Source organism: Trichomycterus rosablanca, chromosome 2 (assembly GCF_030014385.1).
Source record: "Trichomycterus rosablanca isolate fTriRos1 chromosome 2, fTriRos1.hap1, whole genome shotgun sequence".
In the NCBI taxonomy this organism is placed as follows: domain Eukaryota; kingdom Metazoa; phylum Chordata; class Actinopteri; order Siluriformes; family Trichomycteridae; genus Trichomycterus; species Trichomycterus rosablanca.
Genome location: NC_085989.1, coordinates 6,597,545 through 6,741,723, shown reverse-complemented (window position 1 = coordinate 6,741,723; position 144,179 = coordinate 6,597,545). Strand labels below are relative to the sequence as shown.

The 144,179-nt window shown below is 40.6% G+C and overlaps 3 protein-coding genes, 1 long non-coding RNA gene and 8 other non-coding genes across 13 annotated transcripts; 7 read left to right on the top strand and 5 right to left on the bottom strand.

Moving 5' to 3' along the window:
- Positions 1-70,479: 70,479 nt before the first annotated feature.
- gmeb1 (glucocorticoid modulatory element binding protein 1) lies at positions 70,480-78,412 on the bottom strand. 2 transcript variants are annotated; one of them, XM_062989972.1, is made up of 10 exons: positions 78,381-78,412; positions 76,196-76,342; positions 75,783-75,817; positions 75,559-75,680; positions 75,325-75,428; positions 74,440-74,585; positions 74,182-74,310; positions 73,068-73,205; positions 72,697-72,819; positions 70,480-71,501 (listed from the first exon to the last, which is right to left on the bottom strand). In XM_062989972.1, exons 2-10 carry the CDS (start codon positions 76,321-76,323, stop codon positions 70,873-70,875), a joined length of 1,554 nt encoding a protein of 517 aa, XP_062846042.1. In that variant the 5' UTR covers positions 76,324-76,342; positions 78,381-78,412; the 3' UTR covers positions 70,480-70,872. The 2 variants fall into 2 exon arrangements, with proteins under 2 accessions (XP_062846042.1, XP_062846049.1); XM_062989979.1 differs by having other exon boundaries at positions 75,559-75,677.
- A 2,501-nt stretch (positions 78,413-80,913) lies between these two features.
- Positions 80,914-81,050, bottom strand: LOC134309458 (U11 spliceosomal RNA). The gene has a single exon (XR_010011173.1). It is a non-coding gene; the product is annotated as a U11 spliceosomal RNA (small nuclear RNA).
- An 824-nt stretch (positions 81,051-81,874) lies between these two features.
- On the bottom strand, positions 81,875-82,011 carry LOC134309457 (U11 spliceosomal RNA). The gene has a single exon (XR_010011172.1). It is a non-coding gene; the product is annotated as a U11 spliceosomal RNA (small nuclear RNA).
- A 5,026-nt stretch (positions 82,012-87,037) lies between these two features.
- On the bottom strand, positions 87,038-93,717 carry rab42a (RAB42, member RAS oncogene family a). The gene is made up of 2 exons (XM_063010500.1): positions 93,488-93,717; positions 87,038-90,873 (listed from the first exon to the last, which is right to left on the bottom strand). Exons 1-2 carry the CDS (start codon positions 93,700-93,702, stop codon positions 90,447-90,449), a joined length of 642 nt encoding a protein of 213 aa, XP_062866570.1. The 5' UTR covers positions 93,703-93,717; the 3' UTR covers positions 87,038-90,446.
- Positions 93,718-97,664: 3,947 nt separating this feature from the next.
- On the top strand, positions 97,665-103,815 carry LOC134329281 (uncharacterized). The gene is made up of 10 exons (XR_010014853.1): positions 97,665-97,720; positions 98,192-98,240; positions 100,547-100,605; positions 100,787-100,837; positions 101,019-101,063; positions 101,893-101,932; positions 102,100-102,156; positions 102,947-102,988; positions 103,161-103,216; positions 103,676-103,815. It is a non-coding gene; the product is annotated as an uncharacterized LOC134329281 (long non-coding RNA).
- Positions 97,983-98,121, top strand: LOC134309447 (small nucleolar RNA SNORA16B/SNORA16A family). Its single transcript, XR_010011163.1, has one exon. It is a non-coding gene; the product is annotated as a small nucleolar RNA SNORA16B/SNORA16A family (small nucleolar RNA).
- LOC134309448 (small nucleolar RNA SNORA16B/SNORA16A family) lies at positions 99,332-99,468 on the top strand. Its single transcript, XR_010011164.1, has one exon. It is a non-coding gene; the product is annotated as a small nucleolar RNA SNORA16B/SNORA16A family (small nucleolar RNA).
- On the top strand, positions 100,639-100,721 carry LOC134309446 (small nucleolar RNA SNORD103/SNORD85). Its single transcript, XR_010011162.1, has one exon. It is a non-coding gene; the product is annotated as a small nucleolar RNA SNORD103/SNORD85 (small nucleolar RNA).
- On the top strand, positions 100,874-100,956 carry LOC134309445 (small nucleolar RNA SNORD103/SNORD85). The gene has a single exon (XR_010011161.1). It is a non-coding gene; the product is annotated as a small nucleolar RNA SNORD103/SNORD85 (small nucleolar RNA).
- LOC134309460 (small nucleolar RNA SNORD99) lies at positions 101,961-102,033 on the top strand. Its single transcript, XR_010011175.1, has one exon. It is a non-coding gene; the product is annotated as a small nucleolar RNA SNORD99 (small nucleolar RNA).
- Positions 103,022-103,094, top strand: LOC134309461 (small nucleolar RNA SNORD99). Its single transcript, XR_010011176.1, has one exon. It is a non-coding gene; the product is annotated as a small nucleolar RNA SNORD99 (small nucleolar RNA).
- Positions 103,816-105,492: 1,677 nt separating the features above from the next.
- On the bottom strand, positions 105,493-116,018 carry ctps1a (CTP synthase 1a). Its single transcript, XM_063010481.1, has 19 exons — positions 115,905-116,018; positions 114,261-114,441; positions 113,981-114,151; positions 113,727-113,827; positions 113,054-113,170; positions 112,533-112,616; positions 112,060-112,140; positions 111,772-111,923; positions 110,935-111,067; positions 110,688-110,776; positions 110,092-110,186; positions 109,942-110,004; positions 109,800-109,843; positions 109,537-109,633; positions 109,060-109,115; positions 107,632-107,728; positions 107,099-107,243; positions 106,611-106,694; positions 105,493-105,882 (listed from the first exon to the last, which is right to left on the bottom strand). Exons 2-18 carry the CDS (start codon positions 114,436-114,438, stop codon positions 106,613-106,615), a joined length of 1,785 nt encoding a protein of 594 aa, XP_062866551.1. The 5' UTR covers positions 114,439-114,441; positions 115,905-116,018; the 3' UTR covers positions 105,493-105,882; positions 106,611-106,612.
- Between the last annotated feature and the right edge of the window lie 28,161 nt (positions 116,019-144,179).

Sequence of the window (144,179 nt, the reverse complement as noted above, 5' to 3'; positions counted from 1 at the left end):
AGAGTGTAGCTCTCTGTACACAAGGCTGATCTGCATATGAACTCGCCTCGTGCAGGTGAAAAGATGCAGTCGGTACTGCACACTACAGTGAAGCGGGAAACCTCTAAACACTTTGCTAATTTAGTTTAAGATTAATGCCTTATTGGGGGTCGGGATATAGACATTACAAACAGAAATGACAACATTATAAATAGAACCTTCATGACTTGGCTCTTTAGCACCAGTTCATACAGGCTGTTTATAACCTACAATAATAATTATAACTTATTAACCTCCAGACATGACATCCAAGTTAATGAAGCCTAAAATGCCATTAAAAAATCAAAAAGTTACTTAAAATCAAATGACCAGCTTGCCTTGTGAAACAAATTTTTCATGTGAATGAAGTAAAGAGTCATTATGGAATCAATTAAGGAATCAATTTCTCATTACTGGTCTTTCTATTTACAAAAACCTACCAACAATTTAAAAACACCAACAATTAGAAAACCATACAATCTATGTCTATGTTTATGTCTGGAGCTTCCCATTGGCCGAAAAAAATCAGTAGAAAACCCCAGTCTGCATATTAACCCTGGACATGAAAGCAAGATTAAACTGTAGATCAAAGGAAAACTCAAACTAGGCCAACAAAGCCAAAATGTAATATATGTAATGACATGCTGCCCAACTGGGAGCCGGAAAATAAATGGCGGGCACAGGTGTGAGAAAGCAATAGCTCAGGAAAACAGTGTTTAAGTACCACTGAAGCTAATTAACTCAAATTAGTGAGCCACCCCTGACACATTGTACCTAATGGGAACTGAAAATACATTTCCCATTACAACTGCTATTATTACCACAAAAATAGGCTTCAAAAGCAATTGGCTCGGAGTCATGTCAGCATTTCCCTACTAGAAATTTCCCATGGCTAAATTTAGTGAAGGAAATGTTTTAATCACATTTAAATGGTAATTATGCATTCAGGACACACACAGTGAGCACTTGTATCATATACCAGCATTCATTGCCTATTTTATGAGCTACGTTGATCATATAGATGCGTGGCTTGTGGGTATACAATTTCTAACTGTACTCTTTAGTCCATCCATCATAGAAAGGGACTCCCATAGGACATCCACTGAGCAGATGCTATTTGAATAATAGACCAATGTCAGCATTGCTCTAACAGTAACATGGTCATTAGGACTAGAATGAACTCGAATGCCCTTATTTGTCATATATACATATACAGGTATACAGTACAATGAAATTTTTTCTGCATATCCCAGCTTGTTTGAAAGGGCCTTGCTCAAGGGCCCAACAGTGGCTGCATGGCAGAACTGATATTTAAACTCTCAACCTTTGGATTGATAGCTCAAAGCTCTACCCACTAGGCTACCACTATCCACTCTCATGATTTTAAAACTATTTTAAATAATGCTTACACCTATTGGACACAATTTTTTTTCCAATGTTTATTAGGGGACACTTTTTGATCACAGGATGTTCTTTGCTTTATATTGTTGGTTGGAGCACTATTCTCATCCCAGGTTTTAAATAAAACAGTTTAAAAATCCCAACAACACTGCTGCACCTTATACATGGATGGAACTGTATGTTTCAAATGGCGGTCATCCCTGCATTATATGGTTTCAGAGGATTTTTATATCCCTCTTTCCAGAAATACTATTTTTTGGGATAATAGCGAATTTTATATTGAACAGTTCATGTCTTAATCTCATTATTATTCTTATTTATATTCTTATTCTTATTGTTATTGTTATACTTTTGGGTACAAGGAAACCATATTAATTATTTTTTATGTTTATGTTCCAATTATTTTCCTAAACATTTGACTGTATTTAAAGTGTATCATTTATTACTACATTTACTCATTGTTTATTAGTAAATTTACTTATTGTTTTTAATACATTTACTTATTGTTTATTAATAAATTTACCTATTGTTTTTAATAAATTTACATATTGTTTTTTTAAATACTTGTTTAATAATGAATTTACTTATTGCTTATTAATAAATTAACTTATTGGGTTTTTTTTATTACTTGTTTAATAATAAATTTACTTATTGTTAAGATCACACAATGGCACCATGTTTTGCCCTTTTAGTCTTCACCTTTTTGCAAACGAGTGTAGATAAAGTGTTGTTTCACATAAAGCACTCTGGGTTTTTTTGTCTAAATCTACTTAAATAGATAGATTATTTAATCATTACCCTATAATTAAATTGACTTTATTAAATGGATTCCTCCTCTCTTACACACTTGAACCTATGGGAGAAGCATTGAAATGCTGAAATGATCCTCATCAATAACAATCCAGGCACCATCACATCTTAATTAAAATCTCTTTTAAAGAAAATTCAGACTTTTACTATTGGCTTTTATACAAAGTGTGTTTAACTACCAGTCTGACCAAAAACGGGTGCTTCTCGTCTCTTTTATCTTCCTCTTTTCTCCATTTTTCTGTTCTAGTTTTATTTAGGCTGATAACACAAATGAAGTCGACTTTCTCATTGGCAGAGTTTAGATAGGAGTAGGAGTTTTGTTTGGCTTGGTTATACATGACAGGTACTTGATTCTATAAAGAGTCTGCTTTATTTTTTTTAGCCCTGGGTGTGTGTACCTCAGTCCATAAGATGTACACAACTGTGTGTATCAGTTATGTATCTGGTTTGGTGAAATCCAGAATGAAATCAAGAAAGAAGAGTAGAAATTAAGATCCTGCTTTCAAGTCTTCATGACAGAATACAAAAGGGAATGATGGGTAAATATATAGGCAAACACTTAGGAATTAGAAGGAGTTTCAGCCTTGTCCTTCTCTCCCAAATTTAAGCTATTTTATTCATTCATTCAATCCTTGTCTGTTTTACCACCACTTTTAGGAACAGTGGTAGACTAGTGGGTAGAGCTTTGGGCTATCTATAGGAAGATTGTCAGTTTAAATCCAGGTTCTGCTTTGCAGCCACTGTTGGGCCCTTGAGCAAGGTCCTTAACCCTGTCTGCTCCAGGGGCACTGTATAATAACTGACCCAGCGCTCTGGTCTGAGCTTCCAAACAAGCTGGGATATGTGGAAAAAGAATTTAATTGTACTGTACACGTGTATAAGTACATATGACAAATAAAGACATTCTTTTTCTTTTTATTCTGTCCTGGTCAAGGTTGTGGTGGGTCTGATTCATTGTGTGAAAGTTCAATAAAAGGACACACACACACACACTTAGAGCAATTGTTATCAGCTCCAGTTGGCCTGACTGCATGTCTTGGAACTTGGGACCCATAGGAAACCCATATGAACACAGGGAGAACATGCAAACTTCATACAGAAAGGCCCCTGGCACTTCTTGCTGTGAGACAACGTTGCTATCCACTGCGCCACTCTGCCGCCCCTGAGTTATTTCAAAAGTCCATTAGTAGCTTATGTAATGCATTTTATATAGAGAGAATATAAATATAATAAATAATATAATAAAAATTATAAATAAAATGAACTACAAGAATAATTATGAGAATAATAATAATTATTATTTTATTTTATTGTTATTTTATTTCTAGTATTTAAATGCTTGAATAATTATTGACCTGTTTCATCAAAAAAATGACATAATATTTTAATTTGGAGACCTTGTTCCCCATAGTAAGACGGTACATCCAAATAATATTCAACCCATCCTGCTGGGCTGGGCGGCTACATGAACAATGATTGGCTGTTGTTCACAGGGTGGGATGAGCTGGACCAGGGTTCTCATTACTGGTGCAATTGCAACCTCTGCTGGCTGATTGATGGTGCCTGCGCAGAGTTAAGAAATAATGTGTTGATTAGCGTGTGGCTCTCCATGCACAAGGCTGATCCGCATATGAACTCGCCTCGTGCAGGTGAAAAGATGCAATCGGTACTGCACACTTGTCTCCTCAGCCAGCAGTGGAGGGTTGTATCGGTAGAGGTGAAGCATAACGCAACCAGGGTAATTGGATACGACTAGATTAGGGAGAAGATTGGGGGGGGGGGGGATTCAATTTAATAAAATAAGATTCAGATTAAATGTTATATGGTATTTTTACCTTTTAGCATAACAATAAGTTGTTATATCTTACGTATATGCAATGTCTGGCAAAAGGGCAATAATATGTAAAGAAAAAAAATAATCATGAGCATTAATGACCCTGATTTTGCTGGTTTACAGATAAAAAACACTGGAAAATGTTTAGGGTTGAGTCCCCATAAAATACAAGAAATAGACAAGTTTATACTTTCAATTCATTCAACGCATTTTTTTTAAACCACACACTTTCTGACCACATCTATCATCTGATCTGTTCACATCATAAAAACTGATTTGATAAAAAAGCATTTTGACTCGAACACCATTTAAAAAGCAGTGACAAATGGTTCCCCCCAATCCACAAAACACAGCAGTCATTGTTTTGACATTTTGATTGAGCACAGCCATAAAAGCCTCAACAGCCGCAGCTTCATGAAGACTTTCCTACTGAAGGTCAGTAAACCCTTTTAGCGCTCATAATTTAAACAGAACAGTTCAAACAGGTTTTTACTACCAAACCTCACGATCTCTTCAATGTACTGGCCTGTCCGTTCAATCCTGATTTTCTTTTTTAAATCTGACCTGCCCTTTAAAGCCTGGGTTAATGCAAATATTGGCAAAAGTGTAGAATTTCTTTCCACATCAGTAGTGACCACGAGTACATTTTGATGACATGGCTTGGTTCACTATTTTTATAGAGAAATGAGTCACCACATATCTTGTTCTGAAATTGTTCTGTCTGAGCATCTGATCATTATAAAACATTTCTAATAGGGCTAACTTACGGCTTCACAAGTAAGATTTTACATATACACCGATCAGACATAACAATATGACCACCTTCCTAATATTGTGTTGGTCCCCTTTCGCTGCCCCACAAGCAACAAACTGTGATGCACTGTGTATTCTGACACCTTTCTATCAGAACCAGCATTAACGTCTCCAGCAATTTGAGCTACAGTAGCTCGTCTGTTGGATCAGACAACACGGGCCAGCCTTCGCTCCCCACGTGCATCTATGTGCCTTGGCTGCCCATGACCTTGTTGACGGTTTACCACTGTTCCTTCCTTGGACCACTTTTCATAGATACTGACCACTGCAGACCGGGAACACCCCACAAGAGCTGCAGTTTTGGAGATGATCAGACCCAGTCGTCTAGCCCTCACAATTTGGCCCTTGTCGTTCCGCTCGCCCATTTTTCCTGCGTCTAACACATCGACTTTGAGGATAAAATGTTCACTTGCTGCCTAATATATCCCACCCACTAACAGGTGCCGTGATGAGGAAATAATCAGTGTTATTCACTTCACCTGTCAGTGGTCATAATGTTATGCCTGGTTAGTGTATATTTTGTTAGTTATGTTGTTTTTTTTCTTAATAAATTAATATCACAGAACATACATGTCCAACTTTTAAAAACAATAAATTTGGTATGAAAATGTTAGTTTTATTTTTGAGAATCGGAGTCTGTATCTTTCCACCCACATCATGGACTCATCTGAGTTTCACGCTAGTGAAGGAGTAGGCATGTGAAGGTTGTTACTGCAGGATGTGTAGGAAGCTCATGTTTAGTAACTCAGCAGTGAGGAAACAGCACCATTTCTGTTAGGATTGATATGATTCAGATCAATATTCCAAGCACAAAGCTGTGCATGTCAAGGATTGACTGCATTTCCACACATCAGCTTTATTTGCTTCTCTGATGGAGTCAATATCCATTTATGTTCATAAAGCAGAAATAATCCAACAAAAAGAAGAAAAAATGTCTCTGGGGATAGTAAATGTTCTGGTATTAGTCATTTATTGAGTATGAAGTTGCCTAATTATAGTGGCAGTATGTAATTTACTGTAGTAAAACAATTAACGTCAGTGTATTGCTGGTGTCTCATTAACTATGGCATTAATAATTAGTTTGCAGTTTTAGTTATATTTAAAGAAAATATCCAGATCCCTTATACTTTTTGTACACTTTCTTGGGTTGTAAATGTTATTTAAAATCAATATAATTGCAATTTTGTTGATGCATTTTCTCCCCTTTTTCTCCCTTTTAGTGTGTCCAATTGCCCGATTGTGTCATGCTTCCTCTCCACCAATGCCGATCCCCGCTCTGATTAAGGAGAACGAAGCTAACCCACGCCCCCTCCGACACGTGGGCAGCAGCCGTATGCATTTTGTCACCCACACTTTGACGAGTGCAGTGCGGATCAGCACTGTGTACGGAGAGACACACCCTGAGAGCACTCTTTTCCCGTCTCTGTGCAGGTGCCATCAATTAGTCAGCAGAGGACGTAATTGCATCAGTTATGAGAGAGTCCCTATCCGGCTTTAATATCCCACCCCTATCTGAACAACAGGCCAATCATTGTTCATGTGGCTAGCCGGCAGGCAGAGCTAAGACTCAATACGATGTACTCGAGATCCCAGCTCTGGTTCCAGCGTGTGTTTATACCGCTGCGCCACCTGAGCGGCCATATAATTGCAATTTTTAACCAAAGTTCTACACCTAATCATCCAAACCCCATCAAATCTCTTTGGCGGAACATGAACATGTCTGTTGACAGAGTTTAAGAGGATCTGCTGTAAATAATATAGAAAAAAAAAAACTCCTAAATCCAGGTGTGCAGATCACTGGAGCCTACTGCCCATGACCTTGTTGCCGGTTTACCACTGTTCCTTCCTTGGACCACTTTTCATAGATACTGACCACTGCAGACCGGGAACACCCCTCAAGAGCTGCAGTTTTGGAGATGATCAGACCCAGTCGTCTAGCCATCACAATTTGGCCCTTGACAGAGTTGCTTAAATTCTTACACTCGCCCATTTTTCCTGCTTCTAACACATCAGCTTTGAGGATAAAATGTTCACTTGCTGCCTAATATATCCCACCCACTAACAGGTGCCATGATGAAGAGATAATCAGTGTTATTCATTTCACCTGTCAGTGCTCATAATGTTATGCCTGGTCAGTGTATACTGTTCGATCAAAAGTATGTGGACACCTGTTCATGAGCTTTTTTAACATTGCATTTTATTTATTTATTTTTTTATTAATTTATTAGGATTGTAACGTCATGTTTTACACTTTGGCTACATTCATTACAGGAACGGTAATTACTGCTTACACAAAATTCATCAGTTTAAGTGGACAATTTTGTATCTTCAGTTACCTCACTTGCACATCTTTGGACTGTGGGAGGAAACTGGAGCTCCCTTAGGAAACCCACACAGACACGTAGAGAACATGCAAACTCCGCACAGAAACAACCCGGACCGCTCCACCTGGGGATCGAACCCAGGACCTTCTTGCTGTGAGGCGACAGTGCTATCAAGTCACCCTGCTTCCCGCATGAATGATAACAGGCATCCTGCTACTTTGGAGCTACTTCTGGCTTTTTCAAAGCGTCTCAGTAGAAATTTATGGCCAGGTGCTGAGGTTAAGTTCTAAGGCCTGGTTTGCAATCAACGTACCAATATTTTTAAGCTGTACATTCACTGGAATTCCATTCCAATGTTGGGCAGCATTTAATTTATAGAATTTATAAAATACATTTAATATATGCTAGGAATGGGTGTGACTGAAACCCTAAAGAACAATTAAGAGGGTTGTCTGTCCACATAATTTTGCCCTTAAAGTGCACCTAATTGTATCTTAATTTTAATTGTAATGTTAAAATTGGCCCACTGACCCACTCAGAGATAACTTGTGTTAACCCATGTTCACCAGCAATGACAACACAGTACAAGAAAAGAGGATAAGAATAACACCTTGTTTTTTTACACAAACTGTATCAATCATTCTGTTTGAACTAACACACAAGTAAGAGCGTGACAGAAAGAAAAAGAGAGAGCGACTGAGGTCACAAGAGCAAGTACTGACTGAGCAGGTCCTGTCCATGTGTTAGATAATTAAACACTGCAGTCAGGATCTTACACTCTTTGCATATAAAGTATTGCATAATCCCCTAAAGCAAGAGGCTGGTTAGAAAAGAGCAAGAGTGAAAGAGTCAGGGTTGACATCAAATGTCTGTATTAAAAAAGACTGATATGTCTAAAAAAACTCTTCAAGTTTCAGAAGTAGATGGCTGTACTTTAGATAACGTTCATAAGTCAAGCATAATTGATACTTAAAACTTGTAGATATATTTAGGGCATGATGGCCAGTAGTCATATTCCAATATTCCAAAAATACTGCTACAATGGAAAGTTACTGGATGTTAATGTGGTGTATGTGACAAGAAGAATGTCAATTACATTGTATGACCTCCAAACCCAGTTCTAACTGGTTTAGACCAGTTCCTTCCACTGTCCTACAAGGTCACTGATGAGAGTATAAAGGGTGATTATTGGGTGATTATTTTCTTTCCAGCTAATTCCATTCACAGAGTCTCCAAATGCGAATAAAACTCTTTTCTAATCATAATCCAGTCCATGTGCTATTTCATTAAGGGTTTTTCCACCACAGGGCGTAACACAAAAAGCATTACTTGGAAGCAGCTTTAATGAAAGTTTAATAAAGTTTTATAATGTATATTATTAGCACTATGTGTGAGAAAAAAGACAACAAATTACATTGGCTAGGTAATGACATACCAATGTAAAATATGGTGGTGGAAACTCCTTTTCCTTATGACCTGAGGGCTCTGGATGATGCTCCCACCTGTTTAGATTAGCTTTTAATTAATGTTTTATTCCTTTTTACACATTACACCATCTATATAAATAAAGCTTGTCAATTTTATTATTATTATTATTATTATTATTATTATTATTATTATTATTATTATTATTATGGGTATTATTATTGTTATAAGTATTATTATTATTATAGGTATTTTTATTATTGGTATTATTATTTTTTTTATTATTATTATAAATATTATTATTATTATTATTATTATTATTAGAGGTACTATTATTATTAGAGGTATTATTATTATTTTTATTATAGGTATTATTATTATTATTATTATAAGTATTATTATTATTAAAGGTATTATTTTTATTATTGGTATTATTTATATTATTGGTATTATTTATATTATTATTATATTTATCACTCTATTTTTTTTCTGATAAACAGAATTTATTAAAAAAAAAATCAGATAATAAATACATTCATTAATATATAAAAACCCCAACAGTTATTATTTGGGAAGCAAAGCTAAAAGGTTAAATGACATTATATAGCATTCTAAATCACTAAATTAATAATGTAAGGTGACCCTGTATGATTGAATTCATTATGCTGCTGTCACAAGACTGGATAATAACAACTACTAATAATTAAAATGGTCAGTGTCTCCCTCTAGAAAGGGCGGCACTGTGGGTAGCACTGTCGCGTCACAGCAAGAAGGTCCTGGATTCAAGTGGGGCGGTCCGGGTCCTTTCTGTGTGGAGTTGCATGTGCATGTTGTCCCCCTGTCTGCGTGGGTTTCCTCCGGGTGCTCCCACAGTCCAAAAACATGCAGCCAGGCTAACTGGAGACACTGAATTGTCCTATAGGTACCTAGCCACCAGGATGCATAAACCAGTGCATTGTAGTGCCGGTCCCAAGCCTGGATAAATAGGGAGGGTTGTGTCAGGAAGGGTATCCAGTGTAAAAACTGTGCCAAATCAATAATGTGGATCACGATTCACCGGCGACCCCTAACGGGAGCAGCCGAGGAAGATAGAATAGAATGTCTTCCTCTAGAAAATTCTGTTTTACTCTTAGAGCTGTTTAACAGGATCGATGTCGGAGTTTTGTGTTCCGTGGAGTTCTAGTCAAATTATGTCTGTTGTAGAAATATATATTTCTTTTCAAAATAGGTATTGTAAAACGTGCAAAACAATGTTTTTTACTACATGTAGATGCTGTAATGATGTAGCTATAGTGGTGGTGAAGCAGGATGAAGTGCAGTGTGGGTAATTATAAATTAGAGAGAATAATCAGAGCAGTGGTGTCAGGTATAATTCTTGCTTATTAATCATACTGGCACAGTTCTAATGTCTGCCACATTAATGTGATGGAGCACATTAATGTAAAAGATCATTATTACAATCATTACATTGTCTACATCTGTACACAAGTGATAATGTTCACAGTCAAACAAGCTTTACATCGGCGTGGGCTTACACACCGCCATGCAAGAAGCTCCAGATATGGCATCCTATTGATTAAAAAAAATTTACATGTTGTCATTTGATATATGCTATTTTAATCTACCAATGTAGGGTAAAGAGCCTTGCTTAGGGACCCAGTGGTGGAAGTTTGGTGGTGAGGTTTGAAACCTCCAATAGTCCAGTACCTAGTCCAGTACTCAATAAGCCATTACTTCCATAACAATTAAAGCAGTGGCACCCAGATGGCACAGCGGGATATTCCGCTAACACACCAGCACCAAATTTCTGAACTCCTTGGTTTAAAACTCGGTGTTGCCACCGGTCGGCTGGGTGCCATCTGGCGGGCATAATTGGCAGGGCCTGCAGCAGATACTAACTGGCCACCGTATCTGCATGGTGGGTGGGTCTTTATACGCTGTGTAAGGACCCTGATTGGCGGAAGAGACGCCTGTGCAGAATGCAGGGGCAAGAAGACGAGGGCTGTACACGTGTCGGAAGAGGCGTGTACAGTGACGTGCTCTTCTTGGATGCAATCTGGTATCTCTCAGCAGCGGAAGACAAAATTAAGTGCGCTAAATCAGGAGGAAAATGGGGAGAAAATGCATTTAAAAAAACACAATCAAAGAAGAAATGTAGACGTTTAGAAGTTGCTTTTTCATCCAAAACAACATACAAATGTAACCAAATTAAATTCATACAAGTGAGGGTTGAGGCCCTAGTTTAAGGGCCCAACAGTGGTAATTTGGTGGTTGTGTTCCTGTTCCAACATGACTACGCCTGTGTGTACAAAGCAAAGTACTTAGACATGGTTCGACTAGTTTGGTGTGTTCGCAGTGAACACTTTTTAAATGAATTGGATGAATTTGGCAGTTGATCCTGAGCCAGGTCATTTTGTCCAACATCAGTGGCCAACTTCAAAAATCATTTGAGTCTCTTTTGACTGAATAGAATTTCACAGAATTTCACAGACAGCCTCCAAATATTGTGAAAAACTGTCCCAGAATGGTCTTGGAATGAAATTAAAAACAAGGTCAAGGTCTTGTGTCCACATACTTCTGACCATGTAGTGTAGGGTATGTTTCTGTATACTTTACATGGATTCATTACTGTGTATTCATACCAATATTCTTTCATTCAGCGATGAGAGGTGACATTCCTTAACCTTTCACTGCAGTGTGATTAGTGAGTTACGTAATTCACTAAACATGACAGAACATTATTCATGTGGGCAGGATGACACATGGCGGCAAGGTAGCTATTAATGGAAGCGATGGCACGTACCTGTCCAATGATGACCTGGGTCCTGACAACTGAGAGCATGATCATTCTTTTCTTAGAGCAGCTCTGACGTAGAAATTAATGCATAAACCACAAAACATTATTGTTTGCAGTGTGATTGTGACACTGCAGGGATTTATGTCTGTAGTCTCTCTAAAATAAGTGACCATAAAAAATCTGCACCAAAATGCCAAACGGTAACAAGTAGCCATTGTTACATGTTCATATAATGATCTCTTTTTCAAACATGATTAGTCTAGAAGAAAGAAACAGAATAGAAAACCTCATAAAAAAGAAGATGACAAGAATAAGTCAGCTACAAGAATGCATTTCTCTCTTGGACATCTAAGCCTTTCATAATGTCATAGCTCATTTTATATAACCTGTATTTCAAAAAAAGTTTGGACAGTAAAAAAAAAATAGATAAAAACAGACAGCAAGGGCCGCTCAGGTGGTGCAGCGGTTAAAAAAACAAGCTGATCCACATATGAATTCGCCTCATGTAGGTGAAAAGATGCAGTCGGCTACTGCACATGTGTCGGAGGGGGCGTGTGACAGTCTCGCTCTCCTCAGTCGGGGCGTGGGTCAGCTCCAGTGGAGAGGAAGCATAATGCAATTGGGTAAAAATTGGATGTTTATGTACGATTTTACAGTGTATTTTAAGACAATCATACGTCTTTTAAGCTCTCACGGGCCACATAAAATGGCGCGGGGGGGGGGGGGGGGGGGGGGATTTGGCCCGCAGGCCTTGAGTTTGACATGTGTGTTAGGGTAACAGGACTGAGTCTTAAAAACCTGGGGGCATGAATGAAAAATTTATTCTAATCACATTATTATACGTACATAACTTATGGAAAATAAATAATGAAAACATAGATGCGATATGGAGACACCAAATAACACAAGGAAAAAGCATTTCTGAAAGATTTAACTCATTATATTTCATTGTAGAGAGTAGTGTTAGAGAGTGGGGATATTAAAAATACTATTTTTTAGTGTTTTACAGGGTTTTTATGAACATTTTAAATGATATACCCTAAATTTGCAATTAAATCAATGTGCAGGACACTGTTTAATTAAAAAATGCATTTTAAAGTTAATTTTCCTATACATTTATACAGATAATGTATAAATAACACAGATTCATTGGAATGCCCCTTTATTTAACTCTGTTCTCATTAATATTTATGCCTGTCTGAATGGAATGACAGCTTGTGTTTCAAATCTGTCTTGAATAAAATTTGCACATTGTTCTATTCTCAGTGTTTCCTCTCACCTGTAAAAGTGTGAGCATCGCCCCCTATAAGCTGCTCTGTTGTGTAAAACAGAACATCTGTGTATCTTGTTTCCAATATTCAGACAAAACATTCAGAGATTTTCCTTATTTAGGACTCTGCCCTAAGTTAGGCCAACATCAGATCTGATTTTAAATGCATCACTGGGTCAAAAATAAGAATCAGACAGCAAAACAACCCTACTGCATCGCCTACTCTTTCTGTCGATGCTGATTTCTTTGTTTCTTTTTCTGTCTTGTGGTGAAATGTGGTGTGTCCTTTTAGTTCTGGTCTATTTAGATTTTTATAGCTCTGAGAGTCATCAGTCCGGCAGCACTTGCAGAATTTATGAAGTGCTGGGATTCTGAGCTCCCCAAGTTTGAATCTCCGCTCTGCTACTGGTCGGCTTGGTGTCCAAAAAGCAGACAAAATTGGCCACTAAAGTCTTCAAGGTGGGACTGGACTAAAGACCAGACTAAAAAAGGAGGTGGGGCATTCGATGCTGTGTAAGGACCCTGGTTAGTACCCCGAGATGCCTGTACAGAAGTGAGTGATTCTCCATGCATGAGACTTGCCTAATGTGCGAATTCAGTTAGTTATAGATGAATGGGAAGGGATCGATGGACTGGGCACTATCTAGCGGGCATTATTGGCAGTGCCTGCAGCAGACACGGTTCTGCTAGGGCGGGATGACCGGACTATGTGGGTGAGGTCTTCAAATGCTGTGTAAGGCCTTTGATTGGCAGAAAGCAGGGTTTTCTCCCAGCTTTCAGAATATCCCAGTAGGTTGACTGGCAGCTGTAAATTGCTCCGAGAATTAATACAAGGGGCGGCACAGTGGCCTGCGTGGGTTTTCTCCGGGAGCTCCCACCATCCAGAAACATGCAGTCAGGTTAAGTCAGGTGTGTGTGTGTGTGTGTATATGTGTCTGCCCTGCGATGGACTGGCACCCTGCGATGGTGTTACTGTGTGCCTTGCACCCATTGAAAAGCTGGGATAGGCTCCAGGAATCCCCCCCCCCCCCCCCCCCCGCGACTCGAACTGGATAAGCGATTAAGAAGGTGAGTGAGTGAGTGTTTGTACTTACAAATGAAGCCCAAATACGCTGCTCAGAAAACACGCCCTTGCTTAAAAACTTTAAAAATGGCATATAAAAATAGCTCATGACACGAAGCATTCTGGGATCACTTGAGCCTTAAATGGATTCTATTGTTCTGGAGAAGATATTAGCTGTTGAAGGACAGTCCAGAGGAAAAGAATAGAGAATAAAGATTCGGTGTCCTAATGGATAAATTGGCCCCGACAAAAGCTATTTGAATTCCCTAAAGGTTTAAAAGAGAAGCTGCTGTTAGCAATCTGATGAAAGAGAGAGAGAGAGAGAGAGAGAGAGAGAGAGAGAGAGAGAGAGAGAGAGAGAGAGAGAGAGAGAGAGAGAGAGAGAGAGAGAGAGAGAGAGAGAGAGAGAGAGACTGTAGAACGGAACAATAGTGAACCTATTAGATTGATTGGTAGACTTTTATGATTAATAATCAATTAAATGCTAGTTAGTCTTATAACTCAGTGTGACCATGGAAATTAAGCTATTTTAAATGAAAATGATTTGAAACTGTCCAAAATAAAATAAATAGCACCTGATTTTGTTAGCTGAAAAGAAAGTGCCTTTTAGCACACTTAATTAAAAATAAAACAAAATAATACATTTAATAAAATAAAATAATAATAACAGTTGTAGGCATGTTACAGGCACAATAACAAAGGTGCAGACAATAATATTTTGATTTGACTGTTCAAATGGAATTCTGACAATTTACCTTTTATTCATTTATTCAATTTACCTACTGTTACATTTACAGTAGATTTTTTCATTTATAAATTTTATTATTATTATTATTAATTCTATTATTAATTATAAGTATTATTTATATTATGTTTTTAGGTTTTTTTTCTTTTTTTTCTCCAATTTTTCCCCCAATTTTCCCCCCTAATCTAGTCATATCCATTTACCTTGACTGCGTTACGCTTCACCTCTACCGATACAACCCTCCACTGCTGACTGCATCTTTTCACCTGCATGGGGTGAGTTCATACGCGGATCAGCCTTGAGCACAGACAGCCACACCCTGATCAGCATTATTCCTCAATCAGCCAGTAGAGGTCGTAATTGCATTAGTTATGGGGAACCCGATCCAGCTTGCCCCACCCTGTGAATAACAGCCAATCCTTGTTCATGTGGCCCACCAACCCAGCCGGATGGCAGAGCTGAGATTCAATACGATGTTTTTGAAATCTCAGCTCTGGTGTGCTACTGTATTTTACCGCTGCGCCATATTGTTAACATTAATGTCAATATTATTACTATTGATGTTAATATTATACAATTTGTATTCATATGTAATTTTTTTTATTATTATTGTGCTTGTTGTTGTTTCACTTTAATAAACAAAGCATACAATAATAAATAATAAGCATTTTAATAAGGTAATAAATATGTGTTTTAAATGTGATAAATTTACCCCAACATAAGACTTAAATGTTACAATAATGTTAAACTTTAATATAATTTACATTTTTCAAAACACCTATCCCCTTTGTTTTATTTTTTGTTGTTTGTTTGCGTATGGTTTTTTTTTTTTTTTGTACATTTCTCATGATTTTTTCCCAATATAAAAAGCTGCTACAATTCCTTGTGTTCTTAAGTGTCAAAATCATAAGATGTTGAGCTACAACTCCTATATAGATGCACTTTTACAGTTGTTGACTGGAGACCACCTGTTGCTTTTTTTATTTAATCCTCCAGTACACCATCCATCAATGAAAAAAGATCACCAATGGGTCCCCACTGTCCAAATATACAGGATTCTGACCATTAGCTTGTTGGAGTTTGTTGGACTAAACATGAGTGGCAGCCTCTGTTGAGTTAAATGAGCAGTTTTTTTTTACACTTCTAGCAATGAGTGTGGCTGAAAAACTTAATATCAATAAATAGAAAGGATGTCTACATACAGTACTTATAGTACACAGTATTGAGTTTCTTATTCTAAAGCTATCTGTTCACCCTCAGTTTCTCTTTGTTTGCATCCTTAACATTTATTCACAAGATCAAGAGCTGTTGATTTCCAGAAAGCCCAGGCAGACACACAGGCACATCTAAAGCCCACTGCTGTTTTGACTGGCTGACACCTGCAGCCAATGAGCATTCAGGGAAAATGTCAGATGGCGTGTGATTAATATTGGTGGCTTGGAAGCAATACTCAAAGAAATGTCAATGACTGATTTTTACTTTTCAGGTGCAGAAGAGGATTTTCTTCCTCAGTAATGTATCTACATGAGCACTGGAGTGTCGGTGTAGGTCTTTTATAAAATGCTACAAATTATTATTTTTTTTTTTAACCTTGAAAAACAAGGCTAGAGTATTATTCAAAGCATTTCATGACATTCATTTTTAGGCTAATAACTGTGTACACTATATGACTAAAAGTATGTGGACACCCTTCATTGTTACTGAGCCCTTCCTGTTCCATTATACAGTGTATCACAAAAGTGAGTACACCCCTCACATTTCTGCAGATATTTAAGTATATCTTTTCATGGGACAACACTGACAAAATGACACTTTGACACAATGAAAAGTAGTCTGTGTGCAGCTTATATAACAGTGTAAATTTATTCTTCCCTCAAAATAACTCAATATACAGCCATTAATGTCTAAACCACCGGCAACAAAAGTGAGTACACCCCTTAGTGAAAGTTCCTGAAGTGTCAATATTTTGTGTGGCCACCATTATTTCCCAGAACTGCCTTAACTCTCCTGGGCATGGAGTTTACCAGAGCTTCACAGGTTGCCACTGGAATGCTTTTCCACTCCTCCATGACGACATCACGGAGCTGGCGGATATTCGAGACTTTGCGCTCCTCCACCTTCCGCTTGAGGATGCCCCAAAGATGTTCTATTGGGTTTAGGTCTGGAGACATGCTTGGCCAGTCCATCACCTTTACCCTCAGCCTCTTCAATAAAGCAGTGGTCGTCTTAGAGGTGTGTTTGGGGTCATTATCATGCTGGAACACTGCCCTGCGACCCAGTTTCCGGAGGGAGGGGATCATGCTCTGCTTCAGTATTTCACAGTACATATTGGAGTTCATGTGTCCCTCAATGAAATGTAACTCCCCAACACCTGCTGCACTCATGCAGCCCCAGACCATGGCATTCCCACCACCATGCTTGACTGTAGGCATGACACACTTATCTTTGTACTCCTCACCTGATTGCCGCCACACATGCTTGAGACCATCTGAACCAAATAAATGAATCTTGGTCTCATCAGACCATAGGACATGGTTCCAGTAATCCATGTCCTTTGTTGACATGTCTTCAGCAAACTGTTTGCGGGCTTTCTTGTGTAGAGACTTCAGAAGAGGCTTCCTTCTGGGGTGAAAGCCATGCAGACTAATTTGATGTAGTGTGCGGCGTATGGTCTGAGCACTGACAGGCTGACCCCCCACCTTTTCAATCTCTGCAGCAATGCTGACAGCACTCCTGCGCCTATCTTTCAAAGACAGCAGTTGGATGTGACGCTGAGCACGTGCACTCAGCTTCTTTGGACGACCAACGCGAGGTCTGTTCTGAGTGGACCCTGCTCTTTTAAAACGCTGGATGATCTTGGCCACTGTGCTGCAGCTCAGTTTCAGGGTGTTGGCAATCTTCTTGTAGCCTTGGCCATCTTCATGTAGCGCAACAATTCGTCTTTTAAGATCCTCAGAGAGTTCTTTGCCATGAGGTGCCATGTTGGAACTTTCAGTGACCAGTATGAGAGAGTGTGAGAGCTGTACTACTAAATTGAACACACCTGCTCCCTATGCACACCTGAGACCTAGTAACACTAACAAATCACATGACATTTTGGAGGGAAAATGACAAGCAGTGCTCAATTTGGACATTTAGGGGTGTAGTCTCTTAGGGGTGTACTCACTTTTGTTGCCGGTGGTTTAGACATTAATGGCTGTATATTGAGTTATTTTGAGGGAAGAATAAATTTACACTGTTATATAAGCTGCACACAGACTACTTTTCATTGTGTCAAAGTGTCATTTTGTCAGTGTTGTTCCATGAAAAGATATACTTAAATATCTGCAGAAATGTGAGGGGTGTACTCACTTTTGTGATACACTGTAACTGTGCTCCTGTACACGCAGTGATGCCCAAAAAGCATGAATTGATGAGTCTGGTGTGGAGGAACTATAGTGGATTGCACAGAGCTTTAACCTCAACTGATGAATTGGAATGTTGATTGTGATGGATGGATGGATGGATGGACAAATAGATGGATGACGGAAGGATGGACAGATGGATGGATGTATGGATGGACGGACGGATGGATGGACGAATGGATGGACGGACAGATGGATGGATGGACGGACGGACATATGAATGGACGGATAGACATATGGATGGATGGATGGATGGATGGACGGCTGGACGGATGGATGGAAGGATGGATGGATGATGGATGGATGGATAGAGAAATGGATTCTTCTTTCTTTGCATATCCCAGCTTGTTTGGAAGATTGGGTCAGAGCACAGTGTCAGCCATTGTACAGCACCCCTGGAGCAGAGAGGGTTAAGGGCCTTGCTCAAGGGCCCAAAAGTTAAGGCCCTTTCAGTTGAAAGCCCTACCCATTAGGCTACCACTGTCACTGGTGTACACCTCTAGATGATATTTAGGTAGCCACCCATTCTCAGCACTGCAATGACATAAACATAGTAATAACATGATTGTGTGTGTTGTATTGTTAAATGGGTTTCAGGTGCAGCAGTGTTGTTGGGATTTTAAGCAATGCTGCTGCACCTGATACACTTATACAAGAACATTGACACTAGCAAGTATCTCACTCCTCATATTTGAGATATTTGAGCACTTGTATACCCACAAAGTTAATATAACAAAGTTAATATATCCATCCAGTTATCAGTCTGTCTGTCTATCCATCTGTCCACTCGTCTGTCTATCTAACCGTTTGTCAGTCCATCCGTCCATCTGTCCGTTCGTCCATCCATACATCATCTGTCCCTCTGCCCATCCATCCATCCATCCGTCTGTCCCTCTGCCCATCCATTCATCCATCCATCCGTCTGTCCCTCTGTTCATCCATCCATTCTTCCATCCATCCGTCTGTCCCTCTGCCCATCCATCCATTCATCCATCCATCCGTCTGTCCCTCTGTTCATCCATCCATTCTATCCAATCGTCCATTCATCCATCCATAATATTTTTTTATGTACTTTATTTAAAAAAACTGTTTACCTGCCAAAACGTGCAGAAGTTGGATTGATTGCCCAAATGCTTATGAGCTGCAATGGATTGACACCCTGTACTGGCTGTATTTCTCACTGTGATTCAGGTCTGGATAAAGCGAAGTGAAAACAAATGAATAAAAAAATGAATTAATATCATTACATTCTAAAGCCGAGAGCAATTCTGATTAGCGCTTCTGTTTTACCCGAAGTAACACCTGAACATTAATGCAACTGTAGTAACACAAAACCACAGCTTTTTTTTGCTCTCTAGATCCATCTCATTCACATGCTGGGTGTATCTCAATGAAAATCAATTCTCCTCAGCCAGCGGTTTCCAATAAACTAAGCTGTTGTCTCAACTGACGTTCCTTTAGCAGCTTAAAAGGACTTTAACCCACCAGATAAGTGGAAATGTCAACACGAAATACCAGCGATTGTCTATTTGTTGTTTAGATCTGGTCAATATCTCCCTGGGCTTTTTGATTGTAAACAAATATAATGTTCAGAAGGAGGGAAAAAAGGCTTTCGCAAGCACTTCTCACAGCTATTTTTATAACTGCAGGATTCTCAAGGTCGTGTACAAAAGAGATAATGGGCCCTTAGGAAAAAACACACACCAAAACGTTACATTTACTGCACTTAGCAGATGCTTTTATTTTATAGAGACTCGACATTGTGACAGTTTACAGTCTAATCAATTGAGGGTTAAGGACCTTGTTGAAGGTTCCACCAGTGACAACCTGGTAGTGTTGGGGCTTGAAGCAGCAACCGTACAAATACTAGTACAGTACCCTGTATCTAAGCTACCACTACCATAATGAACATTTCACATTATACATGAGATCAATGAGGGACCATTTTTTTACATGCAGTCTGACCCCTACTGAAACCCTACAGGGAGCAGAAGAAGAGCCTTTAGCTGCACCGGATGCTCCCTTGTTATTCAGTCAGATTATCACTCAGAATTAAGGCACCTGGGCCACTCAGGTGGCGCCGTGGTAAAAACACACACTGGCACATCAGAGCTGGGATCTCAAATACATCGTATTGTATCTCAGCTCTGCCATATTCAGTCAGATTATGCTCAGAATTAAGGCACCTTTGTAGGCAGCATTTTAAGGTATCAGCCTTCTTCTCAGGAGTGTGTAGGATGACGTAAAATGCTCAGTGTCCTTGTAGGACAGTGGATGATTCAACTGGTAACAGATATTTATTACCTAAAACATAGGAACTGGTACAAACCAGTTAGAACTGGGTTTTAGAGGTCATACAGTGCAATTTACACCACTTTCCAGTAACATTACATTGTAGAAGTATTCCTGGAATAATGCAATATGACTACTGGCAATCATGCCCTAAAAATAGATACTGTACATTCTAAGTATCAATAATACTTCTAGTGTAAATTATTTTTTTCTCCCACATTTTATACAAGGAAGATGCCTGTATACTTTAACAACAAATTCCCACAGTCCAGTGTGGTGATCTCAGACCTCATTCTGTTACACAGCCCAGGATAAAACACCATCAACAGATCCTCTCCATTCCAGTGCCTCTCTATAACTAAATTGTGAAATGGAATTTAGCTCTGTCAGCTTCAAGCTGCCACTCTCCTGCTGAATTGGCGGTTGAAGAGCTGTCAAAGGTTTTACTAGGAGCAAAAAGGGCTCTAGTCAGTAAAAATGGGTCATATTCTCAGAGAGACGTAGCCTATTTCACAGCCTGGGCTGAGAGAAGGTAAACGCTGTAGGCTAGCTAAGATATTTGAAGTGCAAAAGCTGGAGCATAGCATTAACAAACCCTTGGTAGGCTATACAACCCACTGATCTATTACCGTTTCCTATAAATACATTCACACACATACACACACACTGTAGAAATGCAGCTTGGGAAGCAGGACAACTAGAATACCAAATATCTACATGCATTTCATGGCTGGACCTAAAAAAACACAGTAGATTCACACAGCATTTATATGTTTAAATGGGTATTTCTGACATTACCCATCAATCTCCATTTAATTACCCACAGAAAAGTAAAAACATGATTTTAGATTTTATAAATCATCTGTGGAATTCCAAAGTCCAGTTGTGGTCAGGTGCAAATAATTTCCTTTAATTATCCATGAGATATGTCTAACATTTAATTAATCCACCTCATTGGACATCAACAGTGGAAATGAATACACCTGTGTCTACTCCATTGTCAAAACAAAAAACTAAGCCATGCAGTCCATAATCATATTGTAGCAGGGCATAGATTGGTTCAGTGATATAAAACAATATCTAAGGCTTTAAGTGTTCTTTGGACCACAGACGACTCAATAACTTGGCATGACCTTGAATTATTCTAGAGGCTGGGCATCCAGGCAAAAGGGGCCTTGGTTAGGGAGATAAAAATATGGTTATTAGTATGATGAGAATCGCATTTCAAAACAATAGGATTGGATGGATGGATGGATGGATGGACTGGATGCATGCATGGATGGACTGGATTGATGGAGGGTTGGATGGATTGGATTGATGGGTGGGTAAATGAATGAATTGGATTGGATGGATGGATGGATGGATGCAGGGTTGGATGGATTGGATTGATGGATGGGTAAATGAATGAATTGGATTGGATTGGATGGATGGATGGATGGAATGGATGGTTGTATGGATGGATGGACTGGATAAATGGATTGGATGGACAGACGGATGGATGGATTGGATGGACGGACGGATGGATGGATGGAATGGGTGGTTGGATGGATTGATGGATAGATGGATGGATGGATGGATTGGTTGGAGGGTTGGATGGATTGGATTGATGGATGGGTAAATGAATGAATTGGATTGGATTGGATGGATGGATGGAATGGGTGGTTGTATAGATGGATGGATTGGATGAACGGATTGGACGGACGGATGGATGAATGGATGGATGGAATGGGTGGTTGTATGGATGAATGGATGGATAGATAGATTTGCAGTGTCATTTGCAGTAAATATTAACAGATGTACAAAGTACAATACCATGTAGTTGACTAGGATGAAGATATGTAGTAGTGTCCACAACCTAAGTGTGTGAAGGTGGCATATATTGTGAAGGTGGCATATATTGGGATTTTAAAGAGACACACACTACCATCAATATGACGTCTTTTCCTGGGAAGTCCATGATTATTTTAAAGAGACAATACCAGGCCTCATTCTGCATGCACTACAACAGCATGGCTTCAGAGACACTGAGTGTGTGTGCTTGACTGGCACTCAGATCTTTCTCCTATTAAAAATGGAAGGCGCATCATGTAGAGGAGAATCAGACGACGGCATCCATGGACTGTTGAGTAGCTGAAGCATCGTATCAAGATCAAGCAAGAATGTGTAACTGTGGGTATACTCGATTTCTTCATTGTTTGTGTTTTTTAATAATAATAATGTACTTGTGTTGTGTTAAGTCTGTAAATCTGTAAATGTGCTATGCAGGGCATCATGTGTCCACAAAACAGAAGAACAACTACAGTAATTAACAAATAGAACAACACAGTGGCACAGCTGGTAGAGGGCATACCACACAGCAACAAGTATTATGTGAGGGCAATTGTAGCCCCACCACTGCCAGGCTGTTACTGTTGGGCCCTTAAGCAAGGCCCTTAAACTTAAATTGTTTAGACTGAATACTGTCACAATATTGTAAGTCACTTTGGATAAAAGTGTTTGCTAAATGCCAATTCCCTCTTTTGCCAACCATCTGTGAGTTTCGTTGTGTCCATTTTCCTCCAGGTAGTCCAGTTTCCTCCTTCCAAAGACACAGAAGGTAGACCGACTACTCTAAATTACAATACTATAGAAAGTCTAAGGCTGTTTAAGCCACAATGAGGGAATAACTTCTAAATAATACCCATGGTTTTGGAATGAGATATACAACAAGCTTAAAGTCAGGTGTCCACATACTTTTGGTTATTTAGTCTACTGACTATGCTTACATTTAATTACCTGTTGGTTAGGACTTGGTAGGATAAACAATACAAAACAATACAAGAAAGAGGTGGTAATGGCACAATCTTATGGCACATTCATTCACTGTCTGTTTTACCACTGGTTTATCCTGGTCAGGGTCACGGTGGGTCTGATTCACTGAACAAAAAGCAGTCCAACACAGCAAATTCACACACACACACACACACACACACACACACACAATTAGGGCATTTTAGTATGTTCAGTTAACCTGACTGCATGTCTTTGGACTTGTGAAAGGGATTCAAAGCCCCCAGATGTGTCAGCCACACAGAAGGGACCTTGGCCGCCCAGCCAGGGAACCGAACGCAAGTCCTTTTTGCCATGATGCAACAGTGCTACCCACTGCACCACCCTCTTATGTCTCAATTTTTATTAAGTCTCTTACGTCTGTTAAATTTAGAACCATGTGCAGCCAGCTCGGTTCTTCCCTGCTTCTGTGTGCACACAGATGATATAAAAGAAAGTCTAGACTGCCCCCTGCAGTGCAGACGTTTATCAGCCAGTCATCAAACATCAAATTGGAGCAAAATTGAGTCCGATGTGATGCCTCAATATGTAATCTGCATAAAGAGCTGGGATTTTTTCCCTAAAATAAAACCCTCACTGGGAGGTAAAGGAGTAAGATAATGAATCCCATTTCCACACACACACCCCCTTTCCCCATTCCCTGCCAAAGCTCTCTGTAATAGCTCCGGACAGTGCTGCAGGGGATAACACAGGAGACCAGATTGCAATTTGGGAAGTAGATCAGTCCCAAAATGACTAAGATGAATGAGTTCCATATCAGAGATCTCAAAGCTCAGATGTTCTAGGCTGGAAACCTGGAACCTTCTCCCCTGTTATGTTTGCCCCTATCAGTTTAGAAAGTATTTAATCACAGTGTTTATGACTTTTGACTTGCTTCCAATTTTGCAGCAAGAGTTTAGGGAAGGCCCTTTCCTGTCCTGGCATGACTGTACCCCTGTGCACAATGCAAGGTCTATAAAGAAACTCCAGCCCCACTGAACAGCTTTGAATTGAACAGGAACATCAATTGAGGCTTTCTGGACCAACATCAGTGCCCAGCCATACAAATGCTATTTCGACTGAATGGGCACAAATTCCCACAGACATACTTCTTAGTCTTGTGAGAAGCCTTCTCGGAATAGTAGCTGTTGCAATAAATAAAAGGATCACATAGAGGTCACTCTATTTTAATACTATTTGCTTTTAAAATGGGATGTCCAACTAGCTAATGGTCAGATGTCCAAATACTTTTGGCCTCATAGTGTGTTTAATGTGTTCTCCCCTAATCTAGTCGTATCCAATTACCCTGATTGAGTTACACTTCACCTCTACTGATACAACCCTCCACTGCTGACTGTGACACGTGCTCAGTACCGATTGCCTCTTTTCATCTGCATGAGACGAGTTCATATGCGGATCAGCCCTGTGTATGGAGAGCCACACCCTGATCAGCATTATTCCCCAACCCTGTGCAGGCACCATCAATCGGCCGGCAGAGGTCGTAATTGCACCAGTCATGAGGAACCCTGATCTGGCTCATCCCATCCCTGAACAACAGCCAATCGTTTTTCAGGTGTCTCACCACTTTGTGACAAACTTTGTAAGAGAACTGTCAATCATTTTAAAAAGAACATTTCTGGGGCACTAAACTTTATCAAATAAAACATGAATGGAATAATTTACCAGGACTTATTATATAAGAATAAAAATTCATTGTCTGAATTACGGAATGTGCAAATGTGCAGAACTTTCAGGTAAACTGAAGACGATTTGCCTAAAGCGATCTTCAATCTTCAATCCCTACGCTGCAAAAAGATATTTATTTTTTATTGTAGACTTACTCTGAAGGTTGTCCGGCACGAGGCCTTTCACACTCGCACATACAGTGTATCACAAAAGTGAGTACACCCCTCACATTTCTGCAAATATTTTATTATATCTTTTCATGGGACGACACTATAGACATGAAACTTGGATATAACTTAGAGTAGTCAGTGTACAGCTTGTATAGCAGTGTAGATTTACTGTCTTCTGAAAATAACTCAACACACAGCCATTAATGTCTAAATGGCTGGCAACATAAGTGAGTACACCCCACAGTGAACATGTCCAAATTGTGCCCAAAGTGTCAATATTTTGTGTGACCACCATTATTATCACTGCCTTAACCCTCCTGGGCATGGAATTCACCAGAGCTGCACAGGTTGCTACTGGAATCCTCTTCCACTCCTCCATGATGACATCACGGAGCTGGTGGATGTTAGACACCTTGAACTCCTCCACCTTCCACTTGAGGATGCGCCACAGGTGCTCAATTGGGTTTAGTCCATCACCTTTACCTTCAGCATTCTCAGCAAGGCAGTTGTCATCTTGGAGGTTGTGTTTGGGGTCGTTATCCTGTTGGAAAACTGCCATGAGGCCCAGTTTTCGAAGGGAGGGGATCATGCTCTGTTTCAGAATGTCACAGTACATGTTGGAATTCATGTTTCCCTCAATGAACTGCAGCTCCCCAGTGCCAGCAACACTCATGCAGCCCAAGACCATGATGCTACCACCACCATGCTTGACTGTAGACAAGGTACAGTTGTCTTGGTACTTCTCACCAGGGCGCCACCACACATGCTGGACACCATCTGAGCCAAACAAGTTTATCTTGGTCTCGTCAGACCACAGGGCATTCCAGTAATCCATGTTCTTGGACTGCTTGTCTTCAGCAAACTGTTTGCGGGCTTTCTTGTGCGTCAGCTTCCTTCTGGGATGACGACCATGCAGACCGAGTTGATGCAGTGTGCGGTGTATGGTCTGAGCACTGACAGGCTGACCTCCCACGTCTTCAACCTCTGCAGCAATGCTGGCAGCACTCATGTGTCTATTTTTTAAAGCCAACCTCTGGATATGACGCCGAACACGTGGACTCAACTTCTTTGGTCAACCCTGGCGAAGCCTGTTCCGAGTGGAACCTGTCCTGGAAAACCGCTGTATGACCTTGGGCACCATGCTGTAGCTCAGTTTCAGGGTGTTAGCAATCTTCTTATAGCCCAGGCCATCTTTGTGGAGAGCAACAATTCTATTTCTCACATCCTCAGAGAGTTCTTTGCCATGAGGTGCCATGTTGAATATCCAGTGGCCAGTATGAGAGAATTGTACCCAAAACACCAAATATAACAGCCCTGCTCCCCATGTACACCTGGGACCTTGACACATGACACCAGGGAGGGACAACGACACATTTGGGCACAATTTGGACATGTTCACTGTGGGGTGTACTCACTTATGTTGCCAGCTATTTAGACATTAATGGCTGTGTGTTGAGTTATTTTCAGAAGACAGTAAATCTACACTGCTATACAAGCTGTACACTGACTACTCTAAGTTATATCCAAGTTTCATGTCTATAGTGTTGTCCCATGAAAAGATATAATGAAATATTTGCAGAAATGTGAGGGGTGTACTCACTTTCGTGATACACTGTACATTTATTTACTCTCACCTGGAGGCATTAAAGAACAGCCAGTTCAGCTTCTGCAGTTGGAACACCAGGTGATGACCCTAACTGGAGGCATGTTGTCATGTGGCACTGGCTCTACCAACTGCGATCAATAGGTCTATAGACGTTCTCACCCAGCCTAAATTTGAACTCTCAAGCTGTCGATTGAAAGCCCAAAGCTCTACCCTTTTGACTACCACTGTTCCCTTTATAGAGCTTGCTTTGAGCACAGGGAAACAGTCATGCTAGAACAGGAAAGGGCCTTCCCTAAATTGTTGCTTCAGTTGGAAGCATATATTTTTCTTTATATAACTGATTTTTTACACCTGTTAGCAATTGTTCTGGCTGAAAGACATACACTGATCAGCCATAACATTAAAACCACCTCCTTGTTTCTACACTCACTGTCCATTTTATCAGCTCCACTTACAATATAGAAGCACTTTGTAGTTCTACAATTACTGACTGTAGTCCATCTGTTTCTCTACATACTTTTTCAGCCTGCTTTCACTCTGTTCTTCAATGGTCAGGACCACCACAGAGCAGATATTATTTGGGTGGTGGGTCATTTTCAGCACTGCAGTGACACTGACATGGTGGTGGTGTGTTAGTGTGTGTTGTGCTGGTATGAGTGGATCAGCAGCAGTTTTTAAATACCGTGTCCACTCTATTAGACACTCCTACCTAGTTGGTCCACCTTGTAGATGTAAAGTCAGAGACGATCGCTCATCTATTGCTGCTGTTTGAGTTGGTCATCTTCTAGACCTTCATCAGTGGTCAAAGGACGCTGCCCACGGGGCGCTGTTGGCTGGATATATTTTTGGTTGGTGGACTATTCTCAGTCCAGGAGTGACAGTGAGGTGTTTAAAAACTCCATCAGCACAACACACACTAACACACCACCACCATGTCAGTGTCACTGCAGTGCTGAGAATGATCCACCACCTAAATAATACCTGCTCTGTGGTGGTCCTGGGAGAGTCCTGACCATTGAAGAACAGCATGAAAGGGAGCTAACAATGCATGCAGACAAACAGATGGACTACAGTCAGTAATTGTAGAACTACAAAGTGCTCCAATATGGTAAGTGGTGCTGATAAAATGGACAGTGAGTGTAAAAACAAGGAGGTGGTTTTAATGTTATGGCTGATCAGTGTACATTCAATAATTAAAAAAAGAGTCCCAATACTTTTGTCCATATATGTGTAAGCATCTAAGCCTCGATATGCAGTTCCTAAAGACAAATTTTTCTTTCTCTTCCAATAATGTAAACATGAAGTGAGTTGGATCGCAGTGGGAGAACAGAAGTAAACATTTATTCTAATTATCCTGTAGCCGACTTTTCAGCTTCTGGCTATTTTATTTATTCTGCTACAGAATTCATTAGAATCTAAAACTCTATTTCATTAAATAGCTTGTGCTCTTTGTTTGTTGTTAGTAATAGACAGATATACATTTTTCATTTCATTTTGAAAGGGCAGTTTCATTTAATTTAGGGCAGTTGCCTAGCCTAGCCTAGCAGTTAAGGTGCTGGACTAGTAATCAAAAGGTCGCCGGTTCAAGCCCCATCACTGCCAGGTTACCACTGTTGGGCCCTTGAGCAAGGCCCTTAACCCTCAATTGCTTAGACTGTATACTGTCACAGTTACGTAAGTCGCTTTGGATAAAAGCGTCTGCTAAATGTCGAAAATGTAAATGTAAATGAAAGCGTTTAAGATCCCTGTGTCCTGATCTGAGTCGCAGTGGTTTTAGTTTCACCTGAATCACTGGGCACAATGAAGTCGGCCACTCGTGTCTGTATGAACACGGCTGACCGTATTCAAACCCTGGATCCCAGCAGTACTGGGTTAGCGTCACGCCACTTTAGCCACCCATGAACTACATATCCAGGTTGTGCGGTGGTAAAATAGCTCACTACACTGACATTTGGGGTTCAAATCTCAGCAGTGCTACCGGCCAGCTGGGCATCTACACAGACATTACAGGTCTATGTCTGAGGGAGATGGCTGAACAGTCTAGCCAATGGTGAGTGCACTTGTTAGTGTGCACCAGTGCCAAATTAGGTATAGGGACCAGAATGATCCACTGTGGTGACATCTAATCTGAATAGGGGATTAAGAAGCTACAGTCATAGCAAATACCCTGAACATTTGGAACAGTGCATCATGCCAGATTATTCAATGTATTATCATACTTACGACCTCAAATAGAATGAGGAGCCAGCAGTTATTTAAAACGAGTTGCCGGATGATCTAAAATCAGCAGGAACAACAGTTACGATGAACAATAAGCAATGAACCGCACTACGATCATATACGCTTCTACATCCACACAAAGCATCTCAGACAAAATAAAGGACAACTAAATTGTACACACAAGTGTTAATACAAATTCAAACAATATAGAAGCACTTTGTAGTTCTACAATTACTGACTATAGTCCATCTGTTTCTCTACATACTTTTTTTACCTGCTTTCACCCTGTTCTTCAATGGTCAGGACCCCCACAGGACCATGACAGAGCAGGTATTATTTAGGTGGTGGATCATTCTCAGCACTGCACTGACAATGACATGGTGGTGGTGTGTTAGTGTGTGTTGTGCTGGTATGAGTGGATCAGACACAGCAGCACTGCTGGAGTTTTTAAATACCGTGTCCACTCACTGTCCTAATTGGTCCACCTTGTAGATGTAAAGTCAGAGACGATCGCACATCTATTGCTGCTGTTTGAGTTGGTCATCTTCTAGACCTTCATCAGTGGGCACAGGACGCTGCCTATGGGGCGCTGTTGGCTGGATATTTTTGGTTGGTGGACTATTCTTAGTGCAGCAGTGACAGTGAGGTGTTTAAAAACTCCAGCAGCGCTTCTGTGTCTAATCCACTCATACCAGCACAACACACACTAACACACCACCACCATGTCAGTGTCACTGCAGTGCTGAGAATGATTTACTACCCAAATAATACCTACTCTGTGGTGGTCCTGTGGGGGTCCTGATCATTGAAGAACAGAATGAAAGGGGGTTAACAAAGCATGCAGAGAAACAGATGGACTACAGTCAGTAATTGTAGAACTACAAAGTGCTTCTATATGGTGAGGGGAGCTGATAAAATGGACAGTGAGTGTAGAAACAAAGAGGTGGTTTTAATGTTATGGCTGATCGGTGTAAATATGACAAATAAAGGCCTTATATTATCTAATCTTATATTATCCAAAATAACAGAAATTAAGAAACCATTAAACAAAAACAACAGGCCAGATTGAGAAACTGCCAGGAAAGCAGTTCATGTATTTTCAAGATCGTTTGCTTTAAATCAATGTGCATTAGTCTACTACATTTGAAAGCTTTAGAAACTGCTGACATCTTTATTATTTTTTTTAAACTGAGGTACTTACAGTGCAGTCTGTGCATTACACAAAATCAATCTGTGCTGTAGCTTTATTAAGAAAAACTTGACTTCTCTGGTGTTGTTTTAATTTAGGTAAATAAGGAATAAATATACGCCTCACAGTGGTGTCGTTTTATAGCCTGCAGCGATCACAAGACCTCAAAAAAAATTGAGAGGTAGAGGAAAAGAGAACCTGGGTTGTCTTTAGTGCCAGCTACTCGAACCCCAAACTCCTCTGAATGAAGCAATTATTAAAAATTAATACATGTATAAATAAATCAATCAATTAATAAATAATTATATAATTTCTTCACATTGTACCCATATCCTCCATTAAAGATCAAATCAAATAAGAGCCATTACACTATACACATACACAGATCAGCCATAACATTAAAACCACCTCCTTGTTTCTACACACACTGTCCATTTTATCAGCTCCACTTACCATATAGAAGCACTTTGTAGTTCTACAATTACTGACTGTAGTCCATCTGTTTCTCTGTATGCTTTGTTAGCCCCCTTTCATGCTGTTCTTCAATGGTCAGGACTCTCCCAGGACCACCACAGAGCAGGTATTATTTAGGTGGTGGATCATTCTCAGTACTGCAGTGACACTGACATGGTGGTGGTGTGGATCAGACACAGCAATGCTGATGAAGTTTTTAAACACCTCACTGTCACTGATGGACTGAGAATAGTCCACCAACCAAAAATATATCCAGCCAACAGCGCCCCGTGGGCAGCGTCCTGCGTCCTGTGACCACTGATGAAGGTCTAGCAGATGACCAACTCAAACAGCAGCAATAGATGAGCGATCGTCTCTGACTTTACATCTACAAGGTGGACCAACTAGGTAGGAGTGTCTAATAGAGTGGACAGTGAGTGGACACGGTATTTAAAAACTCCAGCAGCGCTGCTGTGTCTGATCCACTCATACCAGCACAACACACACTAACACACCACCACCATGTCAGTGTCACTGCAGTGCTGAGAATGATCCACCACCCAAATAATACCTGCTCTGTGGTGGTCCTGTGGTGGTCCTGACCATTGAAGAACAGCATGAAAGGGGGCTAACAAAGCATGCACAGAAACAGATGGACTACAGTCAGTAATTGTAGAACTATAAAGTGCTCCTATATGGTAAGTGGAGCTGATAAAATGGACAGTGAGTGTAGAAACAAGAAGGTGGTTTCAATATTATGGCTGATCAGTGTATATAACCCATAATAAAGCAGTTTGGCTACATCGTGTTAATATGCACCTTGAAAACACTTCATTGTACCAATTCCAGATATTCTACTCCTTTCCTTCTGGCTTTGGCTTCCCGGTTTACTATAATACCAGCTGTAGCATAGTCTGTTCCAGGTGTGTGTGTGTGTGTGTGTGTGTGTGTGTGTGTGTGTGTGTGTGTGTGTGTGTGTGTGTGTGTGTGTGTGTGTGTGTGTACGTGTGTTTATTGAGTATTTGTATCCAGCCTTGGGATATTTGTCAAAACCCCAGCCAAAAGCATCATAGCTGTGCCAGTCGCTTTGGCCAAATCAATATCAAAGACGTGTTGTCATCTGCTGTTGTTGCTGTTAATCCACTCACTTCTCACAGTAGTGCTGGAATAAAAACAAATGCTACCATTATGTGTATTTGTTTACTTCTTTTCATTTTAGGGTTGTGGTGGGTCCAGTTTCCCTAGAATTATGGGGCGCAACGTAGTATCACATCTCAGGCAGGATGCCCAGATATCACAAAGGCCTAGGCCACTCCATTCTCAGACATAGCCCATCATGTCTGTATGTAAACACCGCTGTATGTAAACGCTCGACCGGTGGATAGCACAATGTTTAGTGCAAATTTATAGTACATTGACTATTTGCATATTTGTAAGACATTGTGTGTACACTAAAACTAAATAACAAAAAACATTTTTACCTTTATTTATATTTATTTTTAATGTATTTTTCTAAAATTTCCCATGTTTTCCCCTATTTTCCCTCCCAATCTAGTCGTATCTAATCACCCAATCGTGCTGACCGAGGAGAACCCCCTCCAACATGTGTGTAGTAGCCCAGTGGTCCCCAACCTTTTTTGCACCACACATCGGTTTCATATAAGATATCATTTCACGGACCGGCAGGGGCGGGAGGATTTAATACAGAATAACTATAGAATGGAAAAATCAGTGTGAATCCTGAGCGTTTTACGCTGCAATGACACGCTGCTCCCACCTAGTGGTGATCAGCGGTAATAACACCTGAAGAGTATTGGAAATTGAATTGCTCTTGTAGCAATCTCTAATTATTTATTCTTTCTGTGCGGCCCGATGGCTCGGTGGTTGGGGACCACTGTAGTAGCCGACCGCTTCTGTTCACCCGCACCGGGCGGGTTCGTATGGAGGTCCGTATTGCACATGGAGAGTAACGCACTGATATCCATTATCCCCCATCTCTGTGCAAACTCAGCCAGCAGAGGTCATGACTGCAGCAGTTAAGCTTTGGACGGGTCAATCATTGTCCGTATAAGCAGACAATGCCTTGCAGGTTCAAAATGTCAAGCGCCCTTGTTTTCCCTTATTGCACGTTTACTGTTAATCCAATTTTAATCAAAACGCTAATTAATTATTATACAATTATAAACCAAAATGTGAATTTAAGTGGTAGTTAGTTTAATCCATCATGTGGCTTTTCTATTTTGTTATTTTATTCACAGTGATTTATTAAAACAAGTGCAACATTAAACTGCTCTTGGCTGTACGAGTTAATTAAACTACCCGGAGCAAATATTTCAGAGGTAAACACAATTTACTGCGTTTTTGCCACAGGCATGTTTTCCCTTCTGAGCAAATAGTATTTTACTCCAGGTGACATTTGATGAAGTCTGAATGTCAGCCAGGGTGCAGATCCTGTCTTCTTCTGACGAATCCTGTCTTCTGTAATCTGAATGAGGGTGCATGCCATCAGGACGAGACTGTTCAGAAATCTCGGCTTGTCTCTTCAGCCGGTGCCCTACCGAGCCACCAATCTCCCACTACACACTGCAAAAAGTAATGGAAATCGGACCCGGGGGAGATTAAATGCGAAAAATGCAAATGAGGGAATGTGTTTGTGGTCGAGCCGAGCCGAGCTGAGCCAGAACAACAAGTGTGCGGACATGTGAAGAGAAACTGATCTAAATATTTAATATTACAGAGAGCAGAGTCAAGTGTTTGAACACTTTTGTGCTTGTGATTTAAAACACTGGATGTACTTGTGCAGATTGTACTCGGTTTTATTTTGAATGCTGTTCAATTATCAAGTATCATTAATCAATATTTTATGCAACAAGTCTTGCACTGCACAGCAAGAACGGTCCTGGGTTCGATTCCCAGGTGGAGCAGTCTGGGTCCTTTCTGTTTAGAGTTTGCATGTTCTCCCCGTGTCTGTGTGGGTTTCCTCCAGGAGCTCCGGTTTCCTCTCACAGTCCAAAGACTCACTCTCACTCACTTTCTTTACCGCTTATCCAATCAGGGCCCCGGTGGGGAAGGGGGGGCGGGGGAGCCTATCCCAGCTTTTCAATGGGTGCAAGGCACACATTAACACCCTTGATGGGGCACCAGTCCATCGCAGGGCAGACACACACACATACACACACCCATTCACCTATAGGGCAATTCTGTGTATCCAATTAAACCAATTAACCTGACTGAATGTTTTTGGACTGTGGAGCTCCCGGAGGAAACCCAAGCAGACATGGAGAGAACATGCAAACTCCACACAGAAAGGACCCGGACCGCCCCGCCTGGGGATCAAACCCAGGACCTTTTTGCTGTGAGACGACAGTGCTACCCACCTAGCCACCGTGCCGCCCCTCAAAGACATACAGTCAGATTAATTTCAGCTATTTAAATTTCCCTAGGTGTGAATGTGTGTGTAAGCAACACACTCAAAAAAAGTTGGGACAGAGCTATGTTTACACCCTTACATTACATTTCCCATTGATTACACTTCTTACATCATTTAGGTGCTGATGATACTTACTTGTGCAGGTGGAATCTTTGCCCATTCTTGCTTGATACCAGACTTCAGATGCTCAGCAGTCCGTGGTGGTCATATATTTTTAATAAGAGACGGATTTGAACCAGACATTCACACAAACAAGCTGGTGTAGGGCTTGCAGAATGTTGCTAAAATAATCACAAACTTCTTGGGATAAGATTTAGTCTTGATGGCATCACGTCTCTATAAAATGTCAATATATTCCCCTGTATCAACGATAACTTATATGCCATGTATATATACACCGATCAACCATAACATTAAAACCACCTCCTTGTTTCTACACTCACTGTCCATTTTATCAGCTCCACTTACCATATAGAAGCACTTTGTGGTTCTACAATTACTGACTGTAGTCCATCTGTTTCTCTGTATGCTTTGTTAGCCCCCTTTCATGCTGTTCTTCAATGGTCAGGACTCTCCCAGGACCACCACAGAGCAGGTATTATTTAGGTGGTGGATCATTCTCAGCACTGCAGTGACACTGACATGGTGGTGGTGTGGATCAGACACAGCAGTGCTGATGGAGTTTTTAAACACCTCACTGTCACTGCTGGACTGAGAATAGTCCACCAACCAAATATATCCTGCCAACAGTCCCCAGTGGGCAGTGTCCTGTGACCACTGATGAAGGTCTAGCAGATGACCAACTCAAACGGCAGCAATAGATGATCGATCGTCTCTGACTTTACATCTACAAGGTGGACCAACTAGGTAGGAGTGTCTAATAGAGTGGACAGTGAGTGGACACAGTATTTAAAAACTCACAGCAACACTGCTGTGTCTGATCCACTCATACCAGCACAACACACACTAACACACAACCACCATGTCAGTGTCACTGCAGGGCTGAGAATGATTCAACACCCAAATAATACCTGCTCTGTGGTGATCCTGACCATTGAAGAACAGGGTGAAAGCAGGTTAAAAATGGATGTAGAGAAACAAATGGACTACAGTCAGTAATTGTAGAACTACAAAGTGCTTCTATATGGTAAGTGCAGCTGATAAAATGGACAGTGAGTGTAGAAACAAGGAGGTGGTTTTAATGTTATGGCTGATCAGTGTATTTGTCCAATATAATAATGTCTGAGGGCTTTAAGGTCACTCTCATCCCACAGGCTGGAATTTAATTTAGGTCATTCACCATCCACTATACATAATATCGTGGAAAGATTCAGGAAATTCAGAGTTTCTCAAAGTTTGGCACAACATGGTGAGCCACAATTCATGTTGGCTGCCTTTGGTGGATTATCTTTTTATACTCAAACATAATACACTCACCTGCTACCAATTTTATTATGTAACTTTATTCTATAATTACTATAATTATATCATATAATATTCTGTAAACTTTTTACTCTCATCACAATTTTTTGATTACATTTAACATTTATTGATATTAACAAAATATAATCATGGTCATCCAAACCAGTAAAAGTAAGTTCTTTGTACTTTTGTCAGCTAGATAAGGATTCGAGAGAATGAACAAATCATAGATTTTTGTTTTACTGCATTTAATGCCTCAAATGAGGCTTGTCTGAAATGGGGTTTGGAAACGTGTACATAGATTCTGATGTACACAATTAGCTACGATCATTATGTTCATTATGCAAACAAGAAAAAGCAAACAAGTACTCTACAGTGAATAATTACAGGCCCTCAAACAAATCTCTATAGAGTGTGACTGCTGTAAAAAATAGCTGGAGGTCCTGAAAACTACATGAAGTAATCTGAGCTGTTTACTTTTTAGATGTATTAAAAAGATTATTAAAATCAGATTATTATAATTATTTAATGCAATCTCTAAATGAACAACAAATGGAGCATTTGTCACAGTAATCAGAAATACCTCGAGGCCTCGGTAGCTTTTAATTTCTCAGACTTTGTAGACTCTAGGTATGAAATTTAAATCTACAAGCAGTGGGTTGCCAGCAATTCATAATGTGTTTTAACACATTCTGATAATAATGAGTCAGGTGGAGTATCAATGCAAGAATGTTTTAATTAGTTTAATCCCGTTGGGTGTAACAAGCTCTATACGTACTCGGGTTAATATTGTTATTCCTAAAATTAATGAATCATGCCCTGTTACCCTGAACAGCATGAAGTGGTTATTAAACATAAATTGTTTGAATGAGTGAATTGCCTAGTCATCATTTTGACTTACTATATACAAAACTAGAAATATAGGGGATATTCCGCTAGCACACCAGTGCCGAGATTCTGAACTCCTCGGTTCGAAACTCGGCGTTGCCACCGGTCGGCTGGGCACCATCTAGCGGGCATAATTGGCAGTGCCTGCAGGGAGGGATGACCGGAATATGTGGGCAGGGTCTGTGTAAAGACCCTGATTGGCAGATAGAGGCGCCTGTGCAGAGTGCATGGGTGAAAAAGGCTTCCGTTAAGGGCTGTGCGCGGGTCGGAGGAGGCGTGAGCAGCAATATACCCAGACAAATCGACTACACAAAAATTGGAAGAAAATGGAAGAAAAACTATAATTTAAATAAAAGTAGAAATATTAATATATTTCTAAACAGTTAGTTTATGTATTTGAACCACTGCGGTTCGCAGCATCTACAGCTTGCTTGACTGTACACAATTTCAGTGAATTTTAAAGAAAAGTGCCACATTTCACTACATTCATTAAATAACACACCTTCCTTTGCATCCACATAAGTGGTTAGGAGTTTTCCAGACTCAGTTACCCGACTTAGTTACTCAGTTACTCTTTAGACTTTTACTGAGTTTATGAAGAAAGATATAAACTGTACATAGACAAACTATCAGGCGCAGAATACTTTACTGGCTTGTTCTTTTGAGGAGATGATCACGTGTGTAGAGAAGTACACTTTTCCTATTGATTACGGAATCCCCAAAGGGACAAAATGCACTCAATATGTAAACACATACATCAAACATTGTCAGCACACTACACCACAGAAAAGACCATTGCACTAGCTTAATAATTATGCCGTATGATTGCTAGGACTGCCTCATATTGCAGATTGCGCCTCATATTTCATACGCTACACAAATTTCACAACAAATTGCTTATTACATTACATGGGAAACGGCTCTATTCAAGGTCCTACTTTTACAACTGTGAATTAGGTAGGGCCTTACCTATAAACAAAATATTCTGACAAAGGGTGAAAGTTTGGGTTTTCTTTCCAACACTGGCGAGAGAACGTGTTCTCTTGCATTAAACTAGGCGTATTTAAATGGACACCAGCTGCAATTTTGATTGCAATTGGAAATATTTAACCCCCTCCCCTCATCTTAAAAGGTATGACAGTGATGTGTATAAAATTAAAGGAAAATACACAACAAGAAGTCTTAGTAAACCTTCATTCATTTGTTTTTCTAATTCACTGTTTGTTTTACCACCATTCAGGGTTGCGGTTGATCTGATTAATTGGGCGAAAGGCGGGAAACACCCTCGACTTGTTCCGATTTCATCACAGGACAGACACACACACCTACACTTAGGGTAATTTTGTACCTCTATTTGGCCTGACTGTATGTCTTTGGGCTTTGGAAAAAAAGTCCCTGAAGGAAACCCACGCAGACACAGAAAGAACATGTAAACTCCACACAGAAAGAAGCCTGGTCGCCAGCTGGGGAACAGAACCCAGGCCCTTCTTGCTGTGAGGCAACAGCGCTACCCACTGCACCACCGTGCCATCCGAATATTTATTAATACATACGCATAAGCAACACTGTGAGCACAAGTTGTCATAATTTTTAATTTACATAAGTAACACCTCTTGTCAAATACCCACTTTTATTTAACCCCAGCCTCAGTACTCGGAGGAACATCCTTTTGTCCTGATAACCTGTAATATGTGATTTCGGTAAACGCTAACAAGCTTCTGATAAGGTGAGCAATTCTTTAAAAGATGATCACTGATAATGACACTCCATTTTCATCAATTTGAAGACGTTTAGTTAGAGGAAGCTTTTACTACCCTCAAGCACACGAGTGTTCAAAGTGAGATTTTGCTTCCATTAAATAACCTGAAAAAGCCTGACCTGCACCGTACTTTGACTCTACTATTTGTAATTGTGAGTCACAGTGTGTAAGAGAAGGGAACGTTCCGAACTGTGCAGAACTAAGATCCCTGACTGTACCTGGAACACAATGAAATGAACTGTTAGGTAAGAAGGCCCAGCAGCGGGTACATCGACGGACTAATGAATAAGAACCATTCAGGCATTTTGTCCGAACCAAGCATGAGCCGCTGCTAAAGAAAGAAAAATTCAGGCCAATTAAAGTCTGGATTTGAAGACTTTTTATTAGCTTTAGGCAAAATTACATGTACTTGAACATTTTCTAATTAGTAGAAAGAACATTAAACATTATTTCGTTAAAGAGGCATGATCACCCACTTACTGGCTAGATTAAAAGCTGGAGCCTATCCCAGCCTATCCCAGCTTTTCAATGGGCGCAAGGCACGCAGTAACACCCTGGACGGGGCGCCAGTCCATCGCAGGGCAGACACATGTACACAAACAACCATTCACCTATACGGCAATTCAGTGTCTCCATTTAACCTGACTGCATGTTTTTGGACTGTGGGAGGAAACCGGAGCTCCCGGAGGAAAGATGGAGACATGGGGAGAACATGCAAACTCCAAAATCCTGATAAATAAATTTAAAAAAAACTTGTAGATAATTCTTAAATCCACTTGTTTGCAAACCACTTTGGAAAACACTGCAATCTAATGTTGGGTGCCCTTTGGTGGTCACAAAATGGGGCAGTTGTAGCCTAGTGGATAAGGTACTGGACTTGTAATCGAAAGGTCGCTGGTTCAAGCCCCAGCACTGCCAGGTTGCCACTGTTGGGCCCTTAAGCAAGACCCTTAACCCTTAATTGCTTGGACAGCATCCTGTCAGAGTACTGTCAGTCGCTTTGGATAAAAGCGTCTGCAAAATTCTGAAAAATGTTAACGTAAAATCGACATGCATTGTGGGAGATGTAGTTTACATACGATTTTACAATGTATGCCTTAAAGCAGCATAGACTTTTATTTTCTTCTATTTATTTTCTTTTATTTATGTGCCTTTTAAGCACTTGCGGGCCACATAAAATGATTTAGCCCACAGGCCTCGAGTTTGAGACACGTGATCTAGATGGAGATTTGCATGATTCAGCATTTTAGCGGTGAATGTGGATAAGAACAGCTTTCCTTTTTTTATTATGCTGTCTTTTCTGCACACACCACTCGTTAAATACAACATTCAATGCAAAACTACCTGCTTTACTCAAAGGTGCATTATTATTTTATGAAACAGGAAATCGAATGAGCCGCGTAGAGGTTTTATATCCCACTTCACATATACCTGCAGAGAGGAAGTTCAATTTCAAACGAGTATTTTAATTTTAATACGTTTTTCATTTAATAGCCACTGTAATCGAGTGCAGGTTTAAAACCACAGATTGACACAGGCTATAAAAAGGCTATAGCTCATTATCTTTATGCTCAGTGCTGCAAACTTACATTTGTAATAGTGGCCCAGTATAGTATAATATAGTTCACTTATCATCTGTGGACCAGGAGTCCAACAGCACTGCTGTCACACAGTAAATTGCTTTGCCAGCACTATAAAATGCTAACCGATCATGCTTCTACAGCCAGGGTTACACTGTGTGGTTTCAGCCGGCTCACTCATTCCTGTCAAACGATGTGACGTTATTTCAAAATCTCTTGTCTGATTTTATTTTACACGCAGTGCGATATGATGTGCCCTTAGTGACAGATTATAAACTGCTGTGCATAAATAAAACACAATTTAAAAGGCAAAGAAAGAATTTTGCTACCATTTGTGGCAACAAGGTGGCACTGAGGCCCGGTACGTAGCACTGTCACATCACAGCAAGAACGTCCTGGGTTCGATTCTCAGGTGGAGCCGTCTGGCTCCTTTCTGTGTGCAGTTTGCATGTTCTCATTTACATTTTCATCATTTAGCAGATGCTTTTATCCATGACTAACAGTATACTGTCTAAGCAATTGAGGGTTAAGGACAGTGACAAACAGTGACAACCTGGCAGTGGTGGGGCTCGAACCAGCAACCTTTTGATTACTAGTCCAGCAACTTAACCACTAGGCTACAACTACCTGTATGTACAGTCCAAGGACATGCAGGCAGGTTAACTGAAGATACTAAAATTGCCCTAGAGGTGAAAGTGTGTGTTTGCCCTGTGATGAACTGGCAACCTGATCAGGGTGTTTCCTTCTTTTCACCCAGTGAATTGTACCCACCACCAGTCTGTATAGGATAAAGTGAATGAATGAATGAATGAATGAATTTGTGGCAACATGGAATTGTAAGAAGTGCCAGGCTAGCCAATTATTATTTTATTTTATTTTACAGAGGTATTAAAATAAAGGCTCTGAGAGATCAACTGAAGCATGAATAGTGGACCTATCCACCTATCCCTATGTGGAGTCTGACCAAAAAATCTTATTTACTCAAGAAAAATGTTGAAAAAATGTCATTGTCACCCAAAACTGCAAACTGAGTAATTTTTACCCCTTTATTTTATTTCAAAATTACATTTAGCAACATAGAGGAGTCTTCAAGGAGGGATGTGGTACCTCATCAATTAATGTACTGCAGTGGTCCCCAACCACCGGGGTCCGTGGGTCATTATATTATTTATTACGGGCCACACAGAAACAATAAATAATTAGAGATCACTACAAAAAGCGATTAAATTTCCTCTCTTCAGGTGTTATTGTCTTATCACCACTAGGTGGGAGCAGCTCAGGATTCACACTGATTGTCCATTCTATAGTTATTCTATATTAAATTCTCCCGCCCCCACCGGTCTGTGAAATTATATCTTATATGAAACCGGTCCGTGTTGCAAAAAAAGTTGGGGACCGCTGATGTACTGGACTAGTCCTCAGAAGGTTGGCAGCACGTGGGCAGCATGCCGCATGCATCTTATCACCAACACTTTGACGAGTGCAGTGCAGCTCAGCGTTGTGTACGAAGAGACACACCCTGAGAACAACACACCCTGAGAACACTCTTTTCTCATCTCTGTGCAGGCACCATCAATCAGCCAGCAGTCGTAATTGCACCAGTCATAGGAGAGAGACCCCATCCGGCTTAGTCCCGTCCCATAACTGAACAACAGGCCAATCGTTGTTCATGTGGCCGCTCAGCCTTAGTCGGCAGGCAGAGCTGAGATCCGATACAATGTATTCAAGATCCCAGCTCTGGTTCCAGCGTGTGTTTTTACCACTGCGCCACATGAGCGGCCCTAACACATCAACTTTGAGGATAAAATGTTCACTTGCTGCCTAATATATCCCACCCACTAACAGGTGCCGTGATGAAGAGATAATCAGTGTTGTTCATTTCACCTGTCAGTGGTCATAATGTTATGCCTAGTCGGTGTATGTAAAATTGATACAAATGTTGTATGAAATAAATAATAAGCTTTCAAGTTTGGGGAAAGCTCTTTCCTGTTTCAGCATGCTTTTGTGCACAAAGTGTAATCCCTAACCCCACAAAGTACCCTCCCCCCCCCCCCCCCTCCCCAAATAAACAATGGAGGCTGTTATGGCCAGAAATCGAAAGGTGCTTTATGTTAATGCCCATGGTTTAGGAATGGAATCTCATATACAGGTATCCACAAAAATCAGCCATATATTTTATTTAGTTACTCTTGCTGCTAAGTCATACAGTTTCCTTGCAAAATATATTTTTACAGCTTAGCAACAGATAGAAGATGTTAGGTTGCGTATTTGACTAAAATCAATCCAGCATAGAAAGAAAAAAGTGAAGAAACTTGTAGAGGAAAGAAAATGATCACTAGAAGGAGAAAAACAGAGTCTGAATAATACATTAGAAAACTGCTCCACCGCCCACGTCGCTGGCGCTGTGTAAGCGTAACAGTTCATAAAGCCCACTCGCTCAAGAGCTGGAAATACAAGCTACAAATCAAGATGATGTTCAGCTTTTAGCTCCGAATTGCACAAACAGTGCTCGGGTTTAATTAATTCAGTTAATCATTTCAAATCTTTGCATTATTTTGCAATTTTCTGTCTGAAATTAGCATATTATTAGGTACACCTATTACCCATGCATGTATTGTGTATTTTATAAGCTACACTTATCGTACAGGTTACTATAATTGTAGCAGATACACCAACCAACCAGATAAACAGCAGCGCTGATGGAGTTTTTAAACACCTCACTGTCACTGCTGGACTGAGAATAGTCCACCAACCAAAAATATCCAGCCAACAGCGCCCCATGGGCAGCGTCCTGTGACCACTGATGAAGGTCTAGAAGATAAACTACAAAGTGCTCCTATATGGTAAGTGGAGCGGATAAAATGGACAGTGAGTGTAGAAACAAGAAGGTTTTAATGTTTGAACAGTGTATGTCGCTCTTTACATTTTGTCACCCCCGTTCCTCATTAATAATTTATAAGAGACCCTCAAATCAAGCCTCACTGAGGTCACAAGGCCGGGCGCTCAGGTGGTAAAATACACAGTGGTAAAATACACTAGCCCACTATGGCTGAGATCTGGGAATCCAGGGTTCAAATCTAAGCAGTGCTATAAGCCGGTCGGGCGTTTGCATGGATATGATTGGCCAACGCCTAGCCACTGGATGGTGCAGTTGTCAGTGTGCTCTCAGTGCCAGCCCCAAGAGCATCCAGTGTCTGGTATGCAGTAATTATGTGGACATGGTTGGTTTTGAAAGGAAAATCAGCCATATAGTGTACACCACACAGATACTTATTTAAGCTGAGTACCTCTCTCTGTCCATTACAATACATGAACAAACTGACATCTGCCTGGTCAGAAACAACTACAGACACAATTAGACTTGACTGCAAAACAGAGTCACACTTTTATCCAATAATCTGCTGCTGGCTGGTAAAAAGAAGTGGCTGTGGGTTCACACGCATTAAAGATGCAGGTGGTAGCCTGGGTCACATCTCAGCCAGGATGGGTGAAGTAGTCGGCAGAGGGTGCATATGCTTATGGGGAATTTCACCCCCATGTTGGAACAAAACATGGTAAAACAGAAAATGACTGAATGAATGAATAAATGATGTAGTGATTTTTATGGCTGCATTTGAATGCATTGAGCAACTTTCTCATGGAAGTGCTGTCTGTGCCTGTCGGTTAACTTCTACCCACGACTACTGTTTGTCTTTGCTGATGCAGATGTTTAAAGCACAGTGAAGCCGTCAGGTATTTTAATGTTTCCAAACAGTTGACAGCTGATTTAAGATTTTTTCCATTTTGTGCATTCATTTTCTGCCTTGTTGCTCTCACTTTCTCTTTTTTTAATTATAACATGGCAAGTCAGCAGATCCATAATGCAAATCAGAAAAAAACAGCATGTAATGAGTCTCTGGATTAATACAAAATCCTGTTATGCTTCCAAGAGTAGGAATTACATTTTGCAGATCAGAGAAATGAATTCCACCACAGCTGAAGCAGCTACAGAGAGCATTCATTTGAAAGTGATCGTTTGGTTGGGTAAATAACTGCATGTATAAGTAAATATGAGAGAACAGAGATTTTTTTTCTATTTTATTTATGCATTTTCTCCAATTTTCTTCCAATTTAGCGTAGTCGATTTGTCTTCCGCTGTTGAGGGATCACTGATTGCAGTGGAGGTGGGCATATTGCTGCTCACGCCTCCTCCGACCCGCGTGCAGCCCTTAGCGGAACCCTTTTTCACCCATGCATTCTGCACAGGTGCCTCTCTATCTGCTAATCAGGGTCCTTACACAGCGTTTGAAGACCCCACCCAGATAGTACGGTCATCCCACCCTAGCAGAAACGTGTCTGCTGCAGGCACTGCCAATTATGCCCACTAGATGGCGCCCAGCCGACTGGTGGCAACCTCGAGTTTCGACCCGAGTAGTTGAAAACAGAGAACAGAGCTTTTTAGCTTTGGGGAACTGCACTGTCTGGCGTAGCTTTAAGGAAATGCGTTCAGTAATTTGACATCCATGTAGTAGATTTAAGATTCAACCGATTGTTAAATTGTTATTGTTGTTAAATATCTATTGACTTAATTGCTAGTTTGGCAGACAGTGAAAAATGCTAAATTAGATTTTATTATTATTATTATTTAATGCCTTTGGTGTATTTTTGAGCAGCTTTAAAAAAACATAGCACTTCATGTTGGATTTTATGGAAAATGCTGAGGAAAACTATAAATGAACACAAATATTTCAGTAAGCAATAAGTAAAAGGCATATATATATATATACACCGATCAGGCATAACATTATGACCACTTTCCTAATATTGTGTTGGTCCCCCATTTGCTTACTTCTTACTTCTTTAGCAATTTGAGCTACAGTAGCTCGTCTGTTGGATCGGACCACACATCCCAGCCTTCGCTCCCCACGTGCATCAGTGAGCCTTGGCCGCCCATGACCCTGTCGCCGGTTTACCACTGTTCTTTCCTTAGACCACAAGAGCTGCAGTTTTGGAGATGCTCTGATTCAATCGTCTAGCCATCACAATTTGGCTCTTGTCAAACTCGCTTAAATCCTCACGCTCGCCCATTTTTCCTGCTTCCAACACATCAAGTTTGAAGATAAAAGGTTCACTTGCTGCCTAATATATCCCACCCACTAACAGGTGCCGTGATGAAGAGATAATCAGTGTTATTCACTTCACCTGTCAGTGGTAATAATGTTATGCCTAGTCGGTGTATATATTTGTATTGTTTGAAATACTATTGTCTGTGGATGTAATCAAACCAGACTTGCATGGACAATCAGCTCCAAAACATGCACAATAGATAAACATTGTTTTTATGATTTTCTGTCAATAAATAATTGTAAAATAGTCAAAGATAAAATTAAGCCCCAGTGAGTACCTAGTTACAAACACAGACCTGACAGCTTGTTTTGAGAGGCAAGATACATTTTAGCATTCCCCATCTCTTATTACTTAAACTTTGGTAAATCAAGCTGAATATTGTATGTAATACACTGTAGTGAATATGTAATGTAACCAGGAACAGAGGAACAATCAGGAATAAAATATATTTCATTTGAAAGAACGGACACTTGCGTTTGACCTTTCGTTGTTAAGACCCCCTCCTAAGATTGCTGCTTATGTAATGTCATAAGAAGCCACCATGTGCAGCCAGACAGTCATCCAAGGAGACTTTCATATACAACCTGGCTAGCAATCTCCATAAAACATAAAAACGCTGCAAAGTTAATGATTCACTCCAGCATCTTTCAATATAAAATCAGTTCTGTCTGCAGAAAGGTTTATGAGGGTGTCTGGTTGAGTATTCTGGTGAAATACTTAAGCTAAGAATGTGTTTCTGATTTTTTTTAAGAGGAAGTCTAAGAGTTAGTGAGTTTATGATCTTGTAAAGGTCCCTGTATCGCATTTAGGAACATAGTCATTCTAATATATATACCCCATACCATGACAGAGCCTTGCTTTTAGACTTGTTGCTGATAACAGTCTGGATGGTTCTTTTCGTCTTCGGTCCAGAGCACACAGTGTCAGATTTTTTTCATTGACATATTGAGACATATTCATTATAACAAAACATGACTTTACACACACAGATGCCGAATGTGAGAGAAATGTATAGCGCTTATTAAATTAAGGTTTCAGATTGAAAGAGGTCAAATACGACTTTATGGGACAATTATGCAAATGAAGCAGCCTAGATTGAAGTCAAGACCCCACTCACATAAGCTGCTGTTTCTTTTTAATTAGCTACAAGTTGATTTCACCTTCACGTCCCCTTTACACTAGAGCAGATGTGATATATTTACTCTTTCTTTTATCTTATGAACAAAGCCAAGGGCGGCACCTTAAGTACAATAAATGGCTCGTTAAGTTAGTGTTTCAGCTATCAGGAGTAAAAGTATTGGGTCTATATAACAAATTATATTTATGTCATTTGGCAAATGTTTATATATAACGGTAACAATTTACAATGCAAGCAATTAAGGGTTAAGGACCCTGCTAAGGGGTCCAACGGTGGGATCTTGGCAGTGAGATTTAAACCAGCAATACTCTGATCACTAGACTAGTACCTAAACAGCTGAGCTACAATTGTCCTTAACTATAGTTCTGACTTAGTGTCAAGAAAGAGATAAGTCTGAAAGACAATGGTAGAAACGATGAGAACGTTTGGTGTGAAGGAACTTCAGTGGCCAGTTGTTGACCCAATGTTTTATTTTTTAGAATGCATATAAGTGTTACTAGCTGGTAAAGCTGTTTCATAGTGTTTCCCAGCTCTACCAAACCAAATTCAACCTACCACTCTGCCTGCCGGCTGGGCTGAGCAGCCACATGATCAACGATTGGCCTGTTGTTCAGATAGAGGTGTGATATTAAAAGTCGGATAGGGACTCTCTCATAACTGATGCAATTACGTCCTCTGCTGGCTGATTGATGGCGCCTGCACAGAGACGGGAAAAGAGTGCTGTCAGGGTGTGTCTCTCTGTACACAGTGCTGATCCGCATTGCAATCGTCAAAGTGTAGGCGACAAAATACATACAGCTGCTGCCCATGAGTGGGTTAGCTTCCTTCTCCTCAATCAGAGCGGGGATCGACGTTGGTGGAGAGGAAGCATGATGCGATCGGGCAATTGAACGCGCTAAAAGGGAGAAAAAGGGGAGAAAATGCATAAACAAAATATAACAAAAAAAAAAGATTCAGGACAGATTATTTACATGAAGATGACACCAACGCTTTCTGTTTTTTCTTTTTTGCATGAACTTACATTGCATCAGCAAGCAAAAGCGCATCCTAGCTTAAATAATCAATAAAATGAAAAAAAAAGAGGAATCAGCCAAACCAATGAAGAAAAATAACTGCTGTCTGCATCTATGTGCATTGAAAGATGACCTTGATGAACAGTTGGTCCATGTTTCTTCAGCATTCTCACCAAATCTGCTTCAACTAAAACAAAAAAAAGCCACAAGCGCTTTAAATAGGCAGCTCGTTCCAGGTATTGAGGGATTTCACAGGCTGTAAATAACTTAAGTGGAAACTTTAGAGTGAGTTGGAATTGCTCTGCGGTGCTATATGAATCTATCTATCTATATGAAAATGCCATCCTGGACTGCATAAAGAGACAATCCATCCAGGCACGGCTATCTCAATTTCCATGCATTTTAACACCTGCTGAAGAAAGAAGAAACAGAAAGCTTTGAAAGGGATTCTCGGGCGTAGGCACAGATGCTGACGCTACATAGGGTGCCTGGCATTATGGGATGCAAATTTCGACTAGAACATGACGGCAGTTAAATGATAAAAATGGTAAGTGAAATCTACACAAACCCCCTACATAGTTCCTTTCCTTTTAGTTTCCAGGAATCACAGTTTGTAACATTGAGGTCTAGACGTACTGGATGACGATTCTCAGGATATTTGGGTTGGCTCAATGAAAACACTACTGTGTAAGATGGTTATGTTCTGTTACTGTTAACTATGTAAATTATAATTTAAATTAGGTCGTTAATTGTGTTAATTAACATGTTAAAATTTTAATCGCAATTAATACAATTAATCGAGATTAAAATTTTTAATCAAACTATTTTTATTGGGTTATGTTTGTGCCACATAAATATGTGTCTCTCTGGTAATTTGCGCTGCTTTAACACAGCAACATTGTGTTTATACTATAGCGATTTGGATGTAAAGCGCATGAACTGTACACGTCGTGGGAATATTACAAACACTGCTGTTAAATGGATCGCAATGGACTGTAGACGCTTTAACATAGTTTACGATGTGGGTCGACAGGACGTTATACATGTTGCACAGGGGCGTGACTACTGGGGGGGCGGGGGGCTTGGTGCAGGTGCACTGGGGCCCATGGCAGGAGGGGGGTCCTCCATGACATGAACTCAACCACTCACCTCACTTAAACCATTCACCCCCACCCCCTCTTGGCTGCACTCGCCAGGTCGTTATTATTATATTACAATATTTTTGTTAAGTAAAATTAAAATAACTAAAACTGTGCATTAAAAATACCAGAGGCAGGAATTTGGACTTGAAGTGTAACTTCTGAGTGAGTACTTTTAATTCATTCTGATCAGCTATCAGCATATGCAATTTGTTGAGGAGGGCCATAATGTTTTTTTGCACTGGGGCCCATGAGCTCCTAGTTACGCCACTGGTGTTGCATCTAGAAATGGTTCATATTATGAGCGCCTGTTTTCAGTGGCAGGGTTATGAACAGAAAAAGATCCTCACTTTCGTCAGATAATGTGAACAGACTTGTCATTTTAAATAACTGGCTGAATGATGGGTAGCTGTTAACAACTCTACATAGGCATTGGCTGGCTTTCTAAAAATTTTGTTCTTTAATCACGATTAATCTTGATAAAAAATTTTAATCGCATGACAGCCCTAATTTAAATATGTTTTAGATATGTATTAATTTGCCTGACAAAACTAGCTTTAAAACCTGCAGAATGGACAAGCACTATTAATACAATTTCCTCTTCCTTAATAATTCTAAAATGGTTTGTTTAATTAAGATTAAATTAAATCCCTGAAACCTTTTTTTTAAGGCAAAAGAAATGTCAGCACTGCTCATCACTAATTACAGTTTAGTTAATCAAGCTGAATATGTTATGTAATACATTATAGTGAATATGTAATGTAACCAAAAACAAAAGGTCAACACAATCATACATATAAAAATATCAAAAATAAATTATATGGCATTTGACAGAAAGGACACTTGGGTTTGACCTTTCGTTGTTAAGACCCCTCCTAAGATTGCTGCTTATGTAATGTCACAGAAAGCCACCGTGTGCAGCCAGACAGTCATCCAATGAAACCTTCAAATATAATCTCCATAAAACATAAAAACGCTGCAGAGTTAATGATTCACTCCAGCATCTTTCAATATAAAATCAGTTCTGTCTGCAGAAAGGTTTATGAGGGTGTCTGGTTGAGTATTCTAGTGAGGTACTTGAAACAAGAACGAGTTTCTGGTTTTTTAAGAGGCCGTCTAGGGAGGGAGTCTAAGAGTTAGTGGGTTTATTACCTTGTAAACACCTCTGTATTGCATTTATGAACATAGGACTTCTTGAAGAAGATTAGACTTTAGAGCCAGAGGGAGAAATTGATACCTATGCTTGATACTTAGCTTCCAGCCAGACTTCACTGCTAGACGAAAAATAATTGTGAAGCACCTTAAAAAGTTTCAACCAATCAATTTGTCTACAACTTATATAACATTAAAACCACCTCCTTGTTTCTACACTCACTGTCCATTTGATCAGCTCCACTTACCATTTAGAAGCACTTTGTAGTTCTACAATTACTGACTGTAGTCCATCTGTTTCTCTTCATGCTTTTTTAGCCCCCTTTCTTGCTGTTCTTTAACGATCAGGACTCTCCCAGGACCACCACAGAGCAGGTATTATTTAGGTGGTGGATCATTCTCAGCACTGCAGTGACACTGACATGGTGGTGGTGTGTTAGTGTGTGTTGTGCTGGTATGTGTGGATAAGACACAGCAGCGCTGCTGTGTCCACTCACTGTCCACTCTATTAGACTACCTAGTTGGTCCACATTGTAGATGTAAAGTCAGAGACGATCGCTCATCTATTGCTGCTGTTTGAGTTGGTCATCTTTGAGACCTTCATCAGTGGCCACAGGAAGCTGCCCATGAGATGCTGTTGGCTTAAATATTTTGGTTGGTGGACTATTCTCAGTCCAGCAGTGACAGAGAGGTGTTTAAAAACTCCTCTTCTCTCTATATATATATATACAGTGTATCACAAAAGTGAGTACACCCCTCACATTTCTGCATATATTTAAGTATATCTTTTCATGGGACAACACTGACAAAATGACACTTTGACACAATGAAAAGTAGTCTGTGTGCAGCTTATATAACAGTGTAAATTTATTCTTTCCTCAAAATAACTCAATATACAGCCATTAATGTCTAAACCACCGGCAACAAAAGTGAGTACACCCCTAAGAGACTACACCCCTAAATGTCCAAATTGAGCACTGCTTGTAATTTTCCCTCCAAAACGTCATGTGATTTGTTAGTGTTACTAGGTCTCAGGTGTGCATAGGGGGCAGGTGTGTTCAATTTAGTAGTACAGCTCTCACACTCTCTCATACTGGTCACTGAAAGTTCCAACATGGCACCTCATGGCAAAGAACTCTCTGAGGATCTTAAAAGACGAATTGTTGCGCTACATGAAGATGGCCAAGGCTACAAGAAGATTGCCAACACCCTGAAACTGAGCTGCAGCACAGTGGCCAAGATCATCCAGCGTTTTAAAAGAGCAGGGTCCACTCAGAACAGACCTCGCGTTGGTCGTCCAAAGAAGCTGAGTGCACGTGCTCAGCGTCACATCCAACTGCTGTCTTTGAAAGATAGGCGCAGGAGTGCTGTCAGCATTGCTGCAGAGATTGAAAAGGTGGGGGGTCAGCCTTTCAGTGCTCAGACCATACGCCGCACACTACATCAAATTGGTCTGCATGGCTGTCACCCCAGAAGGAAGCCTCTTCTGAAGTCTCTACACAAGAAAGCCCGCAAACAGTTTGCTGAAGACATGTCAACAAAGGACATGGATTACTGGAACCATGTCCTATGGTCTGATGAGACCAAGATTAATTTGTTTGGTACAGATGGTCTCAAGCATGTGTGGCGGCAATCAGGTGAGGAGTACAAAGATAAGTGTGTCATGCTTACAGTCAAGCATGGTGGTGGGAATGCCATGGTCTGGGGCTGCATGAGTGCAGCAGGTGTTGGGGAGTTACATTTCATTGAGGGACACATGAACTCCAATATGTACTGTGAAATACTGAAGCAGAGCATGATCCCCTCCCTCCGAAAACTGGGTCGCAGGGCAGTGTTCCAGCATGATAATGACCCCAAACACACCTCTAAGACGACCACTGCTTTATTGAAGAGGCTGAGGGTAAAGGTGATGGACTGGCCAAGCATGTCTCCAGACCTAAACCCAAAAGAACATCTTTGGGGCATCCTCAAGCGGAAGGTGGAGGAGCGCAAAGTCTCGAATATCCGCCAGCTCCGTGATGTCGTTATGGAGGAGTGGAAAAGCATTCCAGTGGCAACCTGTGAAGCTCTGGTAAACTCCATGCCCAGGAGAGTTAAGGCAGTTCTGGGAAATAATGGTGGCCACACAAAATATTGACACTTCAGGAACTTTCACTAAGGGGTGTACTCACTTTTGTTGCCGGTGGTTTAGACATTAATGGCTGTATATTGAGTTATTTTGAGGGAAGAATAAATTTACACTGTTATATAAGCTGCACACAGACTACTTTTCATTGTGTCAAAGTGTCATTTTGTCAGTGTTGTCCCATGAAAAGATATACTTAAATATCTGCAGAAATGTGAGGGGTGTACTCACTTTTGTGATACACTGTATATATTCACAAAAATCTATTCACAGTGCTAATCCGCATTGCACTCGTCAAAGTGTAGGTGACTAAATGTATACGGCTGTTGCCCATGTGTCGGAGGGGGAGTGGGTTAGCTTCGTTCTCCTCAATCAGAGCGGGGGTCGGCATTGGTGGAGAGGAAGCGTGAAGGAATCAGGCAATTGGACGCGCTAAAAAGGGAGAAAAAGAGGAGAAAATGCAGAAACAAAGTATATACGTATATATATACAGTGTATCACAAAAGTGAGTACACCCCTCACATTTCTGCAAATATTTCATTATATCTTTTCATGGGACAACACTATAGAAATAAAACTTGGATATAACTTAGAGTAGTCAGTGTACAACTTGTATAGCAGTGTAGATTTACTGTCTTCTGAAAATAACTCAACACATAGCCATTAATGTCTAAATGGCTGGCAACATAAGTGAGTACACCCCACAGTGAACATGTCCAAATTGTGCCCAAAGTGTCAATATTTTGTGTGACCACCATTATTATCCAGCACTGCCTTAACCCTCCTGGGCATGGAATTCACCAGAGCTGCACAGGTTGCTACTGGAATCCTCTTCCACTCCTCCATGATGACATCACGGAGCTGGTGGATGTTAGACACCTTGAACTCCTCCACCTTCCACTTGAGGATGCGCCACAGGTGCTCAATTGGGTTTAGTCCATCACCTTCACCTTCAGCTTCCTCAGCAAGGCAGTTGTCATCTTGGAGGTTGTGTTTGGGGTCGTTATCCTGTTGGAAAACTGCCAGTTTTCAAAGGGAGGGGATCATGCTCTGTTTCAGAATGTCACAGTACATGTTGGAATTCATGTTTCCCTCAATGAACTGCAGCTCCCCAGTGCCGGCAACACTCATGCAGCCCAAGACCATGATGCTACCACCACCATGCTTGACTGTAGGCAAGATACAGTTGTCTTGGTACTTCTCACCAGGGCGCCGCCACACATGCTGGACACCATCTGAGCCAAACAAGTTTATCTTGGTCTCGTCAGACCACAGGGCATTCCAGTAATCCATGTTCTTGGACTGCTTGTCTTCAGCAAACTGTTTGCGGGCTTTCTTGTGCGTCAGCTTCCTTCTGGGATGACGACCATGCAGACCGAGTTGATGCAGTGTGCGGCGTATGGTCTGAGCACTGACAGGCTGACCTCCCACGTCTTCAACCTCTGCAGCAATGCTGGCAGCACTCATGTGTCTATTTTTTAAAGCCAACCTCTGGATATGACGCCGAACACGTGGACTCAACTTCTATGGTCGACCCTGGCGAAGCCTGTTCCGAGTGGAACCTGTCCTGGAAAACCGCTGTATGACCTTGGCCACCATGCTGTAGCTCAGTTTCAGGGTGTTAGCAATCTTCTTATAGCCCAGGCCATCTTTGTGGAGAGCAACAATTCTATTTCTCACATCCTCAGAGAGTTCTTTGCCATGAGGTGCCATGTTGAATATCCAGTGGCCAGTATGAGAGAATTGTACCCAAAACACCAAATTTAACAGCCCTGCTCCCCATTTACACCTGGGACCTTGACACATGACACCAGGGAGGGACAACGACACATTTGGGCACAATTTGGACATGTTCACTGTGGGGTGTACTCACTTATGTTGCCAGCTATTTAGACATTAATGGCTGTGTGTTGAGTTATTTTCAGAAGACAGTAAATCTACACTGATATACAAGCTGTACACTGACTACTCTAAGTTATATCCAAGTTTCATGTCTATAGTGTTGTCCCATGAAAAGATATAATGAAATATTTGCAGAAATGTGAGGGGTGTACTCACTTTTGTGATACACTGTATATATATGGCCTCCAAATTTATTAATAGTGATTTTAACTGGCTACAGTTGGTCGTACATTGACTGAACCAATCAAAACACACATAGCCACTGTCTTATGCCAAGATAAAGAGATAAACTGTCACTTTATGCTAACCTTAACCATAACCCTAACCCCAATCACCTTGTAAGCAAAAAGCAGCATAAGTTTGGATCCAGTCATGCAAGAAAGATGCTTTTGCTTCTGCTTTTTTGTCCATGTGATCAGAAACAAAGCAAAGTATAGTTTACCACCTAACGATAACCCTAACGATAACGCTTCTTAAAATTCTGTGTCGAATTGCAAATAGATGAGCTGCATTGCCAGCTGCCAGTGAGAGGTTGGGGTTGCCTCATTGTGAATCTCTGCCCGTTAGCACAGACCGCACACATTTTTTCCCAGTCAGACGAAAACACTGAAAAATGCATGAAATATTGCATAAGGAACACTTTAAACTTGCCTGGTGTCCGGTCATATTTTTCATTCCATTTCTGGTCTGTGGAAACTTGCATTAGATGGCCCGGATGTGTCGGTGGCCGTGTCGCTGTTTGCTGTGGAAGTCACCTGAGCAGACCGTCCTCTAAACTAAAGTCCCTGATAGCAGAAATGGCAACTTTGGGGGGAGCAGTTTGTGGAAGGCACTTTTGTGTTCCAGTATGACTGTAAACTGTAAACAAAGCAATGTCTATAAACACAAGGATTGAAGAGTTTGGTGTGGAGGAACTCCAATGGCCAGCACACAGTTCTGGCCTCAATGTCATTTAGGAATTCTGAGCACAAATTCTGAGCCAGGTTGTCCAACCTTAATGACCACAAAAATTAATGTCCAAATCATGTGGACAGCCTTTAGTAAAGGTAAAGGCTGTTATAGATAATGTTCTGAATTGGCTCCACACTTTTTGTTAAACACTACAGCTTATGTACAGTGTAGTACAGAAGAAGGTATCTGTTTTTTAAACTATCAGCCCACAGCATAGAACATGGAAAGAATATTGAAAGAAAACTTGATGGATTGATATTGGTAGTCAGTGCAAGTCTGATAGGATCTTTAATATTTGATAAGCAGCCAGTCTTTCTCAACTACAGAAGCAAAGCACCGAATCCTGTGCACATAAATCTCTCAAACTGTGTACCACCTGCTGCTTGACGTGATGCCACCCTCTAATTTTATATTAGATTTTGCTTAGCATTTCATGTTTTTTACCAGTTCTGGAAGTACAGAAACATAGCAGACAAATTATCACTGATAAAAGTTTAGGACAGTGGTTTTCTGACTTTATAAGAGCCTCTTTAAGTAGTATTTTTAAGAGCATTAAAATTATTAAACATCCCTTTGGTTGTGCACTGACACTATGATGTGGATTGGGATACAGCTAATAATGATTGTTTGTTTGTTTCTTTATTAGGATTTTAACGTCATGTTTTACACTTTGGTTACACTCATGACAGAAACGGTAGTTACTCATTACACAAGGTTCATCAGTTTACACAAGGTTATATCGAACACAGTCATGGACAATTTAGTGTCTCCAATTCACCTCACTTGCATGTCTTTGGACTGTGGGAAGAAACCGGAGCGCCCGGAGGAAACCCACGCAGACACGGGGAGAACATGTTAACTCCACACAGAAAGGACCCGGACCGCCCCATCTGGGGATCGAACCCAGGACCTTCTTGCTGTGAGGCGACAGTGCTACCCACTTAGTGATAATGATTGTAAGCTAATTGCTTATACTGGCAATAATGGTCAGTAAAACAGGTCAAAACCTTGATATGGATTGGTGCCCTGACCCACCACTCGGACCAGAGTAAAGGTTGATTAAATGGCACTCAAGAGGACCATGAACTGAACCATGAACAGATCTATCTGCCTGTGTAGTCTGAAAAGGCAAGTAGTGGGATTGCCCCCTATCAGCCTGAGACGAATCACCCAGGACTAATCAACAACCTCTGCGTTCTCTCTTGCAGCTAGGAGCATACGTTTAAAAACCTCAAACAGACTGTCCATCCAGGACAACTGATCACCAACTGATCCCATGACAATCTCAGTCAGACCCCTATCAACCTGGATCTCCAGCAGCTCAAGTCTGATCTCTCACTGTTCTCATCCAGCACCACCACAAGAAGATGACACCAAGGCGAATCTCCAATGCAATATCCACTAAAACACGTGCATGGCGTGCGTTTATAAGACTTTACCTGCAATCCCCGGGCAATGATTTAGTGAGTGGAAATAGGTAGAAAATGTAAAACACCAGGGTGTATTAGGGCTCACTATTTACACTTCATTGTCAGGACCAAAACCAAGCCATAAAGTCAAGGAGCTGTCTGTGGATCAAAGTGACATATGGCATAGATCAGGGCAAGGATGGCAAACAATATCTAAAGCTTTGAGTAAGTTGAGTATTGAGTGTTCAGTGGTGAAATGATCAGTGGTTCATTAAATACTATTCAGAAGGCACAATGTTCTATAAGATACACTGTAAAAAATAAACAATTTTTTTACAGGTTTTCCCAGTACATTTTCACAGTTTTTTTCTGTGTTTATAAAAAACAGAAATGTTTTGTAAAATTACAAGAATAAACTGTATATTGAAAAGTGTCATGTGATTTACCCAAAAAAATGACACTTAGATGACACTTTTAACAAAACTAACTGTAAAAATAAAGTAATCTTCATTGACAAAAATAGCAGAATCTTCTGTAATTTTCAAAAAGAACAACACCTTTTGTTATGCCGATATATCACTGTCAAATACATAAAAATACTGTTAATAATGCATTTAAAAATGTACAATTGCAAGAAAATATGTGAGCAAAGAAAGAAATATTTTGGAATTTTGCATTTCTTAACCACTACTTTGTATACATAAATTGGAAAAACAAAGGTATTGCCTACCTTATGAGACAGGCAACAATACAATTTAAACAGATTTAAACTTTTACTTTATTTATGCATTTGTATTAATTTAAAGATTGAATTGTTAAATAAGTGCATTTATACAAACTGTGTAAAACCATAGTCAAATTTAAAACGTTATTAACTGTGATTTATTCTCACATTTATAATATTTAAATCAAGCATAATTTACCAATCCCCACATTCCCCAATAAACAGAAAGAGGTATTACAGTCCATCTGTGCAACATGTTGGGTGCACATTCCAACCAGAGCACCACAGATATAAAATGATGCTCTAACCTACCAGTTACACACTCAAAAAAAGGGTTTTGAGTGCCTATTGGTTTTGCATAAAGAATATATGCTGGTGTGACACAAATCAATTACATTTTAGATTTAAACATGACTGCATTGTGTTTATTTAACTCAAATAAATGAACCATTCATGGACTCAACTTTACTTAGTTGCTTTATTTTCTTGGAACTACTTAATGCAATGAGTTTATCAGGTGAAACCGGATATGACGCACCGGGGATTACGCGATACATCGTGAAGGCACATTGTGTTGCAATGGCATCTCAGGTAATGTGAAGCTTTACAAAATCTTTTTCCATATGTCTAATTGCATGCTAATCATGATGTTTATCTTATTATATTGTTTAATGTAGCTCTTTAGTTGAATAATATTCAAGTTTTATTGTTGTGCATGCTTTATTTGTTTAAGAATGCTAACGCTAATTTGCGCGTGCTAATGCTAACACTAACGGCGGACCTGCTTATAGTGATTTATTTATTAACATCTTTTCAGGGTTTCTGTGAATCATATTGAAGTCTTGAGGCAGATTTTAATGGATTGCTGTTGGCTGACTGTATATTAAGTCCGGTTGCGCTATGTGTGATAACGTTGCACTGCCGTGGTGCTAGCTGGTGCTAAGCTAGTCAAGTTCAACAGCCAGTATTCTCAACTTGTGGCAGTAAGGTTCTTTCCCGAAAGGTAAAAATGGCTTAAATTACTTCATGCGGAAGTATATTAGAAGAAGGTAGAAAATAAAAAGATGTGTAATATTTGCGGTGCCAGTGCATTAAAAAACATGGACACAACCTAGCTAGCTAACATGTGAGCAGGCAGCTCGAGCCTGAGAGGAACGGCTTTTCGTTTGGCGCTCACGTTCTGCACAAACTAAAACAAAGTGATTCTGTAACGTTAGTATCATTACAAACCTGAGTTTTGTGACTGTTATCCATGAAAGCACACACATGTGAACAGTATCGGATAATCAATGAATTTGTAATGTTAAAGTATTTACTATAGAAATAGTATTTATTTAATTACAACAAAACAGTTGATGTCTTGTATCTTCTGTTTACAGATGGTTGGAAATGTGTATTTGCAGTTGGACTGACCTTTTACTGGTAATTTTTTTTCTACATTTTATGCTAAATTGAAGAATATTGAGCTACTTTTGACTGAACACTGAGTTAAGTCTAGATTAAGTGAAGAAGAAAAAATGTGTAAATTCTTATTATTTATCCTGTTTGTTTCTTTTACTTACTTTTTTGTTTTATGTATTTTATGTCTATTTTCTTATTTAAGCTGGTAATTTCTTTATAAATATTTGTCTTGCTGATTTAGATTTCCTTTAGTTTTCTTTAGTAATTTTTTTTTATATATATATATAACTTTAATAGTATCCAATTTCATCTACAGTTTAGGATTCCCCCAATCACGCAATACCATCAGCACTAGGAGGGTGAAGGTAAGCACAAGTTTCCTCTGAGTTGTTACATCAACCACCCCATCTTTTCGGCTCAATGTACGTCTGAGTTAAAATAAAGGTTGAAGTGAGATGTCAGATATGTTAAGTCCTAAATGGAAATTTGTGTACTGTTAAGTTTAAGAAAGTGATTTTCCCCCTCTGTTCCATTGTAGGATGGTAATATGGCAGCAACTAAACTGGTGATTGAGGAGACTGTTCTGGGGATCTATGTGACTAGAGTTGAGGGAGCTGAAGCCATGGACCCCCTTGCCAATACTGGAGTGGTATTAGAAGGTGGTGTGGTTCTAGAAGACCTGGGCAGTGTGTTCCTTGCCTTTGCAGTCCGGGCTGATTTATGCTTTATATATTTATAACCTTATGATTTAGAACTTGAGTTACCCTCCTACATTCAGATACACTTTTGATGTACTCCAAAAACTGTTTCTGGAACTAGATGCTAACAAACTGTCTCATAAAGCTCAATTACTAAATATAAAGCTGTTCAGTGAGATGTAGTCCATACTGAGTATTACACTTGTGATGTACTGTTTATCGAATTCCACTGTGGTTGCACTTTCTGAAAACTTCAATGTTGGCACTGTTTTTTTGTACATAATTCAGATTTATAAGTGTTTCATGCCCATGTTTTGCAGACATTTCACTTAACTGTGTGCTGCTTTGTTAAACATTTTCCATTGAAATGAATTCTGATTGCACTTATTGTATGCTGTATTGTGTTAGACATCTGATTCTTACACTGATCAGCCATAACATTAAAACCTCCTTGTTTCTACACTTACTGTTCATTTGTGTGAAAATTATTTGGGTCAAAAATAGCTGAACTGTGGTGGATTTTGATCCATTTTGAAGCTGAAATTAACAAGAGCTATTTATATACTGCATTTTTAAAGTTCTATATATGTTCTATATATGTTCTAAAGTTCTATATAACATGTAACAGCTGCAAAATATCACAGTAAGTATTATGCAGACAAATCTTAACCTACTTAAAATCTTTGTATTTTGTATATTTTTTTAAATGAAGAATAACAATTTAAAAGTACAGTTAAATTATGTTTTAGAGAAAGAAAATGCTTTTATTTTGACAGTTTATTAATGTATTTAGATAATAAAAAAAGACAATTTAACAGATATTTTTTGCAATACCTCTGACAGTTAATTTAAAATTGGGCTTTTGCTAAGTAAAATTACATGTTTTATATGCTAATTTTTTGTGATAACAGTAGTAATTATCTGTACTTAAACTTTTCTTTATCATTTATAAAGATAAATATTCTGTTTTTTTAGAGGTGTATGACACTCTTCTAACAATTAATATATGTTGAAAGTAGAAGATTTCATGAAATTATAGGACAATTTCCTGTAAAATTACAGTGATAGATGTTAATCATGGTAAATATAATTATCGTTTTTTTACAGTTTATCTCTGTTTTAAATTTTACAGTTTTTTCCCGTTTTTTTACAGACATTCTCTGGCGCCCCTGCTGCCAGAAAAATACCGTTTTTTTACGCTTTTTTTTTTTACAGTGTATCTTAGTTTCATACTCCGACATCCTCCTATTGGCGGATTTTAGATGAGCCTTGTAGCAGCGTTCACACTGTAATTTCTGACACCTCCGAAACTTTTTTTGATGGCTGTCTTTCGTCGTAGCAGCAATAAATTGGCCGCCAGAGAACATGTCACATTGTGCGTTTCGAAACCACCAGTCAGTACTTACAAGCAAAGACAACAAAATTGCTCCGATTATTGCACAGTGTAATATCCGCTTTAGAGAGTCTGATTGATTCATCTTTCTTTACGTGTGGTATTGATTCAGTTTAAAGGTTTTTTTCACAATCACAATGGACATGCTGGCTTTTAGCCATAATGACCTCTGACATAAGCCTTTTATTTTCTAGTTTCAGTCTACGCCCATGTTTATATGGACTGAGGACTTTGCAAATGTTAAATATGAGCTGTTGGGACTTTGAGGAGTGATTTGACTGCCATTTTAATCAGATAATAAACAAAAAATATTCAAAAGGTTTCTTTGAACTTAATAATTAAGACTGGTATTGAGAGCAGAGAAATCAATATTGCAGCTATGAAGTAAAGCAGACAATCATCTTTTCAAAAGTATTGGTCTTGTTGGACATCCCATTCAAAAACCATTCATTCATTCATTGTCTGTTTTAGCACCTGTTCAGAGTCACAGTGGGACTGATTTATTGGACACATACACACATATTATTACACACACTCACACTTAGGGTAATTTTTGTAGCTATGGACAATGTGAACCACCCCTGCACACTGTTATTATAAAACAGAGGAGTATGTTCAGTGACAGACTGCTGTCACTGAGCTGCTCTATGGACAGATTAAAAAGGTCCTTTGTCCCCAGAGCCATTAGGCTCTATAACTCCAGAATTCGAGGACTGAGGGCCCTACATGTAGCCATGTATGTATGTGTATATACATGTATACGTGTACTTAAGTATATTCATACACATGCATATGTATGTTGATGTATATATAGATATGTCTATATTGGCTCAATTCAATGTGCAATACTCGTCACTTATAACTTTATATTTAATCTGTACCATATACTGTATACTTGGAACTGCACCTTCCTGCACTTTTAATTCCATTCCATTTGTTTATTTACACTCAGTCCATCCTCATCATTAATAATGGCTCTGTAGTTATTCAATATATGTTATTCAATTTATGTAAAACTCAGGTTACCTTTAATCTTGGTTATGTTTGGGCTGTTTTTTTCGAATTTATATTGTTGAATTTGTATAGTGTGTATTTGATGTATAATGCTACTGGGACTTTAATTTCCTTCGGGATCAAGAGGAAACCCACCCGGACACTGGGAGAAACTTCACACAGAACGGACCCTGGCCGCCTGGCTGGGGAATCAAACCTATGCCATTTTTGCTGTGAGGTGACAGCGCTACCCACTTTAAAACCATTAATACTGAGTTGTTCCAGTGTAAAAAACACCCACCCACCCTGCTGCAGCCACTTTTTTGGGAAGGCTTTCCATGTAATTCAGGAATCGCCAAAGAAGACCTGGTTTGGAATATTTCTGTTGCTGTTGGAGTTCACACTTAAAGCTTAAGACATTAGTTGCTGATTACATTGCCAAAGAAACTGGCAGGCACTAAAGCAACGGCAAAGCTGACATAGCCGTGGACAATGACGCCTGTAGTGCAGAGGTTTTAAAATTCATCAAAGACCTGCAGTTTGGTTTTGCGGGATTAAGGCTTGGCCAGCCATAGGATGACAATTTGGATTTAATCTGTACACCTTCAATAGACACTGTTTTGCAAAAATGTAATTAAATCCTAAATTTAGGTTAGTTTCAGCCACCTTGGTGAGGGATCTGAAAGTAGTATTGAAATTGCAAGCCTTCTTGTCCAGTATCAGTGTCTAACCACACAAATGCTCTTCAAAAACATGGTACTGTGAAGAGATTTATTTCTGTTACCTTTCTGAGCTTGTCAGAGACTTACAAGATCCAACAGTCGTGCTGGCAGCTGGGTAAAAACTGGCATATCGTAAAGGGCAGGCACACAAAGATGAAGAATATTTAAATCTCTTCTGCTATTTATTATCACAGTTAGCAATCATTTGTTTTCGCCTCAACGCTGATGTACTGTGATTATATGGTGGAGCTCAGGCGCCCCCTGCTGGACAAAGATGCACTTGTTTTAGCATTAGCTTTTCTTTTACCGTATTCAAATACAAAATAACCATGTAATTCATTATTCGTAACTAAAATTCATAACATTTTACGCTAGTAAATAAAAAAAATAAAATAAAAAAGAATTTAAGTTTTAAAACATTTGTTCTTCAGTAATAATGTTGTGTACTTTATTTTTTGTAAGCCAGAGAAGTGCAGTGAAAAGAGGAAATGTATTTTAGTTATTATATTATTATTGTATATGACTGTAATAAAAAAACTCTAGCTGGAAATGAATTTAAGTTAATTAATAATTTTGTGTATTTTGTTTATTTTACAAAAAAAAAGCCAGGGAAAGTGCAATGAAAGGGATAATATATGTTTTGTTATTATACAATTGGTCCTGAACAAAAACAGACTCAGTTCATTATAGTAATAAAAGTACTTTTTATTTGACTAAAAACTTTGCTGTCCTGGGTTTTAACATGCACATGATCAACTAGTTAACAGTAGAAAGTAAAAATCATTTAGTGGTCATAGCATACTGATTGTGGGTTGAATGGCCGTGCGGTGATGTTAAAGGAGGCTACTTTAGTCAGGATACCACAGATGAGGGATCACCCTCTTTTATTAGTCACACTTTGGTCCAGAAAAAAAATGTACACAACTCAATAAGTCAGTCAGAAAGACAGACAGGGAAGGAAGGAAGGGAAGGAAGGAAGGAAGGAAGGAAGGGCGGGAGGGAGGACGGAAGGAAGGAAGGAAGGAAGGACGGAAGGAAGGAAGGAAGGAAGGAAGGAAGGAAGGGCGGGAGGGAGGACGGAAGGAAGGAAGGAAGGACGGAAGGAAGGAAGGAAGGAAGGAAGGAAGGAAGGAAGGAAGGAAGGAAGGGCGGGAGGAAGGAAGGAAGGAAGGGCGGGAGGGAGGACGGAAGGAAGGAAGGAAGGAAGGAAGGACGGAAGGAAGGAAGGAAGGAAGGAAGGAAGGAAGGAAGGAAGGAAGGAAGGAAGGAAGGAAGGGAAGGAAGGAAGGAAGGGAAGGAAGGAAGGAAGGAAGGGCGGGAGGGAGGACGGAAGGAAGGAAGGAAGGAAGGAAGGAAGGAAGGAAGGACGGAAGGAAGGAAGGAAGGAAGGAAGGAAGGAAGGAAGGAAGGGCGGGAGGAAGGAAGGAAGGAAGGGCGGGAGGGAGGACGGAAGGAAGGAAGGAAGGAAGGACGGAAGGAAGGAAGGAAGGAAGGAAGGAAGGAAGGAAGGAAGGGCGGGAGGAAGGGAGGAAGGAAGGAAGGGCGGGAGGAAGGAAGGAAGGAAGGAAGGGCGGGAGGGAGGACGGAAGGAAGGAAGGAAGGAAGGACGGAAGGAAGGAAGGAAGGAAGGAAGGAAGGAAGGAAGGGAAGGAAGGAAGGAAGGAAGGAAGGGCGGGAGGGAGGACGGAAGGAAGGAAGGAAGGACGGAAGGAAGGAAGGAAGGAAGGAAGGAAGGAAGGAAGGAAGGAAGGGCGGGAGGGAGGACGGAAGGAAGGAAGGAAGGACGGAAGGAAGGAAGGAAGGAAGGAAGGAAGGAAGGAAGGAAGGGCGGGAGGGAGGACGGAAGGAAGGAAGGAAGGAAGGAAGGACGGAAGGAAGGAAGGAAGGAAGGAAGGGAAGGAAGGAAGGAAGGGAAGGAAGGAAGGAAGGAAGGAAGGAAGGAAGGAAGGAAGGAAGGAAGGAAGGAAGGAAGGAAGGAAGGGCGGGAAGGAAGGAAGGAAGGAAGGGCGGGAGGGAGGACGGAAGGAAGGAAGGAAGGAAGGACGGAAGGAAGGAAGGAAGGAAGGAAGGGAAGGAAGGAAGGAAGGAAGGAAGGGCGGGAGGAAGGAAGGAAGGAAGGAAGGAAGGAAGGAAGGAAGGAAGGAAGGAAGGGAAGGAAGGAAGGAAGGAAGGAAGGAAGGAAGGGCGGGAGGGAGGATGGAAGGAAGGAAGGAAGGAAGGAAGGAAGGGAAGGAAGGAAGGAAGGGCGGGAGGGAGGACGGAAGGAAGGAAGGAAGGACGGAAGGAAGGAAGGAAGGAAGGAAGGAAGGAAGGAAGGAAGGAAGGAAGGAAGGAAGGAAGGGCGGGAGGGAGGACGGAAGGAAGGAAGGAAGGAAGGACGGAAGGAAGGAAGGAAGGAAGGAAGGGAAGGAAGGAAGGAAGGGAAGGGAAGGAAGGAAGGAAGGGAAGGAAGGAAGGAAGGAAGGAAGGAAGGAAGGGCGGGAGGAAGGAAGGAAGGAAGGAAGGAAGGAAGGAAGGAAGGAAGGAAGGAAGGAAGGAAGGAAGGGCGGGAGGGAGGACGGAAGGAAGGAAGGAAGGAAGGAAGGAAGGAAGGAAGGAAGGAAGGAAGGGAAGGAAGGAAGGAAGGAAGGAAGGGCAGGAAGGAAGGAAGGGCGGGAGGGAGGACGGAAGGAAGGAAGGAAGGAAGGAAGGAAGGAAGGAAGGGCGGGAGGAAGGAAGGAAGGAAGGAAGGAAGGAAGGAAGGAAGGAAGGAAGGAAGGAAGGGCGGGAGGGAGGAAGGAAGGAAGGAAGGAAGGAAGGAAGGAAGGAAGGAAGGGCGGGAGGGAGGACGGAAGGAAGGAAGGAAGGAAGGAAGGAAGGAAGGAAGGAAGGAAGGAAGGAAGGAAGGAAGGAAGGGAAGGAAGGAAGGAAGGAAGGAAGGGCAGGAAGGAAGGAAGGGCGGGAGGGAGGACGGAAGGAAGGAAGGAAGGACGGAAGGAAGGAAGGAAGGAAGGAAGGAAGGAAGGGCGGGAGGGAGGAAGGAAGGGCGGGAGGGAGGACGGAAGGAAGGAAGGAAGGAAGGACGGAAGGAAGGAAGGAAGGAAGGGAAGGAAGGAAGGAAGGGCGGGAGGAAGGAAGGAAGGAAGGAAGGAAGGAAGGAAGGGCGGGAGGAAGGAAGGAAGGAAGGAAGGAAGGAAGGAAGGAAGGAAGGAAGGAAGGGCGGGAGGAAGGAAGGAAGGAAGGAAGGAAGGAAGGAAGGAAGGAAGGAAGGAAGGAAGGGCGGGAGGGAGGACGGAAGGAAGGAAGGAAGGAAGGAAGGAAGGAAGGAAGGAAGGAAGGAAGGAAGGAAGGAAGGGAAGGAAGGAAGGAAGGAAGGAAGGGCAGGAAGGAAGGAAGGGCGGGAGGGAGGACGGAAGGAAGGAAGGAAGGACGGAAGGAAGGAAGGAAGGAAGGAAGGAAGGAAGGAAGGGCGGGAGGGAGGAAGGAAGGGCGGGAGGGAGGGAGGAAGGAAGGGAGGGAGGGAGGAAGGAAGGGAGGGAGGGAGGAAGGAAGGGAGGGAGGGAGGAAGGAAGGGAGGGAGGGAGGGAGGAAGGAAGGGAGGGAGGGAGGAAGGAAGGGCGGGAGGGAGGAAGGAAGGGCGGGAGGAAGGAAGGGCGGGAGGAAGGAAGGGCGGGAGGGAGGACGGAAGGAAGGAAGGAAGGAAGGAAGGAAGGAAGGAAGGAAGGAAGGGAAGGAAGGAAGGAAGGGCGGAAGGAAGGAAGGAAGGGCGGGAGGAAGGAAGGAAGGAAGGAAGGAAGGAAGGAAGGAAGGAAGGAAGGAAGGAAGGAAGGAAGGAAGGACGGGAGGAAGGGAGGAAGGACGGGAGGAAGGGAGGAAGGACGGACGGACGGAAGGAAGGAAGGAAGGAAGGAAGGAAGGAAGGAAGGAAGGAAGGAAGAAGAAATCTGACCGCTTTAAACAACTAAATTTATCTACAACCCTACTGAGAGCAGCTACTTACAAAACATGTATGAATTACAATATTAATATGATAGAGTTATAATACAGAGTGCTTATAGAAACAGAAATCACTGCAATTAGCTTAGCAGCTAACACTAGCGACTAAGCTAACAAGTACCATGTACAGTAGTTGAGCTTGGGTATTAACTCACAGCTGGAATGTGTTTCGTATAGTTAGTGTACTGCACACAGTGTACAAGTCTTTATCTTTCATTATCATAATAATAATGATGGTGTGTGAGTTATTTGGGGTTTAGTCAGTATCTCAGCTGTGAACTAGTTACCTGGGCTCGGTATTGACACCACACGGCTGTGATTATTACACCTTATTACTAAGGATGGGCGGATCACTCCAAATATCGACACTATAAATAGTTCAGTTTTACTTTTTCTCCGCCACATTCAGCACGTTTCTCCCGTTTTATAAGAAAGTAGAAATCAAGTGTGTACAGATTCGCTCCTCTCACATCTTACATGCTCACATCACTGCTCCTGATCTGCTGTGTTCAGTTGTGGTACCGTCACGCAGTGTTGCCAACTCCTCAGTAAGGAAAGTAGCTATTGGCTGTCCTAAAAGTCGCTAAATGACGTCATTGCCTAATTTGCATATGATCCATTTGCATGTAATTGACGCTGTAGAAGAGGAATAACATCGTGGGAAAGACAAAAAGTGGGTTAAAAAACACCCTAAATATGTTTAGAACTACAAATGAACATTCTTCTGTTAATTCGTGGTTTGTTTTTGTTTTTTAAGAAAATACTGAGCTACTCTGGGAAGGGTTGCCAGATTGCGACAGTAATTTTCAGCCAAAATGCATGAAAAAACGCACAAAACACAGGATAAGCAGATGGTGTTTAGCATTTCACAAATAATAAACCAGTTAAACCATCATGACCTACAAATTAATATCTTAAAATGTACAGATCAGTAATTATATATAGTAATTATTTTTTTGCTTGCATGTCTTTAAAGTAGCCTGCCAAGTTTGTAAAATGCATTATTTGTTAGGACACACAACCCTTTGCATGTAAATAAAAATAAACTTGCAAGCAATGAAAGTTTCAACCTCTCGTACATATGAGACTTGCTTACCTTCATATTCAACTCAAATCACTTGTCTAACATATGAATCACAGTATTGATGGGCGTGGCAACAGTGTCTTGGACTGGAAAGAATAACCTGTCAATCAAACTTTTGACAACGGCTTGGCTGTGGTGGGAGAAGGTAGGGAGAAGGGAGACCTATTTATATTCCACCTGCTTTAGCAATAGCTTTTTTTATTTATATTTTAAGCTGCCAAAATAATTACAAACCAGCCCAAATTTTGTCCACCTGCCAAAGTGTGTTTTTCCCTGCCAATTTCCAACAACATTTTGGTGGAAACTTGCCCAATCTGGCAACACTGACTGTGATACTGACCGCCCGTGCTTGAGGACAGTAACTGCAGAACAATGTGTGTTTTCACGTTCGAGTCTACAAAAGTCTCCAATAACACCAGAAAAAGTCGCTAGATTTGTCGCTAGTCGCTTTTTTGAAAAAAAGTCGCTAGAGGGGTCTGAAAAGTCGCTAAATATAGCGACAAAGTCGCTAAGTTGGCAACACTGCCGTCACGTGACTGACCGATACAGGAGACCAAACACGTGTAGCAGTGTGAGAGAGAGAGAGAGAGAGAGAGAGAGAGAATAGAAGAACGAGGAGCTGTGTGGGGATAATCTCAGAAAAGTGCAATAAAAGAGATACATTATGTTTTGTTATTATATAATCGGTTCTGAACAAAAACCTCAGAGTTAGTTCATTATAGTAATAAAAGCCATACTTATAACTCTTGACACACTGCTCTCACCTACATGAAAGTAAATAAACTGCTTTTGTAAGTAAAAAGTATCGGTATGGGCGATACTGGACCTGTATTTACTTGGTATCGGATACCAAATTTTGCAGTATCGCACACCATTAATGTTTACGCTGTTTCAGAATCAGTATAAAAAGTGAACTGAATAGAGGTGGGTTATAATTACAGGTAGGTTACGAATAAAGGTGGGTTACGAATAGAGGTAGATTATGAAAACAGGTGGGTTACGAATAGAGGTGGATTATAAATACAGACGGGTTACAAATAGACACACGTGCGTTTTTACTTTTCATTTTCAGAAGAGTGGCTGTTATAGCAGAAAAGATCACAGTCCATTTTAACCATTAGTTTTTAATGGGATGTCCAACAAGCTCATGGTCAGGTGTCCAAATACTTTTAGCCATACAGTGTATATTTATTATGGATTTTTTTTCACAAATATGCAGAGATAAATTATACATACACAACTATGGTTTTAGATTATTGTCTATTTATAATGTTCAAGGCCTTCTGGATCCCTGATTAAGTGATTAAGTACAGCTGGTGACTTTTCTGTGCCCATAAAATAGGGTTAGTTAGGGTTAGTCTGCACCTATTAGCACTCAGTGGGGTTTTTTGCCAACATTTGGAGGAAAACCAAATTGTCACCTTATGCTGGGAGGGAATTTGTCTGAATAGCCAAATGTAATCCAAGGACTATAAAACATCTGCAATGGATGAGAAGCTGCTTACTGTCCACAGTCAAGCAAGCTCAGTTAACTGTGGACAGTATCAACCAGCAGTGTTTCAGCAGCTTTTTATTAATCGCTGAGCTGTTGTTTGGCGATTCCTGAAATGCAGTTGATCGTTGAGACAAATTAGAAGTCACAGAGAAGTCACCAGCAATAGTTATATGTCTGTAATAGGGCAGCTGTAGCCTAGTGGTTAAGGTACTGGACCAGTATTTTGGAGGTTGCCAGTTCAAGTCCCAGGTTGCCACTGGTTGTCGCTGTTGGGCCCTTGAGCAAGACCCATAACCCTCAATTGCTTAGACTGTATATAGTCACAACTGTAGGTCGCTTTGGATAAAAGCACCTGCTAAATGCCACAAATGTAAATGATGTTGTTAAATAGAAGAGAAACACTGACCAGGAATTGGAGACCTGTCTGCATAACGGAATAAAAATAACGCAGATGATTTTTAGAAGGGCACTCGGGTGGCGCAGTGGTAAATCACGAAATTACGGTATTCCAATATCTCTGGACACAGGGGTGTTATGAGCCCGTCGGGTGTCTGCATACAGACATTATTGTCTATGTCTAAGAGGGGGGTCGAAGCTTGGTGTCCTGTTCGTTCTGTGGTCAGCAGATGGTTGCTAGTTCAGGCTGCCACTGTTGGGTCCTTGAGCAAGGCCCTTAACCCTCTCCACATCTTACCACTGCTTCATCCTTGTCAGGGTAGAGCTGGGTCTGGTTTCCAATACATTTACATTTTTGCCATTCAGCAGATGCTTTGCTTTTGTCCAAAGCGACTTACAGTATACAGTCCAAGCAACTGAGGGTTAAGGGCCTCACTCAAGGACCCAACAGTGGCAGCCTGAACTAGCAACCATCTGCTGACCACAGAACGAACAGGACATATACAGTGTATCACAAAAGTGAGTACACCCCTCACATTTCTGCAGATATTTAAGTATATCTTTTCATGGGACAACACTGACAAAATGACACTTTGACACAATGAAAAGTAGTCTGTGTGCAGCTTATATAACAGTGTAAATTTAATCTTCCCTCAAAATAACTCAATATACAGCCATTAATGTCTAAACCACCGGCAACAAAAGTGAGTACACCCCTTAGTGAAAGTTCCTGAAGTGTCAATATTTTGTGTGGCCACCATTATTTCCCAGAACTGCCTTAACTCTCCTGGGCATGGAGTTTACCAGAGCTTCACAGGTTGCCACTGGAATGCTTTTTCACTCCTCCATGACGACATCACGGAGCTGGCGGATATTCGAGACTTTGCGCTCCTCCACCTTCCGCTTGAGGATGCCCCAAAGATGTTCTATTGGGTTGAGGTCTGGAGACATGCTTGGCCAGTCCATCACCTTTACCCTCAGCCTCTTCAATAAAGCAGTGGTTGTCTTAGAGGTGTGTTTGGGGTCATTATCATGTTGGAACACTGCCCTGCGACCCAGTTTCCGGAGGGAGGGGATCATGCTCTGCTTCAGTATTTCACAGTACATATTGGAGTTCATGTGTCCCTCAATGAAATGTAACTCCCCAACACCTGCTGCACTCATGCAGCCCCAGACCATGGCATTCCCACCACCATGCTTGACTGTAGGCATGACACACTTATCTTTGTACTCCTCACCTGATTGCCGCCACACATGCTTGAGACCATCTGAACCAAACAAATTAATCTTGGTCTCATCAGACCATAGGACATGGTTCCAGTAATCCATGTCCTTTGTTGACATGTCTTCAGCAAACTGTTTGCGGGCTTTCTTGTGTAGAGACTTCAGAAAAGGCTTCCTTCTGGGGTGACAGCCATGCAGACCAATTTGATGTAGTGTGCGGCGTATGGTCTGAGCACTGACAGGCTGACCCCCCACCTTTTCAATCTCTGCAGCAATGCTGACAGCACTCCTGCGCCTATCTTTCAAAGACAGCAGTTGGATGTGACGCTGAGCACGTGCACTCAGCTTCTTTGGACGACCAACGCGAGGTCTGTTCTGAGTGGACCCTGCTCTTTTAAAACGCTGGATGATCTTGGCCACTGTGCTGCAGCTCAGTTTCAGGGTGTTGGCAATCTTCTTGTAGCCTTGGCCATCTTCATGTAGCGCAACAATTCGTCTTTTAAGATCCTCAGAGAGTTCTTTGCCATGAGGTGCCATGTTGGAACTTTCAGTGACCAGTATGAAAGAGTGTGAGAGCTGTACTACTAAATTGAACACACCTGCTCCCTATGCACACCTGAGACCTAGTAACACTAACAAATCACATGACATTTTGGAGGGAAAATGACAAGCAGTGCTCGATTTGGACATTTAGGGGTGTAGTCTCTTAGGGGTGTACTCACTTTTGTTGCCGGTGGTTTAGACATTAATGGCTGTATATTGAGTTATTTTGAGGGAAGAATAAATTTACACTGTTATATAAGCTGCACAGAGACTACTTTTCATTGTGTCAAAGTGTCATTTTGTCAGTGTTGTCCCATGAAAAGATATACTTAAATATCTGCAGAAATGTGAGGGGTGTACTCACTTTTGTGATACACTGTATATATATATATATATATATATATATATGTGTGTGTGTGTGTGTGTGTGTGAATTTAGGAACCCCATATTTTGTGCAAGAACGCAAATTCATGAAGATTTTTACTGAACAAAGAAGTAGGTTGCTAAAAAATTAATTATCCAGTTGAAGAAAATAGAAAAATCAAATACTGCCATGGCATACACGTACCTTACAAGTGTATCTATACTCAATTTAAGGTTGGTGTGTGAACGAATAATAGGAGTTTCTAACATTTTGGCTCAACACCTAAAAAAGTGCCCAATCTAGTCATCTGTGATCAAAGAATTACAATAAATTAAATAAGAAATACTGAAGACATTTCTACAAAAGCAAAATGCAGTTGCATCCAGTCAAGTTCAAAAAGAAATACTGAAGTAGCTCCTTAAAAAAGCAGGTACACAACTTGGCCATGCAGACCTCTTTAGGAAAGTAGTACAAAAAGCGAGTGCAAATATCTTCATCTCAGGGTTCAGACAAGGTTCTCATTCACATTTGACTCCGCCCTGCGTCTCCTCGTCATCTTCCACCACTAAAATCTGCAGGTTGTGAATTTGCCCGTTTGCTTCCAAGTGCAGCTCCTCCGTCTCGACTTGCACCTCCCTCACCGTTTCATCCTCCACGATTTCACCCCCTTCAATCCTCCTCCTCTTCTCCTCCAGCTCCTCCTCGGCTTCCATCTGCAGGTTGATCTCGATCGCCTGGCTCTCGTGCTCCTGCACCAGCACCGCGTTCGTCATGTCGACTGTGCCGGCCGCTCCCAGTTCCACCGTTCCCAGCCGAGCCTGCTCCTGGACTGGCATCGTGCCCACCAACGTGAGCAACTCGGCTTTTGCGTCGTGCGGCGCCACGTGGGCGAACAAGGTGACCGCGCCGGATGGCTGTGCCAGGCCAGGCACGGCAAACGGTTGGCACATGGAGGAGAGGGTGATGGGCGAGAGGACGGTGAACTGGGGTGGTTGGAGGGTCAGAGGCTGGAGCACTGTGGCGGAGGCTGGCCGTTGGAGACGGGGCCGTTTAGGTGGGCGTTTGGGTGGAAGAGGGGAGGAGGGCATGGAGGCCAGCAAGCTTTGTGTCTGCTGCTTCTTTTGCATCTCCAACTGCTGTTCCAAACCTAAACCAGACAGAACAGACAGCTTTAGAATTAACGTCTCAAAACGATTTCATTTATTAATCATTAGCAAATGCTTCATCTAGGCCAGGGTTTTTCAAGCAACGCACATTTTGTCCATGATGTTTTATGCGACCCAAGCAACACAAACAATGCATCAAAACTAAATATACTAAATCAATAAAAATGGTGGCAATATGGTCCCACTGTGGTCTACAAGATGAAGCGTAAAGCCTCCACAAGTGGGTGTTTGTCTACAAGTTTATTTAATTATTATTATTTTTCTCTGCGACCCTTTTTTGACTTGCAACCGACCTAAGGCTGACAACCCAGGGTTTGAAAAGCCCAGATCTGGGCGACATGAACTGACTGGCACTCAACCAGTAAGGCAATTTCTGTCTTTTACTAATCCTCCACCCACAGAATTGTGTATCTACAAGCCAACAGATTATTATTAATTTCTCAATTTTGTTCAAACTTAGAATGCACTCATGTGCCAGCACAAATCTGTTCATTGGAAGCCATATACAGCATATGGACAAAAGTATTAGGACACCCTTTTTAATTAAGACATTCATGTGTTTCGGCCACAGCCATTGCTAACAGGTGAAAATCAATTATATAAAGGAAATTATATGCTTCCAACTTTGCAGCAACAGTTTAGGGAAGCCCCTTTCCTGTTTCAGCATTAAGACATTAAGAAAAAACTGTAAGAGAAATCTGAAAATAAAAAGAAGAAATCAGGATGGGAGCAATCCCAATTCACAGCACTCTAAAAAAGGGTTTGCTTTGAGCTTTGTTTTAGCAGGACAGTACTCTGGGCACAAAGTGAGGTCCATATGGAAATAGATTAGAAGTAGTTAACCAGCCTGCAGGAAGCCCTGACCTCAACACTGCTAAACATTTTGGGATAATTTGGTAGTACAGCAGTCACCAACCCTTATAATTAAAGCGCTACTTAATTCACGGCCGTGAAAATCATGTCACGGACCATGAAATGAGGCTGTTATAGCTGCAACTGACCAATCCGACTCTATGTTATTGCTCATGATATTAAATTAGAGGTTCAACAAGAATAGGATATGCCCTACATGTGAATACAGTATTCAGGAGTCCACATATATTCGGTCATGTAGTGCAGATGGTAAAATAATAAATAATCTGTTGGATTAATGTGTCTGTCTTAGTTAATACTTACTGCTCAGGGTTTTAAGGGCCTGTTTCTGTCCCGGGTCAGTCATTTGTCGGCGAACACACAGGATGCGTTTGATCGAGTCCAGCAGCCCGAATACCTGCGTCAGGTTACTCAGAACTGCCACTTCTAACAACAGATGACAAACATATTTATTAGATGGACATTTGCAATTAAATGATGTAAAATAACAATTAGCTTTAAAATAATGTATGTTAATTAGCTTAAATATGTATAACAATATGTAAAACATTTAATTAATTTATTTAATTAAATCTTTTTTTCTGTAGCCTAGCTGACTGTATATAACTGGCATGAAAGAAGGACAGTGCAGATCAATAGACGGTACAGACAGTGTACAATGCAGAGTGACCTACCAGCATCCAGTATAGTGGACTGATCAGAATGAAGCTGCACCCCTCTTAACATCTCCAGCAGTTCAGTACGGATATTCGTCACCACCTCTCCCATCAGGCCGACTTCAACTATGCCCTTCCAGAAGTTAAAAGTCTCCTCTGGAAATGAATTACACACACACACACACAAGTGTATTATGATCAAGGTTAGGCAGTAACAAGGATTCACCATACATATTCAGAATACAGAAAGTGAGCAATTGAAGCTCATGACTGTTACTATCAAACCAAGCATGGGCTGTTAATACAAACCTCATTTAAGGAAAAATTTGGACATTTTTGTTAAATGCTATTTTATTTATTTATTTATTAGGATTTTAACATCATGTTTTACACACTTTGGTTAAATTCATGATACTGCATTAGTTACTGGTTACACTGGTTAAGATTCATCAGTTCAAGTCAATTTTGTATCTCCAATTCACCTCACTTGCATGCCTTTGGACTGTGGGAGATAACCAGAGCTCGCGGATGAAACCCACACAGACACCGGGAGAACATGAAAACTCCACACAGAAAGGACCCGGAACGCTCAACCTGGGAATTTAACCGAGGACTGATTGTGAGGTGACCCACCGAACCCCTGTGCCGCCCCTTGTAAAATGTAAAAACAATAAAGAAGCTGTGATTTGTTAATTCTCTTGAACTTTTATTTAACTAAAACGTAAACAAAGAAAAGAAAAAAGATGTTTTACTGACCAACTTAATTGTATTTTGTGAATTTAAACAAATGTACATTTTGATGCCTGCAACACACTTAAACAAGTTGGGACAGAGGCATGTTTAAACTGTGTTATATCACCTTTCCAATTAATGACACTTTTTAATATTTTGGGAACTGAGGTAACCAAGTGTGGCAGTTTGTCGAGAGGAGTTTTAGCTGGGTCAGTGTATTAAAGGCACACTGGGTAGAATCGTGTTTCGCCCTTTAACTTTACTATCTTGCTCTACTAACCGTGTAGCTTATGAGTCTAGCTTTCATTTGTGAGAAATGAAGAGAGGGTTAGAATGAAGGGTTATTATGAGAGTGTCCATACTGTGACTGGCAGAAGTAGTGTAAACAAGACAGCCTCACCAGATATCTCCTGTACTTCTTGCTTCTTTGTAGTCTCCCCACTAGCCAAAATCCAGTCTGCAGAGCCACTCGCCACTGGCTTTTCTTCTACCAAGATGATCTCTTCTCCATTAACTACAGAGGCCTGCCCTGGAACACAAACAGCATTTCTTTCTCATTTTCTTGTTTTTCTAAAGTGAAGAACGTTTTCATACATGTGATAAGTCATTACATGAATACATATTGATTGTGGTGTGCAAATGTGTTTGTGAATCTCACCCTGGGCTGAAGGAGTACTGAGTACGCTGCTGTCAGGAGGGAAACGTGTGTTGTTGATAAGGAGGTCAAATTTAGTACTGCGGCAGGTGTTGGTGCACAGCGTACTGTGCTGATAGAAATCTAACTGACCTGAGTCCATCATTTTCCTACAAATACAGAGAAAAGTAAACATGCTTGATTTCTTATTAGGGGACATTTACTCACATTTATTCAATCTAATAATCATCTATTCCCCATCCGGCCAATGTTAAATTGTTTTAATGTAGAACATTAACAAAATGTTGAATTGGACAAGCTGCCTTCTGGACAAGGTTAGTACTGGATTGTAATTATTTAGGGAAAATACTGTTCGTTTGAGGTTTGCTTTGTATTAAATGGTTTTGATGTTTTTCTCCCAATGTAGTGTAGTCAATTACAGTGGAGGTGGGTATATTGCTGCTCACGCCTCCGCCGACCCGCGCACAGCTCTTAACGGAACCCTTTTCCACCCATGCACTCTGCAAAGGCACCTCTATCCGCCAATCAGGGTCCTTACGCTGCATTTGAAGACCCCATACACATAGTCCGGTCATCACTCCTTGCAGGCACTGGCAATTATGCCCGCTAGATGGCGCCCAGCTGACCGGTGGCAACGCCGAGTTTCGAACCAAGGAGTTCAGAATGTCGGCACTGGTATGCTAGCGGAACATCTCGCTGCGCCACCTGGGTGCCTGGTTTTTTTTATTTAGATGTGTCCAATTCCCTGCCACTTCATTGTCAACATGTGCCTCAAGCATCCACTAAGACCTCTCTCTTAATTAGAGCTAAAGCCATTAGGCTAAATGCATTTCTGACTATTTTATTGTGGCTTGCTTGATTAGGCTAGTGTTACATTTCTCTTTTTACCTGAGCATGACACCTCCCATTCTGATGGCTCGTTTCCAGTCTTTGAGTGTGGCTTTGCCAGACATAAGGACAAACTGCTTAGGACTGATTAACTGGTCCCCATACTGGACAGAGAGATAGATAAAAGTAAAGGCATGGTCTATCAACCAAACATTTTAAATGATTCATGGGGTATAGATGGGTTACAATGTAAACAGAGCAACAAATTGGCTACATTCAGTCAAAGTCACATACCCTGACACACTTGACATTGATTCCTGGGCAAACAAATTTCTTGTACAGCAGAATGGCCTTGCTCTCGCCACAAGTGATGGGGAATCCCAGCTCAACGTCCTCTCCTTCAGCCAAAGCTTCTTCTTAAAACCAAATGTGTGAACATAACATCAGTGTGATGTAAAAGATAATTCAGACATTCATAAATAAAATTAACAGGGTAAATCACAGTACATATGATCTACCTGTTGCACTTGTGACTCCAGATTCATCCTCAGCCCTGCAGACAAAGAAACACATTTCAGAGAGGCATCTTGTGCTTTCTAGGCCTTACTTTTGTGAAAACCTAACTGAATTAAATGCTACATTATTTAGCCAAAAATAATAATTGAGTTAATGTGTTTAAGGCAACACCTATTGCTAACCGGTGTAGAAATACAATTAAATATATTAATGATTACTTTGTGGCTTACAAAAGCTACCTTACAAATGCTATTTAACTAGAATAAGCACAAATCCCTACAGAGACACTACAACATCTTGTGAAAAGCCTTTAACGTTATAATAATACCAGTGGTTTTGGAATGAAATCATAAATAGCTGATGGTGTCACACAAAAAAAAACATTTGATTGGATGGGTGGAAACTAGTGACCCACAAAGGTGTAACTGCTTGCAGCTGTAGAATGACTTGTGCCTTGCCCGAATCATCTACCACCGCCTCATCTTCATTCGACTTCATCACCACCACGTCTCCCATGGACACAGTCACCTCTGTCTCTGCCATGGCCTTCTTCTATTGCACGCTGAGGAGAACAAAGGATTAAAAACACCTTATAACTGTGCATTATATTACACATACAGTAATATACTTAGCTCCCTAAATAAATTAAATAAGCATTATTTGTGTATGTTCGGTGAATCCATACACAGATCAACCTAGCAATTCACTTGTAAGTAGACTTTTTTTAATTGCTAATTTAGGTTAAATTGTTACTGCACTGGGTGAAGTTTATATTAAAAGTATTACGCACAAAGATAATAAATTACAAAGATACCTAAATTAATACTTACTTTTCGCTTAACTGATCATCTTAACTTTACAATTGTCTAGGGGAAACTGAACACTGATTAAAGTAAGTATCATTTAACCATCAATAAAGAATACAGCCTCAACAAAAAACAGCATGATTTATCAAGCCATATTATATTAAGACAGTTCAGGAGTGAACATGTTTGTAGTTAAGAAATTAAAATACATCCATTTTAAATAATAAAGCCACATCCTTAGATTAAAGCAAAATGTTTAAAATATAATTTATGCAATATGTGTACTTTTCTATACGACCTTGGTTTCTTGCTTACACTGCAAAACACCTAAAATCATTAAATCATCTTCACTAATTAAAGACTGTTAGTGCAATACATTTTTTAATTAATTAATAATGCAAAATATCGATCAATACAATTACAATTGGGCCTAACTTTACAAATCTGATCAGCCAATGACAAACTGGAATGACAGATGACAGTAAAAGTCATCAGATTTGATTATTGATAAAGATCGAACCCAGGACCTTCTTGCTGTGAGGTGACAGTGCTACCCACTGATCCACCGTGCCGCCAAAAGCATTGGTAGTATTTATTGAATTTAACATAGTGAGGAAAATACATAAAATAAGGAATGTATACATGTAACACACTTAATAATTAGTTTCATTGTTGAATTCAGGAAATGTATGTATTAAAAGTCACAAAATATACAAAATATCATTATTTAACTTATTCTAACTTAACAAAACGTGTCATTTGACCAGAGTATTTACACTTTTGCATAATTGTATATAAGTGGGTAGCACTTTCGCCTCACAGCAAGAAGGTCCTGGGTTCGATCCCCAGGTGGGGCGGTCTGGGACCTTCCTGTGTGGAGTTTGCATGTTTTCCCCCACTTGTCTGAGTGGGTTTACTCCGGGTGCTCCGGTTTTTTCCCACAGTCCAAAGACATGCAAGTGAGGTGAATTGGAGATACTAAATTGTCCAAGACTGTGTTTGATATAACTTTGTGAACTGATGAACCTTGTGTAATAAGTAACAACCGTTCCTGTCATGAATGTAAAACCAAAGTGTAAAACATGACGTTAAAATCCCAATAAACATACAAACGCAAATTTTCTTTTTCTTTTTTTTTACAAAAGTTGTGTGTATGAAACGGGGTTAACGTATAAAAAACGTGTATTATTTACTTCACAGCGTTAAGGGCCTTCGTGTCGTTGAAGTAAACACTACTGGAAACGGTTAGCATTGTGCGGAACACTGTTACCAGACTGTTCCTAGGAAACTGTCATTTGTTTTTGTGTCTTTAGCTAGCAACGCTAGCCACTTTAGTAAGGTTAGCCAGCTTGTGCTAACTAGCTCGCTACTTATTTAACGTACCAATTAGCAGCATACTGCTATCTCTGCTATGCTAGAATGCTAAGCTAAACTGCGTCGAAGGCAAAATAACCGGGTTGTGTTAATGTTACTGAAGCAGGAAAGGTTTTGTTTATGCAACAGTTCGAACGAAGCAAACAAGCAGCGTTCCGCTTCAGCTTTACGTGCCACTTTGCTTTTGAAAGCGTGCGTTACGTTCGGCTTTTATACGTTCCGATATGACGTCTCGGCGTGCGGCGGCACGCACACTGAACAAACCCGGCTACGCCGCCTCGCAGAGCTTGTTTAGTGTGCGTGCCGCCGCACGCCGAGACGTCATATGGAAACGTATAAAAGCCGAGTGGTCCCACAGGGGGGAAACACAAACCTACACAGATCCAAAATGTTCATATCTGGGTTTAAATTCTAGCTTACCGTTTAGAACGATGTCTGCTGCATCCTTTTACTCAAAGCTTGGCGAACATGCGCAGTTTGTTGTGCTCGGACTTCCTGTTTGCTAAAGCGTTAGCCTAAAGTCACGGTGTTCCGTACATTTTTGGTACTAATTTCGTGCGTCTAATGTCTGTGTGTGTTCCTAACCTAAATTCTTCATTAATTATTCAGTATTTATGTATTTTTGTGTCAAGTGTACACTCTCAATACTTTAAATATATGGAAAACAATCAATTAAGTGTTTAACAATTTGAGCTTGGCACAGTCTCAACTCAGGTACATATGTATTTATTTTATTTCTTAGAATTTTAACGTCATGTTTTAAACACTTTGGTAACATTTACACTTTGGTCTTTGGACTGTGGGAGGAAACCTACACAGATATGGAGAGAGTACATGCAAACTCCACACAGAAAGGACCTGGGCCGCCCCACCTGGGGATCAAACCCATGCATGCAAATAGAAACACCAAACACATTTTAAGCCCCTTTTCCACTGCAGGTTCATTTGTGATTTTTTGTGATTTATTTTCATTTGCAGCATTTAGCAGACACGTTTATCCAATGTGGCTTAAGATTATTCTTCTCTTGTTCCTCAGCCTTATAATTTCAAATCAAAACAAGGACTATAGACTGAGAGACAGTTTTTACAACAGGGCCATAGCTCTGTTAAACACAAACATGTGACACATCATGTGTCATTCAACGGATATTGTGCAATTGCAATTTCATTCACTTTAATGGGACATGTGCAACTTATAATTTAAAATTTAATTGGACATTTATTGGACATGTGCAATAGCTTATTTTCCTGCTTCGGTTTTGTTTAAGTGCTTTTTATATATATATATTTATATTTGTATATACTAGTACTATTGTTTGCTGTTGTTGTTTTTCCTTGCACCGAAGAGGGGGGGGGGGGATGTTGTATTTCAATTTCGTTGTGTAAGTGTACAATGTGCATGTGCAATGACAATAAAGTATTCGTATTCTTTGTCCCGTTTTTCGGTTACGGGGTCAGCATTTCCGGCTTCTTCCTGTCACCGGCGGGATTTGGCACAGTTTTACGCTGGATGCCCTTCCTGACACAACCCTCCCTATTTATCCTGGCTTGGGACCGGCACTACAATGCACTTGTTTGTGCATGTAGCGGCTAGGTATCTATAGGACAATTTAGTGTGCCTGGTGGCATGTTTTTGGACTGTGGGAGGAAACCGGAGCACCCGGAGGAAACCCACACGGACACGGGGAGAACATGCAAACTCCGCACAGAAAGGAGCCGGACCGCCCCACCTGGGGATCAAACCCAGGACCTTCTTGCTTTGAGGCGACAGTGCTACCCACTAAGCCACCATGCCGCCCTGGCTTAGAATTATTATTATTATTATTATTGAACACAATTCAAGCAATTGAGGGTTAAGGGCCTTGCTCAGGGCCCCAACAGTGGCAACCTGGCAACCTTATGATTAGTAGTCCAATACCTTAACCGCTGAGCTACCACTTCCCTAATTCACTATTTACTAGTTGCTTTCATTTTTCATTCATTTGTACCATACCCATACTAAATTTGTTTACCCTTTCAGACTAGGGACCATGTGTACTCTTCATTGGTCAAATGCAATTGTCACAGAACATCCACCAGACAATAAAAGAACTGTATTTAACTGCAATAGGTTTTATTTACTTGACTAAATGATTAAATGGATAATGGGGATTATGAAACGAGGAAATAAGGTGGACTTGCATTACATGTACTAAAAGGTAAGCTAAGGTAAAGCTAAAGTGACACCCCTACTGTTAAAGTATTTTTTAGACAAAAACAGCTTTGGGCACCAAACTGATTTTTGGGGTAAAATAATTAATTTGTTAATTCTCGTTAATTTCTATAAATTTCACATTTTTTAACAAAAACAATACTTTGTTCTATAAATAAATAAAATAAGCATGTTTGTGTATGTGATGCTATTTGGTGAATCCATACACAACCTAACAATTCAAAAATTGGCAATCTAGGTTAAATTGTTAGTGCACTGGATGAAGTTTATATTAAAAGTATTACAGCACAAAGATTTTACCCAAGTTAATACTTTTCACTTTACTGATCATCTTAACTTTACAATTTTCTTGGGGAAACTGAGCACTGATTGAAGAAAGTATCACTTAACCACTAATGAACAAGTCTTGTGCAGTGTCTGATGGGCAATGCTTACTTTTCCAAGATAACTTAGATATTTATATAGCACTTTGACAGTGTTTTACTTGTATTAAGCTACTGTAGTGTATCTGACTATATTAATTATTAAATGTATACAATGTTTTAGCATTTTCAGAATCAGTCTAAAAAAAATGATATTACCCAGTCTGTCACCAGCTGTTAATGAGATGTAATATTTTTTTTAAATATGTTTTATGAATAAATCTGCCTTATTCAAATTAAGTGCACAAGACTCTGGTCATAATTTAACATCGACAAAATAATCAAGACACACTGTGTTCCTTTATTTAACCAGTAGTATTGGGGCGCCAAGATAGATGGTCATTAGCAGCCCCGAGGTTATAAAAATTGTGCATCCGAAATCTCTTGATAACGATTCCGCAACAAGATCAGAATAACCCTTCTCCTGTTGTACCAATCACGGCAGATACCCTTTTTAATCATCCTTCCATTCAACACAGGACCACCTCAAAAAAGCCATAATGTTTGGTTAGGGTGATCATGTTTAGCATAACAACGGTCAGTAGAACACTGCCCACTTGCGACGCACACCGTGTAAATTACTATTCAGAATTGGTGTTAAGGTAATCGTATAAAACAAACTAAAACATAAAGCCTAATTAATTTGGATACTGATACATAACACCCATTTGCAACAAACATGCAGCAAATTACTAGCCTACATTAATTTACATTGATACCAATTAATAGTTGGACCCCTATAAGAGTCTTAGACCTGTAGAAAGTATTAGTCCTGGGGACGATGCCAAAAAGTCAGTTTGTGAACCCATTTACATCTCCTACACAAACCGATTCGATGATTAGTTACCACATTAGCTCACAAGTACATTTAAGTTGTGGTGATACTGTACATTTAAATAAATCAGACCTAAAGAGGATCCTTATAATGTATTACACCTAAGTGGGATGGGTTACTCTTAGGTTCGGTTGGATATGCAGCGAGGAATGTTGGGGAGTCGACACCAAAGAGTCGAATCACATTACTATATAAATAAGGTGGAGTCAAATCCAAATCCTTTGTGTCGATTCCTCACTGCCCACGCTTATTTGAACCAGTATGACATGCATGTGCGTTTCAGTTTATGTGAATTATGTTTGTATAGGATACTTCATTTTCATTGTTTTACAATAATACACTCAGAGATCATGTAACCTCATTCAGATTTAACAATTTGATGACGCTACACTTCAATTATTTTAATATATCGGTTATTAACTTTCTGATTTAGTACTGTTTACAGGGGGGCGCCCGAGACAAATGATCACCAGCAGCCCCAGTTCATAAAAATTGTGCATCCGAAATCTCTTGATAGCGATTCCGCAGTAAGTTCAGAGAGACTCCTTTCCTACTGTGCCAATCACGGCAGATGCCCTTTTTAATAACATCAGGGCACACACAGAATCACACTGAAGTCATCACAAGTCTTGATTACGGTATGCACAATTATCTTAAATAATTATTTAATATGTATTATTATAATTAAATGATTGATTACGACAAATAAAGAATATGTACTTGTACTTTGGGTGTTAAAACGACCTGAGAGCAAATATTGTGGCGTTAAAAATGTTTAAAAGAGAAACCTTAACGGCGCGAAGCATCATGGGATATGCTTTAGCTGCGGTGACCGACATGCGAGTCAGCCAATCAGCGATCGCGGTTTTTATGCCTCGGCTGCGTTTATTGGTCCAACAGCATAGTAAATAAAATGCCACCAAACAATTTATTATTATTATTATTATTATTATTAATATTATTATTGTTGTTGTTATTGTTGTTATTATTATTATTGTTATTATTATTAATATTATTATTGCTATTATTATTGTTATTGTTATTGTTATTATTATTGTTGTTGTTGTTGTTGTTGTTGTTGTTGTTGTTGTTATTATTATTATTATTATTATTATGCTAAGAAATTCAAGTTCCTTTCAAATTATTCTTTTAAATCTCTTTGCCTGCGTGCTCTCCCAGTAGATTGTGAATTTTATTTCCGTATATAAATAAAACAAATATAAATACATTTATTCATTCATTCATGCCTATCTCAGCTTTTCCACACACACACACACACACACACACTCACTTATAGGGCAATTCAGTGTCTCCAATTAACCTGACTGCATGTTTTTGGACTGTGGGAGGAAACCGGAGCTCCCAGAGGAAACCCACGCAGACACGGGGAGAACATGCAAACTACACAGAAAGGACCCGGACCGCCCCACCTGGGAACTGAACCCAGGACCTTCTTGCTGTGAGGTGACAGTGCTACCCACCGTGCCGCCCAATATAAATACATCTTAATATATTTTTAAGTACAGCACCTTACCAGTTTGACTCTCGACTTTCTGAACTTAAATCAAATATGAGCTTTAAAGCTTTAGTGTGAATAAATTATAAATAATAAACAATTATTATTTGGCATCCGGCGTAAAAACTGTGCCAAATCCCGCCGGCGACCCCTAAAAAGGGAAGAAGCCGGAAATGCCGACCCCGTAACCGAAAAACGGGACAAAAGGCTGAGGAACAAGAAGAAACAATTATTATTTGGGGACAGTGGTAGCCTAGTGGGTAGAGATTTGGGCTATCAAGTAAAAGGTTGAAAGTTCGAATCCCAGCTCTGCCATGCAGCCACTGTTGGGCCCTTGAGCAAGGCCCTTAACCCTCTCAGCTCCAGTCTCAACTCGCATTTTACATTTTTAACTACAGTTTCTGTTGTTTTACCCCGAGGTCCATCTGATGGAAACCTGTTTACCTGCCCAAGGTTAAGGAATGAAGTCGAGACTGCCGTGCCAACAATGCTGCCCCTGCCGGATGTGACGGGACCTGGCGTGTTTGCACCAAGAATGTCAAGAACTCACTACAGAGTTTATTACAGACTGGACTGAATAATAACTCATAATAACTCTATTATTATTTATTTACTTATTATTGCTAGTTATAACTTTTAGTTCATTTAAATTCTGTGTTTGTATGATTTGTGTAAATCTTATTCATTTAAAGCAGGGGTGTCAAACTCACGGCCCGTAGCGTAGTCAGTAATGTAAACAATAATAAATAAATACAAATAATTATATTGCAGTATAATACCAAAGCATCGTCTGTAAGTAGTGGCGTTTATATTCTCAGTTGTTAGTAAATGTTTAGTGAGTATATCACAGCGTTTTAGTTACAAATTTACCGTAATTAAATACTGTTGTTACGTTACTATAGCAATTAGTATATTTACACAAAAATTTAACTCGTTAGCGTTATTTTACGTTTGGTTAAATCTCATATTGTACCAGATGTAACACTTGACTACAGCTGTGTGCCTTTACTGTATTAAGTTCTTTATTGTTTTTACTGTTTGTATTTTTACTTCATTTTGATGCACACAGTGTATCACACAGCTGGGAAGTAAATAAAACCGACTGTATTCTGAAGGGAGCTGTCTGTCTGTCTGTCTGTCTGTCTGTCTGTCTGTCTAGCTGGGAAAGGGGGATAAACTATTAGTGAGGGCAGAATGATTGTCTTAAAAATACACTGTAAAATCCTAAACAAACTGTATCTTTCAAAATGCAGGCTGATTTTGTGACCTGCAAAGTGACACAGCCCGCCAGTAGATGATGTTACACATATTTACACATGATCCTAAAATGTACAAGAAGATAAGTAAGAAAATTAAGCATAAGGAGGAAATTTAATGAAAGTGAAAACAAGTTTGTGCTTCAGGAAGAGAAACCGGTGCGTCTCTTGTGTTATGAGGCCATGTCTGTGGTAAAGTAGGACAATATAAATGCAGAATTCGGCCTCCAAGAAAAACAACAGACTGCAATCACAGCAGGATACGTTACAATCGGCCCTTTGAGGGCCACCATAATGCTGATGTGGCCCTCGGTGAAAATGAGTTTGACACCCCTGATTTAAAGTATCCTCCAGACCACCCAAGAAGGATGGGCCCTGCTGAGTCTGGTTCCTCTCAAGGTTTCTTCCTGTAATTTTAAGGGAGTTTTTCCTTGCCACTGTCGCCCTTCGGCTTGTTCAACAGGGGTTTTGTGTATCTGTTGGTCCTGGATTTTGTAAAGTTGCTTTGAGACAATGTCTATTGTAAAAAGCGCTATATACATAAATTTGACTTGACTTGACTCCAGGGGCGCCGTACAATGGCTGAGCCTGCGCTCTGACCCCAAACAAACTGGGTTATGCAAAAAAGAATTTAGTCGTACTGTACACCTGTATCTGTATATATGACAGATAATGGCATGCACTCATAAAAATTACATGCACTACATGGTGTTTTAATAACAGACATTGTGAACAAATGTACAAAATCAAATCAAGTATATCCTTCCATATTTGCTGAGGCAGTTTACAGAAGGGCCTGTGACCCTGTGCACAAAGTAAGTTCCACATAGACAAGGTTTTGACAAGAACCTTCCAAGTGACTCCTGCATTAACTACAATCCCATTAACTTTATCTGCGATGAATTAGAATGTCAATTGCAAACCAAGTATAATTGTTTAATGTGAGTGTCTCAGATATACCCTCTTTACTTAATAGGGCACAAATTCCTACAGACACACTTCAAGATCTTGAGGAAAGCCTTCTTAGAAGAGTGATATGTCAAATCCATTAATGATTGATTAGAATGGGAAGCAAAACAAGCTCATGATCGAGTGTACACATTTTTTGCCCTTACCATACAGTGTACATATTCATGCATGACTTAATTAGTGATGCCAGATGGTGCTGTAAAAACGCTGCGATTGCATAAAATTCCTGGAAGAAATATAGTAGGTCACTGTCGATATGTTGTGCAACCACAAGGTTGCGCCAATGAAATACACAAGGCAGAGTGAACCAAACCCAAGACAGGAATCAAAGAGATAAAATTACATTTGCACTTGTTTATTTATTGTAAGTGCCTTTGCAGATACAACAATCTTAAGGGTTTCATCCTCTTGGCTAAAAATAAATGTACAGCCTGTCATGGTTTGACCCAGTTTAAGTATGAGAGCAAATCTGCAGGCTGTTTAACCACATTTGCTTTGCAAAACATGGACCAGAATTGAAACCACTTTTCCTCCATACAGCCAGCCACCCAGAAATTGTCACATCTTGTCTATGCATTAAAACAAGCTTAATGCTGTAACAGGGTCACCTGCCACAGAGACCGGCAGGGCCGTGGGGTACAGAATCATGCCCACTTGCCATGCCATTATGGCCGCAGGGCGCATTGAGGTGCAGATGACTTATTTTGTAGCTTAAAGTCTTAGCAAATCCATCTATTTGTTTGTCTCCCCACAGAGATGCTGATGTCTCTCTTTGTGACCTTTATTTTTCTCTGTGAAATGCTGATGATGCTGGGCTTGGCTCGGTTGAATCCGGAGAGCACTCTTTATCTTCTTTCAGGGGAACTCAGCTGGTGTTGTGACGCTTTCTGACCCTCATGGCCGAGCTTCCACTAGAGGCTTTTTCATGAGCGGGCCCCACATATAAGCTATTTTTATAGAACTTGGTTGTCACATGTCGGTGGATTGAGCAGCTGGCGTTATTCTGACAACCAGTTTTCATTCCGATTCTATGCCTTATGTCCGCTACAAGCTGTGCATGTTCTTTTTGTGTTTTCCTTTTATATTTTCATTAGTTTCCCTTATTTTCCTTACCTCCCGGTTTGGTTTGTTTTCCAGTGTGTTTCAAGTTTTTATTATTATTTTATTTAAAAATAAATCTTAGCCGCTCAGGTGGCGCAGTGGTAAAATACACTAGCACACCAGAGCTGAGATTTCAAATACATAATATCGAATCTCATCTCTGCCAGCACGTTTGGCTGTTGTTCATACAGGGTTAGGGAGCCGGATAGGGACCTCATAACTGATGCAATTATGACCTCTGCTGGCTGGTTGATGGAGTATGCACAGAGTACAGGAATAATGCTGATCAGGGTGTGGCTCTCCGTACACAGGGCTGATTCGCATATGAACTCGGATGGTGAAGGTGAAAAATGCAGTCGGCTACTGCTCACGTATCAGAGTGAACGTGTGTCAGTTCACTTTCCTCAATCAGGGGCGGGGGTCAGCACCAGTAGAGAGGAAGCATAACACAATTGGGAGAAAAGGGGAGAAAATGCATAAAAATCTTAATAACTGATGTTTCAGCATTAATCAGTGTTCTGAGTTTTACCAGATTCCATGCTTCATTGGCTGAATTGCACCAAAAACACACACCCATGGGGGCTGGGGTGGCACAGCAGTCTAGTACACTAGCCTTCCACAGCTGAGATCTGAGTTTGTAGGTGCCCAGTCGGTTGATAGGAGAGTTAAGATTTGAAATTGAGAGCTCGAGATCTTAGCACTGTTGGTCTAGCGTGTTTTACTGCTGCATCACCCGCGCCCGGCATAAAAGAATCTCTTCTGCATCTTGTATTAGGTTAATTTGAACTTTATTTTAACATTGTATTGTTTTTTATTAAAAGATTAATACCATGTTATAGTTTTGTGAAAATACATTTATGTGCAAGTGTTTGAGCACCCCTGGCTAAATGACATATTTTGTTCATTTTTAAAGTGATAAGAAATTAACACAACCTCTGCTGCAAATTACTTCATGTGTATGAACAGTTAATTAACATTCAATTATAAAAAATAGTAAAAAGAAAATGTAGTGACATATTCAAAAGTTTAGATGCCCTTTATTAACTTAATTAACACATCAGGCTTTAATCCATCCCTCTGGACAGGTCATATATTGTCATTAGGAAGGAATATCAGAAAATAAAACTATGTAATGACAAGGTGGCCGAAGTGCTCCCAGCTCTTAGATAAAATGATAGTTTATGGAAACTAGAAAAGTTGTAGCAAGATCTACAGGACCAAGAAAGCTCTCAAATTAAACTGCTCATATGCTGGCCAAAAAGGCAAAGCAGAATCTTTAAATAACAACATAGAACCTGCAGGAAGTTAAGCTAATACTGGAGTGTGAATGCACACTGCATGAAGGAAGGAAGGAAACTTAATGTGTGACCACATTACAAATAAGACCATCTGAAGTGTGCAAATCATTTGTAGATAAGCTGACTAGAGACATGTGAAGTAGAAATGGATCTTTCTGGCCACAATCAGCAAAGATATGTTTGTAGAAATGTATTTGGAGAGACACCCAGTCACCTGTTAAGCATGGATCCATGACTGGATGGATTCATTATGCTTTGAGGTTGTGTGGCAGCCAGTGACACAGGAAACATTGCATGGGTAGAAATGGAGAAATGGATTCCACTTAAAATTTGTGAATTTTGAAAGCAAACATGACTGAAGCTGAAGCTTCATCATGAACAGCCTCAAGAAACACAGTTTTCCTCCCGATCTAGTAGTTTTCAATTACCCAATTGCATTACGCTTCCCCTCTACTGCTGCTGACTTCCACTCCTGACCGAGGAGAGCCGTGACTAACACACGCCCCCTCCGACAAGTGTGCACTAGCCGACTGCATCTTTTCACCTGCGTAAGACGAGTTCATATGTGAATAAGCTATGTGTAGGGAGAGACACACCCTGATTCCATTATCCATCAATCAGCCAGCAGAGGTCGTAAGTGCATCAGTTATGAGAAATCCCCTCTGGCACCCACCCCCTGCAAACGAGCCAATCATTGTTCGTGTAGGTGCCCAGTCTGCCAGTAGCAGAGCTGAGATTCATACTGACAAGTTTGAGATGTCAGCTCTGGTGTGCTAGTGTGTTTTGCTGCAGAGGTTGTGTCTGTATTTTATTATTTAAAAATCACATGTTGGTGGACGCTTTTGGTGAAGTGACTTAAAACTGTGACTGAATACAATCCAAGCAATTGAGGGTCAAGGGTTTGGTTTACTTGCTCAACTATTGCAACCTGGAAAGGGTAGGGATAGAACCAGCAACCTTCTGATTACTTATCCAGTACCTTGTCTGCTAAGCTATCAGTGCCCTGTTTGTGTTCATACATTTGCATATAGCTTTATTTGTGAGCAATACTATCTTATCTGTTAAGCTGATACCCCAACCTTGCACCTACACACACATTTGCCATATGTAATTACTTACTGTCAGTGCCATTTGTTTGTAATGGGTCTCAACCTTCAAGACCTCTACCATTCAGTTATACCAGTCTCGGGATAGTTCATAGGGTGACATTTCAGAATGGGTGCGGAGATCTACAAGAAACCAAAGACAGGTAAGACACCACATCCTTATTTTTATTTTTCCATTTCCCCCCTTTTTGCACTCAATCCAGGCATGGCCAAGTGTAGCTTATCTCTCTCACTGCTGCTGCCACCGCCACCACTGATTGAGAAGTGCCCAGGCTGTCACGCACCCCCTGTGAGAGATTAGGTCTCAAAGAGCGCAGTATCGCATGTGGAGAAACACTCACTGCTATCTGTGCTCAGCCACCCCTTGTGCAGGTGCCTCGATTGGTCAACAGGGGCTGCACTTGCACAAGCAACGAAGAACCCTGTTTCAGCCCTGTTTTGTCTCTTCCCCTAAAGTCACACAGCAAATCACAGGTCTGTGTAAGTGCCCAGTAGGCTGATAGCAGAGATGAGCACTGGTGGGGTATCGTGCTTTACCGCTGCACCACCAAAGCACCTCGGGTAGTATTCACTATACGTAATAAATTGTACAGGTACAGCTTGGTGCTCCTGGAATCTGAAATGAGGGCATGCTGATTATTAGTTCTGACCATCTTCTCACTTGCTCACTCAATGGGCGCAAGACACATAGAAACACCCTGGGCAGGGTGCCAGTCTGTCGAAGGGAAGACACACACACACACACAGATTCACACACACATCTAAGGGTAATTTTTAGTATCCAATTAACCTGACTGCATGTGTTTGGACTATGGCAGGAAACCAGAGCATCCGGAGGAAACCTGCAAACTTCTTAAAGACACAGGGACAGTGCTACCCACCGAGCCATCATGACACTCTTCTGACTGTCTTATTACACCATAATATATAATCCACTTTCCTAATCCAATACCAGAATTTTTGTAGAATTAATGACATTTTTGTCATTAAAATAGAGACATATGAATTCAGATCTTAAAATCATTATTAAAATTACATACTGTCAGTTCTTTCCACCAGAGGAGCTTCATCAATCATAATCATAACAGCTACAAATGTGAAAGGGTTGGGGAGATCAACACAACTGGAAAAGGCAGCTTGCTAACTAGGCTTCCTGGACACTTCAGACAGCAGTGGGGACAGTGATGTTCTCCTGAACTCCCAGACACTGATGGCTTTGGCATTACCAGGACTCAAAGTAGTGATTATAGAGCTTTGTTTTGTTTTAGCATTGATTAAAAGTACAGGAGCATGTACATGAGTCTACATGTGCACAACATTTGTTTTCTCTATGCCTATTTGCATACAAAGTCATCTAATTAAAACCTTACATTGCTCAGAAAGCATGGATTTGTGTGGTGAAAGCACAAATTTCTCCCCAAATTTTAATCTAAACAACAAAGAAAAGAGAAGTCCGGAGACAGGTCCCAAATTTGCTGATGTCCCAGAGACATCTAGCACCAGCAAGCGTCTTCCTGCATCCATCTGCCCTCGATCTGAGCCAAGCAGTGTCCATCTGAGCTTGTAACCCATCCAAAAAAAAAGGCAGCCATTTTTGTCATTGCTGCATGGTGTTCACATATAGAGCCGCACTTTCCACTATGGGCACACATGGAAAAGAAACGCAAGGGCAAGCGATGACTTTGACGTGCGACACGAGAAGTGAAAGCGTGAACTCGGCTTGGACGACCGACTGACACACACGTGAGTAGTTAAAGGTGAACGACCCGAGTCAGCAGTTGCAGCTCTTCGCCCTCTCCGCCTCCTCCTCGGCCGGATAGAGGACTTTGGCGGTGAGGCCGCTTTTGACGCCGTCCCAGCCGTCGCGTGCCGAGATCTCGCCCATCTTCATGAGCTCGTAGATGTCGCGAGCCAGCAGCTCGAAGGCCCGTTCGACGTTGCAGTTGCACTTGGCCGACGTCTCCACGTAGCGCACGCCCAGTTCGGCCGCCAGCTGCTCGGCCTCGTCGCGCGTCACCTTGCGCTCGCGGGTCAGGTCGCTCTTGTGGCCGATCAGAATGTAGATCATGTTGTGTGGCAGGATGTGCTCGGTGACTTCACGTTGCCAGTCGCGCACATGCTCGAAGCTCTTGCGATTGGTCAGGTCGAAGACCAGGAGGCCGCCCACTGAGTTGCGGTAGTAGGATGTAGTGATCGATCTGAAAAGATGAAGATAGCAATGTTTTAAACAAAAATCACATCATTGAGGAATGTCCATGGTGTCAAATTGTCTGTACAATCTGTAATAATGTCACTTTTAAAATTATTAATTTTAAAATTCAGATCCAGTTCAAATAAGCATGTTGTTCTGGGGGAATCAGGACATGGGGAGTCTGACATGAATTAACTATAAATGTGGTCTGCTCTTCAACCAACAGACATACTGTAATATTTTCCATTTCATTTTCATGTTCCGTTTTATCCTGGTCAGAGTGGCAGTGGGTTCAGTTCCCCCAGAATCACTGGGCAATGGGCAATGCAGTAAAAGGCCTAGTGAACACGGAGAGGGACACGTCCCTTCCTTCCTGAGAAAAACAGTGAGTGTCACCCAATCACATTTTTAGAGATGACTATAGTGTGATATCTACAGGCCATTCTTGGTATTACTGGTTAAATATTATAACTGCTAATCTATTTAAAACATTTAAAACAACAGTATTTTTGGTACCGCCTTTGGCATCCCCATCAGAAGTTTTACAGTTTATTGTCCCCTCCAACATTAAAATGTAGCCAATCATGCCAATCATGGCTGTATATAAATGCTCGTATTATTTTTGTCTATAATACGAGCACCTGACATACTGTATTATAGACAAAAATAGGCCTAATACAGACACAAATAGCACTGATTAATCATTCACGATAAGGTTGGAAACCATATGTAAAGCTCTAGGATAATAAAATCACCAATCATGTGCTCTAGGACTCTGCTATACTCAAAAAAGGATCAGATTATGTAAATCATTTATAAATCAAAACAAATGTCAGATGAGTTTAGTAGACAAGCTGAAAGATGTATGAACCTGGACAGTCTGCAAATTGGCTTTTTATTGATTCAGCTCATGTTGAGAAAGAAAAAAAGTTGTGCATATGATCCCAAGAAGATACCCACAGTGTGGGATTTAGGTGAGAGCATCACGACATGGGGCTGCTTCTCTGAACACGGTTCTAAAGCATTACACATCATCAAAGAAAACAAGAATGGAGTGACGTACCAAAGGTATAAAATGAAAAAGAACCTCATCTGCCAAGAAACTAAAAAGACAACAATACCAAACGTACAGCCAAAAAGCAAGATATGACTCTGACAATTTGTCAAAAAGAATCAGTCAGGGCGCCCAGGTGGCGCTGCGGGATATTCCGCTTGCACACCAGCACAGAGTTTCTGAACTCATCGGTTCAAAACTTGGTGTTGCCACCGGTTGGCTGGGCACCATCTGGCGGGCATAATTGGCAGTGCCTGCGGCAGATACTAACTGGCCACCGTATCTGCAGGGTGGGGGCCGGACTATGTGTGGGTCTTCATACGCTGTGTAAGGACCCTGATACGCAGAAGAGACGCCTGTGCAGAATGCAGGGGCGAGAAGAGGAGGGCTGTACACGTGTCGGAGGAGGCGTGTACAGTGACGTGCTCTCCTCGGATGCAATCTGGTATCTCTCAGCAGCGGAAAAGAAAATTGAGTGCGCTAAATCAGGAGGAAAATGGAATCAGTCAAAAAGTGGGTCTCTCTCTGTCAGAATGGTGCGGTTACGACCTCTGCTGGCTGATTAGAGGCGCCTACACTGAGACGAGGAAGGAGTGCTCTTAGGGTGTGTCTCTCCGCAGGCAACGTTAGGTGGCGCCACACTCGTCAATGTGTGGGTGGCAAGATGCATACGGCTTGCTGCTCACGTGTCGGAGGGGATGTGGGTTAGCTTCGACCTCCTCGGTCAGGGCAGGGATCGGCAGAGGCAGAGAGGATGCGTGATGCAAATTGGGCAATTGGACGCTTGGACGTGCTAAAGGTGGAGAAAAAGGGGAGAAAATGCAGAAGAAAAAAAAGAAACTGGATAAACCTAAAAAAAATCATCCTATTGCCTGGCCATTTAATCCACCCCTGGTGGCACCATATTGGTACAGAGCCCAATTTGTGTGTAGCCCAATTTTCCTGGTATTAATCCTCATATAATTCTGTTTCAACATGTCATGCAGAGGCTTTTGATTGAAACCAGGACATGTGGGTACAGCACAGGTGGTTGTGTAACGCAGTAGGTCCTATAAGCTATAGACGTACAGTAGTAGTGATGGACCAAAGCAGTCAAGATGGCCTGTTTATTTGCTTCATTCATGCATCAGCATGAAGCAGTAAATCATATGCTGATTATTTTCATATGCATTCAGACCATGAAGCTTGAAGCATGGAATCTGACGTGTTTGCACATCGTGATGGATGATGATATTAAGATATCTGTTATATTAAGGGTTTTTTGGTTATGACAGTGCTGAGGATGACCGTTGTGACTTTTTGCGGTGTGCACGTCACGGGGATCACTGGGGAAAATGAAAGCAAATGATTAAACAGTACATGATCATACATGTCAGGAACTGATCTGCATTCAATAAGGATCTACGTGGGGGAACATTATTTAATACTGAATTTTGGAGCACATTGGAAGGATATGATGCTGGGATTGCTATCGAAGATAGAAAACGAGGTCGGGTTGCCATTTACTGTATAATAACTGTATGCATTATACAGGCTGCTATAAAATCTAGACAGATTAAACGCTCACCTGAAGCGCTCCTGGCCGGCGGTGTCCCACAGCTGCAGCTTGATCTTCACCCCCGGTTCTATATCGAGCGAGCGGGCGTAGAAATCCACCCCGACCGTCGGGTCCGCTACATCGCTGTAAACACCGTCCGTGAAGCGTTTCAGCAGGGAGGACTTGCCCACCGTGGAGTCGCCGAGCAGAATGATCCTGAACTGGTATTGCCACAGAATATCCATGGCATGACGAGCTGACGGGACGCTCGGTTCGAAGCTTTCCGCGAACAAAGCGCACACACGGACGCGCTGTTTACGTCGAGACTGGCGGCCAGATCCGAGCGCGGAGAGCTGACGCGTGCGTGCGTGTGTGCGCGCGCGCGCGCTGCTGTAGTCACGTGAGCAGCTAGGGCGCAGCGCGTGCACCTGTGCTTTAGCTGAGTGCAATTCTGGTGTGCGCAGTGAGGTGTTCAGTTACACAAAAGTGTCTGGACTTATTGGATCTCTACACCGGTGTAACAGACACTATTATTCTATTAAGGTCATCACATCACCAAAACTGCTTTCTTTCATCTAAAAAACATAGCACGTCTACGTCCATCACTCTCCTTTTCTGCCGCCGAAACCTTGATTCATGCTTTTATTACATCCAGAATTGATTATTGCAATAGCATCCTTTATGGTACATCTAACAAAATCCTAAAAAAACTTCAGTATATCCAGAATTCAGCTGCTCGCCTCCTTACTCATACTCGCTCCCGTGATCATATTACACCTGTTCTACAAAAACTTCATTGGCTTCCCGTTGCTCAACGCATTCAATTCAAAATTCTTCTATTCACTCACAAAGCTCTCCATAATCAGGCCCCATCCTACCTCACCGACCTGCTCCATCAGCACATTCCCTCCCGTAGCCTTCGCTCTTCTGAGGCTAACCTACTGTCCATACCCTCTAGGACCAAGCACCGGACCTGGGGTGACAGGGCCTTTTCCATAGCTGCTCCATCTTTATGGAATGCTCTCCCCAAACACCTACGAGATTGTCCTGACCTGTCCAAATTCAAGTCACTTCTCAAAACTCATCTATTCAGAGTGGCATTTAACTTGTAACAACACAAAATAAATGCTTTTATTTTTGCTATTCTTTTTAATAGTTTTTATACTTAGATCACGACAGAAATGTGAAGTCCTAGATCCTAAAACTTGTAAAGTTTTCAGTTTCCTGATTGCATGTAAATCTGTCCTGCTTCTGTCTAATTTTAAGAAATTGTTCTATATTTGTTGTTCTCTCTCATAATTTAGCTAATTTTTAATGAACTGTCTTATGCTGCTCTCTTTGTTTTTATCTTAATTATTCTTGATGTTGATGTACTATTTTGATTTTGTACTATGATTTGTATGGTGTATGTACGTATTTGTTTTGATTATTTGTCTTATGTAAAGCGTCTTTGAGTATCTTGAAAAGCGCTATATAAATAAAATGTATTATTATTATTATTATCAAGATTTTGGTGTGTGTCTGTAAGAATTTGTGCCCATTCAATCAAGGTCGGGCACAGTGGCGTAACTAGGAACTCATGGGCCCCAGTGCAAAAAACAATTATGGGCCCCTCAACAAATGTCATATATATATATATATATATATATATATATATATATATATATATATATATATATATATATATATATACAGTATATATTCAATAAATATGTGTTTACAATATATTTTCTGTTTGGCTTGCCATAATACATGCATAATACGTGCAGCCAGTGGGGGGGGCAGTGAGGTGGGTGGTTGAGTTCATGCCGTGGAGGGCCCCCTCCCTGCCATGGGCCCCAGTGCACCTGCCCCCCTTGCACCCCCTGTAGTTACGCCACTGGTCGGGCACTGATGCAAGCCATAGCCTAGTGGTTAGGGTACTGGACTAGTAACCAGAAGGTGGCTGGTTCCATCCCCACCACTGCCAGGTTGCTGCTGTTGGGCCCTTGAGCAAGGCCCTTAACCCTCAATGGCAATTTTTTATTATTAATATTTTTAATATTTTGGTACTTTGATGCTATAATAAACGTGGTTAAAAAGGGATTTAAAGCTTTAAAGCAGGAATGTTTAATCTTTTTCACAATGGCTGGTGTGGATGCAGGTTTGCATACCAACCAGGCAATAGATTCACATGATACAACTGATCAGGTGTTTGCAGATCAAGACTAACTACTTAAACCCGAAGAAATCAGGTGTGCTTGTGCTTGATTGGTATAAAAACCTGCAGCCACATCAACACTTTGTGGATCTGACCGGACACCCCTATGTTAAGGTGCCTACATCTAACCTATATTTTTTTTCTGATGTGCTGTTATAAAATACTTTCAATTATTGACCTGCTTGTGATACTACAAGGTAAATAATAAAAAGGGTTAACATCAATTTTAAGTTCAGAATCTTTTAAATATTTGCACAATACAGTCTTTTTAGTTTATCATACACAATTTTGTAGTCAATTGTGATGGATTGATCCCCTGTCCTACATGTGGTCTTGACTTGCAAACAGTGTTTACAGAGTTACTGTGCTGAACATGTAGCCTTATCACATAATGTGAATGATTTTTACTACAGGGATCACAAGTCTATGCACAAAGTACAGCAATTAAACTTTAAGTGCAGCATATAGTTTGCACATCACACATTCCAATATCAAGTGAACTCGTAGCGTGGGTGCCACACAGCAGCTTGGGTCACTGGATTCAATACTCATCTTCAATCACTTTCTGTGAGTTTTGCATGTTCTTTTTTGTTTAATGGATTTTCATGGGGATTTTCTCTTGTTATTCTAGTTTCCTTTTACCATCCAAAATAAATAGAAGGTGTGTTCTGGAAGGGCTTCTGTAATATTTCCCCATAAGTAGGTCAGAATTTGTAAGTGAATGCCTTGCAATGGGTTTTTGTCCTTTGGGTTGTGACAAATAATGTCTTTGTGAACTTTCAGGATTTGGCATCATGCTTAGGGCTAAGCTACACAGATGGGCATTTGGACCTGTCCATGGTACTGAACTCTCACACCAATGGGCAGCATACTGGGATTTGCATTATAACAATTCAAGGCTACAAAAAGCTTTTATGAACTATGTAATAAAAGCGTAAATCAATGTACTATTGCGAAAAAGTAAATAAATCATTTAAAGTCAATTAAATTGTAAAGCTCCTTTCAAGTCTTATCTGCAGAATAAAAATACTACAAGTTAGCTTGTGAAATGAGTAAAATAACTTTACTCTTCATTTAACTGTATATTTAAAACAATTATGCTAAACAAAAAAGCACAAAATACCATCTAAATTTCTACACAAGCTTTAAAAACATTATTGGTCAGATATAAACAAACAGTAAATATTATACCCAATGCGCTACAGACTCTAAAGTAATGGTTTTACAGACAGATCTTAGTCCACCCAAAATACACTGTCACCTCACATCAAGAAGGTCCTGGGTTCGAGCCCCAGGTGGAGTGTGGAGTGTGGAGTTTGCATGTTCTCCTCGTGTCTGCGTGGGTTTCCTACGGGAGCTCCAGTTTCCTCCTACAGTCCAATACCTGCAAGTGAGGTGAATTGGAGATACAAAATTGTCCATGACTGTGTTTGACATTAACCTTGCGAACTGATGAATCTTGTGTAATGAGTAACTACCGTTCCTGTCATAAATGTAACCAAAATGTGTAAAAAAATAATGTTAAAATTCTAATAAATAAATAAATAAACCAGTGGCGTAACTAGGAGCTCATGGGCCCCAGTGCAAAAAATATTTTTGGGCCCCCTCAACAAATTTCACTCTCTCTCTCTCTCTCTCTCTCTCTCTCTCTCTCTCTCTCTCTCTCTCTCTCTCTATATATATATATATATATATATATATATATATATATATATATATATATATATATATGAATGGCTCTGGTATTTTTAATGCACAGTTTTAGTTATTTTAATTTTACTTAAAGAAAATATTGTAATATTAAAAATAACAACCTGGCGAGTGCAGGTCGTGGAGCCCTCATGCCATGGGCCCCAGTGCACCTGCCCCCCCTGTAGTTACGCCCCTAAATTAAACAAAAACATGGTATGGGATGTGATGTTTCACTACATTTCCCACAATGCTTAGCGCTTTACGCAGCAACCAACCAGCCAATCAGCGTTTAGGACCTGACAACATAAAAGAGCCCTTGCCCTTCTCTCTCGCTCTTTCTCTCGCTGTGCTCTTTGCCTGGTTCTGTAGTGGTACGCAATCTTAAAACATCATCCTTATAGTACTTTATATTTCTTTTTAATTAGTCTATTTTGTGTTATTAAGCTGCAGAGCGTTATAAATGTTTTAAATTAATCACAAAAGAGTGTATTTTAATTCCATGTGAAGTGTGGCTGCATAAAGAATGTGCAGGAATGGCGGCTTAGCTTGCACTTCTATTTCTCACGTGGATCGTGAACATAATTAATACTTTGAGTTGTAGTTTGTTTTTCGCTGAATACATTTTTATATTCAAGTGGCCCTGATCGAAGTCGATTTTGTCCTGATTTGTGGTTAAATCGGTCAAGAAGGCGCCTACAGTAAAACTTCCACCGACGGTCGCTGCTCAGTTTCTCTGGCTAACTGATTAGCAACATTATGGGGAAGGATAGCATTACTCTCGTGCTATGTTCAAGTGAACCCACCTTTTTATGTCACTTAAAGTTTTGCGGTTTTTTTAATAGATGGTGGAACACTGGTCGTGTGGAATGCATCGACAACGCCTGGCTGAAGGTTGGTATCTAAAGATTCTGTCATAAATACTAAAGACAATCTGGTTTATTTTCTGCTTTGACTGAGCCTGCACATTTTTTGCAATAGTGTTTTGCTTGGTCATGTTTGCATTTTAAGAATAATAAGTGTGGTTAAACTCCTAGACTAAACAAATGTATATCTTGCTTTGATACCTAAACTAAACACCAAGTGAATTATGTGTAGTGTATGGTGTGGATATGCAATACTAAGCCACAACTGTTACAAACTAAAGTTTATTTGTGATGCATCAACAACCTGATGTACAGATAAAATCAGTACTATACTTGTATTTAACTTTTTCAGTTCAGGAAAGTTAGGCAAGGTGGCTTGGTGGGTAGCACTTGCCTCACAGCAAGAAGGTCCTGGGTTTGAGTCCTTTCTATGTAAAGTTTGCATGTTCTCCCCATGTCTGCATGGGTTTCCTCCCAAATCCAAACACAGGCATGTGAGGTAAATTGGAGATACTATATTTGACATTAAAAACTTGAACTGATGAATCTTGTGTAACCAGTTAATACCTGTCCTTCCATGAATGTAACCAAAGTGTGTTAAAATTTAAAAAAATATATAGTTGCCCAATTTTAATTTAATCTGCTTTAAAGCTGTTGCACTATTCTGTGAGTCTGGTTTAAAGAAATCAAACCACTGCAGTAGTTACTGTTGACAGTCTATATTGTATTAGGTGATACATTAATTGATTAAGGAATATAAATTCGGAAGCCCTCAATTATGTAGTCCTTTAATTATGCATATTAAAAGATTTGTTATTGATGTGCATGCTGTAACACGATGAAATTCTAGAAAGCAATCTTCTTGCCCTTTGCTTAGATTTATTTTTAGTGATTAGTGTTCTTTACAGTGCTGTAAATATAGCAGTAATAGTTCTAGTTGATGGGCTTTCACCAAGCCTATGTACCAGCATGTTCGTCGCTTGTGCCACCTGAGCATTTTGGCTAAATATTGCCAGACATTGCCATTTCAAGTATTGTATGTTAGCATTTATTCGCGCATGCAAGCTTGGAAGCTGTCAGTTTTCTAATGTGGCTGACTTCTCAACCCTGATGTTCATTTCTGGCCCTAATCGAAGGCGTTCCTGTTTCCTCATAGCAGGCGCGATCACAAAAGAGCCTAAATGATCACTTTTACCGACGGTCGCTGTGTGACTGCATCACTAGTCGCTTCAGCAACATAAAGGAAAAGGACAATTTTGCACACTTGCTGAACATGTCATGTACTTGATAAAATGTATCCTGACTAGGGCTGAAACGATTCCTCGAGTAAATCGATTACTAAAAATCATCGATTCAAAGTTTTTGCATCGAGGAATCGTTTAATCCGCACAACCATATACAGCTCACGGTGTTTTACACGGACGACTTTCACTTTTGCGCAGCGTGTTTAACGCTGTGTGCAGGTGACGTGAAGAATCTGAGGGCTGCCTCCCAAATATCTTAAACATAAACAGAACTTAACAGGACTTAATCCGGGTTCTTTTTGCGGACAGTTTAATGAACACTACGTATTTGGACACGTTCGCCGCTCCTGCGAACTGAACGTATCGGTTTAGGACGCAGCTGAGATTTGATAGCGTGGACTGCAAAATATAGAGAGAAAATAGCGAACAGGAGGAGACTGGACAGAGAAAACCACAGAAAGTTTGAGATCATTTTAAGCTGATAAAACTAAAACTCAGTATAACATCCACACCATCAGAGCGTCGTGTTTACTTTACTCATGTTTACTGACTTTACTTCGTTTCAACCACCACAGGCTTTTATGAAGATTTAGGCAAACACATACACACACACCAGATCTACCTCATCTAGAGACACAATCCTGACAGATTTTTATCCCCCTACAAACACCACAAAACCTCCCAACAAAATATTAAAGCTTTATGTTCTGCGTGAGCTGTAGCTGAAACTTTGAGTTTTGAAAGTTGCACTAATTACAGGCTTATGTTCATGTATTTTTGTTTATTATTATTTATGACTTGATGACCTGATGTTTCAGGTTGCCTGTTTACATTTTAAAAGTAAATTGATTTATTTTTGATTTATTTATTTTTGCATTTAAAAAATGTTAAACTGTCCTGTATGCAAGGAATACAAATGTACAGTTTGGTTTAAGAAACATGTCTTATTTAATCTAATATGTATTTGTTTTTGCTCTTTGTTAAAGCAAAAGTATTTCTTATCCGATTACTCGATTAATCACTGGAATACTCGATTACAAAAATAATCGATAGTTGCAGCCCTAATCCTGACTGTTCGTGTCTGTTACAGGTCAGTTAGAATGTCGGTTGTCTGCACCACCCTAGGCAACAAAGGAAGCATATCTACTGGTAAGCTTGGCTTCTCGGTGTAATAATAATGATGATGGCTGTGATTACCTACTTGCCCTATCTGAGAGCAGAGCTTCGATTATGAGACCTTTTTTAAACCTCAACACTGAGCCAAACGAACCTTAATTTGAAAGATTGTATTTGCTTTCATGTTGTTTATGGTTTGTTTTCTCTCTCCCAGGCAAGATGTTTTCCTTCAAGCTGGATCTTGAGCTGCTGAAAATGTGGAATGGTAAATTGAATGTACTTTTTTGAGCATTATAATGAACCTGACAATGATGACACAACTTGCCCTATCTGAGAACAGCTCAATTATGAAACAATCAAAAATCCTCATTGTCCTGAGTCATGCTTCTGTACAGCTTCACTTTTTATGTGGGTGTTGGTTTTGTAGTCATTGTCTTGTTTTTTAGGTGGCTGATCCATCCTCAGTGATGCAAGTTGATTCCAAGTTAAAGGTAAGACTTGAATCTGTAATCCTAAATCAAAAGGCAATAAAATTTACTTTTTATTTGTAAAGACGAGTCAAATTTAAATGACACACAGATGTTAATCAGTGTTATGATGGTAATATATGGTTATTAGTTTAAATGAGTTCAGATATTTACATTCATCTGCCAGTAAGTCATTTTCAGCAATGATTGTGTTCTTATTGGCTAATGGGGTGGCACGGTGGCTAAGTGGGTAGCACTGTCGCCTCACAGCAAGGTGGTCATGGGTTCGATCCCCAGGTGGGACGGTCTGGGTCCTTTCTGTGTGGAGTTTGCATGTTCTCCCCGTGCCTGTGGGTTTACTCTGGGTGCTCCGGTTTCCTCCGGTTTCCTCCCACAGTCCAAAAACATGCAAGTGAGGTGACTTGGAGATACTAAATTGTCCATGACTGTGTTCGATATAACCTTAAGAAGTGATGAACCTTGTGTAACAAGTAACTACCGTGTGTCTGTCATGAATGTAACCAGAGTGTAAAACATGATGTTAAAATCCTAACAAACAAACATTGGCTAATGCAGTCTTACCAGTACCAGGTTTTTATATCCCTTATGTGGAAGAGTTGTAATGGTTTTACACTGTCTTAACTTTTTTTTTTTTTTTTACAATAATAATAACCTTTCCTGATTTTTCTAATTGATGGTGCATTTCTAATGCAGCGAGTGTATTAGACTGGCTTAAACTATAGGTGCATTTGGTGTGGGTAGAATTATACATCGGTACAATCCAAATACAAAGACATAAAACTAAACAGGCTTTTGCTTGGCATTAACTAGTTTCTCTTTACTCCTTGTCTAGGGTAAAAATCATGCTGAAAGAACCATGATGTCCCTTTCAGGTATGTCCATTATAAAACAGAATTATACTTTGATCAAGGATGAAACCCTTTTTATAAGTGACTGCTGGATGAAGCTTGCGGATATGGGACTGAGATCAGCTAATGTCTTTAGCACTGACCTTTTATTGCTGTCGTTTGTGTGTAACCAACATTTTCATATTTTGCAGGTTGGCTTAGTCTGTGGAGTCGTAGCTCCTGTTGTGTTCCAGATATCTAATTAAAAGGTAAAACTTGGTTCTTTAGAAGATAAAAGCAAAAGTCTTGGTGTCTACATAATTGCAAATGTTTATAGGTTTCCCCAGTCACTATAATGTACCAAATTCAGCAAATGTGAATTGTTCTGCTTCAATATAGTGTTATATATTGTTATGCTCATGGGCAGCTTTAATAAACTGGTTGCAAGGACAGTCTTGTAATGGACTAGTAGCTATTAGTTATTATTAAGCAGTTTGTTTTAGTAAGAAACAATCCCTGCTACAAATATCAATCTGTTTAAGAACAGATAAAATGACAAACTGAATGGGACTCATTAGCAATAAGCCAAAATGCATCAAGGAAGACCAATGGACCAAGTTGTACTAAAATCACTCACCAGTACCTGATGTCAGGATGCCCTAAATACACTAGAGACAACAGCTACAAATACCTGGAACTGTTTAACCCTCAAATGAGAAAATACAAGAGGTATCTGAAACTCCTTGGCAGTTAAAATAATAAACAAAAATATAAATGGACAAATGGAAACAAAAAAATAATAAACAGATCTTGCCATAAAAAACATAATCGTGTATTAAAGGTGAAAACTCAAATATTTAGTAAAATGTAGCTGACATTTACATTTGTCATCCAAAGCTTGCTTGTTAAACAAATTTAATTTGCATTCCTAGTTGTCAGAATACAAATATTAAATGCAGCCTAACTTTGTATGCAGGTAGCTTTAATCACATGGTTTCAAAATGCACTCTGATCTAAATCAGCTTTTTGCATGGCTTGAACAATGTTTTCTTTGTTTAGGCTGATCACCTTACAGACAGGGACCCCTGTGCACAGATCCAGGTATGTCAGCTATTACAGTAAACATGACCACTACATGATCAAGGATGAAACCCTTTCTATTAGTGACTGCTGGATGAAGCTTGCGGATATGGGACTGAGATCAAAAGAACTAGTGCTGACTTTCATTAATGTGCCTTGAGAACCACTAACTTGTAGCTCTAATCTTTTGCAGATTTAATCACTGGTGTGGAGTCCCTGCTTCAGCTGTTTCTGCTCATGAAATGATGGGTAAGATATATGTTGACCTGTCAAGTCAACCTGTTAAATCTGTCTTGAGTCTTGTTCACATGAATGAGCCTTGTAAGATCCATTCACACAATCAAATGCGCAGCATGTGGAAAGCAGTGTGCCTAATACACTAACCACATTGTGGTGCATTTTGGAGTTTTGTGCAGTAAAGTTTAAAATCCAAAATTTAAGGCACAAATAACTGGATGCAAATGAGTTTCATCCATCCCCCCCCCCCAAAAAAAAACAAGTTACTTGATGTTTATGGGTAGCACAGTGGCTCATGTAAAACAAGAACTGAATTCCAATAAATATAATTGATGTTTACTGACCTGAAATGTGTTTTGTGGATGGAAGGCTGAAAACATCTTGTGGACACGACCACACTGGCTTTAATATTCTGCTGTTATACTTCAGTTTCTGGCTGTTTTGTAATGTCTTGATTCTTTCCTTGCCTAGGAGTGACTTGGTGAGATGAAATGGTGCATGGAGCTTCACAAGCTTAAAGCAGCTGCTACTGGAGTGACTTGCTCCTAGATGATCACTGATTTTTGTATTTTTTTTTTGTTTATTTTAATAAATAATCATTTGCCTACTAAGTTTGTATTCTTGGTGCTTCCTTAAATGCAACATGAATCCACAGTTACACAGGGCACATAAACATATACTGTATATCTAAAGTAAAATGAATTGTCATTTTGTATGCTATTAACTAGCTGTATCCGCAGTAACTGGGGTTGGGTTTGAACTTGTTACACAATGCCATTTACCAGTGACATTGGTATGTAGGGTTAGCTTTGTCCAAAAAGTATGATTACCTAATATTCAAAACTGTGTAGTCTTTACACTTGCTGATGCTGTTTGTGCTTTAATTTTTAATTAAATTCAGTTCTAATTATGTAAGCTGTTAGAATGAGTAAATCTTTTAGTATGAGTAAAAAAAATATTGAAGTGAATTTATAAGTGTACAATCCTGATGTATGGTTTGTGTTAATGTTTAAAAATTGCTACATATTTAGAACCACATCATTAAAATCAATTGTTAGCACTAATGGTGCCTTCATTTGGATATGCCTTTGTCAGAGAGACCATAAAATAAAAGAAAATGTGCAAGAAATGGGAACAAAGGTGGTAAATTGAGGTCAAGTATTTAGACTTGACTGTAGCCAGTTCAATTAGGTTTTAAAATGATAATGAATTTCTGGAGAAAGCAAAATTATGAAAGCTAACCTGACAATACATTCAGACATGCAAATACACCTACAGACTTTATTTATCTTGTACCTTTTTTCCTACCTGTACTTTCTAAATAAATTTAACTACTGACTGTAACTGTAGACTTAATCATCCTTCTCTTACCCAGCTATCAATATTAATCAGGTGGTGGAGCAAGACCAATTCGAGTAATACAATTACACCATGCTTGTGTGTTGTGGTTTTAGTATATCAGGTGCACCAGGCGATTTGGGATTCTACTGGTATTGACAAGCTGTTAAAACTGATAAATAATTTTGGTTACATCTCTACAACCTCAGCATGTATGAATTTGGGCAGTTTTCCCCCTAATGTTTCATGGCAAATCCTTTCAGATGAAAAGCAACTTATTTGCTATTGTCAGGTCTCTCCACTAATGTTTTAATAAGGTTTGAGTCTGGGCCACCAATAAACATTCAGAAACACCCCAAAGCTACACCAGTGTTGTTTTGGCTGTATGCTTTAGGTCATTGGCATATTAAAGGGTAAACTCATCCATGTCAGAGTTTGTGATCAATCTGGATGCTCTTATATGTCCCTGCCATTGAGAGGCACCCCCAAAGCAGGATCCTGCCACCATTATGTTTCACCATAAGCATGATATTAGCCAGAAGATGGGTTTTTTGACCATAATGCTTGCTGTTTTATCTAGAAATACAGTTTCTCCAAGCAGGCTGTCATATGCCTTTGGGTTCTTGACCATGTTTCTTTTTATATTTGAAAAATACTAGTCACTGTGGTCCTAGAAACACTCAAAGCCAGAGAGTTGAAATATTATTTTATGTATTGTCCTGATCTTTACCTTGCCACAGTTTGATGATGGAGGTCTAGAGTTTCTTGAACTTAGCTTAGGTTCTGTCTTCACAAAGCAGTGTAAATGAAAAGTCCTTATAGACTCAGGTATGTAGACATCTCGATGATAAGTATAGCAAACTGTTTTATTGCTTAAACAGCCAAAGACCTCATGCCACAGCAAAAAAAAAACTCATATGGAAACACTGTATATAACAGTATTTAAATGGTAGTTTTAAAATATAATTTTTATACAATTATATGCAAATCTCAGATGAGAGTTTTTTGAACATACATTTGAAGATGCAATGTAAGTTTTCAAATGCAAAACCATCAGAGGTTTTGAAAGTCGCATTCAATGTTGCTTCACAGCTTTGAACGTAAAGAATCTAGAATTCTTAAAATGGTGCACTGAGGAACATTCTGAACTGTTTTACCATGTGTACATTTTAAGTGATTATGACCTGGTAGAATATTAAATAAAGAAAAAGTAAATACTAGTTTCCCCTGACTAACATTCCCAGTATAACAAGGACCATAAAAATACAGCAATAAATAGTCATAATAGAACACAATTAAAAGCAAGTTCTTCAGAGAAGCATTCCTGCCGTAAGACAGTCCTGCAAATCAAACAAAACAGAGAAAATAAGTGAACACTGATTTTGAAGTGTATGATGAATGCTTTACTTCAGTTATTTGGAAAATAAAATGTAAAAAAAACAACTTTGCAACATTCACAAAGGCTGTGCTTCTTTTACATGCTCCGGGCTGTTACATCCTGGATTAAAACAGCTGAACATTGATTTAATGGTCATTTCTTTAGGTCTAGCTGTAAACCTGCCTTTTTGTTCATTATTCAATGTGCCACCCATGTGACAGCGGGTCTTTAATTACTGCATTACAATTCCAAAGTCAGGGGACTGATGTAAGACAAGAAGGTCTGGCTCCTAACTGACATCCCAATTCATTCCAAAATGTTCAATGGGGTTGAGGTCAGGACAGGGCTTCAAACTTTTCCCACACCAAACTTTGCCTCTAGATCTTGCTTTGTGCATGGAACAGGAATGGGTCTTTATTTAAAGCATATTGCTCTGAATTATTGTTTTAATACAGCTGTTAATAACAGGTGTTCCTGATCATTAGTAAGAAAGTCAACAGTTTGGCCATTGAGTGTACATTTAGTGCTGGACGCATGACAATCAAATTATATTCCATAAAGTTTTTTTTGTGTTTTATTTAGTAGCAGATCAGTGTTTGAGCTCCAGAATGACTTTGTAAAAGTAGCACTGATTTCATTAATTACACCTTAACATGCTTTTCAACAAGCAGATCCAAAATATGAACATACAGTCAGTTGGAGATGGAGGGCAGTTTGAACTCTGCGATCTCGGAATCTGGAGAACTGCTGCCGCTGTGATCGCTGTACGTGTCTCTGTGAAAAGAGAAAGAAGCAATGAACATGTAAGCGGCCATCAATGTCATCACAAACCGACTCTTGTTCCTCTATGTATGACATTTATTAAACGAAGATCTAAAAGAAACCACCATGTTAACAAAATAAACATGCTTTTGAGTCATAAAGTTGTACCAGACTCTAAAAGCCCAGAAGATTAACGGCCAAATTAATCCCATAATAAATAAATTATTATTATTATTATTATGATTTTAACATCATGTTTTACCCAGTTTGGTTACAAATCTAACCAATCAAATCTAATTACATCATCTCTATCTTTTATCTGTCCATAATCGTCTGACTTTCTCGGTCAGTGTACTGTCATTGTAGCTATCACTTCACTTATCCACTATCTGAGGTACAACAGTTTGGGTCAGTACCGTGGCGAGAGACGGCATCCTTTCTGCAAGTAGCTGTGCAGCTTTCCGGCAGCAGCCAGGAGCAGGCCGAAGTACGGTGGCGAGGGCTTGATGGGACGAGACGTGAACTCAGGATGATACTGCACTCCCACAAAATACGGATGATCTGAACAACAAAAAAGAAATGAGACGGACAGCTCAGTTATTTCAGCGTTCTAAAAATAAACAGTTCATATCATTTTTCCCCCACAGCTTAAGGGTCTGTGTTGCGGCGGGTTTCTAGGAAACACAATCTCTCAGACATAGCCGAACATGTCTGTGTAGGCGCCCAGTTGACAGATGGCACCTGCTGAGATTCCAAACCAGATCTCAGTGGTGGGCTAGAGTAACAGACCACTGTACCACCCAAGCACCTGCTCCCCTCACTGGGAATTTGAACCCTGGACCCAACGACAGCGGGCTGGCGTGATTTACCATTGCGCCACCCAAGCACCCCATTTGAACATATATAAATGATGTAAAAATTTTTTCGGTGCTGAAACAGCTTTACTCACCATCCAGCTCAATGACCTCCATCCTCTCTCCTTCTACATCCTGCCCAACAAAGTGGAAGCCCTTCTCCTCGAAATGCTGCTTCAGCTCTGGGTTGACCTGCCCAGGTAAAATAAACATTTTATAAATGTCATAAGATGTCATGTACAAGTCCTTATTATAGTCTTTGTAAAAACACCCACACGACCTCAAAACTCAGCTACATTCGTCATTCTTTATCGTGGATTCACTTTTTGTTTCCACAGTTTTGGTTTACAAACATTACATGAGAAATAAATCATGAATTTATTGTCACATCCTATTCAATATAAGACTAGAACTTCTTCTTCTTCCTCGGCCTTTGTCCCGTTCGGTTGCGGGGTCGGCTCTCGGCGGATCATGAGCCTGACACAACCCTCCCTATTTTATCCGGGCTTGGGACCGGCACTACAATGCACTGCTTTGTGCATCTAGCGGCTAGGTATCTATAGGACAATTCAGTGTTTCCAATTAGCCTGATGGCATGTTTTTGGACTGTGGGAGGAAACCGGAGCACCCGGAGGAAACCCACGCGGACACGGGGAGAACATGCAAACTGCACAGAAAGGACCCGGACCGCCCCACCTGGGGATCGAACCCAGGACCTTCTTGCTGTGAGGCGACAGTGCTACCCACTAAGCCACCGTGCCACCCACAATATAAAATTAGAACTAGCAGGTACAAAAAACTTTGGCCAATTTTAACATAAAACTTTTGTTTTTTTAAAAAGGTGGAAAAATACCAATAATTTTGGCCAAATCTGTAGCAACAACAAAAAGGGAAGCCAATTCTACATTACCAGCCATACTTTTGGAATGAGATGACAACAAGCTTCCGGTCAATTGTCCATGCATATAGGTTTTGCATTATTGTTTCCAGATGCACCGTACATCAATCGAAGAATATTTTGCATTGGAACACAGCTTAGTTTGTTTATGCAACGTGAATGTAAAGTTTGGACACGTCTACAGCTTCTGCATTTAAAGTAAACTTACAAACACTGACTGAATACAGTGGTATTAATGTGGGAATTTGGAACCTTGCTACCTACACGCCACCCTTTCCAAGCCAATTCCTCTGGCATATTACCATGCATAGACAATCACACTATTCTCTCTGTATTTCTGCTGCTCATGTCAGTGTCTCGCCCGGACAGTAGAGGCTGCTATCAGAGGCAAGAAGGTAATTCCCAAACTGGCCCTCCCTTCCTGATAAACAGCGAGCTGTGTCTGTTGATCGACCGACGAGGCGTGTGGCACCACTGACACTCAAAACCAGTTCACAGAGAGGACGGGCTAAAATTGGAATTACTGTAATTTTAGTACCAGTAGTCTGAACAGCAGGGTTTGGGTGTATAATGCTTCGTAAAAAGAGGAGAAACAGTAGAGAAATGAACAGTAGAGGTGACGTACTTCAAAACGATGTCTGTGCCGCTCATCTACGTAGTCTACATCTCCATAAAGCCTTCCTGAAAGATAACAGATAAGCCTGTATGTATACTGCACAAGCATCAATCAAAACATAAACGGACAAGTTTCATATCAGCAAGTCTTTTTATTTCAATTGCTATTTACACCCCCCCCCCCCCCCCCCCCCGATCATGGAGAGACCGCTCACCACACCCCCCTAAGATACGTGTCCACAAAGAGCCGTAACGCATTAACATACAATGCCATACAGAGAGCCGTGCTGGCGAGTGTAGTGCTAGTGCATAGTTTTTTCTATATATTTCTCCGTCTCTCCACTCTCAGTTCAAATCAAACATCAGCAGATGGAAATGAATTTGACTGATGTTTTACACAGCAGCATTAATTGAACAAGGACTTCTTTGTCAGTTCTCGGTTTATCGGTAAGTAAATCAGAATCATGTTATAAAAAACTGTACTTACTTAATATGCTAGACTTGTTCTTGAAAATAGTCCTTCTCTTCCCCAGCCTCATCGTGCCGCCCATCTGTCCGGGATTGTGCTCAGGCATGTCGATCACCTACAAAAGCCGAATAAATAATTGGAACAGACGTTTGTCCAAAAACTTTATGAACATATTGTTGATTAATAATAGAAATGTAATTAATAGGAAAAACGACTTTTCCTAGAACTATAGGGATCTAAGCTCTTCAACCTGACTTGCACTTAAGAGAACGTAAACTCACCACAGGGTATTTTGATTCTGGGTTGAATTCAGTGGAGTTAGCATCTGTTGAAAACAAAGTAAGATAAATCTAATTAATAAATTTGGCATGTTTAAATTGATCTTCATGCAGAGCCAAGAGAAGTAAAAGCACTAAGACTTGCCTGCCCAGCCCAATGTGTTCCTGGCAAATTCACAAACTGCCAGCTGCATTCCCAGACACACACCTAGAACCATTACAGCACAAATTAAATCAGGATTCAAACTGTCAGCATGTAACAAAAAGTCACCTTAAACTTAGCATGTAATCTCACCTAAGAAAGGTTTCTTCTGCTTACGAGCCCAGCTGATGGCCTGAATCTTCCCTTCAGTTCCTCTCACTCCAAAACCTCCAGGTACTAGAATACCACTACAAAGACACATCAGCAATTTTTAGCACCACCAGCAACACCAGTTTGATCTTAAGGAACTCCAGTGGCCTGCAAGAACCTGTACTAAAGCCCACTGACTGTGAGCCCGGTCATCTTCTTACCCATCAGTTCCTGACCCAATAAATGACTATATGAGCACAAATTCCCACAGACATGTTTTAAAACCTTTTGAAAACCCTTACAGCAGATTGAGGTGGATTCCCACACAAAGCTACACAGTGTATGGAGAGACACGCTATACCCTATGTGATTGTGCCACCATCTGTACTGTAAGCTAAACCAATCCCGAATGTCACATATTACAACAGAAGCAAAGAAAGCCCCATCTGACCTTCCCTCCCTCTGAGGCCCAGTCGGACGCCTGGCTAGGTCGTTAGCACTGAACACTCCACACTGATGAGGTATCGTAGGACAACGCTGTGTCACTGAGCGACTGAACCCAGGTTATCAGAATTTGCATCAACAAGCTTCTCACTTACTCGGCACTGCAAAGCTTCTGCCATGCTTCATGGTATTTAACAGGTTCATCGTCCAAAGTCGCAGGTTCCAAGTCCGCTGAATTAATATACTAGGAAAAAAAGATAAAAGATTGAGAACTGACTGCTGTTTAAAGCTCTAAGCATCTTCATTTATCTTTACTAGCGAGGAAGTACAAGGCAGCATTGCAATGTTGATTTTCTACATTATTACTCAGCAGAACTAATTTAGAAAAGCATGGACACTCACTTTGACCTCGAGTTTGTGGCTGATGGCCAGGGCTGAGTGCTCCAGCGCTTTGATAACTGATGCGTAAGAGTCTGAGAACTTTGTGTACTTTCCGACCAGCGCAATGGAACAGTGCTCCAGCAGCCTGTCCGACCTGAAACACACAAACATGCTGAGTGAGAGGCTAATGGAGACCCAGTATGAACTCAAATTTCATTACAACACAAAAGCAGAGCAGGCAACTACTGTAAAAAAAAAAAAAAATTATAAATAGAATATTGGCACAATTTGGTTTTCAGGCTAGCCTGCATGCTAATAATGCTAGCAAGTACCACTTTATCCACTGGCTTTAAAGTGCAGCCCTCCTATTACCCCCTAGTGGTTAGCACTATGTCATGATAATCAGGATCTTTAATATTCCATTTCCACGTTTTACCATCACTTTGTCCTGTTCAGGGTCATTGCAGGTACAGAATCACTGGGCACAATGCAGAGCAAATAATTCATCCCAAACAGAACACCAATCAATCTCTGAGACTTGAGCAAGGCATAGCCAATCATCTGCCAGTCTGTATATACGCTTAACTGAATTATAGCACCAGTGATGATTCAATTGGATCCCAGTGGTAGTGTTTGATTTTTTTTTTCATTCAACCTTAAATCTAGCATGACATCTGGAGAAAAAAAAGCACATCATGATGACTAGTGAGCAGTGAAATGTGGAGGCCAGGTTTGCATGTTAGACAGCAAGTTTCCTCATCCTGAAATCGCCTGTCGTAGCTCAGTAAAATTTGCACCAAGATTAACAAAACTATAACGTTTCATGAACCCACTTTATTCTTTCGCCACCTCACACACCTGTCAGACATCTCTTTCCATTTGGTGAGCAGCTTTCTGGGCCGACTCTCGATGGACATGCTGAGCCTTCGGCAGAAGTAGTTTACTACGCCCTGTTCCTCCAACAGTAAGGGCACTCTGTAGATGGACGAAACATCGTGGACACATATCACCTAGATACAGATGTAAAAACAATTAGTTGATGAGTTGGAAGAATGCATTAAATCAGGATTGGGTCATGACCTTTGAGTTTGTGTGATGTTTAGTTTAGAGTAAATATTCTAATCTGTGGGGGGTTTGATAACTTGCCTGTTCGGGTTCCACATGACAGAACATAGAGATCTTCTCCTTCACCGGGTTTTCAAGAGGTGTGGAACAGCGGCACATGATCTTGGGGGGAAAAACAAGAACAGTGCTTTAATTATACAAGGAAGAGTTTACTAGGTTGGATATGATATACACTTTCACTATACACTGATGAGCAAAAGCATTAGAACCACCATCAAAAAATGTGTGGCCAATCCTATTTCTGAACAATTGTGAACATCACAATTAGGAGTATATCAAATGTGGGGCTGATGGTCCTCATAATTTACAAATGAATAGCAGCAGATATGATCAGCCTGAAGACCTGAGTGACTTTGATAATAACCAAATCATTATGGCCAGACAATCTCTGGGCAGGTCAGAGCTGTTCTGACAATACATTAGGCAGGTAATTTTCATGCTTTAGCTCATTTGTGTATATTTAAAATGTTCACACGAAGATGAAAATGGCTCACCAGGTCTGGGGAAAGGCCGAGTCCTCTCAGCTCCCTCACACTGTTTTGGGTGGGTTTGGTCTTCTGCTCTCCTGTCGCACTGGGCTAAAGGTTAGACAAGGCAAATGAAACGTCTGTTTAACAAATTAATCAATAGGGCAACTGATTCATCAGTGACCTGATAAATGGGGAAACCACTGAGTGCTTTGAAAACAATGAGCCACCATTTAGTGGATCTTAGGTCAGTGGGATTATGACACACTTGTCATAAAATCTAAGAGTAATTAAAACAATGTTATATGTAACATAGTTATTTGTATTACTGTGTTTGAGTTAATTAAATAATCTCACTTTAATTTGAACCAAGACAAATATACAATATGGCCAAAAGTATTTGGACTAGGGAGACAAATTGTGACAATGCATTTTAAATGATAAGCAACCATTATTAGTTGGCAGTTAAAATAACAAGCTCAGATTGTTTAAATAAGATGTTAGAAAAATAATAAAAAAAAAAAAAATGAGAACACCGTGACGCTTACCTGGGGAACTAAACTGACGTGGATGTTACAGAAGTTTTCCCTCTTTACTTTAAACTGGAACTGTCTGAACGCTTCGATGAAAGGCATGCTCTCGATGTCTCCGACAGTGCCACCCAACTGCACAGATGCATTCCAATATCCAATCAATTATTAGCATGACTGTTACTATCATAACGGTACTACCAAAGCATTGAGGTGAACAATGTATTTTCTAACATATATTGAAAAGCAATAAAGAGACAACACACACAAACACAGATGGGTCTTCACAGTAATGATGTTTATCAATTGTTGTCTCTGTAGAATTCAGGATGATTTTTAAGGTAGTTTTTCCAAATATGACCAAATAGATTTTAAGGTGAGACTGGTCCTGATGCAGTGGAGTGTCTGTGTGTTTGGTGTGGGTCTGTTGCCGGTGTGTGTTTATGCTCGGTATATGCATGTCTACAGATTGTTAAATTGTTGTAGTGCAGTGTGTGTAGATTGTTGATGTGTTTATACAGTGTTGATGTGTTTGTGTGTTGCAGTTGCCCCATACCTCAGTACCATATGAAACCATATAGATTCTAATAATAATTTTTATAATTGATACCAATTATCTCATTGTAGGGAATAAGACAAAACAGAGGCAACGAACCAAACCCAGTGAGCTCTAGTTTAAGTGCAAACCCACCTCTATGACACAGACTTGAGGCTCTACTTCGTCATCGTCCACAGGAACCTTGGCTTGCTTCATCACCCACTCTTGAATGGCATCAGTTATGTGTGGCACCACTGTAAAAAAAATTGTAGATTGTAGAAAAAATTATTTAAGTTTCTGCTGCACAGCTGATGATTGAACATTCATGGTTTCATCATTCACAGCAGGTTAGAAATAAAAGAAAAGAAAGAAAGCATTAAATAAATTAAAAAAACATATTTTTGTACCCTGCACAGTTTTGCCCAGATAGTCTCCTCGCCGTTCTTTGTTAATGACAGACTGGTAGATCTTGCCGGTGGTGAGGTTGTTGTCTTTGGTAAGACGGATGTCCAGAAAGCGCTCATAGTTTCCCAGATCCAGATCCACTTCTCCTCCATCATCCAGCACAAACACTTCACCTGAACAAACATACGCAGTTAGTTTACAGCTCATAAAAGAAAATCATAAAAACTCAAAACTTCCCCTAGACTAAAAAAAAAACTGAGCTAAAAAGGTCTACCACTTTACCATGCTCATAAGGAGAAAATGTTCCAGCATCAATGTTGATATAAGGGTCGATTTTAATGGCCGTCACATGAAGGCCGCAGGATTTCAGAATAGTACCAACACTGCTGGCGATGATGCCTTTACCGATTCCGGAAATGACACCACCCGTAACCAGAATATACTTCATTGTGGCGTTCATATGCTGTAAAACAAACAAAATATGAGAAACGTTAATGAAAAACATTCAAATAAAGCAAGCTATTTTGCTCGAAATAAAACAAACAAGTAAAAACATCCCACGATTTTGTAAGCCTTAGGGTAAGAGGACAGAAAAGCTACAGCAACTCTTTTGTTTTTACACAGTCAGCAGAAAAGCATTTTGGAATGTGCCACAGGTCAAACCTTACTGTGGATGGCCGAGGTTGCTTCATCCACTAGGCTGTCCCTAATTCATCTTATTTCGTGTATATATGTCCATTATTTTGTGCATAATGAGCATAAAGAATAAGAAGCTTTTGTAGTCTTTACGAATCACTCCTGCATATTTTAAATTTTATCAATACATTTAATTAACATTGATGTGGATCTCTCACGTTGTTTGCTGTAGTTTTACGACGGTCCCTAACTGGAGCCCCTTTAGAGGAGTTAGCTTAATGTTCGTCAAATATAAACATATAATCATTTTGATTTCGGTTACATTCGGAATTGAATTGTTTATTTAGAGAACAGAATGCCTTTGTGTCATATATACATAGACAGGTGTACAGTTTGGAAGCTGGGGTCAGAGTGCAGGGTCAGCCATTGTATGGTGCCCCTGGAGCAGAGAGGGTTAGTTAGGGTAAGTCCTTGCTCAAGGACCCAACAGTGGCCGCATGGCAGAGCTGGGATTCGAACCCTCAACCTTTCACTTGGAAGCCCAAAGCTCTACCCACTAGGCTTCCACTGTCCCAAATTTGTTCATATAACAAGTACTAGCAAAGTGTGTATACAGAATAAGAAATAACTTTTCTAGTCTTTATGGGACACTGTAACCTGTACAGTTAAACTTTAGGTATTTAATGAAATGTACCTTTCTAGACCCACCTTTTTACTAAGCACTTAGGCTGACTTGTACTTACTAACACTCTTATTCATTTATATATATATAAGAGCGTCTGCTAAATGCCAATGTAAATGTAAAGGTAAAATGTAAAAGAAAATTTCAATTGTAAAATGTAAATGTAAATGTAAAATGTAAATCTAAAGAGTAAATTGAAAATGTAAATCTAAAATGCAAATGTAAAATCTAAATTGTAAATGTAAAATGTAAATCTAAAATGCAAATGTAAAATCTAAATTGTAAATGTAAAATATAAATATCTTTTGCTGTACGCTCACGTTGTTTGCTGTAGTTTTACCACGACCCCTAACTGCACTAAAAAGAGGGAGCCCCTTCAGGCGAGTTAGCATAATGTTCGACAAATATAAACACATAATAATTGTGTATTTTGGTTACATTTGGAATTGAATTGTTTATTTGTTGACTAAACTCAGTATTAAATGCAAATATAATAAGTACCATTATTTCAAATACCGTGAAAACAGAATGGCGGGTACACCAATGATGGAATTAGCACCGACATTTCACAACAAGCTTTATATTTCAATAAGATGTCGTCGACTCACCAAAAAGCAGGAGGTCAGTGTGTGTGTGGAGGTCAGTGTGTGTGGAGGTCAGAAGATTTTAGGTTAGTTAACGAGCTGAACTGTAAGCGCAGGTTCACACTAACACAGCGTGGTCCTGTTTCTCGATGGGTTTACTGTCGGGCTGTGAAGCAACTATTGATCTTCATCTCCATCTATCGTGTAGGAGCAGAAAGAAATTCTTTTTCTTCTTTGGGTTGTGCAGTGGGTAGAGCTGAGCCACTTAAGCTTTAATTTAAGGTCTGGGTTCGAACCCTAATTAGGCTCCTGGGTCCTTTCTGTGTGGAGTTTGCATGTTCTCCCTGTGTCCAAGTGGGTTTCCTCCAGATGCTCTAATATTGTTGAATATTCCTTCAACAAATCTATTGACATGCCAGTTGGAGCTACAAATTGTCCTAGATTTAGATTTGGTGACTGGGGAGGCCATTGAAACCCCAGTAAGGTCTCCTTTACTGCAACAAATCTAAACAAACAAACAAACAAATAAACTAACTAACTAACAAGCCACAAAAATCTCCTTTCCACTCTAAATACTGGCTGAATACTATTAAATTATTATTAATTTAAATACACATTTAAATTATTAATATGTATAATATTAATATGAATAATTAATCATAAATATTAATATTATATTAGTCAATTAATTAATTTAAGTTAATAAATAATGTATAAATAAATACATTATATTAGTACATTAATATGAATAAATATTAATAATTTAAATTATTAATATTCTAAATACTCTTACATATTTCTTAATAAAATAAATAAACAAATAAATATCTGTACCTAAGGCTGGTCATTTTGACAAATTTCTTTAGTCAAAGTCTTCATTGACTTCCAGGTTCCATGCTTACCATAATTGTTACACTGATTTCATTGCATTAATGCATTTTCTCCCCTTTTTCTCCCCCTTTAGCGCATCCAATTGCCCAATTGCATCGTGCTTCCTCTCTGCCTATGCCGATCTCTGCTCTGACCGAGGAGATCGAAGCTAACCCATGCCCCCTCCGACACGTGGGCAGCAAGCTGCATGCATCTTATCACCCACACATTGACGAGTGTTGTGCCACCTAGCGTTGTGTACGGAGAGACACACCCTAGGAGCACTCCTTCACCATCTCTGTGCAGGCGCCTCCAATCAGCCAGCAGAGGTCGTAATTGCACCAGTCTGACAGAGAGAGACCCATATACGGCTTAGTCCCGCCCACCTGAACAACCGGCCAATCGTTGTTCATGTGGCCGCTAGCTTTTGGGTAAGTCTCTGAATGAGCTTGAGATGTTCAGACTACATACAATGTTCAGACTCCATCAAACATCTGTGGAGAGACCTGATGATGTTCACACTTCCATCCAATCTGATTTCAAATCAGAGTTTGGAAAGATCTACCATGAAGAATGGGATAAACTGCTTAAATCCAGGGACCGATATGCTGTGATGGCAAGGGTAGGGAATATTTCATTAACTTTATTACATTAAATGAACATTCAAATGTGGGAGGCATGGTGCCAAAGGTGGTATTGATGTGGCACAGCAACATGAGTTCCTTGGTCGATCCTCTCCTTTGGGTACTGTTTGTGACAAATTTTGGAATGTTTTATTGTCGTAAAGAGGCTAAAGGTAAGTAGGCTACTTGAAACGGTCACTGGTTGTGATTGATTAAGTGAATGGATGAGTGTGTGCAGCCAAATCACAACACTCCCACTTTGATACTTCACTAAACTGTGCAGTTCAATGCATCACTGTGTAACTGCTGTTCTTGATGCTTTCTGGTCATCCTTCAAACTTGAAAAGTTGCCACTCAGGTGGCGCAGCAGTAAAAACACACGCTGGGATCTCGAATACATCGTATCGAATCTCAGCTCTACCTTGCCGGCTGAAGGCTGAGCGGCCACATGGACAACGATTGGTCGGTTGTTCAGGTGGGCGGGACTAAGCCGTATATGGGTCTCTCTTTGTCAGACTGGTGCAATTACGACCTCTGCCGGCTGATTAGAGGCGCCTGCACAGAGATGAGGAAGGAGTGCTCTTAGGGTGTGTCTCTCCGTACACAACGCTAGGTGGCACAACACTCGTCAATGTGTGGGTGATAAGATGCATGCGGCTTGCTGCCCACATGTCGGAGGGGGCGTGGGTTAGCTTCGATCTCCTCGGTCAGAGCAGGGATCAGCATAGGCAGAGAGGAAGCACGATGCAATTGGGCAATTGGACGTGCTAAAAGGGGGAGAAAAAGGGGAAAAAATGCATTTAAAAAAACAAACTTGAAAAGTTACTGCTCGCTTCTCTTTTACTTTTCTTAATATTAGTAATTATTTATCTAAAAGCATGCTGGCAAAGTTTGTGTTGCTCACCTGTCTGGGGAATACTTGTGGTTCCATGAACTTTTCATTAGCAGATTATCAAACCAGTTGTACTAAAAGGGATGTTTCATGTAATGTATTGGATCTGTAGCTTTTCCATAGACATTAAATGTACATACTCTTTAATAATTTCTATTAATTAGCTTTTAATTTGAAATTAAATTGAATGAATAAGCAAATTTGTTTTCACGCCACTGCCTTTGAAGCTGCCTTGATTGAAGTTACCAGCAGGTGGCGCCATTGCCTCACAAGAGCACTAAAACGCTGAAAAACTGCAGTGTAGCGCATCTGTCATAAATAAGCTACATGACTATGACTTCTTTGGCACTAATTTAAAGAATGAAACAATCTGTTTGAAGTCCTAAGTGTGTTCTTTTAGTCAAGCATGTGATAAAAATGTTCAGCAGGTAAATCTAAAAATCTGGAATCTGTTCCCCCAAGGGTAAATGTGTTCTTAGTAAGTAAGCACTATATTTGGGGTATTTTTTTGCTATTGACCTGAATAGAGAACAATATTTGTTTAAAATACTAAACCTGGCAACCCTGCTTCAAACAACAGCTAACATGCTACTAAATGTGTAAAAGGTCCTAGTTAGCAACGTGAGCACGAATCATAGAAGGTGATTCAGCGTTGAGCAGAATTAATTGTTAACCACATGAGTCACTCTGTAACGGCAGCATGTGTTTAGGAAAGCAGTTTGGAAGAGGAGGAGGAGGAGGAGGAGGAAAAGGAGCAGTTTTACATCCTACCCTAAAAAAGAAACCGATTGCCTTGGGTGGTCGGCGAGATGTGGGAGAGCTGTGCTTTCTTAGCTGGAATTGACCATTTTCAGAAAAGCAGTGTCACACACACACACACACACACACACACACACACACACACACTTACATTCGAAACACTTACACCCTTGTAAGGCATAACATCCCAACCTGCACCATGCTTTTATTTGGGGGTTTAACATAAGCCCTTGACTTCCACAGTTCCCCTCAAGCTGTTTTGGAGCAATTGGATGCATATTTTAAAAGTTATTGAAGTTTTAATATGCTGAAAATTTTAAATGCTATTGATAGGCTGAATACTTTAAATGCTATTGAAATTATGAATAGAAATCTGGTTTTTTATCATGTAATACAGTGTAAATGTGTCAGTTTAGGAGCTGTAGTGTGTAATGTGGGTTACACTTGATAATATGCTGAAAATTTTAAATGCCCCCTTTCATGCTGTTCTTCAATGGTCAGGACCCCACAGGACCACCACAGAGCAGGTATTATTTGGGTGGTGGATCATTCTCAGTGCTGCAGTGACACTGACATGGTGGTGGTGTGTTAGTGTGTGTTGTGCTGCTATGAGTGGATCAGACACAGCAGCGCTGATGGAGTTTTTAAACAACTTACTGTCACTGCTGGACTGAGAATAGTCCACCAACCAGAAATATATCCAGCCAACAGCACCTCTTGGGCAGCGTCCTGTGACCACTGATGAAGGTCTAGAAGATGACCGACTCAAACAGCAGCAATAGATGAGCGATCGTCTCTGACTTTACATCTACAAGGTGGTCCAACTAGGTAGGAGTGTCTAATAGAGTGGACAGTGAGTGGACACGGTATTTAAAAACTCCAGCAGCGCTGCTGTGTCTGATCCACTCATACCAGCAAAACACACACTAACACACCAGCACCATGTCAGTGTCACTGCAGTGCTGAGAATGATCCACCACCCAAATAATACCTGCTCTGTGGTGGTCCTGACCATTACAGGGTGAAAGCAGGCTAAAAAAGTATGTAGAGAAATAGATGGACTACAGTCAGTAATTGTAGAACTACAAAGTGCTTCTGTATGGTAAGTGGAGCTGATAAAATGGACATTAGAAATGTTTCTAATGTTATGGCTAGTGAGTGTATATTTGGTGCTACCCCAAAGCAGTGCATCATAACATTTACATTTATTTACCTCTAGGGACAGTGTAGAGCAGCCAAAACGAAGACCTAGACGTAGACCAAAGGTAAGAATCAACCCAGATCTTCAGGACCATTTTGCCAGCAGTTTTTTTTATTTGTTCTTGTTTAACATATTTTTCACACTTTTCCTTACATAACGCTTCTAGTTCTAAGATATTTTCAAGTCAGAAATCAGGGGATTTTGAGGGCTGTTACAGTATGTGGGGTCTCGGGCCAGAACATGAGCAGTTCTGAGAGTTTTCACGGTGTCTGTCTGAAAACCTAGTGAGCTGCCTTGCTTCCCACTGCCTGGAGTAGAGAGGATTCTAACTGACATCAAACTTTAGAAAGTATAAGATTATTGAGATGCTTTAGCGATTATGTCATTCGCTGTCCCTGCCCACCATAGCAGTTTTAGCTTACTAAGCTAAGAGAGTTTGCCTCAGGCCACTGAAACCCTTGGGTGACACAACCCGCTAGCATTCCAGCTAACATCTCATTACATTAATTTAACAGGCACATAAACACGAAATGACATGTACACATACACCCGTTGTGGAGGCTTTATGTTACATTATGTAAACTACAGTGGGACCAGATTGCCACCATTCTTATTAATTAAGTATATTTAGTTTTGTGTTTCATTGTAATGCATTGTTTGTGTTGCTTGGCTCGTGGTAAAAAATCATGGACAAAATGTGGGTCGCTTGAATATAGGACCTTTGGGACCCCTACTGACCAGATAATGTTTGGTCAGTTGATGATTCTCATCCATGCAATGACACTTACATGGTTTGGCTGCTCGTACTCAAATCTTCCAGCCTGGCATTGAGTCAGAAAGAGAAACAGATAGTAATTTGTTGGTGGCTGCCAACATCGCTGTGTACCAGCATACATATTCCTCAGCGGAAGAAGCTAATGAAGTTTATTGACACTGAACCGTGGGTGCCAGCGACTAAAACTGCTGATCACTTAATGAAAGGTACATTTTGGAGAAAAATAGGTCTGACCATCCAAGAGTGATGTGCCCAAACCACAGATACAGTCCTCCCAGCACGTGCATTATCAACCACCCTGCAACATAATGAGACAGTTTTAATTCATCTCGGACCATGCGACTGATTTAATTAAACCGGCCCAGTGGTGCCGCCCACATACCGCATACTCACCATCCCACCAGAAGCAGCGCTACCTCCATCCACCACATCGTTTCCTCTAATTAGAACAAACACAGCTTTAGCATGCTTCAGTCAGTCAGAGCTGGCTCGGGCTGCGTTCACATGGGCATTCTTGGCATCCATCAAAAGCGCACTGATGCCATTGATTTTAATGAGAACGATGTGTTGACGGTTCAAATGCAACCATGCATACATCACTGCCATACATCAAAGTACGGTTCTGTGTCTGAATAAAAAAATCACCAGATTTGACCTATGGATGAAACATGTTGTGATGTAACCATCCATGAGCCAATCAGAGACAGAGATTTGGTTATTCAGGTCAAAAAGAAAATGAGAAGGAAGAGGGAAATTGATAGATAAGGTAGATAGATAGATAGTTCGATAGATAGATAGATAGATAGATAGATAGATAGATAGATAGATAGATAGATAGATAGATAGATAGATTCAACTTTGTTGTCATTGCTTTGTACAGTTTCAAGGCAATGAAATGCATTTAGAATCTACCAGAAGTGCAAATAGTAGCACTGTGTAAACAAAAAAAAAAGAACGTCAGTAAACATACTTATCTATGGTTAATATAATAATTATAATAATTATAACTATAGCTATTTACATATATGATACTAGGTCTATATACTTAGTAATATATACATAGTAATATACACTAATTAGCCATAACATTAATACGACCACCTTGTTTCTACACTCACTGTTCATTTTATCAGCTCCCCTTACCATATAGAAGCACTTTGTAGTTCTACAATTACTGACTGTAGTCCATCTGTTTCTTTACATACTTTTTTTAGCCCCCTTTCACCATGTTCTTCAATGATCAGGACCCCCACAGAGCAGGTATTATTTAGGTGGTGGATCATTCTCAGCACTGCAGTGACACTGACATGGTGGTGGTGTGTTAGTGTGTGTTGTGCTGGTATGAGTGGATCAGACACGGCAGCACTGTTGGAGTTTTTAAATACCGTGTCCACACACTGTCCACACTATTTGACACTCCTACCTAGTTGGACCATCTTGTAGATGTAAAGTCAGAGATGATCGCTCATCTATTGCTGCTGTTTGAGTTGGTCATCTTCGAGACCTTCATCAGTGGTCACAGAACGCTGCCCATGGGGTGCTGTTGGCTGGATATTTTGGTTGGTGGACTATTCTCAGTCCAGCAGTGACAGTGAGGTGTTTAAAACTCCAGCAGCGCTGCTGTGTCTGATCCACTCATATCAACACAACACACACTAACACACCACCACCATGTCAGTGTCACTGAGAATCATCCACCACCCAAATAATACCTGCTCTGTAGTGGTGCTGTGGTGGTCCTGACCATTGAAGAACAGGGTGAGAGAGGGCCAACAAAGCATGCAGAGAAACAGATGGACTACAGTCAGTAATTGTAAAAGTAAGTGGTAAGTGGAGCTGAGTTTAGAAACAAGGATGGTTTTAATGTTATGGCTGATCAGTGTATATGTCTATACACATATGCATATAGTAATATATGCATAATAACATAATAACAATAATAAGCATAAGTATAGAAATGGGAATACTAGATATGTATGATATTAATAATATAAACCCCTACTGCATGTCTTTTGCAAGATGGAAGGAAACCAAAAATACTTGGAAAAACATCCACGCAGACGCAGAAAAAAAACATGTAAGACATCTCTCAGACAGCGAGCAAGGGGCAAAGATTGAAACCAGGTCTCGAGGACCCACATTGCCGTGTGGCACCCACTCTACCAGCTGCGCCGCCATGCCTGGCTGTGTGTATTTGAATGAATTTTATGGCTCCCTCTCTGCTCCTGCATGGCGACTCATCTAATTATGCAGAACATATAACATTTGAGCTGGCGCTCTGCACAGCGAGCTATCTCCCCATCATCTAGACATGTGGCCGTCTCTCCCAGGATCCTTTGCCATTCTCTGTCCTGAGCTAATTACATTTGCGCTTTCCATTTCTTTCTCAATCTCTCTCTCATCTCGCTCAACCGCAACGAAAAAATCAGCCGCCCGTTTTCCCAGAGCTCGGATACTGGAAGAGAAAATAACAGCAGCTCTTCTTTCTGTGATTCATGAATCTATAAAAACACAAGACCCTGCAGCAGTGACCTGGCCTGACTTCACTCCGTATCAAGTAATCCTGATCAGGATATCTTCTTGGAAATTTTTGTACAGCTTTATTGTTACTAATATGATGAAAGGAAGGCTGACTCATCAGGGCTGTGCTTATGTTTTGCTCCTTATAACAATGAGATTAGTTCATTTTGTTCCCTTATGGTACCCATATCACTGTTTCATGCTAAATTAAATATTAAACAGCACAAACTGTGGATACCTAACCTTGATTTTGTTGAAGATTTGATTTGATTCCATGGCTGTTATTATGGAGTCGGTTTCCCCTGTAAAGCTAGAACAGCGTCCACTTTTTGGGAAGGCTTTACATAAGACACCATTACATACATACATATCTTTCTTTCACTGATATTAATTTGCAATTTTGCTTAAAGTTCTGAAAAGACAAGATCACTTATTTATCTACAAAACACTACAAAAATACATGAATTAAGTTTTTTACTATGTTTTAGCACGGTGTCACTGTGTCGAATGTCTCTGACTTTACATCTACAAGGTGGACCAACTAGGTAGGAGTGTCTAGAGTGGACAGTGAGTGGACACAGTATTTAAAAACTCCAGCAGCACTGCTGTGTCTTATCCACTCATACCAGCATAACACACACTAACACACCACCACCATGTCAGTGTCACTGCAGTGCTGAGAATGATCCACCACCCAAATAATACCTGCTCTGTAGTGGTCCTGGGAGAGTCCTGACCATTGAAGAACAGCATGAAAGGGGGCTAACAAAGCATGCAGAGGAATAGATGGATTACAGTCAGTAATTGTAGAACTACAACGTGCTTTTATATGGAAAGTGGAGCTGATAAAATCGACAGTGAGTGTAGAAACAAGTAGGTGATTTTAATGTTATGGCTGATCGGTGGTTATATCCATTACTATGGGAGGAAACCAAAGCACCTGGAGGAAACCCACACAGACACGGGGAGAACATTACACTGAAAGTTCCCTGGCTGTCCAGTCTGGGAATCGAACCCAGGCCCTTCTCGCTGTGCTTGCACTACCCATTGCTAAAACATCTAAAGTATCCACATAATTTGACTATGTAGTGTTCATGTTGTTTACAAATGTAGGTAATCTTTTGCCTTCTATACTTGTGTTGTGTGTGTGTGTGTGTGTGTGTGTTCATTAATGGTATTTTTGAAGAGCCTGTGCCTTCCAGGAATGTGTTTTTGTTCTCAACACTTTGATAAATGTGTGAGTAATGAATGTGCTCACAACATGATCCTTAGCCCTATCACTGTTTATCCTCGTCCAACAGAAGACACTCTGTTCCTCACTGCGTGTACACTCCGTACATGCACGGCTGCAGGTTAGAATGCGGGTGCATGTGTATATAAGTAAAAAGAGAGAAAGGATAAACATCACCTTTGCCTTTCTTTTTTCATTTATTTACCATGTGATGTGTGCATGACTATTACTGCATATGAGCATTACGGTGTGTGTGTGTGTGTGTGTGTTTGTGCATGTGTGTTTTCTCTTGCCCTGCAGGGAGTGTGTGTTACAAAATCATAACATTCCCAGCATACTGTCTCTCCTGATTGGTCGAAGTTTGCACTACCTCCCTTACGGTCATCAGACTTTGGCTGTTTTAACGTCACTGGATTTTTCCAGCAAATGCAAGATTCACTTGACACAAGAGTTGCCAAAACAACCATTTATGCCCAATTCTTATTTCTTTTTTATGGCTCTGCCAATTTTACATCTTTTTTTACATCCTATTTAAAAATGTGTGTCAAACACACCATGGTGTCAAAAATTCCCTGAGGAAAAAATGTGTAAAACATAACGTGGAGTCACGTGCAAGGGTAAAAGAGAGCTCAGTGGGGCATCACTCTAATAAGCGTTTAAATTACTTCATTTAATTTTATAATTTCAATTATCTTCATTATCACTTTATCCTGGTCGCTGCGGGTACGATTCCACCATAAAACAATGGGCTATTGTAATACACCATGTGACAGAGATGGGGACTCGGACTCGTGACTCGCATAAAATGAATTGTGGACAACAAAAGTCAGCAACATTAGTTCATTAGTTACAAGTGACAATTCTATATACAGTATATATATGATTCGACATCATTCTGATCGTGTCATTTCCTGCTCTCTAATAACGCTCCGGCCGTCTTAACCCACAACGCACACAATGGGTAAATGTTCCAGCCAGCTTCCGGCGTAGTGATGAAGCATCGCTCCCTACTTAAAATGGTGGAATACCCTACGTAGTGCACTTCACAGTAACAGATAATGTGAATGGAACGCTCCTGCAGAATTGGCTCTAATTATTGTAAGAACCTCTTTCTGAACCAACCAATCAATATTTGCATGTATTTCGTTTGCAGCGTCACACAGATGATTGTCAATGAAACGCTTGATTGGCTTTCTAACGAGTTCGTGTTTTACTTCGCAACCGAGAAAAGTTTGGAGGTTTTTAATTATAAGCACAATTACAAAATAACGGATTATGTTCCTAATAAGACAACACGCGGTTATAAATTTCATAGCATCTGGAAGAACATAAGCTCAGGTAAGCAGTATTATGGATTTTTTTTTCTGTGTTTGGGATTTTGGCCGCTGTGAGGTGATTTGCAATGAAAACAAAATAATAATAATAATAATAATAAGTTACACTTATATAGCGCCTTTCACAAAACCCAAGGTCGCTTAACAATTAATAATACAAAGAACAGATAAATGACAACAACAATATTTGTACAGAACATGATAGCCACGGAGCTAACAGCCCGGTTCAGGAGAGTAGAATAGTCGCGGTGCTAACAGCCGGGATCAGCAGAGCACGATAGCAGCGGTGCTAACAGCCCGATACAGCCGAGTAGAGTAGAATAGCCGCGGTGCTAACAGCCAGGATCAGCATAGTAGAATAGCCGCGGTGCTAACAGCCAGGATCAGCAGAGCAGGATAGCAGCGGTGCTAACAGCCAGGTTCAGCAGAGCACGATAGCCACGGAGCTAACAGCCCGGTTCAGCAGAGTAGAGTAGCCGCGGTGCTAACAGCCAGGATCAGCAGAGTAGAAAAGCCGCAGTGCTAACAGCCAGGATCAGCAGCGTAGAATAGCCGCAGTGCTAACAGCCAGGTTCAGCAGAGCACGACAGCAGCGGTGCTTACAGCCAGGATCGGCAGAGTAGAATAGCCTCAGTGCTAACAGCTAGTTTCAGCAGAGCACGATAGCAGCGGTGCTAACAGCCAGGATCAGCATAGTAGAATAGCCGCGGTGCTAACAGCCAGGATCAAGCAGAGCACGATAGCAGCGGTGCTAACAGCCAGGTTCAGCAGAGCACGATAGCCACGGAGCTAACAGCCCGGTTCAGCAGAGTAGAGTAGCCGCGGTGCTAACAGCCAGGATCAGCAGAGTAGAAAAGCCGCAGTGCTAACAGCCAGGATCGGCAGAGTAGAATAGCCGCAGTGCTAACAGCCAGGTTCAGCAGAGCACGACAGCAGCGGTGCTTACAGCCAGGATCGGCAGAGTAGAATAGCCTCAGTGCTAACAGCTAGTTTCAGCAGAGCACGATAGCAGCGGTGCTAACAGCCAGGATCAGCAGAGCAGGATAGCAGCGGTGCTAACAGCCAGGTTCAGCAGAGCACGATAGCCACGGAGCTAACAGCCCGGTTCAGCAGAGTAGAGTAGCCGCGGTGCTAACAGCCAGGATCAGCAGAGTAGAAAAGCCGCAGTGCTAACAGCCAGGATCATCAGAGTAGAATAGCCGCGGTGCTAACAGCCAGGATCAGCAGAGTAGAATAGCCGCGGTGCTAACAGCCAGGATCAGCAGAGTAGAAAAGCCGCAGTGCTAACAGCCAGGATCAGCAGAGTAGAATAGCCGCAGTGCTAACAGCCAGGTTCAGCAGAGCACGACAGCAGCGGTGCTAACAGCCAGGATCGGCAGAGTAGAATAGCCTCAGTGCTAACAGCTAGTTTCAGCAGAGCACGATAGCAGCGGTGCTAACAGCCAGGATCGGCAGAGTAGAATAGCCTCAGTGCTAACAGCCAGGTTCAGCAGAGCACGATAGCAGCGGTGCTAACAGCCAGGTTCAGCAGAGTAGAACAGCCGCGTGGCAGCAACAAACACGCCAAACCCAAAACAAAAACTTAAAATTAAAACATAAACACTATAGACAAAGACAACACAACAAACACAGTTCAGACATGGGGAGAAGCGGCAGTCAACAAAGGGACGCCAGCGTACTCTCACCCGACCATGACGCAGACATGATACACGTGGATGGGCCTGTCAAATGTCAGTTGAAGCTTTTAACTGGTACCTAGGAAAGTAAAGGCACAAAGTAAAACGGCAAAATACAGTCACTAATCTGTTGTTGTTTTTTATCTGAATTTACATATTATTTGTTTATTGCTATGCTACATTTACGATATATGTTTTGTGTAGATTATATTGACTTGTGACTTGACTTGGACTCTAGCCTAAAGACTCATGACTTGACTCGGACTCTAGCCTAAAGACTCGTGACTTGACTCGCACTCTAGCCTAAAGACTTGTGACTCGACTCAGACTCATATTTTGTGACTTGTAAACATCTCTGCCATGTGATACCAAGCGCCCAATCCTTTAAATGTAACCTTACCCTTAAATGGTCATTATTTTGAATGCAAGAGTGAGCTAATACTTTTAAGATGTCAAAACAATCAAAGATTTAAACTTTTTATCAGATCAAAAGGCAACTACGCTCACAAGCTCCAGTGACCAGGAACAAGGCGAGGGTGATGACCCAAAAAACTCGGAGCAACCCGATATATCTCAGGATAGTGCCAGGATATATAAGAATCTTGAACATGTAACCTCTGCCAAACCAACAAGGCTATTTGCCACAAGATCCACTGCTTCTGATATGGAAAAACGACTGGAGTTTCATGCAGATGCGGACGGTGAATTATGAGAACAGGTCGCACTTAACCCGCCTGAACCTAAAGCACAGCTAGACGCTTTTTATGGCAAAACTGTGGATGCGATAAAATTCGACTGGTTGGATTTCCTGAGGGAAGTGAAGTCAGGAATATGGCATTCCTACAAGACGTGATCCCGTAAATGCTGTGTATTGATTCAAGTGAGCGACAGCTGGAAATTGAGTGTGCACACGGAGCCTCGACACCGTGCCCGGCCCCAGGTGAATGGCCAGGTGAACTATTCTGAGCACTGAAAGAGAGAAGGGCAGACGACAGTGGAATGACAAATGCATTATTTTCCCAGACTTTTCGAGATACTCAGCTGAAGCAGAACCAGTTTAAGGAGTGCCAAAAACTGCATACAGAGCAAAATGCCCAGTTGCCATGATGTACCAAGTGATCTTAAGAATCCAGGTTAGGGGTGGATATAAAAGCCTTAACAGCCCTTAAGATACTTTGGAATACAATCGTAAGATGGACAGATTAGGAGTTTTGTTCTGCTTAAGACATTTACATTTGCAGCATTTAGCAGAAGCATTTGGCCAAAGTGATTTTATCTGACAGAAAACAATATGATAGCTCAAGTAACCACTCCTTACAACAATGGTGAGCTCATCACATCCTGAGGCTGACATGCTACACCAGACGACCACAATGGATTCCACTTTTGTCAAGAAATGGAATGTAAAGCAAAAGTGTGCACAGATTTACAGAACCTGAACATTTAAAGTTTGGAAAAAACGTCACCTAGTTAGTTTGATTTATCTTGATTTCTGCTGCAACCTGCAGATAGGGTCTGAATTTGGCATGAGCCCAACCTACTCTGTCTTAAGAGTTCATGCTGCTTGTGGTGTTGTAATGGTGTGGGGGTTGAACACACAGTTCATCTAACACCAATCATGCATTGACTGAATGTCAGTCTTTCTGAGTGTTCTTGCTGACCGTGTACATCCCTTAGTGTCCACAACTGACCATATTTGTATGGCTAATATGTAAGGCCGTACCTAATTCAGGGCTGTGAAAATCGCGTCACGGACCACGAAATGAGCCTTTGCCCAAATCTTTGCTGTGAAATTTAAAATGTAAGGTTAGGGCCGCTAAGGTGGCACAGCGGTAAAAACACACGCTGGAACCAGAGCTAGGATCTCAAATACATCGTATTGAATCTCAGCTCTGCCTGCCGGCTGAGGCTGAGCTGCCACATGAACAACGATTGGCCTGTTGTTCAGATATGGGCGGGATTAAGTCGGATAGGGTCTCTCTCATATATATTGCAATTATGACCTCTGCTGGCTGATTGATGGTGCCTGCACAGAGATGAGCCTATCCCAGCTTTTCAATGGGTGCAAGACACACAGTAACACCCTGGACGGGATGCCAGTTCATCGCAGGGCAGACACACATACACACACACACACACACACACACACATACAGACACCCATTCACCTACAGGGCAATTCAGTGTCTCCAATTAACCTGACTGCATGTTTTTGGAATATGAGAGGAAACCGGAGCTCCCGGAGGAAACCCATGCAGACACGGGGAGAACATGCAAACTCCACACATACCCCTTTTCCACCAAAAAAAACATGGTTCTTGAACCGGTTCTGTTCGGGTTTCTCTGAACCTTGGTGTTCTGTAGAGAACCGACGCGCGTTTCTACCAGTTTTTGAGAACCAAGCAGCGTCATCAACGGTGGGCGTTACTTAACGAAAGTAAAGAGTAGTAATATCATGGCGGAGCGTGTAGATTATGTGCGAGCATTTGTGCTGCTGTTACAGATGTTTGTTTTTATGTAAAAAGCATCAATCTAACAATCGGTGATAAGAAGACGTGACGTGATTGTTTTAGTTGTTGTTTTCTTTAGTTCATTAACGTGAGAAGAGTTTTGCGCTTCGCTTTCACCGCGACTCTCGGCGCAAATAGCCGATTAGCTCAGCGCTCAGCTTGAGCGGTGAAACATCACTAAAGTTCCACAACATGAACAAACACCTGTGTGAAATAACCATCAAATCTACTCTAAAATACAACAAAATACACGTATCTGTGTTTAGCTGGATTTACACGTGTGTTTATGCAGCTCGGGGAGTTGAAAAAGCTTCACGCTTTATTTTTCACGTTAAGCGTGTTTCGTTCTGTCCGGGTCACTTTTATCACGTAATATCACACAGTTCACCTTTTTAAAGGCGCTTTAAAAATACCAGCGGCAAACTGGCTCAAAATGTAATCAAGTGAACTTTAAAAAAAAAAAATGCAGCATTACGCTCCATACGGGACACCAGCTGACGCCACCGTTGCTAACGCGCTATGCTGTACAACATGACACGCCCACTGATGGACGTCATGGTTCGGGCTGAAAAACCAAGTATTCTGTGGTGCCAGATTGGCCCGCTAGTTCACTGTCTGGAACCTCAAAAGTCAAGTTCGGGAACCGGTTCAAAGTCAAGTTCGGGAACCGGAACGGGCTCCGTGCCGCGTCGGTGGAAAAGGGGTAACAGAAAGGACCCGGACCGCCCCGCCTGGGGATCGAACCCAGGACCTTCTTGCTGTGAGGTGACAGTGCTACCCACTGAGCCACTGTGCCGCCCAACATTTTAATACATAAAATAAAATTTTCATACCTTGCTTTATCAACTCTGACACCTACACAGTGTCTTAGCACGTCCATTCCAGAGCTGCAGGTTTGCCTGTCTGCTTGCCTCCACTTCCCCCAAGCGCTTTAATATCAGAGACAAATGCTCATCTCCCTCCCCCTGTTTCCCTTCTGTTGCCTTGCCCTTGCCATAGATTATAGCATCACTGCCACCAAGAATCAGTCGATCTGTTCCTAATTTGCTTAAAAAGAGGATGGCACCCACCAACTTCTGGCTTTCGCTCCCTGTGATTTTGCAAATCACCAGGCCACAGCTTCTTCCTGTGCTATTGATTCATGCCTTTTAGACTGTGCTGACACAAGAGTCTCAAAAATCACACACACACACACACACACACACACACACACACACACACCCCAGGAATTTAGTATTTTATTCTACCAGTCTCATTGTCCATTTAAATGATGTACAACTGATACAGTCAACTCTCACTTACAGCATCACAATAAAGGGGGATACACCACCCCCCAAACATTGCAGCTACAACACCCCCACTTTTCTGGGAAGGTTTTCCCAAATATTTTGTGCCCATTCAGTAAAAAGAGCCTTTGTGAGGTTAGATACTGATGTTGGACTAGATGATCTGGGTCTCAATCACCATTTCGATCCATCCCAAAGGTGTTTGATGGGATGCTCACCAATTCATTAAACCATGATGACGAGATGATTCTTTTAAATCACTGTGTTTTAATTCTGGTACATTGGAGCGTTTTTGAGCATCAACTGCCTGTTTAAGGTCTTGCCACAGCATCTCTATGGGATTCGAGTCAGAACTTTGATAGGTCATGAACTGACAGGTGGACATTCAACTTCAGGATCTTGAAGAATGATCTTGGCGGTCATCTAAATGTGTTTTGCCAAATGCAAGACAAAGGCTTTGTGTTGTATTTGGTCAGCAGTAGTTTGCACCTTGTAACTGTCCCATGGATGCGATTTTTCCCAGTGTCTTGTTTTGTAGAATCACATACTGTACATGAACATTATCTGAAAGAAATGAGCCCTGTAGTTCTTTAGATGTTTGTCTGAGTTCTTTTATGACCTGGTTGAGTCGTCCATGTTTTCTCTGTGAAAGTTTGGTAGGCCAATATATATACAGTGTATCACAAAAGTGAGTACACCCCTCACATTTCTGCAGATATTTAAGTATATCTTTTCATGGGACAACACTGACAAAATGACACTTTGACACAATGAAAAGTAGTCTGTGTGCAGCTTATATAACAGTGTAAATTTATTCTTCCCTCAAAATAACTCAATATACAGCCATTAATGTCTAAACCACCGGCAACAAAAGTGAGTACACCCCTAAGAGACTACACCCCTAAATGTCCAAATTGAGCACTGCTTGTCATTTTTCCTCCAAAATGTCATGTGATTTGTTAGTGTTACTAGGTCTCAGGTGTGCATAGGGAGCAGGTGTGTTCAATTTAGTAGTACAGCTCTCACACTCTCTCATACTGGTCACTGAAAGTTCCAACATGGCACCTCATGGCAAAGAACTCTCTGAGGATCTTAAAAGACGAATTGTTGCGCTACATGAAGATGGCCAAGGCTACAAGAAGATTGCCAACACCCTGAAACTGAGCTGCAGCACAGTGGCCAAGATCATCCAGCGTTTTAAAAGAGCAGGGTCCACTCAGAACAGACCTCGCGTTGGTCGTCCAAAGAAGCTGAGTGCACGTGCTCAGCGTCACATCCAACTGCTGTCTTTAAAAGATAGGCGCAGGAGTGCTGTCAGCATTGCTGCAGAGATTGAAAAGGTGGGGGGTCAGCCTGTCAGTGCTCAGACCATACGCCGCACACTACATCAAATTGGTCTGCATGGCTGTCACCCCAGAAGGAAGCCTCTTCTGAAGTCTCTACACAAGAAAGCCCGCAAACAGTTTGCTGAAGACATGTCAACAAAGGACATGGATTACTGGAACCATGTCCTATGGTCTGATGAGACCAAGATTAATTTGTTTGGTTCAGATGGTCTCAAGCATGTGTGGCGGCAATCAGGTGAGGAGTACAAAGATAAGTGTGTCATGCCTACAGTCAAGCATGGTGGTGGGAATGCCATGGTCTGGGGCTGCATGAGTGCAGCAGGTGTTGGGGAGTTACATTTCATTGAGGGACACATGAACTCCAATATGTACTGTGAAATACTGAAGCAGAGCATGATCCCCTCCCTCCGGAAACTTGGTCGCAGGGCAGTGTTCCAGCATGATAATGACCCCAAACACACCTCTAAGACGACCACTGCTTTATTGAAGAGGCTGAGGGTAAAGGTGATGGACTGGCCAAGCATGTCTCCAGACCTAAACCCAATAGAACATCTTTGGGGCATCCTCAAGCGGAAGGTGGAGGAGCGCAAAGTCTCGAATATCCGCCAGCTCCGTGATGTCGTCATGGAGGAGTGGAAAAGCATTCCAGTGGCAACCTGTGAAGCTCTGGTAAACTCCATGCCCAGGAGAGTTAAGGCAGTTCTGGGAAATAATGGTGGCCACACAAAATATTGACACTTCAGGAACTTTCACTAAGGGGTGTACTCACTTTTGTTGCTGGTGGTTTAGACATTAATGGCTGTATATTGAGTTATTTTGAGGGAAGAATAAATTTACACTGTTATATAAGCTGCACACAGACTACTTTTCATTGTGTCAAAGTGTCATTTTGTCAGTGTTGTCCCATGAAAATATATACTTAAATAGCTGCAGAAATGTGAGGGGTGTACTCACTTTTGTGATACACTGTATATAAACCACCTCCTGGTTTCTACACTCATTGTCCATTTTATCAGCTCCACTTACCATATAGAAGCACTTTGTAGCTCTACAATTACTGACTGTAGTCCATCTGTTTCTCTACATACTTTTTTTTAGCCTGCTTTCACCCTGTTCTTCAATGATTAGGACCCCCACAGGACCACCACAGAGCAGGTATTATTTAGATGGTGGATCATTCTCAGCACTGCAGTGACGCTGACATGGTGGTGGTGTGTTAGTGTGTGTTGTGCTGGTATGAGTGGATCAGACATAGCAGCGCTGATGGAGTTTTTAAACAACTTACTGTCACTGATGGACTGAGAATAGTCCACCAACCGCACCCCGTAGGCAGCGTTCTGTGACCACTGATGAAGGTCTAGAAGATGACCAACTCAACCAGCAGCAATAGATGAGCGATCGTCTCTGACTTTACATCTACAAGGTGGACCAACTAGGTAGAAGTGTCTAATAGAGTGGACAGTGAGTGGACACGGTATTTAAAAACTTCAGCAGCACTGCTGTGTCTGATCCACTCATACCAGCACAACACACACTGACACACCACCACCATGTCAGTGTATATAGAGAAATAGGTGGACTACAGTCAGTAACTGTAGAACTACAAAGTATATATATACAGGGGTTGGACAAAATAACTGAAACACCTGGTTTTAGACCACAATAATTTATTAGTATGGTGTAGGGCCTCCTTTTGCGGCCAATACAGCGTCAATTCGTCTTGGAAATGACATATACAAGTCCTGCACAGTGGTCAGAGGGATTTTAAGCCATTCTTCTTGCAGGATAGTGGCCAGGTCACTACGTGATGCTGGTGGAGGAAAACGTTTCCTGACTCGCTTCTCCAAAACACCCCAAAGTGGCTCAATAATATTTAGATCTGGTCACTGTGCAGGCCATGGGAGATGTTCAACTTCACTTTCATGTTCATCAAACCAATCTTTCACCAGTCTTGCTGTGTGTATTGGTGCATTGTCATCCTGATACATGGCACCGCCATTGGATGCACATGGTCCTCCAGAATGGTTCGGTAGTCCTTGGCAGTGACGCACCCATCTAGCACAAGTATTGGGCCAAGGGAATGCCATGATATGGCAGCCCAAACCATCACTGATCCACCCCCATGCTTCACTCTGGGCATGCAACAGTCTGGGTGGTACGCTTCTTTGGGGCTTCTCCACACCGTAACTCTCCCGGATGTGGGGAAAACAGTAAAGGTGGACTCATCAGAGAACAATACATGTTTCACATTGTCCACAGCCCAAGATTTGCGCTCCTTGCACCATTGAAACCGACGTTTGGCATCGGCACGAGTGACCAAAGGTTTGGCTATAGCAGCCCGGCCGTGTATATCGACCCTGTGGAGCTCCCGACGGACAGTTCTGGTGGAAACAGGAGAGTCGAGGTGCACATTTAATTCTGCCGTGATTTGGGCAGCCGTGGTTTTATGTTTTTTGGATACAATCCGGGTTAGCACCCGAACATCCCTTTCAGACAGCTTCCTCTTGCATCCACAGTTAATCCTGTTGGATGTGGTTTGTCCTTCTTGGTGGTATGCTGACATTACCCTGGATACCATGGCATCACAAAGACTTGCTGTCTTGGTCACAGATGCGCCAGCAAGACGTGCACCAACAATTTGTCCTCTTTTGAACTCTGGTATGTCACCCATAATGTTGTGTGCATTGCAATATTTTGAGCAAAACTGTGCTCTTACCCTGCTAATTGAACCTTCACACTCTGCTCTTACTGGTGCAATGTGCAATTAATGAAGATTGGCCACCAGACTGGTCCAATTTAGCCATGAAACCTCCCACACTAAAATGACAGGTGTTTCAGTTATTTTGTCCAACCCCTGTATATATATATATATATATATATATATATATATATATATTGACACCTAGGGCAATTTTCAGTCTCCAGTTAACTTAACTGCATGCGTCTGGACTGTGGGAGGAAACCGGAACACCTGAAGGAAACCCATGCGGACACGGGGACACAAATATACAAATTACATAATTAATATGAGGTTATCTTGAGGTCATTGTAGCGATTGCTATTTAGGACGGGACTAATGTTGTGTGCAAGGGTGAAAATCTAGTGACGTGTTTGCCAGGTGGTGTCCAGGATGAGAGTATTTCTCACACTCTTCTGTAATCTGGACCTGTACAGTCTGCTGATGGACGGCCGGCTCCACCCGATGATCATCTCCAAAAGTGAATGATGCGTTTTAGTTTCTGAAGCACCACCGAACCAAACGATTTCGGAGGAGATCAAGATGGATTCTATGACAGCTGTGTAAAACTGAATCTGTGGGAGATTAAATTTCTTTAACCTGTCACGGGAAAATCATGAGGCTCCAACCTTCATACTTCACTGTGGGTTCTTGGAATCACACCCACAACCCAGATTGCCATGTGTTTTCTCCAAACAGGATAACGGGATGATCTGAACTAAATCTGATTGCAAGTCATTGTTCAGAAATAGTGTGATCTGATGTCTTTAAATGCTCGTGTGCAAATTTTAGACACAGATATGTGTTTTTTTTTCTTTGGGTTGCTTTTTGTTGGGGGGATTGGTAAAATGCAGGAAAAACTAAAAGCTGTGAATTGTGTAATGCCTGCAACACACAGGCATGTTTACCATGGTGCTACCTTATCACCTTTCCTATTAATAGCTCAGGAACTGAGGTACTAACTGCTGAAGTTCAGCAAGTGTAATTACTGCTCATTATTGCTTGATTAAAGACTCATAACACATTACGTATGTAATAGTCACAAACCTTTTCAACCTATATCATATGTGTCATTTTGTTACTTATAGATTATTGATGATTGTCCTCTGCGGGTGAGTCATTAGCTTGGTGAAGCCCTTGAATTTCTCTCGGATGTGCTTGGGGTAATTCTCCTTGTTAATCTACACTTTTGCCCTGCTTGTTCCCAGAAGAGTGACTGTCACAGCTTGTTTATTGGACAATCACCAAGCCGTCTTGTTCCTGTGTTGAAACTGGCTGCATTTTTGTCTCAGTGTATAAAATCGAACACTAAATCGAATATTCTTGGTTGCTCAGGTGGCACAGCAGTAAAGCACACTAGCACACCAGAGCTGACATCTCATCCTCATAGGTTCAAATCTCAGCTCTGCTACCGGCAGGCTGGGCGCCTACAACAACGATTGGCGGAGATTCCTCATAACTGGTGCAATTATGACCTCTGCTGGCTGATTGATGGTGCCTGCACAGAGATAAGGGGGAATGTAATCAGGGTGTGTCTCTCCGTACACAAAGCTGATCCACATATGAACCTCTTGCAGGTGAAAAGATGCAGTCGGCAACTGCACAAGTGTCTAAGTTGTTAGTGTTAGTCAAGGCTCTCCTCAGTCAGAGTGGAGGTCGACATCAGTAGATAGGAAGTGTAATGCAATCCGGTAATCCGGATACGACTAAATTAGGAGGAAAATTGGGGGAAAAAAGCAAAAAAAGAGTATTCTTTTCTTTTCTAAATTACCTTCATTACAGGATCATCATCAATGGTTTAATATTCAAGAAAGATCAAGGTTTTGGAGCCAGCGCTATGTGCTTTGTCTATCGTTAAATCCATGTCCATTCTGAGTTGTTCTTTTGTAAGTTTTTTAACAAACTCAAGCACAAAACTTCACATTTCTCCCTCCAGCACTCTAAAGAATCTGATATTATTCTGGTATGATCGTCCCTCGACGTCTGTCAGTTTATTCTTTAGGTCTTTAGGTCTCCTCCAATGCTTCTACATCCACAATCTGCATTTTTGCATCATCCAGCCTATTTATTGCTTTTAAATCCTGTATGATTATGGTTAGTTGTTAGTTAAATTCTTGTTTGAGTATGGTGAGTTCCTTTTTATGTTCTTCAAAGCACAAACCTCATTTTTATGTCCTCATATAGTGCTTTAATTTTCTGTCCAATTATTTAAATGCCCAGGCTTAACGGTTGAGTAGTATAAACTGGACCTCTGTAGCCTTTTCCCAACATATTTGGATTCCTGGGTACTGTTGTTCTTTTCTTCATCTTTAGAATGTTCTTCTCACTGTTTAAGTTTTATTCAACCCATTCTTCTATTTAACTTTCACCTTCTGTATTTTTAATTTTGAAATAATTTGTTTTGTGACTTTTCTTAGATCTCATTTTTCTGACCATCTGGGCAAGCTGTTTGTTATGCTTCTATTTCCTTAGGCATGCCAACCACAAGCCTGGGATTGCTGTTAGTGAATATATATTGCATTTCTTGCTATTAGAAAATGCTCAAGTAGGATGTAAGATGTAAGAGTAGGATTTAAGCTGAAGTTGAAGTGATTGGATGCCATGTACATATTATATTATTATTATTATAAATATTAATAATAATTATATTATTATTATCATTATTATTATTATATATAATAGGAATACAAATAATATAATATGTACATTGTACATTCTGCCATGTACATATTATATTGTATTATTCTTATAATTATTATTATTATATAATAGGAATATAAATAACAATATGTACATTGCACATTCTGCTATTATTATTATTATTATATATAATAGGAATACAAATAATATAATATGTACATTGCACATTCTGCCATGTACATATTATATTGTATTATTATTATTATATAATCGGAAAATAAATAACAATATGTACATTGCACATTCTGCTATAATAATAATAATAATAATAATAATAATAATAATAATAATAATAATTATTATTATTATATATAATAGGAATACAAATAATATAATATGTACATTGCACATTCTGTTATGTACATATTATATTTTATTATTATTATTATTATTATTATTATGTAATAGGAATATAATATTATAATGTGTACATTGCACATTCTGTCATGTACATATTATATTATTATTATATTATAAAATCATAAATAAAATTAATTTTGGAGTGGTAAGACGTGAACTGAGGAGCATGCCCGGAAACCTGGCTTTGTGTCTGACTTAAAGTGGTTCTGTAACTGTAGGGATGGCTGACATTCTTCCACACTGATGTGTTAGACTAATATAAAATAACAGAAATGGTGTAGTTGAAGTCATTGCTGCTAGATGCGGTGCTAAGATATGTTATTAAGCAAAGAACATGTTGCATGTTTGTTGACTTTGGTCCTTAAAATAAGAAAATCTGTTGTGTTTTGACTTCAGTGCGCTTTGTGTAATATTATGTTTGATCAGATAATCTGAGGTTACTGAGTGTGACAAATGTAAAGTAATAGTGGTAACCAAAAAGGAAGAGATTACGTTTTGACAACACTGTGTAGGTTTTAAATTATTACCCAATTGTTCTTCCAATTTATAAATTAATTCCAATTCACTAAGTGAGACTCTATTATGTGAAGTTAACAATCTGGAAGCGAAGGCTCTGACGTGTTATAAACCAACACACTTGAAGGGCATGTGCCTTCATCCATTAATCCGTTAATAGGGGAGCCAAAAATGCCACAGAGAGCAAAGCCAATTAGCCTCAAGCTCTTTCATAATGGAGCTCAAACTCACAATGTTCTGGATAATAAAGCGAATGGTAAAAAAGGCCAAGTGGTCCCCCTACATTGTTGTTCTCATATTGTTGTTTCACTGTTTCACCTTCACACACAGGGGTTTCCACATCTGCACATTTTTCCACTCGTTGCCTAAGTTCGGTACATTTAAGCACATCTGAAAACAGTTTTCAAGCTGGTTGCGCTCCTGAGGAACCTTTGGTTTAGCTTGTGTGTGGATTGTTTAGCCTCTGAGGATTAAACATGTAACATTACTGTCAGTTTTAAATTCAACGAATAAAATAATGAGATCAAATATACTTCAGTATGAATTCTAATACATGTGGATTGAAGAAGAACTAGTAACTTGGTGCTCGGGTGATGCAGTAGTCTAATACACTTGAACCTGGCATTTTCTCCCCTTTTTCTCCCTTTTAGCTCATCCAATTGCCCGATTGCATCATGCTTCCTCTCCACCATGCCGATCCCCGCTCCGATTGAGGAGAACGAAACTAACCCATGCCCTCTCTGACACGTGGGCAGCAGCCGTATGCATTTTGTCACCTACACATTGACGAGTGCAGTGCGGATCAGCACTGTGTACGGAGAGACACACCCTGACAGCACTCTTTTCCCATCTCTGTGCAGGCACCATCAATCAGCCAGCAGAGGTCATAATTGCATTAGTTATGAGAGAGACCCTATCCGGCTTTTTAGTATCCCACCCCTATCTGAACAACAGGCCAATCGTTGTTCACGTGGCTGCTCAGCCCAGCCGGCAGGCAGAGCTGAGACTCGATATGATGTATTCGAGATCCCAGCTCTGGTGTTCAGCGTGTGTTTTACCGATGCGCCACCTGAGCGGCTAGCAGATGCTTTTTATCCAAAGCGAATTACATCACTGTAACAGTATGTTGTCAATGGCAACCTGGCAGTGGTGGGGCTTGAACCATTGAACTTTCGATTACTAGTCCAGTACCTTAACCACTAGGCTACAACTGTTCTACACACACTACTTACCAACTGTGTCTAAGAGATGAAATGCTGGATGTGGAGTTGCATTCTTGCCACTGCAACAGCGTAAATAAATAAATAAATCACAGTGCCCTTGTAGCAGGATTCAAACCAGGGTTTCTCAGCACCAAAGGCAGGTGCCCTGCTGCTTTGACGCTTGGCAAACTATTGATGTCTGTGAATAATTCATAGATTCATAGCTGAGAGCTCGTACACGTGTGGAAAAAATGGTTTAAGCAGGCCATATGTTTTACTTTTACACACACAAAAATCACTGGTTACACGAGATTCATCTCAAACACAGTCATGGACAATTTTGTATCTCCAGTTCACCTCACTCGCACGTCTTAGTACTTAGTAGGAGGAAACATAGAGCGATAGATATGTTGCTCTATGATCTCACTGTACTTGTGAGACTCTGCATTGATGCTGCCATCACAGAAGTGTAAATGACCTTTACCAAGGGCACTGGCACAGCCCCATACCATGACAGACGCTGGCTTTTGGACTTGTTGCTGATAAAAGTCTGGATTGTCCTTTTCGTCTTTGGTCCGAAACACACGGTGTCCATTTTTTCCAAAAAAGACCTGGAATGCTGATTCATCTGACCATAATACACGTTTCCACTGTGTGATGGTCCATCGTAGATGCCTCCAAGCCCAGAGAAGTCGATGCCACTTCTGGACATGGTTAACATAAGGCTACTTTGTTGCACAGTAAAGTTTTAAGTGGCGTTTGTGCATGTAACTCTGTATTGTAGTGCTTGACAAAAATTTGCCAAAGTAATCCCTCACCCATGTGGTTATATCAGCTATTGTTCAGTAGCGGTTCTTGATGCAGTGCCGTCTGAGGGATGCAAGATCACAGGCGTTCAGCTTAAGCTTGCACCCTTGGCCTTTACGCACTGAAATTCCTCCCGATTCCTTGAATGGTTTAATGATATTATGCACCGTAGAGGGAGAAATATGCAAATCCCTTTCAATCTTTCTTTGAGGTTCGTTGTTTTTAAACATTTCAATCATTTTCTCACACATTTGTTGATAAACTGGAGATCCTCTGATCATCTTTGCTCATCAAAGACTCAGCCTTTTACAATCACCTGTTGACATAACTTGTTTGGAATGACACCATTATTTAGTTTTTTTCACCCTAAATTGCCCCCGTCCCAAATTTTTTTGGAATGTGTTGCAAGCCTGAAATTCAGGAATGAAGGTTTATTAGCAAATTAAATGAAGTAGAGCAGATAGAACATGAAATATCTTGGGTTCAAACTGTCTGCAATCAAATAAAAGTCAAAGTAAATGTAAGGAACACTGCATTTTTATACTAACCCTAACCCTAACCCTAGGATATATAATCCTAGCCCACCCACCCAACCCTAATACTATATTAAGAAATATTAGGACAAACATTACAGCAAATTGCTCAGCCAACAGCAAGATTATGGAGCAAAGGTGCGTATAATAAACCCGCTAAAGGAAACAGTCGTGCTTACGGCAATTTATAGTTAAAAAACAAGTATACAAGACAAATAGAGACAGTTTAAACCACAGATGATTCATTTCTCGCAGCTTGTCACATTAAATCGTCTTCTATGAATATAAAACATGGAACTTGTGGCGGCTGGAGCTTGTCAAGACTTGCAACAGATTGAGTCACTCATCTGCTTAGTAGTCCAAACCTCAAGAGAATCCTTATTTTCTTCCCAGAGTTCCATCTCAGTTCCCCCCTGTCATCAAAGATCAAAATATAGTTTATATAACGGCTGACATATGCAGGATTTAATTTCCATAATGATTTGGCGGGCGTTTTTATTTAATTTGACTTAAAAGTGATACAAAATGCAATTTAAGCCTTTGACGCATGCATTCAGTTCAAATGTACAACTGTTTTCTTTTAGAACTTATAAATAGAAACAAAATGTATGTATTAATAAGCAGTAAGAAAAATAAAATAAAAATAAAGTTAAAAAGTATAAATAAATAGCCGCTCAGGTGGCGCAGCGGAGAAGTACGCTAGCTCACCAGAGTTGGGGTTTTGAATACATCGTATCGAACCTCAGCTCTGCCTTTCCGACTGGGCTGGGCTGTTCTTAATGGTAAGAAAGTCGGATCATAGGTCCTCATAACTGGTGCGACTGAGGCCCCTGCTGGCTGACTGATGGCGCCTGCACAGGGCTGAGGAATAATGCTAATGGGGGTGTGGCCCTCCGTGCACAGTGCCTGTGAAGTATATGAACTCGACTCGTGCAGGTGAAAAATGCAGTCTGTACTGACTGTACGTACCGAAGTGGGCACATGTCAGTTGAGAGGCGTCCTCAGTCAGCGGTGAAGGGTCGAATCAGTATAGAGGACGCAATCAGGGTAATTGGACACGACTAGACTGGGGGATTAAAATTGGGGGAAAAAAGAGGGGGAAAAATATATATATATAAAAAAGTATTAAAAAAAATTAATTTACAGGCACCAATGCTGCAAATTATGAATGAATGAATGAATGAATGAATGAATGAATAAATAAATAAATAAATAAATAAATAAATAAAATAGTCTAGGGCAGGGGTGTCAAACTCACGTCACGTCATTTTATGTGGCCCGCAAGAGGTTTAACGACTGTATGATTGTTGTGATGGTTTGAGTCGTTACAGAGACGCGCTTATAATTTAACGGGACTCCTGCGCCTTTAAGAGACAACCGTGACATCATAGTCATGGCAACTAACTTTAACCTTTGCTAAGAAGCCATGTGACTTTTACGGCAAAGAGAACGCGAAGTAGCGTAGTCAGTAATGTAAACAATAATAAATAAATACAAATAATTATATTGCAGTATAATACCAAAGCATCGTCTGTAAGTAGTGGCGTTTATATTCTCAGTTGTTAGTAAATGTTTAGTGAGTATATCACAGCATTTTAGTTTGTATTTTTACTTCATTTTGATGCACACAGTAAATCACACAGCTGGCGAGCAAATAAACCAACTGTATTCTGAATAGAGCTGTCTGTCTGTCTGTCTGTCTGTCTAGCTGGGAAAGGGGGATAAACGATTAGTGAGGGCAGAATGATTGTCTTAAAAATACACAGGCTGATTTTGTGACCTGCAAAGTGACACAGCCCGCCAGTAGATGATGTTACACATATTTACACATGATCCTAAAATGTACAAGAAGATAATTAAGAAAATTAAGCAGAAGGAGGAAATTTAATGAAAGTGAAAACAAGTTTGTGCTTCAGGAAGAGAAACCGGTGCGTCTCTTGTGTTATGAGGCTGTGTCTGTGGTAAAGTAGGACAATATAAATGCAGAATTCGGCCTCCAAGAAAAACAACAGACTGCAATCACAGCAGGATACGTTACAATTGGCCCTTTGAGGGCCACCATAATGCTGATTTGGCCCTCGGTGAAAATGAGTTTGACACCCCTGGTCTAGGGCAAATTGCAATTAGTTTTATTATAAAATTTGTTACGATTGGCTGTGAAGAGTTCATGCAACTAGTAGCAATCAGGTTAAAGGTAATGAAGTCTGCTAAAGTCCTACACTAAAAACTGAAACATCCCATTACGTCAAGTGCCTGCCAGTGATGTTAAAAGTTCATGAAACTACAAGTGTTCATTCTCAGACAAACTGCCAGTAATTTTTCCCAGACAGACAAGCCAAAAATTTTCTCAGTGGTCTCAGACTAATAATCAATCGAGAAGAATTGCAGGATGACCTAAAAGCAGCAGGAACAACAATTACAA

What these genes read in the sequence shown, in the direction of transcription:
- gmeb1 (XM_062989972.1), bottom strand. Translation starts at nt 76,323, where the DNA reads ATGGCAGAGACAGAGGTGACTGTGTCCATGGGAGACGTGGTGGTGATG. An exon ending in CAGTACTCCTTCAGCCCAGG is followed by an intron (nt 74,311 to 74,439) that starts GTGAGATTCACA and finishes TTTGTGTTCCAG; the next exon opens with GGCAGGCCTCTGTAGTTAAT. An exon ending in AGAAGTACAGGAGATATCTG is followed by an intron (nt 73,206 to 74,181) that starts GTGAGGCTGTCT and finishes ATTCATTTCCAG; the next exon opens with AGGAGACTTTTAACTTCTGG.
- ctps1a (XM_063010481.1), bottom strand. Translation starts at nt 114,438, where the DNA reads ATGAACGCCACAATGAAGTATATTCTGGTTACGGGTGGTGTCATTTCC. An exon ending in GAACAAGTCTAGCATATTAA is followed by an intron (nt 109,116 to 109,536) that starts GTAAGTACAGTT and finishes GTTATCTTTCAG; the next exon opens with GAAGGCTTTATGGAGATGTA. An exon ending in GGAGGTCATTGAGCTGGATG is followed by an intron (nt 107,244 to 107,631) that starts GTGAGTAAAGCT and finishes TTTGTTGTTCAG; the next exon opens with ATCATCCGTATTTTGTGGGA.
- rab42a (XM_063010500.1), bottom strand. Translation starts at nt 93,702, where the DNA reads ATGGATATTCTGTGGCAATACCAGTTCAGGATCATTCTGCTCGGCGAC. An exon ending in GCCGGCCAGGAGCGCTTCAG is followed by an intron (nt 90,874 to 93,487) that starts GTGAGCGTTTAA and finishes TCATCTTTTCAG; the next exon opens with ATCGATCACTACATCCTACT.